This window comes from Zootoca vivipara, chromosome 3, assembly GCF_963506605.1.
Source record: "Zootoca vivipara chromosome 3, rZooViv1.1, whole genome shotgun sequence".
In the NCBI taxonomy this organism is placed as follows: domain Eukaryota; kingdom Metazoa; phylum Chordata; class Lepidosauria; order Squamata; family Lacertidae; genus Zootoca; species Zootoca vivipara.
Window position 1 is genome coordinate 56,876,260 of NC_083278.1, and position 144,179 is coordinate 57,020,438.

The 144,179-nt window shown below is 42.7% G+C and overlaps 3 protein-coding genes across 3 annotated transcripts; 2 read left to right on the forward strand and 1 right to left on the reverse strand.

Annotated features, from left to right (window-relative positions):
• The first annotated feature begins 1,576 nt into the window (after positions 1-1,576).
• On the forward strand, positions 1,577-51,385 carry ENPP3 (ectonucleotide pyrophosphatase/phosphodiesterase 3). Its single transcript, XM_035108977.2, has 23 exons — positions 1,577-1,863; positions 10,985-11,057; positions 15,094-15,154; positions 18,735-18,832; positions 20,577-20,656; positions 22,089-22,208; positions 23,989-24,098; positions 24,865-24,930; positions 25,339-25,411; positions 26,108-26,216; positions 27,909-28,037; positions 28,662-28,693; positions 29,648-29,775; positions 34,252-34,318; positions 34,788-34,875; positions 36,388-36,557; positions 37,265-37,316; positions 38,409-38,563; positions 44,845-44,983; positions 45,866-45,943; positions 46,112-46,244; positions 49,382-49,538; positions 50,775-51,385. The coding sequence occupies exons 1-23, from the start codon at positions 1,747-1,749 to the stop codon at positions 50,943-50,945; spliced, it is 2,406 nt and encodes an 801-aa protein (XP_034964868.1). The 5' UTR covers positions 1,577-1,746; the 3' UTR covers positions 50,946-51,385.
• Positions 51,386-62,516: 11,131 nt separating this feature from the next.
• On the forward strand, positions 62,517-110,152 carry ENPP1 (ectonucleotide pyrophosphatase/phosphodiesterase 1). The gene is made up of 25 exons (XM_035108976.2): positions 62,517-62,820; positions 75,230-75,302; positions 76,737-76,853; positions 78,946-79,071; positions 80,805-80,865; positions 84,811-84,908; positions 87,685-87,764; positions 89,058-89,177; positions 90,444-90,553; positions 91,254-91,319; positions 93,111-93,183; positions 94,240-94,348; positions 96,047-96,178; positions 97,440-97,471; positions 97,739-97,866; positions 98,460-98,529; positions 99,984-100,071; positions 101,918-102,093; positions 102,303-102,336; positions 102,433-102,587; positions 103,383-103,518; positions 103,777-103,857; positions 104,323-104,455; positions 106,502-106,658; positions 106,748-110,152. Exons 1-25 carry the CDS (start codon positions 62,617-62,619, stop codon positions 106,913-106,915), a joined length of 2,727 nt encoding a protein of 908 aa, XP_034964867.1. The 5' UTR covers positions 62,517-62,616; the 3' UTR covers positions 106,916-110,152.
• A 10,882-nt stretch (positions 110,153-121,034) lies between these two features.
• CCN2 (cellular communication network factor 2) lies at positions 121,035-125,101 on the reverse strand. The gene is made up of 5 exons (XM_035108975.2): positions 124,795-125,101; positions 124,404-124,623; positions 123,693-123,950; positions 123,285-123,496; positions 121,035-122,444 (listed from the first exon to the last, which is right to left on the reverse strand). Exons 1-5 carry the CDS (start codon positions 124,858-124,860, stop codon positions 122,148-122,150), a joined length of 1,053 nt encoding a protein of 350 aa, XP_034964866.1. The 5' UTR covers positions 124,861-125,101; the 3' UTR covers positions 121,035-122,147.
• Positions 125,102-144,179: the final 19,078 nt, after the last annotated feature.

Here is a 144,179-nt window from a genome sequence, read left to right on the forward strand (position 1 = left end):
TGTAGACAGTACACCAATGGTTTGAAAGTATAACGCAGCTTCCTCGGTTCCTCAGCCTTGATACCCTTGATCTTGTCATCAGCTCTCAGTCTAATCCAGGCATCCCCAAACTGCGGCCCTCCAGATGTTTTGGCCTACAACTCCCATGATCCCTAGCTAACAGGACCAGTGGTTGGGGAAGATGGGAATTGTAGTCCAAAACATCTGGAGGGCTGAAGTTTGGTGATGCCCGGTCTAATCTATCATTGATGGGAGGGAAAAAGTAGGTATGTACACTGTCCTAGGCTTCTGGGAAGATCAGGGGATATCATTTATTAAATTGATATACCATCCATCATCTCAAGATCACAGGGCAAGTATAAATGTAATAATAGTAAATAATGCACCCAGATGGTGGACTTTTCTGGGAACACTGATTTAAAATCCTGCTTATTTATTTTAAGATGCTGTTATTAGTCCTGTATACCTGAAGGAGCATCTCCACCCCCACCATTCAGCCCGGACACTGAGATCCAGCACCGAGGGCCTTCTGGAGGTTCCCTCATTGCGAGAAGTGAGGTTACAGGGAACCAGGCAGAGGGCCTTCTCGGTAGTGGCACCCGCCCTGTGGAACGCCCTCCCAGCAGATGTCAAGGCAATAAGTAACTATTTTACTTTTAGAAGACAACTGAAGGTGGCCCTGTTTAGAGAAGTTTTTAATGTTTGATGCTGTACTGTTTTTAATATTCGGTTGGAAGCCGCCCAGGTTGGCTGGGGAAACCCAGCCAGATGAGCGGGGTATAAATAATAAATTATTATTATTATATTATTATATTATAAGGTAAAGGTATTAGGTCCAGTCGTGACCGACTCTGGGGCTGCGCGCTCATCTCGCATTATTGGCCGAGGGAGCCGGCGTATAGCTTCCAGGTCATGTGGCCAGCATGACAAAGCCGCTTCTGGCAAACCAGAGCAGCACATGGAAACGCCGTTTACCTTCCCGCTGTAGCGGTTCCTATTTATCTACTTGCACTTTGAGGTGCTTTCAAACTGCTAGGTTGGCAGGAGCTGGGACCGAGCAACGGGAGCTCACCCCGTCACAGGGATTCGAACTGCTGACCTTCTGATCAGCAAGCCCTAGGCTCAGTGGCTTAACCACAGCGCCACCTGGGTCCCTATTATATTATATGTTCCTGTTATTCTGTTATTCCTGTTATTGTTTTAAATGAATGCCTTATGGTAGAAAGGCAGTGTATTGTTTCTTTGTTGGATATTAGATTTCTTACCCACCTTTCACCAAAAGGACACAGGGCAGGTTACAGCAACATAGGTATGTTTTACTTAAATAATAAAAACCCTAAAGTATCCACTCATTGCCTCTTTCACCTTGCCCAAAGAGAAGTAGTTTTGCTTTCCAGGATTACTGTGAAAACAACGATCAATTCTGATTCAAGTATTACTGTTTGAGTATTACCAAATCCCCATTGCATTATTCAGTTAAGTTCTCCTTGCTTTTTTGCCTCTAAGAACATCACTATGTTGTTTTCCCCCCTTTGAATGTCATATATCAAAACACCAGAATGTTACTGGAAGTATGTGCTCAAAAATGCTTCCTTCGCTGGCTCCAGAGTTCTGATTGCTTCCTCATGCCACAGCCATCAAGGACTCTGAACTCATTCACACGCTTGGGGTGCAGCAGAGCTATAAGGGCAGAGGACAAAAGAGAGAAAACAAAGTTGCACAGATAACTGTCTGGAAAGCTGAAAAATGAGCTCTGCTCATGAAACAAGAATAAGGGGGGACAGCAAGATGGAGCTGATGAGCTTAGAAGCAGAGGACGTTGTTAAGAGGAGCACTCTTACGAAATACCAGATACTTTGTGCGGTAAGTATTGCTATTTGCTTCCTTTTCAAACTTTAATGTTAAGGTTTGTTGCATTATTGGCTCAAGTTTCATTATGTTTTAACAGTATAAACTTTCCACAGACCATTGGAAATTTCCTGGCAGGGCATGGCAGCGTGGATAAAACTGCCGCTTTAACAGACCAACAACTCTTGTTGATGTTCTCAGCTCACAGTCTGCTAAAGGGCAGATACGAATGCCTGACTTTTTCAAAGTTGATGAAAGAAAGCCCGGTCCCTCAGCTTTCAGCTACAAATAGTAGGCATTTGTGGCTGTTTTATATTATTTATTTTGTTCACAGCCCACTCTGTCCTAGTGGCTCATGGTGGCTATATCCCAGTCTGAGTTAACTAGAACATGTAAGAACTAAATAATAGGAAAGAAATGTGTCATGAAATACAGGGAGGATTGAACAGATGACAAAGCACTTTATATCATCCAATATAAAGCGGGTTGTGGTAGGGCTGCTAGGAAATTTAATATAGGGTTTGGGGCTGTAGCCTAGGCCACAGGTCATGCTGAGTAATGGGGGCGTGGTTATGTAAATCCAGGTACTGGGATTGGTGGAGGGGGCCCCCATTTAAGCTTCTGCCCTCCATTTTAAGCTCACTTTTGCCTTGGCGTTCGAATCCCCTCCCACCCGCCGCTTTCTTTTGCAGGTTTTAGCCTGACATTGCTTTGCCTTTGGGGCTGCCTGTATTCAGAGGCCAGTAGGATTTTTTCCAATTGGCTGATTGGCCTTGCCTCTTGGTTTTCGCCTACTGCTTAGCAAATTGTCACAACTTGTTAGGTTGGCGGTTAGGCTTTTGGTTGGTTAATCGGTTGGAAGAGGGGTGTGGCATCCAGATGCCTACCCCCACCACCTTTTGCTCCACATAGAAGTATTCCGTTAAAGGAATCCCGGGGCTTACGCTCTTGTCCTTACAACCCCGCCATTGGCGGGGATGGAGGGGCCAATTATAAGAGTACGAGCCTTGGGGAACATTCTTGGAAAAAGAGAGGAGGGAATGCCTGGCCTCAGCTACCTCCTCTCCCAGGGATGTTCACTTGACTTCCCTTTTGGAAGTCGGAGCGGGTACTGTCCAAGCGGACAGTGGTGAGTCCTGTCCCATGGGGACAGCTGAAGTGAGTCCTGCCCCAAGTGGGCAGATGATGTGAGTCCTGTCCAAAGGGGACAGATGAGTTGAGTCCTGTCCATAGTGGACAGATGAAGATAGTCCTTCTTAGGGAAGGACGAATGGTTAACCAAAAGCCTAAGCCAACACTTGGATTAAAATTTGTATTTAAATAAAGTTGTGGCCTAAATTAATTGCCAAAAACCAAACCATAATTCTCGTGTCTGTTGTGAGTTATTTTGAGGTAATTTCTGGTAAGCCTCAACACACAACCACCCTGTCGTTAAAGGTCACTCTTGTCCCCTCCCCCCAGTTCTAAGGGTGATATTGCCAGCTTTGAGAATGCTTGTGATTACCCATTTGTGATAGAAAGGCAGGAAAATGTGATTCCTCACTTTTTTTTTTAAAAAAAATTCTATACCGCTTTATATTTTTAAATAAAAATCTCAAAGCAGTTTACAGCTTATTAAATCAATAAAACAATAGCTGGATGATGTTCCTCCAGCCTCATGAGGAGCCTCTTCAGTAGGGCTTGTGAGTCTGGGCCTCACCCCGTAGGCCAGGTGGAAAGAGCCTTGCGGAGAGCGGCCTTAACACTCACAGCCGGGCGATGTTCCTCCAGCCTCATGCACTGCATTCCTATGCATTGCACAAGTGGTTAGCACTTTAGAAGCTAATGTGCTATAAGTGCAATAACTGCAAACGAGCCGAAGCCACCATTGTTTATTCATCTAGGTCCTCACTGAGCCTTCAAATCATTCCTGTTCACCAAGGCATTTGAGGGCTGAAAGATACGGTCCCTGGCAATACTGAAATTAGAGCTGTGAGGGTGTGTGAAAACCAGTTTTTAGATGTTCGTAATATTTTCTAATGTTTAAAATAGGTTTTAATTTTTTAGTTGTATTGCTTGTTGTTTGCCCCCTTGGCTCCTTGGGAGAAAGGAGAAAATTGAAATGTAATAGTAGTAATAAAGGTGGTAATGGCAGTCCAAGGTTCCAGACAAAGGACTGCAGATCACCTGCTAGCTAATATTTTTATATGGAGACTAGATGACCCTTGGAGTCGCTCCCAACTGAGATTCTATGATTCTGTAACTCCCTTCCCCAATGCCAACACCCATGGAAATACAATGTGCATCTCCCAGGTTCTAAATCAGGGAGCAAATAGAAGTTGGGAAAATGTTAAACAACAAGTGTTATTTAGGCTTCCGTCACGGTGTTCCGTTGTGCCAGAAGCGGTTTAGTCATGCTGGCCACATGATCTGGAGAACTGTGGACAAACACCGGATCCCTCAGCCTGAAGCGATATGAGTGCCCAACCCCATAGTCAAGCTTGACTGGACTTAACCATCCAGGGATCCTTTACCTTTATCTAGGGAATTTTTATTGGAGGCAAATTTTCCCTGGCAACAGAACCACGAGACTAATGTAAAATACTCAAACAACTATACAAACATGTGGATGTTCTCTTTCTGCAGGCAGTTGCAAACTGTAACTTCTTCTCTTTATACAAATAACCAGCTGTGCCTAATTTGCCTGGAAAACCACACTCAGAACTCAAAGAAAACATCCTTTAAGTTATCTGCATTCTGCACCCTTTTCCTGTTTTGGGATGAATGATACCTCACAATTTTATTGTGACAGCTTGTCATGGGCTCGTTAAGAGGCATGCTAGGAGGAACCAGCTGGGGAACAACCAAGGGAAGAAGGCTTGGAGCCTGGGGAATGGTAGTGGGGCAATCATGAATGGTCAGAGAAAGAAGATGCAGAAGAGGAGGTGTTGGAAGCTGAAGCGGTAACAGGGCTTAGTGAGCTGGGAGAGTCTGGCAGAGAAAAGTCCAGAATCAGAGGCAGAAGCTGAAGCAGGAGAGTGGAATGAGGGTGGACAAAAGGCAGAGAGTCAGGTGGGTGTCACAGGTGCCTCCCCCTCCTGCTGCAACAAACTCCCCTCCCCACTTATCTCCCAGAACCAGAAGAGACATGAAAAGGGAGGAGGAGAGTTTGGCTGCCTACAGGTGCAGTCTCCAGTTGCTTGCAAAAAGGCCTGGAGAGGAGGGGACTTAAATGGCTGTGGGGAGGTGGGGACTTTCAGTCTTGGCTTTCGATTTTCATGCAGGAAGACCACCAAGAATGAGCTTCTCTGCTCATTAGGCTCAACATGCAACCAAGTCTGTGGAGATTGTGTTTTTGCTAATAAAGAGTTCACTCCATCTTTAAACCGTGCGATTACTGACCCGTACGCTTCTGCGGTACAGCATAAGCTTGAGACCTTTTTTTTGCTGAAGAAATGAGGAAAAGACAAACATGCCCATTTATGTAATCTCTTAATCTCTTTAAGCGTTCACTGGTAGATTGTAATCCCAGCCAAACTCCATCAAGGTACTGAGAAGAATAGCAGAGTGCAGAAAGTTACAGAAATGAGGAAGTGCTCAACAAGGACTTAAGAACGAGAGCTTAGCATTTGATGACTTAAGCAGACATGAGTTTGGCAGCAGGGAAAGGAACACTGTGCCCTGCCTTTCCTTGACTTAAAGAAAACCCAAATTTTCAATAAAGTGATTTAAACTACAAAAACAAGCATGCAGGTTGAAGTAGTTTTGGACAGATGTTGTGGGTGTGTTTGCATGACAGTGCAAAAAAATAAGAATCTTTATTTCATATAAACACTCATAGAATCATAGAATCGTAGAATTGGAAGAGACCACGAGGGCCATCCAGTCCAACTCCCTGCCGAGCAGGAAACACATCAAAGCATTCTTGACATATGCCTGTCAAGCCTCTGCTTAAAGACCTCCAAAGAAGGAGACTCCACCACACTCCTTGGTAGCAAATTCCACTGCCGAACAGCTCTTAATGTCAGGAAGTTCTTCCTAATGTTTAGGTGGAATCTTCTTTCTTGTAGTTTGAATCCATTGCTCCGTGTCCGCTTCTCTGGAGCAGCAGAAAACAACCTTTCTCCCTCCTCCATATGACATCCTTTTATATATTTGAACATGGCTATCATATCACCCCTTAACCTTCTCTTCTCAAGGCTAAACATACCCAGCTCCCTAAGCCGTTCCTCATAAGGCATCGTATCCAGGCCTTTGACCATTTTCGTTGCCCTCTTCTGGACACATTCCAGCTTGTCAGTATCCTTCTTGAACTGTGGTGCCCAGAACTGGACACAGTACTCCAGGTGAGGTCTGACCAGAGCAGAATACAGTGGTACTATTACTTCCCTTGATCTAGACACTATACTCCTATTGATGCAGCCCAGAAGTGCATTGGCTTTTTTAGCTGCTGCATCACACTGCTGACTCATGTCAAGTTTGTGGTCTACCAAGACTCCTTGATCCTTTTCACATGTACTGCTCTCAAGCCAGGTGTCACCCATCCTGTATTTGTGCCTTTCATTTTTTTTGCCCAAGTGTAGTACTTTACATTTCTCCTTGTTAAAACTCGTGTGATCTGAACCAGCAGTGACTGAATAGGAATGAGACCTTAGGGTCATAGTAGAGTGGACCTTCTGGATACGAACTTAATTCGTCCTAGGGGTCCGTATCTGGAGGCACTGCTTCTGCACACGTGCGTGGCGCGATAGAGTGCTTCTGCACATGCGCGCGGGGCAAAACCCGGAAATATACACTTCCGGGTTTGCCACATTTGTAACTTGAAATTACGTTTCCTGAAGGTAACGTAACCCAAGGTACCACTGTAGATACTGTAGCTTGATATTGACTCAGTGTGCGGCAGCTGTGAAAAGGGCTAATTCCATGCCTGGGATCGTCAGGAAAGGAATTGAAAATAAAATCATGATGCCATAATAAAAATCTATGGTGTGACTGCATATTGTAGAGTTGGAAAAGAGTCAGAAAAGAGGGACCAAAATGGTTAAGGGGCCTGAGCAACTCTCCTATGAGTAAAGGTTGCAGTATGTGGGATTTTCCAGCTTAGAAAAAAGGTGAGGAAAAAGCAACATGAAAGATGTTCATACAATGCATGGCATGTAGAAAGTGAATAGAGGAAAGTTTTTTTCCATCATAACACTCGAACTCGTGGACATCTAGTGAAACTGAATCTTGGAAAATTGAGGACAGGTAAAAGAAAGTACTTTTAGGAACTTCACTTTAGGAAATACTTGTGTAGATGCAAAGGCTTATATTTACAAGCCAGTCATTATATAACTTTAATCCTTTAATTGACTTGAATCTCTGGTTTTCATAAAGACTGTGGCAGAAGACGTAGGAGGATTGAAATAGTTCATTAACAGTTTGGTGGTTTTTTTTAAAAAAAAGTAAAATGCACAAAACTGAGTTCTCCCGGTTATATTCAAAGCAAGCCCTCTTGTAAATAACTGCTATAAACAACAGTTGAGGAGAATGTCAGAAAAGATAAAAGGGGCTCATTTACCCCCATCCCATCCCCAATTCTAGTTTATTGAGGGTAGATAGTATTGTATCCTGGGGTTGATACAATACTATCTCCCTGGGGTTTGGCAAGTGTAGTCCTGCAGCTTCTGGAGGGCCAAAGATTCCCCACATCTATGCCTTGGAGAGATAGTTAGTGCCTCCTCATCTCATTCTGGGGCCAAGTAGAAACCTACAGTATTTCCCCAGCCATTTGCAGGATTTTCATTTTAGTTAGTTATTGCTGGAGGTGGAAATCTGCTCGGTGCTTTAAGCAGTGGTTTTGTGAGAGTGTACTCACCGATACAGATCTGTATTTTAAAGATTTAGGTTTCGATTATATTTGTTTTACTTCATTTTGGATTTCTTATGGTGTTTGCTCAGTCTGTATCAGCTTCAACTGCATTGTTCCCTGCCCTGAGCAGTCGTGATAAAAAAACACCCACCATACGTTGAACAAACTGGAACAAGCCATTTAGTCCAGCATCTGTTCTCAGGGTGGCCAACCAGCTGTCAAAAGCAGGAACCAATTGTACCAAAAGGTGTTCAATGCAGTACTCACTATAGAACACAATTCAAAACTGCATTTGAATGCAGTTTTGAATGGTATTCTAGAAGCAGGAGCCAAGCACAAGAGTACTCTAATTGTCTTTTAAACCCATCTACTGTAGGTTGGTGGCAATCACTGCCTCTTGTGGGAGTGAAGGCCATAGTTTAACTATGCATCAGGTGAAAAATTACTTTCTTTCAGCTGCCCTGAAACTGTTATGTTCTGCTTCACTGAATGAAGGGCCAGTTAGAAATATTATAAGTTAAATAAATAAAACACAACTGAGCATGGAAGATGGGTGGGATGAAAGCTGGGAGGTAGGCGTTAGATCCTTTGAGCCTGTCTCCATTCCTTCTCCCACATGCTGCATAAGTTTGCGTAAGTCTGCCTTCATATTTTGGCTCCACTTGGGACAGTACAGCACATATTCCCTAGCACAGGAGGAAAGAAGGAAGAGCTCTGCACATAACATCCAGAGTAGTGCTGTTGGAAATATGCAGCGTAAGGTAAGGCCGACATGGGAGGATAGACAATGGTATCCGTAGCCCTGGCTCCCCTACAAAGACACAATTCTGCTGGTCTTCTACAAATAAGTTGGAATCACTGCTAAATAGAAACTTTTGCTTTTGTTTCGCTTATTGGGTATGGCAATCAATCTAATCTATGGGATGAGAAAAGCTATGATATGTGTCTTTCATCCTTGGTGATTTTTGCTGGTGTCGTATAAAGGCTTATATAGCTTTATTCATGTTGCCCCAATTCACCACCATATTCTAATTCTTCTACAGCCATAGCAGGCGCTGTAATTCTCCAATTGTTTGACTTTACCCTTGACGGCACACTCTTCCATTGTCTCTCAAGATAGACAGATGCCAACAACAACATTCCTCCACCACCACAAAAAAAATATCCAGATAGCCTAATTTGCATCTTGTTTCAAATTCCTTACATGGAGGACTCTTCTTTGTTCTCTCTTCTTGTTACCAGTGCACACCTTACTAAAAAACTCAAACCTCCTTCCTGTCACCTCACATCCCCCCCCCTTCACTTTAGTAAACCTCTGCTTTGTGCAGACCTGGGGGATTCCTCATGAGGTGATAGCGACTGCCTATTGTTTCATCATGTTCTGTTCTGCCCACCCTTTTTCTCTGAAGCTTAGAGCTCAGTGAAGCATGCTGGACAGAGATGTCCTGGGCTGCTGGGCCATGCTGTCCCTACTTACGGTATGCTGCTCCAAACAGTAGAATTTGCACCTGTGTCTTGGAGAATATGGATTAACATGAACTAATAAGGTTCAGGTTGAATGTCCATTTAGTCTGGCATCTTGTTTCCTACAATGCCCAAATGGATGCCCAATAGGAGGACTTGAGGACAATAGTTCCCTGCCAGTCCTGAACTGTTTGCAGGGAGGCTAGACAATGTTGTCAAATTATTGAGCATTCATTCAGACTTGTTTCTGAGGAGGGCAGATGATGTTGTGTCAAGCAAGTGTTGTCCCACACTTGCCAGTGCATCCCCCTGTCCCTTTCCATATTGCAAAAGGTCCCATCTTTGGGAGATACAGGTTTGCTACGCATGGCCTCCCCATCAACTATAATTGAGTAACCTGAATTTGCTGGTCCTCCAATCAGTCTGCTCAGCATCATGAGCAAGCTTTACACCAGACATCTATGCTGGCAGTTTTGGGATTGGCTTGAGAGAGGAAGCATATCAGCAGAAGAGCAAGCAGGCTTCAGAGCCAGTCCCTCCATCATTGATCAGTGTCTGATTTTACACTGCTGTTGAGCTATAATCAGTGAGGTCAGAAGGAATCATAGTGTTGAAAGGGACTCCAAGGGTCATCACGTTTGACCCCCTGCAATGCAGAAATCTTAACACGTGGTCCCCCTTTAGAGATTAGACTGCATGATTTCCAGCTGGGTTAAATTAAAAACTACTCTCATGTTTCAACAACACAGAACTACTTCTGTCAGTTTTAAACACCTCATTTGAGTGTTTAAACTATTCACACACATGCACAAGCACACACAAGCACACACACACACACACACACACACACACACACACTTTGTTACATACAGAACCATTCCAAACACCCAAATATATGTGTCACAATTTTTGTAAACAAAATCCTTCTACAATTGGATTGAAGACTTATATGAACTCGCAACGTATGAACAGCTTGCATACAAACGCAGACTTGCCATGGACAAATTAAATGATATTTGGAATCCATTCTTACAAATATTGTAATAGGTCAAGTACAATAACAACCCTGTAAAATATACAGGTTTTTTTTTGGGGGGGGGGGCTTTATTTTCTCTTCTACATGGTTTCGATTTCTTTGTTTCATGTATGTCTCACTATGTTTAGTGCTCATATAATTATGTACTTTTTGAACTTTCAACAAAGATGTTTTAAAAATAATAATAATAATAAAAGGCAGGAATTAATTATCTGTGCCCCTGTGGCATCCATTTTATGATATGCCATGCCCCCATTTTGTGACTGGCACCCAGTCAAATGTGCCCACTGGCTCGAAGAAGCTGTCAATCTCTGAACTGTAGACAGTGCTGTGCTAGATCACACCAATGACCTGAGTGATTGTAAGACAGCTTCCTCTGCTCCTAACTAAACAAGCATTGTTGCATGCATTCCAATTCTCCCAACTGTGAGATCTCCAGAAATTCAGCATGTTACTTTGGTTCTGTTTCCTGTGGAATGAAGTCATTGAAGCCTTCTTGACATTTTGCAATATATGGGTTCATTTACGCACGTTACGCAGGCTGAGCAAAGGTAGAGATTTACAGCAGCTGCCACCCCAATGGACAGCCTGAAAGGTTCCAGATCTCCATTTAGCACTGTGTCCTGCAGCTTGCAGGCTCATCTCAGCCTGACTTTAGCTGCAATTCCCAAACCTCTTGCTACTGTAGAGGCCCACATTTTAGAGAGAGATATCGTTTCCATTTAATTGGAAGGACCGTTTGTTAACCACATATATGCAATATGTTTGTTTTTATACTCCGTGACACATGCGTTATTTTGTAACAGGTTCTTCTAGTTTCTTTGGTGGCTGTATCCCTTGGACTAGGCTTGGGACTTGGACTAAGGAAAACACGAGAAGGTAATCTCACAATCTCCTCAATTTACTAAAAGGGGGTCAAAAATGTCTTAGGTCTAGGGCAGGGCCCATAAGGCAAGGTGAGATGACTGCCTCCACTCTTCTTTTATCTTTAACTCATCCTTATTCCTCAGTTTCATGGTCATGGTTACTAATTCTATGTATTCTATCAATTTGTTCTGCCCAATTTCCCTCGTGGGTGACATGAAAAGCTTTCATTGCATTTCCACCCAAAAGTAACTGAAAGCTGCACAATAAATGCCCATGAATCCTACACAAACCAGTCATAGAATGTTGTGTACCGTGTTTCTCACATTTTAGGACGTCCCTATAAAATAAGACATGGCACAATTTTCTGGAGGCAATAAAATATAAGGCATCCCCCCAAAATAAGACATGCTGAGTGGGAGCAGTGGTGGGAGCAGGTCTGCATGGTGCTTTTGCAGCATGCGCCTCGCCGAGCGCTGCTGTTTCTCCCGGGTCCCGCTCAGTCGGGACTCTGCGCGGTGCGCGCTACTGTCCTTGCCGGCTCCCGCTGAGTTGGGGCTCGGTACAGCGCGTGCAGCTGTCTTTGCCGGCTCTTTCTTGAATGAATCCCCCACCCCGAATTCGACCAAGCCCAGAACAGCCTGCCAATCACACCGACGAGCAACCGACGTCGCTTGCTCCCGGCGGCCGTGAAGGGGCGGGGCTCCGCTCGTGAGCAGGCCGGGGGGAGGGTGAGAGCAGAAGCGGCCATTGGGTGAGAGGCGTTTCGCGCCTGAAATGGCCGCCGCCGCCGAACAATGGACGAGCCTATGGCGGGAGCAGGGCCCACCGCGGCCGGTCCTGTCACCATGGGTGGGGAAAACGAGGCTGAAAGCCGGCAAGGCCCCGCGGACCGGGCCGACGGAGAGTCGCGGCTCAACCTGTTGCTGCCGTGCCTCCACTCGTTCTGTGTGCGCTGCCTACCCCCTCCGCATCGCTACCTCATGCTGCCGCCTTCCGCTGCACCTTCGCCGGGCGCTGGCGGCCCCAAAGACCCGCCGCTGCCTCCGCTGTCGCCTTTGCTTCAGCCTTCCCCGGCCCCCTCGTCGCCCGTCGCCACGCCGCCCTTGCCGCTGCACTGCAACCCGGGTAAGGAAGCCTGCGCGGCGGCCGTGTCACGACTGGGGGGTGAGGAGGAGAAGAGCTCGTACGGTAGTTATCTCAGAGAGGGAGAGCCCCGGCCCAGCGGGAGCCGGCAAGGGCAGCAGCGCGCGCTGCACCGAGCCCGACCCAGCAAAACTCTGAAAGCTTAATACCGGTAAAAAATTAAAAAGCTTAACAAAAAAAATAAGACATCCCCTGAAAATAAGCCATGGCGGGGTTTTTTGGAGTAAAAATAAATATAAGACATGACTTAAAATGTGAGAAACATGGTACCTAACATTGTGCCAAAGTAAAAGTGTAGGTTAGAAGAAATGAAATACAGTAATATTTGAAATCTGAGTACACCCACATTCTAAAGTACTATAACCAAAAATACTTGATAATTCATGGATGAATGGTTCTCCTCCAGATAAGAGAATATAAATTCTTAGCCTTGACTGATCTTAAAATATCTTTTGAACATCCTAGGAATTAAAATTCACACCATTCCCTCTAATAATAAACTCAAGTGCTGAGTGCTGACTGGGTTTGAACAAGGACACAGCTGGGATAGGTGGTACAGCATAAAACTCTTAATATTGGGGTTATGGGTTCAATGCCCACATTGGACAAAAGATTCCTGCCTTTCAGGGGGTTGGAGTAGTTGACTCTTTTGGTACCTTCCAACTATGATTGTATGATCAACATGCTGATAGGAACCCTGAGGTTTACAAGGATAAAATAATTAAAAACAACAACCGCTAAGGAGGCACCTGCTCCTTTAGTTATCCTTCCTTGACCTGTTTTGGAGTCCAACACCCATCAAGTCTCACCTAGCATGGGCAGTGATCAAGGATTGTTTATCCCCAAACACCTGGAGGTCATCAGATTGAGGCATACCTGCCATTGTTGTGAGGCAGGGATGGGGAACCTGTACCCCCTGATGTTGGACTCTCATCAACCCTAGCCAGCATAAACAATTTGGGCTCACACACTGCATAGTTAAACCAAGGAACTTGCTTGCTCAGCAGGTTCAGATAGCCAACTGGCTTTTAAAAGAGGATTAGACAAAATCATGGAGGATAAAGACTACCAGTAGCTACTAGCCGCAACGGCTATGCTCTGTCTCCATGGATCGAGGGATTATGTTTCTGAATACCAGTTTCTGGAAACCGCAGGAGGGGAGAGTGCTGTTTTGTTCTTGCTTGTGGGCTTCTCATAGTCACCTAGTTGGCCATTGTGAGAAAATGATGCACTTGCAAAGGTGAGCAGTTCCAAAAGCATGCTTATGCATAGCTAAGTATGTTTCCTGAAATGAGTATTATTGACCAAATGAAGCAGCTGCAATGCAATTGGAGAAAGCAACAGGTTGCATTACATCCCCACTCCCTAAATGCTTGTGTTCCTCAATAGCTTTATTATCCTGGATACTGTTAAGATATGAAGGGCTCAAGCAACCAAGTTCATCTTCCACCCCTCCATTTTCCCTTTCCAATTGATGCACAACATTCAGTGACTCTAGGAAACTACTGTCACGGTCCGGTCGGCGGGCGGTTGAAGCCCTGACTGAGGACGTCAGGACCAGGGGCAAGATGGTGATGTAGAAGCAGGAACAGTGCAGGGCTGAGGGTCCAGCAGCAGGCAGTCGCAGGGTCAAGGAGCAAGGCAGAGGCGAAGGTTTGGGAGTCAAGGAGCAAGGCAGAGGCGAAGGTTTGGGAGTCAAGGAGCAAGGCATCGGCAAGGCAAAGGTCCAAGGGTCGAGGATCAAGGCGTCGGCAAGGCAAGAGTCCAAGGGTCGAGGATCAAGGCAAGGGTCCAGAGGCAACCAGGCAAGGATAGCATTGCTGTGGCCAAGAGCTGAAGGGAAATGCTGAGCTTTTATCCCTTCCAGCTCCTGCCACCAGGTGCAGTGAGGTATCAAGTGGCCTCACCTGAGTGACCACTCCTTGCCTCTCCAGAACAAGCTGAGGTCTTCACCTGAGTGGCCACTCCTTGCTTCTCCAGCACAAGCTGAGGCAGGCCCCAGTCCTGCAAAGCACTACAGGCCCCAGAGCCTGACTCCTGCCCATACTCCTGACAACTACTGAGCGTGTGCAGTCTCCACTGTGCCTTTAAATTTACTTACTTACTTACTTACTTACTTACTTACTTATAGCTTGGGCTCTCTCTATCTATTCTATGCTGATGCCACCATCTTGCAATCCCATTCCCCCACCCTCTCCCACAAACATATTTAAAAGCGTATAGGATGTTAATCAGCCAAAGGTGTGGTTGGACCTCCCATAGAGGAGACACATGAAGAAAGGCCTCAAATGATATTGCAGGGTCTGGGTCGGTTAATATGTATAGAGGCAGTCCTTGAGGCATTGCAATCGTGAGTTATTTCAGGTTTTATAGGTCAAAACCAGCACTTTGAATTGGGCCAGGAAACTAATTGGCAGCCAGTGCAGTTGGACCAGAATTGGTGTAATATGCTCTTGTGTCAGCAAGCAACCTGGTTGCTGAATTCTGCACCAGGTAAAGTTTCTGAAATGTCTTCAGGGGCAGCCCAACATGTAACACATTGCAGCAATCTACCCTAGAGGTTATCAGAGCATAGACAACAGTAATTAGGCTATCCCTATCCAGACAGTTGGGCCACCAACCAAAGAAAACACTCTGTGCCACTGAGGCCACCTGTGCCTCAAGCAACTGGAAAGGATCCAGAAGTACCAACAAGCTACAGACCTACTCCTCCAGATGGTATACAACCACATAAAGAATGGCTTCTACATACCGTATCTGGATGGGCTTGGCTAAACAATTTTTTAAAAAAACATTTATGACATTCAAACAGGCTTTCACAAAGATCTGAGGTGACGCTAAGAACTTGCTCAGTTCTCTCTCTTTCATTCAATGCATCTTTTTGTGTGTGTCCCCCCCCCCCCAGGAGAAACATCTTGGTTGACAGAAAGTTGTACCTCTTCTGACAAAGCTCAGTGTCCAGCAGGGTAAGATTAAAGTATTCACAACTGTTCACTTAGGATGTCTGTATTTTGTGTGTGGTTTTGTTATGTAAATAAGCACACAAAGATTTTATTTATTTATTGAGAACCATCATTCCAAGTTGATGTTAGTCACAGCTTAGAAGACCTAATAAAATGTATGGGCTAGATCAGGGGTGGCCAACTCCCAAGAGACTATGATCTACTCACAGTGTTATAAAATGGCAGTGATCTACCCCCTTTTTGGGGTTTGGTCAAAGTCGTTGAGGAGGTAAAATGCTGAGCTTTTTTTAGGGGAGCCACAGTTGTTCAGCTTCTTTGGGGGGGAGTCAATGATCTACCAGTGATCTACCGCAGACGTCCAGTGATCTACCGGTAGATCATGATCTACCTGTTGGACATGCCTGGGCTAGATCATTCTGCAAGTTCATGAATAGTTACAGTGACTTCTGAGAAAGAGTTTAGTGCTGTACCCCAATAGTATTTTCAGATTTCCTTTTTCTTTTTACCTTGCCACAGAATTGCCTCTGCTCTGCCATCCCGACAGCCTATTTTATCTGTGCACCACTGCAGTTACCCTCTGTGTAACTGCTGCATAGGCCTTCTTTCTCATTTCCTGCATTGCATTTGGAGAACACTTTCTCTGTTGCTGTGCTTTGAGCTGCCCAAACCTGCAACAAGAACATGCACTTCCTTCCTCCTCCATCATGAGATCTTCTTGGCTATGTTCTGTGTACATGCGCCACAGAAGCTCGGTCAAGCAGTTGCACTCGCCACATGAAACAGTTGTTTAGCAGAGCTCACTTGTACTTGGCACACACAGACATACACTACAATACACACACACCATACACAGTTTTTACAAGAAGGCATCTCTCGCTGATCTCAGAGAGGGTTCTTTGCTTCAGAATTCTTGCTGCCGCAGAGTCCACAGCAAGTCCTGACTCTAGCTGCTTCCAAAGTCCTTGCAGCTCTTCACAAAATGTTCTGTTTTCTTCCATGATTCCAATCAGCCTCCACTGTTCAGCTCTCCCACACTTTCCCAGCACGGAACGCTGCAACTTTTGTTCCATATCTAGGTACAAAATTCTGTCCAGCAACAGATATAAGACAGTTGCACTGTAGGGAATGAGTCAGCATTACCAACTCATGTGAAATTAACCCATGAAACATGTTCCTTAACAAATCCTCTGCTGGATCTTAGTCCCTTCCCTTTGCAGAAGGAATCTCTGAAACCCACTCTAAGGGGTTCTAAGGAGCACCTGTGCTCCTTTATGAAGTGCCTATAGCCTACAATTTCAATTTGTAAGGACAGGTGGGAATCCCATGAACCCTGGAACACTTCACGCAGGTCTCTTTACAGAGCAATACAAATGTTCAGGTGTTTGGAACCCCATTGATAGAAAAGTGATCTTGGAAGGGGAAGTTGCATCAGAAAATTTACACCTCCTCCCTCCTGTCCTTTCTCCATTCCAAATTGCCCCTCCATGAATTGCCCCTTCTTTGGAAGGAACCACCAGGGGTTCTTTTGCTACAGACATTAGCATGTTATGTGTAACTTGACCCTTAGTCTTAAGTACAGCCAGCTAACAGCTTTTCCTGCAAATTCTAGCTATCTTGATCTCTCAGTACCTGATAGTGAATTTTATCTACCGGGGCAACCCCAAGCATGCTTTTACTCAGCAGAGGCTTTGCACTGTGGCTCAAAGCACACAGACTTCGGAATAAGCTTCATTTCAAACTTGCTTTGGAAAAAGTATGTGAAGAACTGCAGTATTTGCTATATTGAGGAAAGTGTGATTGGGCTCAGAAACAGAACACTCGTTATGAAAGATCAAAAGAAAAGTAAATCAGGAGCAAAATAGCAATCCTGAAAAGCATTTGCAGAAAGATTATGAGGTTCTGAATTTCAAACATGTATGTTTTATGCTAGGGTTTTTCAGGGGCTTTATAAATGCATTATTGACCCCTAAATCAATAGTTGCACTTTACATGGATTCTCAACTTACTTTAATCATTTTCAAATCGGTTAACGAGTTATGAAATCGTAAAGCAGTAGTATAATGTATTATAGGGTCCAACTGGTCAGGAGATTGCTTATAGTTCTGGCTTATCACCATTTATGACGTGTCTATGAGCATTGAGTCTTTGATTAATAGTCTTCCATAAAATCATAAATGTGTTTCTTACTTGTCCTATTTTGGCTACCTTTGAAAAAGAACAGCAGAAGTGTTATGAAATACCTACAGCAGGTTTTATAACACTCTACAGGTGAGTTAGGGACATGTGAAGACAGGTTGCAGTGGACTGAGAGGACAAGACCAAGAGTGTGTCCAACAGTCAAGAACAGGCACCCCCAAACTGCAGCCCTCCAAATGTTTTGGCCTACAACTCCCATGATCCCTAGCTAAGAGGACCAGTGGTCAGGGATGATGGGAATTATAGTCCAAAACATCTGGAGGGCCGAAGTTTGGGGATGCCTGGTCAAGAAGGTGGTTTCTGCATGTGCTGTAGAGGGAAATGGGGGGCAGATAGGGCTTGTCCACCTGGGATGGTAGCCCATCTAGGAGGAAGAAAACTCTGATCCTAAATCTCCTCTGGCTTGTGGCTATATTCATTCTTGAGCAGGCACCCCCAAACTCCCAAACTTCGGCCCTCCAGATGTTTTGGACTACAATTCCCATCATCCCTGGCCACTGGTCCTGTTAGCTAGGGATCATGGGAGTTGTAGGCCAAAACATCTGGAGGGCTGCAGTTTGGGGATGCCTGTTCTTGGGCAAGGCTTTGGGAGTAAATCCCAAGGAAAAATCTGTACCCGCTGCTTTGTGGGGTATCTTAGGGAGAAGAAAAGGCTAAAGAGTAAAGCTTACACAAATCTGGAGTGGAGTCCTTGCAGCCACAGCAGGTGCTGTGATTCTCCAGCAGCTTGACTTCATCTCCAGAGGTGTTCTGCATTGTCTCTTGAGACAGACAGATGCCAACAGAGTTTCTTAACTTGTAGTCCATGGACCCTAGGAGGTTCATGGATGAGCTTCAGGAGGTCTGCAGCTTCCTACATTGGGAATGATGTAATTTCAGGGTCTTCTGCCACACTATTCCTGGTCTTTGATTGAGGAACTAGCCCACGGCAAGGCCCCCTTTTCCTTACTATGCTGAAGTGGTTTTGGCAGCCAGAGGAACATGACTTTCCCTCAATAGCCAGCCTTCCTTTAGTTCCCCTGTGACCTAAAATCAATTCAGGGAACAATTCAACATCACACTCTTTTAAGTTTGCACTGCACACATTTACGTTTGCTAGATGGAACAACTCTCCCTGTCTTTCCCCATTGCACAATGTACTGGGGAGTCCCCCCCCTGACCTCCTGACCCAATTTTGGGGTGGTGGCAGGGAAAGGAGGGAGGGGGAAGTCCCATTATACAAGTGAAAGTCCTTGCACAGGGCTTCCGCTGAATCCTGCCCACAATGTTTCTAACATTCATATTTGGGCTGCCTAATCTTTGATTTTTCAGGACGATGGCAACTAATGTTTCTCAGCAAGCATCCAAATATCCTCCTGACTTTTGACTCTGTGTTCTTTAACTTCAGGTTCAGTCGGTCACCGCTTATTCTTTTTTCAATGGATGGCTTCAGGGCAGAATACTTGGAAATGTGGGGCAATTCACTGCCAAATATTGGAAAGCTCAGTAAGTCATCTTGTTTTGAGGATGAAAATATTTTTTTTATTTAATAATTCATTCTGCAGAGAGGATTGTTTGAATTACTTGCATATAGGTATTGCTGCAAGTGTTAAAATTTAGCAGAGGAGGATGAAGAAAGGGTCTGAGAGGAGGTGGATCAGGGAGTTGCTGCTTGAACTTTAAAGTAGGGAGACCTGCTTTGCGCTGCCAAAAAAAGGAAGAAAAGCATCTTCCAAAAAAGAAGAAAAAAAGGGCACAGATTTGCATGAAATTTGTGTGTGTACTGTGAATGTGCAGGTGCAGATTTTAAATAAATAAATAAATAAATAAATAAATAAATAAATGCTACAGTTTAAATAGATCTGCAAGGTGAGTGAGCCTGTGTGAGCTTGCTCTGCCTGTCTGCTGCCCAGATGCAACTGTTGCAGCTTCAAGGCCCCTGCTGTCCTTCCTTGTCCCCTATCTTGAAACCAGGCTGGGCCAGACAGCCCCCTAAAGAGAGGGCTGTTCTGTGACAGTCTTTCAACTAGATGAATGCCCTGTATTAAGTAAGGCATGTGGCCGGAGCCTCATCTTGATACTCCCATATTGAGCAGAAGTCTTCAGTAAGAGGTCTGGGGACAGCCTTTTTGCTTCAGCAAGCCTTACTCAAATAAAGTACTCAAATGGGTATAGGACGGTATATAATTTCAATAACTAATAATAATAAAAGTGATTTTCATCACCTATATTTGTTTCAAAAGATTCACTGCTGACAATTTTGTGTACATGTGCATTTTACATTATTTGTGGATTTTAGCTATGTTTCACCTACAATTTTATGTGTAAGCTGCTTGGAGGGTTCTTTGATTAAGTGGTTTGTAAGTTTTCTAAATAGATAAAACGGGAAGTATTCCACTATGTTTTACTCAGAGCTGAGCTAACTTAGGCATGTTCTTGAACTTGGATGGGCCTCCTCTGAGTGAAAATTAGATGAATAACATCCATTTTTGTTATTTTAACGACAACCACCCCCTTTCTTTAAGCTGAGGAGTGGCCATCTTGAGCTGAGAGGCTATGGGGCTGGGATCTCATTTTCTAACCCCAGCCTCTCCCTGCTCCTTTATTTATTATTGAGATTTATTACCCATCCTTCTGTCAGAAAACGCAAGGTTGGTTGCATAATATGACAAGTATAAGGAAAACCGCAAGAAAAACAACAATGGAGCATAATAATAAAAGCAGCTGCCAATCAGTATGACACAAAACAGGGAGTAGGAGAAGCATCTTCTCACCTCCACCCTTCACAAACCTGAGCAAAGAGGTGTGACTGACCTGAAAAAGCTATGCAGTGTCAGTCAGTGCAGGATGCATCTTGCAGTCAAAAAGGGAGGGGGGATTAGACCCAGAGAAAAACGTCCACATTCTGGCTAATGGGAAACGATCCATGAAAAGCATTTTTTACAGGCCTTGGGGAAGGGCTGTAGTTCAGTGGTAGAGCATCTCCTTTGCACGCAGGAGGTCCAATGTTTAATCCCTACTATCTCCAGGAAGGGATGAGAAAGACCCTTTCCCTGAAACTCTGGAGAGCTGCAAATACTGTAGGCGATACTGAGCTAGATGGACCAATGATCCATCTGACTCAGTGTAAGGCAGCTTCCTATGTCCCTAATATGTTTTAAAAGAGGTGTGCATGCTCTGTGTTTTGCATATATGCCATATTATGTCATGGTTATCATTTATGATATTTACAAAGCACCATTTGTTGCAGAAACATGTGGGACCCATTCAAAGTACATGAGAGCTGCTTATCCAACCAAAACCTTTGTAAACCACTATACTATTGCCACTGTAAGTACTTCCCCTCCTTTTCCCGCCATTTCTTCTGCTGTGTCGCTATTGTTTTAAAAGCTAGGTGCTTTATTTCATTTCTAAAAATGTTTATATCCCACCTTTCTGCTCTTGACAAACACACAGTCAACAACATTAGATTCCCACCAAATCGTAATAATGATCTAACAAGAATCTAAAACGACAGCAAATCAGGAGAAAGTAAACACCAGCTTCTTAATTCCCAAAAGGTCCACCTAAAGAAAACAGATTTGTTTTGGTACTAGAATGGTAGCCCATTTGATGAGAGGTGGAAGCAGGACATAGGAATATGTGTTTGGCACAGGCGATTGATGCCCCTCCTTATCCCCTTTCACTGCTGTGTCTCTAGAGCCTTAGGCTTGCATGCACAGCATACATTTAAAGCATGCACGCACACGCACACACACACCAGGAATCCTGGGAATTATAGTTTCTTAAGGGTGGTTAAACCACAGAGCCTAGGGCTTGCCAATCAGAATGTTGGCGGTTTGAATCCCCAAGACGGGGTGAGCTCCCGTTGCTCAGTCCCAGCTCCTGCCAACCTAGCAGTTCGAAAGCATGTCAAAATGCAAGTAGATAAATGGTACCGCTCCAGTGGGAAGGTATACGGCGTTTCCGTGCACTGCTCTGGTTCGCCAGAAGCGGCTTAGTCATTCTGGCCCGGAAGCTGTATGCCAGCTCCCTCGGCCAATAAAGCGAGATGAGTGCCGCAACCCCAGAGTCGTCCGCGACTGGACCTAATGGTCAGGGGTACCTTTACTTTACCTTTAATTCTAAGCAAGCATACTAGGGGAAAAGTCATTTAGAAATCTGTAGTACAGACTTCTGAGGAAACATCCACAGGACTTAAAGCTCTCTTTTGCAAAATGATAGTTAGGAGGAAATAAGGAGTGATTAAGCCATGCATGACATGTAACAATCTTACTTCTGTTTGTTGAAACCAGAACATTGAAACCAAAAGTTGCTGCTAGGTAGAGTATTTCAGTTCAGCCAGCCAGCCAGCCAGCCCAGCCAGTCAGTCATGCCCTTTTCTGTGATGTACCATTCCACCTCCTGTCTCACCCAGTTCCCCAGTCCTGTTGCCCCACCTGTTCTGTTCACGCTAGACTGTTTTTGTGGGTTTCTCTCACCTCGGCTTGCTGTTGTTGCTTTAGTTCTAAAAACCTTCTGCAAGCCTGCTGACAGGTTTCAAGAGTGCAGTTTTGGCTGCATAGAGATGGGAAGTTGGACAGCTAAATTCCTTGTTAGCGGACAATAAATGTTAAAAAGAAATCAGACATTGGGGTTGACATTAGCAGCATTAACATCTAGTGGTATGATCCAGTGTACATAGCAATGCACAGAGTACACATTTACTTTAAGATTAGGATAACTGTTTCATCTTGAACTCATTTGTGTCTTCTTTCCCCAGGGTTTGTACCCAGAATCCCATGGCATCATTGACAACAATATGTATGATGTAAAATTAAATGAGAACTTTTCACTTTCTTCAGAAACCAAGAATAATCCTGCATGGTGGGGTGGTCAGCCTGTAAGTGCCATTTGCTGTTTCTCGGTGTGCTCCTCAACTTCCATGTGAATGAGGTGGACAGGTGGACAGATAGATAAAAGTGCTTTCTCTCATACAGTGGCTCCAGTCCTTCTTGGACGGACAAGCCCAGCAGGGGATGCTGGGGAACTCCTGTTCAAGGCCCTGGTCAGTGTGATGCCATAATTCGGCACCCACACCTCTCGTCTTCCATTCTACAACATAGTTGTGGTGCCCACTGTGGCACTTCCGAAACTCTGTAACCAGTCACACTCTCCTAAATCTGCCTCTGCCCTGGCCATTGCCTTCTGGTATCCCCATGCTATTTAACATTGACATGAAACTGCTGGGAGAGGTTGCCCAGGGATTGGGGGTTCGGTGCCATCAATATGCAGGTGACACCAAACTCTATCTCTCCTTTCCATCTCAATCTGAGGAAGCTGTTTCAGTGTTAAACCAGTGTCTTGTGTCAGTAATGGACTGGATGAGGATGAACAAATGGAGGCTTAATCTAGGCAAGATACAGGTTATCCTGATCAGTCAAAGGCTGATTGAGAATTAGGGATCCAATTGCATTACAATCAAGTTCACAATTTAGGTGCACTTCTGGATTCAAGCCTGAGCCTAGATGCACAGGTTTTGGTTGTGGCCAGCAGTACATTAGCACATTTTAAAACTAGTGTGCCATCTGCACCCGTTCTTAAAGATGTCTGATCTGGCTACATGCCTTAGTTACATCCCATTTGGATTACAGTAACATGCTGTGTATGGGAATGCCTTTGGAAAGTTTGGAAGCTTCAGTCCAAAAGACTGAGAGGAGATTTCTGACTGGAGCTGGTTACAGGCAGAACGGACACTTCCTTGACTACCTGTCCATTTCCTGGCACAATTCCAAGTGCTGGTTATATTTGGCTTGGGTCCAGGCTATCTGAAGCATTGTATCTCCATATATGAGCTTGCCCAGGCTTTGAGATAAATCACTAAATGTGCCTTCTCTGCCACCGTCTCCTCCTCCTCTGCCTGGTAGTTACCTTTGGGGACATTTGTGGGAGGTACAAAAATGTATCAAATTGGGCAAGAAAAATAAAATGCTATTCCAAGGCTCTATGGTGGCAAAGCTCTTCTGAAGCCTTGCAGCCAGCTTGCTTCACCTCAGACCATTCAGGTCTTGGATTGCCTCAGGCTCTGAGGTAGCTCAAGGGAATGTTTGCCTTTGACTTATCTGCCATTGGAGGGGAATGTGTAGACCTAGCAGCTTGCTCACTCGAAGTCCACATAGGATAAAATAGTTTTGTTTAAATGATTGAGATTGAACCAACGTTGCAACCCCTTAATGACAAGCAGTTCCCTAGCAGAGGTGCTTCTTCAAAAAAGACCTTGTATCTCACAGTTATTAGCATGATTTTAGCATGTTGATTGGGGTTCCCTCAAGACCAGGGGTAGGCAACCTAAGGCCCGTGGGCCAGATGCGGCCCAATCGCCTTCTAAATCCGGCCCGTGGACGGTCCGGGAATCAGCGTGTTTTTACATGAGTCGAATGTGTGCTTTTATTTAAAATGCATCTCTGAGTTATTTGTGGGGCATAGGAATTTGTTCATTTTTTTCTTCAAAATATAGTCCGGCCCACCACATGGTCTAAGGGATGGTGGACTGGCCCACGGCTGAAAAAGATTACTGACCCCTGCTCAAGACCTTTGGGCATGGATAGTTTTAAATGAGTTTGTTCTATTAAAATGAAGATCTGTCTAAGTTTCAGATACTGAATCTGTGTATCTTCTTGCAGATTTGGCATACAGTAATGTTTCAAGGGTTGAAAGCTGGCACCTACTATTGGCCTGGATCCGACGCAAAAATCAATGGAACATACCCTAATATCTATAAGGTGTACAACAAGTAAGTTGGAGTTTTTTTAAAAAAAGAAAAAGAAATTTTTGTTGTTGCTATATCCTACCATTTCCCCTGACAGGGACTCAAGACATCTTACAGCTAAAAGTTCATTTCATTCTATTTATCTGTTGAAGGTGTTGTACATGATCCTTTCCCTCACATATTTTTTCTTTACAACATTCCTTTGAGGTAAGGAGGCTGAGAGGCTGTAATTGGCTCAAGGCTCATATTTGTATGTGAGGTATATGTGAATGGGAGAAGCTTCCTCATGTAGAATAGAATGTCCCTACTTTCTTTCTTTCTTTTTTAAAGATATTTTTTTTATTAGAATTTCAAAACAAAACATAACTTACAGAAAATTCCATTACAGCAATAACCCACATCCTAAGGTAAAGCAAATAACAAAAAAGAAATTTGTTCACAACCCCCCCCATCCCTTTTCCTCCCCCTCCCTATTCCCCCATTAGACTTCCCGTCAGTTTCTGATATATATCCCATGTTTTAACACAAATGTACATAACTCAATAAAATTCTCTGTATCCAACGTCTAATAAATTATTTTCTCTTAGTGCGTCTCGGTTATAACAAAAGTTTTATCATAATTGGTCCATTTTCCAAGGTCACTGAAATGTCCCTATTTTCATGTGAGAAACATTGTGGGGCATGAGATCTAGACACCACAAGTTCCCCATTCCTGATCTGCATCATTGTTCTGTTGCAGAATAAATTTCCCCGATGGCTAAATAATAACAATAATTATTATTCTTTGCAGGACAGTTCCATTTGAACAGAGAGTTACAGAGCTACTGAAGTGGTTTGAACTCCCAGAATCTGAAAGGTAACAGTTTAGGAAGCTTTTGGCAGTGCTTTTGTTCTTGTGACATGTTTATCAAGCCTATTTATTATATACTAAGGATCATTTGCCAGGGTGCGGGTGTGTTTTCTGCAACCTTTCTTTTTACCTAGGTTTTATTTGGAGGGTTTTTGGTATTTGCTGCCTCTTTTTGGGCAGGGTGGGATTTGTTAGATCTGCCTGGATGTATATATTTTTTTGTTCTTATTCTGTTTTGGTTAATATATTTCATTTTAATGTTTTGTAGTACTTTTGTAAGCACCCATCCAGCTGGTGGCTTTCTGTTCTTAAAAAAAGTTTAACCTCATGCACATTCTTGCACCTTCCTTTGAGTGGAGGCTGGCCAATATTCCTTTCCATGCCGCCACAATGCACTTTTCTTTCTAACTCTAGGCCTGATTTCTATACATTGTACATTGAGGAACCCGACTCAGCAGGACATAAATATGGACCAGTTCATGATGAAGTAAGTTTTTCTTTTTCCAGTCCTATAAGCCATAAATAAACATGTAGAATACACAAATCACAAACTACAGTCGTGTGGCACAGCTTGCAATGTGGTTGAGCATCAGCTAGGAACTGATGAGATTCCTGCATCACAGAGGGTTGGACTAGATGACCCTCCAGGTCCCTTCCAACTCTACAGAGTTCTATGATTCTATGAACTAACGTATTTTACACAGCCCATCATTCAACCTCCTAACACACCAGAGGACCAGACAGTAAGGGTGTAAGCAGACAAAGTGGATGTTATACCGAAGTGGGTTGGGGTTTTCCAACAGAAAACAGGTATGGAGAAGGGGGAAAGTAAGCTATTCTCCCTCTACTCCATTGTCCTAATCAGGATTGGGGCTCTGCATGACTGTACCCAGAGAGCAGAACCTGGAGATTGTTACAGTATATTATAGTTCACTGTGCATCCTAAAAGGATTATGTAATATTGATGAAAATATACATTTTGTTCTGATTAACTCAATACACAAGAATCTCTGAATATGAATGAATTGATGTACTAAATGGGACTCCAGTTTAAAAATACCTTTAAAAACACCAGGATTAAAAACAATTTAAATGTTTTGTCCCGTATTCTGTTGTGTATACTTGATCTTGAACACACTTTAAAGGGGAAACGCCATTGAAATCTTTTCTCCTTTTGTTTTAGACAGTTAAAGCCTTACGAAAGGCAGATGAGACCCTGGGAATGTTAATGGAAGGCCTAAGACAAAGAAACTTGGACAATTGTGTCAATATCATACTTGTGGCTGATCATGGTATGACTGCTTTGTTCTTCCATGCCAGGGTCAGTACTATCATTAGGCAGGGTGAGGCAACCACCTCAGGCGACAGATGCCTGAGGAGGGAAGGATAGCAAGATGTGTTCAGAGGACAGAGCTGTATGTGCCTTGTGGTCTGCCTGAACCCCCTAACCTTAGTCTATGGCTCACAGGGGTGCTGGGGGATGCTGTCGCATCACTAGTGTTGAAGGAAGATTCTCGTCTGGTTGGCTACTGCTCAGGGAATGGGCGGGGTGAGCAGGACCCTATCCTGACCTTTCCCTCAGTCAACAAAATATCTTGGGCCAGCTCCTTTTGTGTCTCAGTATGGAGCTTAATTGATCTTGCAAACTACTAATAATAATAACCGCTCCCCACATCAAATAGGGGGTGACTTTTGCATGGTCGCGCGCAGCCCCCGGATCCTAGTGCGACTCCCGGTAGTTTGTGCTGGCTTCATCCTCCCCAGGCTGGATACCTGGAGGTCTCCGCCTACCTCAGCCAATTGCCCAATCCCGCCTGGGAAGGCATTGCCAGGGGATCGGCCAGGTAAGGGGAGAGACTGCCCTGCCCACACAACAGAAGGTGAATCTCACCTGCGAAGCATCAGTTGGCTCCAGAGCTTCTCCCACCCTGCCTTCCCTCAGCTAAGTCTTCTTTTGCAGGTACATAGGTACGCAGGCACTGCTACGTCAGGGTCGCTGTTGAAGGGCCGGAAAGGAAATTTCCTGCATTGGCAGGTTTTGCCTTCCCCGTAGCAAAATGTCACAACTTTGGCGGTTTCAGGCCTTGGGTGGAATCCTTCAGTCTATCTTCCTAAATGGGGGGCGCGTGAAGTGGTGACCCACACCCCCTTTGCAGTGGTGATCCCAGGGTTCCCCGTTAAAGGGGTCTTGAGGGGAGGCATTGGCCATACGCCAAAAGGTTGTCATTGCTCTCCCCTCCAACAGCGGCAAAACGGGGGGTGGACTCTCTGCTTGAACATATGTTCTCCAGAGCCAGCCCGATCCCCACACATTCTGGATAACCCTGATGTCTCCCAGATCACTGGCTGGGGACTAGGAAGGATAAATGCCCAATGCCTGAGCCAAGGTCTTCCTACATCTGAAACTTAATAAAGTTGTGGCCAATTTTAATCCCATAGCACGTTGTCTTGAGTAATTATTCCGCTCGGGGGTTGCCTGGGGTTGGGGGGACTCCGCCTGTCCACGCAATAATAAATTTATTATTTATACCCCGCCCATCTGGCTGGGTTTCCCAGCCACTCTGGGTGGCTCCCAACAGAATAAAACATCAAACTTTAAAATCTTTTCTAACAGGGCTGCCTTCAGATGTCTTCTAAAAGTCAGATAGTTGTTTATTTCCTTGACATCAGATGGGAGGGTGTTCCACAGGGTGGACGCCACTGTTGAAAAAGCTCTCTGCCTGGTTCCCTGTAACCTCACTTCTCGCAGTGAGGGAACCACCAGAAGGCCCTCGGCGCTGGATCTCGGCTGAATGATGGTGATGGAGACGCTCCTTCTGGTATACTGGGCTGAGACGGTTTAGGGCTTTAAAGGCCAGCACCAACACTTTGAATTGTGCTTGGAAACATACTGGAAGTCAATGTTTCAGGACCAGTGTTATATGGTATTGGTGGCCACTCCCAATATTTCTTGAATAGTTTAACCGTCTCTTCTCTTTCCTTAGGCATGGATCAGACATTCTGTGAACAGATGGAATCTATGACAGATTATTTTAAGGACGTTAATTTTTATATGTACGAAGGGCCGGCACCTCGTATTCGATCAAGAAATATTCCAGCGGACTTCTTTTCCTGTAAGCTTTGGACATAGGATGATAGATCCATAGAATTAGAGAGCTGGGAAGGATATTGGGCTTGCAGACCATCTAGCACAACCCCCTGCTCAGAACAGGAAATCTAGGGCATCCTCAGCAGATGGCTGTCCATCCAATGCTGAAAAGACCAAAATGAGTGAGGGAGAACTCAACATCCCTCTGGGTCATCCTTTGCCAACCCAGCACCCTCCAGATGGTTTGTGCTACAATTCCCATCAGCCCTATACCATGACTGCCAGCTGGCTAAAATCCACTCTGCCAATGCTCCTCTCTGGATGCAGCCCCATAGATAGGACTGGAACCAACTGTAGCACAGTGCCCCCAGTTCTCATTCCATTAGCATCAGTCCAGGAGGATACCATGGCCAATGGTACCAGAAGCTGCAGAGAAATCAAGGAGCAGAAGCAAAGTCACGCTTCCTCATCCCACTCCCTGTAAAAGTCACCCATCAGGGCAAAAAAACCATGACCCAGTCCCAAAGCCAGGCTTGAACCCAGATTGGGTTCTTAAATTCGTACAAAATGTCGAAATGGATTAAATGGGTTGGATAATTATATGTAATTTTGAATCCAGAGTCTAATGTATTGATTTTCTTCCAAACAGTTGATTCAGCAGGCATTGTTAAAAGTCTTACGGTGAGTAAGCATTTTATCTCTCATTTTCCTTGCAGCTTTAGTAAGAAAACAGCAAGTATATTATTATTATTATTAACAGTACATTTGTATACAGTGGTACCTCGGTTTATGAACACAATTGGTTCCGGAAGTCTGTTCATAAACTGAAGCGTTCATAAACTGAAGCGAGCTTTCCCATTGAAAATAATGGGAAATGAATTAATCCGTTCCAGACAGTCCGCGGAGTACTTAAACTGAAGCGTTCATAAACTGAAGCGAACTTTCCCATTGAAAGTAATGGAAAGTGGATTAATCCGTTCCAGACAGGTCCACGGAGTACTTAAACTGAAGCGTTCATAAACTGAAGCACGGGTGTAATTGGTTCCGGAAGTCTGTTCATAAACTGAAGCGAACTTTCCCATTGAAAGTAATGGAAAGTGAATTAATCCGTTCCAGATGGGTCTGCGGCGTTCATAAACCGAAAATTCATAAACCGAGGTGTTCATAAACCGAGGTTCCACTGTATTGTACATTGTGAACTGCCCTGAGATCTATGGATGAAGGGTGCTTCATCCGTAGATCTCAGGGCAGTTCACAATGTAGTTGAAGCGTTTTTTCCAAAGTGTAATTTCTGCAGTAGACTCATATTGTTTTCTTTGGCAGATGTGCTACATGTAACCTATATCAATATATAGATCACAATTTTTATAGGTATTAGGATAAATAATTTTAAATGTGCAAATACTGGTATATTTCAATTAACTTAGCATCCTAACTTTGTTCTGTGTAACACAGTCAAGAATTTCTGTTAGGAAAATCAGCACACTGTCATCTATAAGAACTTTTGTGACTCCTGTCTGGTGTGTTTATGAAAGAATTACAGCATACCCTTTCTTCTCTGTGGTTAGAAGTATCTACATGTATCTTTGTGTTCTGCAATGTGAAGATCTCATAAGTTCACTTTTTCAATTTCAGTGCCGAACGCCCACACAGCACTTCAAAGCCTACTTGACTCCAAATTTGCCAAAGCGATTGCACTATGTTAACAATATCCGTATTGACAAAGTTCACCTTATGATGCAGCGGCAGTGGTTGGGTGTGAGGTATGGTACTGATGGTGACCTTATTATTCTTATTATCATCATCATCATCATCATTTATATACCGCTTTATATTTTTAAGAAAATTCTCAAAGTGGTTTACAGCATATTAACACATCAATAAAACAATCCAGAATCAAACCTTTCTGAAGAAAGTCAAATATAAAGTATACAGTCAAAGCAACATAATTAACAGAAAACTAAAATGTTATCTTAAAGATTTCAAAATAAAACATTACAAAGGAGGTCAACTACAAAATATATATTTAACACTAACAAAGTTAACAAAAAACTCTTAAAACATTTAAAAAACAACACATTGCTAAGTGAAGTCCAATATAAAATGCACATTTAAAACAGAATAATTAACAAGAGAATAAAATATTACCATAAGCAAAACACGGCTGTTTGGCAGGCACAAAAAGATGGGGCAAAAGAATCCAATAATTAGGGTTTGTTGGAAGGCATAGAGATGTCCCTCTGGTCTCACAGGGAACCTCTTTGGGTGAAATAGGTAGTGATGTGGGCCAGATTTTGGGGTATCATTAAAGGACAAGTGCTTTATCTATTCATTCAGATTATATCCTCCTTTATATAAAATGTTCTGAGAGGTTTATAAAAAAATAGAAATACACCAAAGAAACAAGAGTTTCTTCCTGGCAACTACAGTGGTACCCCGGGTTGAGTACACAATTCGTTCCGGGGTGACGTTCGCACCCCGAAAAGTACTCAACCCGAGTGGTGGTTAAGTGCATGCACAACACGCTGATATAGCGCTTCTGCGTACACGCGCAGCACACAGAACTCTTCTGCGCATGCGCGCGGTGAAACCTAGAAGTAAACCCTTCCGGGCCCGCCAAGTACTTAACTCGAAAATATGCAACCCGCAGCGAATGCAACTCGAGGTATGACTGTGCTTGCAGGGAGAGTGTACAAGTTCCCCAGCAGCCCTTCTTCTCACTGTGACAGGGACCAGTGTCCTTTCTCTCCCTTTTGCAGCCACAGGGAAACAGGTCAATTTTTGTCTCTTAGGTCTAGAACTTCATATCTTGTCACCCCTTTAGCCATTCTATTCTTTTAGTTTGATTTTTTTCAGTTGGGGATATCTCTGTAAGTTACCTTGTGAATGTTAACTTTCTAAATAAAGGTAAAATCGCATAAAGAATTGCACAAAATTCCATATTAATGAGCCTCCTGAGAATTCCACCAACTTCCCTTGAACTAACATAGTGCAGTACTGTGTCAGGCAGAGTTGTCTCATCATGTCATTGTGGTTTTGCAACTCCTGAGAATGTAGATTTCCTTCATTAATATTTTTTTGAAAAATGAAAAATGCAATCATAGGGACATGTGACCTTACATCTGGACATTTCAGCTTAGCTTTATCAGAATGCAGTTAGGATAAACCAAACTATGTCAAATCCCACAGGGCCTGTCCCATCTGGATTTTGCAAGTACATCCAGTGGCGGAGGAAGCTGCTCGGGCACATGGGGCGGCGTCCCTAGGGGCGTGGTGAGCCGTTCATAGGGGCGTGCAAGCCGCTCATAGGGGCAGGGCCAGCCACCCATAGGGATGTGGCGCACTGTGGGGTCTCCGGAGTCTGCCTGCCTCCTTCCACTCAGCCACCCTACAGCTGGGGGGGAGGCAGCGGGCAGACTGGGCAGCGTGGAGCCGGGCACGCCCAGGCCACCGTGTTTCTCCCAGGAGAGATGCGTGGCTTGGGTGCGCTGCGGGCCCTGCGGTGAGTGCCACCCAACATTTTGTCACCCCCCCTCCGTGGTGACACCCGAGGTGGTCCGCCTCTACCGCACCCCCTTCCTCCGCCACTGAGTACATCTGCAAATGTTAACATGGAAGCTTTTAGTCAAACCGCTGATGAAACTTTTGATCAAGGCAGAATGCAGACATTTCTGTGTAAAGACACCAGACTCGTTGATACCAGATGCTGGGGATCAGTAACAGAAGAAGGCTATTGACTTCATTGCGCTGCTTGTGCATAGCCAGAAGTATCTGGCTACCACCTTTGGAATACGAATAATCCTGAAAGGTAGAGAAGGGAAATTTGTGGCCCTAGCAGCAGCCAGCATGGCCAGTGGCTCAGAAATGAGAGTAGCTGTAGTCTAGAAGGGCACAGGTTCCCCTTTCCTTCTGCATGGCAACGCCCATGTCTTCAGTGTGGTGTAGTGGTTAAGAGCGGTAGACTCGTAATCTGGGGAGCCGGGTTCGTGTCTCCGCTCCTCCACATGCAGCTGCTGGGTGACCTTGGGCTAGTCACACTTCTCTGAAGTCTCTCAGCCCCACCTACCTCACAGGGTGTCTGTTGTGGGGGAGGAAGGGAAAGGAGAATGTTAGCCACATTGAGACTCCTTCGGGTAGTGATAAAGTGGGATATCAAATCCAAACTCTTCTTCTTCTTCTTCATTTCATAACCCTTGATGAATACTGTGATTCCTCCATCTCCCTGCATTAGATCCTAACAATTTCTACCAATTCAAGGAGTGGGGAATAATTTGTTTTAGCATGTGTTCATTGTTCAGCCTTGCATATGGAGAATTTCCCAATTATCAAAAGTGCTTTCAAATATTGGGATGTGTGTGTTGGAGTTATGTGCTGAAGTTGCTCCAAATTGTTACACAAGATAATTGAGTCAACATAAAATATTTCCAGTAAATGACTCCTGTAGTTTGGCAGTCTTGTTTATTCCATCTTGCCTTCCAAAAGTCACAGCAGTGAGTAAGCAAAAAAATTCCAGGCAAATGCAGTCATTGTTAGTCAAAATATGGTGGAATTTCTTTTATGCCTCAAAGGAAAGGAATAAGGTGTAAAAAAGAAAGAAAAGAAATAGTTCTGAAATATGTAAATGAACCACACCTTTATTATTGTTGTTTAGTCGTTTAGTCGTGTCCAACTATTCGTGACCCCATGGACCAGAGCACGCCAGGCACTCCTGTCTTCCACTGCCTCCCGCAGTTTGGTCAAACTCATGTTGGTAGCTTCGAGAACACTGTCCACCATCTCGTCCTCTGTCGTCCCCTTCTCCTTGTGCCCTCCATCTTTCCCAACGTCAGGGTCTTTTCCAGGGAGTCTTCTCTTCTCATGAGGTGGCCAAAGTATTGGAGCCTCAGCTTCACGATCTGTCCTTCCAGTGAGCACTCAGGGCTGATTTCCTTCAGAATGGATAGGTTTGATCTTCTTGCAGTCCATGGGACTCTCAAGAGTCTCCTCCAGCACCAAAATTCAAAAGCATCAATTCTTCGGCGATCAGCCTTCTTTATGGTCCAGCTCTCACTTCCATACCATAGCTTTAACTATACGGACCTTTGTTGGCAAGGTGATGTCTCTGCTTTTTAAGATGCTGTCTAGGTTTGTCATTGCTTTTCTCCCAAGAAGCAGGCGTCTTTTAATTTCATGACTGCTGTCACCATCTGCAGTGATCATGGAACCCAAGAAAGTAAAATCTCTCACTGCCTCCATTTCTCCCCCTTCTATTTGCCAGGAGGTGATGGGACCAGTGGCCATGGTCTTAGTTTTTTTGATGTTGAGCTCCAGACCATATTTTGCGCTCTCCTCTTTCACCCTCATTAAAAGGTTCTTTAATTTCTCCTTTATAAAGCTAAATAATTTTTACACAACAATTTCCAAGAAGATTATGTTTGATATTGTAGTCATTTTGCTGTAGTTACCCCATTGTTGCAGTAGTGTTTCCCGCCAGAAACACATAAGTGAATGGCGGATACATCCCCTTTCACACCCATCCACATGAGCTTGGGAGCTGGAGTTGGTCCATGGCTCCTTAACATGTGTCCTTGAGATATAAAGATGAGCATCTTTGGTTCTCACTCTTCCTCTTTGTTACTCAAAACCCAGTTGCAACTCTGGTATGCAGACATGCTAGCTGCACAAAGTGTAAAGCCACACCAAAATACAACACTTCCCTGACACACTTACTAATGGCCTAAGATGTGAAGAGTGCTACTGCTTTATTTGAATTTGTCTCCATATTTCAATGCCTACAGTTTCTAAGGCAGATTACAAGTTAAAATCACAAATAAGAACAGCAAAAAGTGAGAAGAAAATATGAGGACATAGCACCAGACAAGCATCTCTGGTGAGAGTTCCATGTTTTCCCATCAGCTGCTGCTTTAGTATCATTTTATCTTGGTTAGGTCTTTCTTCTTCCTAGAATAATACCGTCCAATCAGAAACCATGCCATTAGTGAATGTGATGATGCCACAGTGAGCTATTTGGCTGTGTGAATATATCATTGAGATCAATTTAATCCCATTCAGGGAACAGCAACTTCCTAAGTAGGTGAAGTATTTTCATACAATCACCCTTTCGAAGCAGAATTATTGACAAAAATTGCTGAAGGGAGTGCCTTTTGACATTGATTGTAAATATAGCCAGCTCTGATTTGAAATACTTAATATTTCTTGTTAAAGCTTACATGTTAGTTCAATATCTGTCTTTTTTTTAGGTCTAAAAGTTATACACGTTGTGGTGGTGGTAACCATGGCTTTGACAATGAGTTCAAAAGTATGCAGGTAAAGTTTTTTAAAATAAATAAATAAATAAATAAATAAATAAATAAATACCTATTTATCTGTTATTTTCTGTAAGCATTTGCCACAGAATCAACTCCCAACATTTGTCATGTCCTGCATGGGTATTGTTTTTCATTAATACATGGCTTACAATCCATGGGCCAGAGGGTGTGTTGAATAGATTGCACTACCTGAAGTGTGTTGTGAGTCCTCTTTGAGGGTAAAGGAACTACTTGGAGGCTTATGTCAAAGAATAAAACCCTGGGTTGCTAATGCACCCAAAATAGTCTAAACTAGACTGTTAAAAATTGCTTTTTTTCCCCTTCCAGAATAAACCTCATGTCTCAAATCAATAGTTTCTCCCATGCATGGCTTGAGTCAAACTTTTGCTAAACTAGCTTTATTTTATTGTTTTAAACAAACCTTCTGAAAGTTGTTTAGTAACACCATTTTTATTATGACTGCCCAGGCCATCTTTGTGGCGCATGGACCAGGATTTAAAAAAAACACTGAGGTGAAGCCTTTTGAAAACATTGAGGTTTACAATTTAATGTGTGGTGAGTATTAACTAGATTCTGTCTGTTTTGCCACAAATAGTTTTAAGACTGAAGCAAAGTAAACCGAACTCAGTATGCAGAGAACATTTAATTGCTACACAAAACATATTGTACTACTTCAGGACATAATGCAAATATATATGGTGGAGTTCGGACAGGTACCCTGAGGTTATAATCCTTCTTCCTACGTGGTAGGTGTACTGAGGAACAGAATAGCTGTTCTGTATTTTGTATTATGAAAAGCAGGCATACCCACTGCTCTTGACTTCCAGATTGGGACACCTACAAAGAATGCCACCGCGCAGTGGATTCCATGGCCCTTCATCCCATGTATACATGGTGTGACTCTCTGTATTTAGAAGACATCATCCTGCCAGTGATGGCAGCCACGTTTTTCTTCTTCAGCTTTATGCACAGAGAAAATAGTTCTGCTTAACTCATAAGATGGGAGGGCAGGTTTTAGAAATCAACAGTAGGGAGATAAGCATTTCCACAGGTGAAACTGTGAGGGCATAATCAAAGGAATGTACAGTGGTACCTCGGGTTACAAACGCTTCAGGTTACAAACGCTTCAGGTTACAAACTCCACTAACCCAGAAATAGTACCTCAGGTTAAGAACTTTGCTTCAGGATGAGAACAGAAATCGTGCTCCAGCGATGCGGTGGCAGCAGGAGGCCCCATTAGCTAAAGTGGTGCTTCAGGTTAAGAACAGTTTCAGGTTAAGAATGGACCTCCGGAACGAATCAAGTTCTTAACCAGAGGTACCACTGTATTGAAATGATACGGCCTAAAGCTGGTGTGTACTACTTATGCAGCCCAACTTTTGGTACAGGCCCACTTCACCCATTAACAGTGCATGTAGTTGCCCCGTAACCATGGCTGGCCCTCATGTTTGGCTGAGGGAACCAACATGGGACAACAAGGTCATGTGGGAAATGACCGCACCAGTGTATTGGCATGACAGCTTTCTTCATGAGTGATTCATAGGAACACTACAAAGCTGCCTTATAAGGAACCAGACCATTGGTCCATTTCACTAAGTATTGTTTACATTGACAGTGGCTTTCCAGGGTTTCAGGTAGGGGACATTTACCTGGATATACCAGATTTTGAACCTAGAACCTTCTTTATGCAAAGCAGATGCTCTAACACACAGTTCCAGCCCTTTCCCAAAAGCACCATGACAATTTTTCATTGAATTTTACAGTGGTAAGGTATAGAGTCCAACCACAGAGAAGACACTACCACGCCACTCAGCACCGTATCAATTTGACCCTAAAAACATTCCAGTCAATAACCTGGTGCATTCTTCTCAAGAATCAAAGTAGCTGGGGAAGATGGTAATGTTGAGTTCTTTAGCAGGCAATCCTCATGCATTTTTATTAATAGCCAAGTTTACATCACCTAGAGAGGAAATTAGCTCTTGTTCAAGTTAAGCTTTGGACAAGAGCCTGTCCCAAAGAAATCTTTTGCGTACAGTGAAAAATAATCATTTCCACTTTCCGTGACAGATCTGCTTCAGATTACGCCAGCAGCAAACAATGGTACACATGGTAGCTTGAATCACCTACTGAAGGTTCCTTTTTACACTCCATCACCTGCGACAGAAGAGTCAGCTCCTTCTTTATGCCCCATGAATTCCGCTGCATCCCCAGGTCTTTCTGGATGTGTCTGCAGCTTGGTAAGTCTAAAAAGGACCAGTAACTCCTAAAAATGGTTAGACATTCATTTCTCACCCCTCACTGGAGGGAAGAAGTAGTGATAGCCACCAACTTGGATTGCTTTAAAAGAGGATACAAAAAAATCATGTAGGATAAAGCTACTAACCACATTGGCCTATGGGCTACCTCTGCTGTTCAAAACAGGGGTGAGTGCTGTTGCAGTCAGGCCCTTCATATGGCATCTGGTTGGCCACTGTGGATGCTGGGCTAATGACCTTTTCCAGAAAGCTCTTTTCATATTCTTGTGGGGTTTTTTATTTGAACTTTTAAAATGTGAACTATTTATTTGTGAATCACCTTTTACATGTGATTCAATGGGATTTCTATACAAAGAATAAGAATTTAAGGATGCCGACACAGGAGTGAAAGCTCCTCCTGTCACTGATGTTGGGAAGGAAATAATGAAGGAAGGGGGGAAATGCAGGTTTTCTCTCTCTCTCTCAGGCTTCCTTCTGCAGCAGTGGGTGTTTGGGACTCCTGCAAGGGAAGGGGGAAAGCAGGTTCACAAGGTATAAAGGCAGGAGGTTTTGAAGGGTATGGTGGGTTTGGTATGGGGTGGCTACTTGGTGGGGTTGGCAAGTAAAGCAAACAATGGCAGCAGTTCCTAGAACAAACATATTTATGGCTGACAATTTCCTTGCACTTTTGTCTATCTGCTTGTTTTTAGATAACAGATGTAAATGTGATAAATGAAAGATTGAAACTCACTGATGAAGCAAGTGAGTATTGCTGCTACTCCTTTTCCGTCCATCTGTTGTGGCAGCGGAGGGCAGGTGTTGGGGTCTTGGATTAACTGTCTCCCGACCTCCCCTCAAGCAGCTGAATGGTGGCAGTGGGTAGGGAAATATTTGGGGAGCCTAACCCATGGCCTTCTCAAAGGTGTTGTTGGACTCCCACCAGCCCCAGCCACCATGGCCACGGGTCAGGGATGATGGCCCAACAGTATCTGGAAGGCCATGAGTTTGCCACTCTCCGGGCTATAGGGTAGGGGAGTATGCAAGGAAAGCAGCAGACAGGGGAAAGGCAGAAGCCGAGGGCAAGTTGTTTAGCTGAATGTGAAAGAGGAAGTGGTGGATACAGTGGTGCAGTGGTTAGAGTGCTGGACTAGAACCTGGGAGGCCAGGGTTCAAATTCACACTTGGCCATGAAGCTTGCTGGGTGACCTTGGGCCAGTCACTGTCTCTGATTATTTATTTATTTAAAAATAAATTTTTAGTAGATTTTCACTTACAAATCAATCATATCAAACCAATTATTCCAAATTAAACAAATATATATCTATTAAACCAAATATTATGCCAAATTATAAAATTTTTGCTTCCCCATGCTTCAAATTCTGAGGGTTCTGAATATCGATAATTGCTGCCATTCTAATCAAAGTTCCAAGTTTTTCCCCAGTCCTTTTAATCCAACATAGTCCAGATCTTTTCCAACAGTTCTAATAATATTGTTCTCTTCCATCACTGTCTCTGATTAAATGAGGACAGGGAAAACCATATGCACCATCTTGAGTTCATTAGAGAAAAAAAGGTGGAATATAAATGCAATGAATAATAAAAATTTGAACCAGAAGCAAGATAAGTTTGGGAGAGAAAATACTAGGCAGCATCTTGCCCAAAATTTCAAATCATCTTTATAACCATGCTCCCCTTTTCAAATTTATTGAAAAGCGAAAACTCTGAATAAACACATGCATTTCATCATAACTTCACAAAAAGACTTTATTCAGTTGCTGCACATCCACCAAAGCCATTCCCCACCCCAGGTCATCACATAAATGTGGAACTCAGTAATTATGGTTTATATTCTAGAGAAGGCGTCTGAAGCTTCTAATTTGCCTTATGGTAGACCCAAGGTCCTACAGAAAGAGAATACCTATTGCCTCCTTCACCAGAATAAATATGTGAGTGGGTACAGCCAAAACATCTGGATGCCACTATGGAGTTCATATACTGTCAACAAACCAGTAAGTTTTCAGATTTATATACCTTTTGAAGTGCAATGAAAGGCCATAAATGGGAAAGGGCTATAGCAAAACTGCTCATTGCAGGAACATCAGGCAGCTAACACTGTGTTGTGTGTTTGTAAAATGGGCCAGGCAGCAGCTGTTCAGACTGAGTGGTTGTTGGTCTGCTTTGGAGTGTACAATCAGGGTTACCAAATTGCCATTGGAAAAGCTGCAGCTGAATGGCAGAGCAACATTCTTTGCATGCAAAAGAATGCACTCCATAGAGTGGGGAAAACCCCCAATATTGAAACCCCAGAGAACTACTGTCAGCCACCTTGAGAGCCAGGTTAGGATCTGGGAGACCTGAGTTCAAATCCTGACTTAGCCATGAAAGCTCACTGGGTGCCCTTGGGCCAGTCTTTGTGTCTTGGCCTAACCAACCTTGTGAGTTGTTTGTGAGAATGAAACGGGAGAGCGAGAGTCATGCATGCCACCTTGGGCTAGGAAGACTCTACGAACCCCAGTTGACTCAATACTGTAGCAGCTGGGCAAGCCAAAATACCAAGCCCACATGAACTGGCACTTACATCCTGAGCAGCAGAATTTTATGATTCTGCAATATGTGTACTTTGCTTTTTGAGCTAGCAGGGGGAGCACTTCACTGCTGGGAAGAAATTCAAAGGGGAGGAGAACAAAGAGGAATGAGTCACTGCTCACAACAGGACTCCTGTCCAACTTCCACCCTGGCATCAATAGTACTGGGTTTTTCTGGTAGCTGAGAGAGAAAAGCGGCAAACACCAGGGAACAGAAACTGCTTTTCCCAGATGGCAAGCAGCTTCTAATCCTCAATGAAATTGCTGGACTGGAGATTCAGGAGACACAAAAGGCTGTACTTTTTCATACAATGCATAATTAACGTACAAGATACTGCGATGGCCTCTAGCTTAGATGGTTATGAAAGAGGATTAGACAAATTCGAGGGAGATAATGTCTACCGTATTAGTGGTTTTTAGCTATCAAGGCAACATAGAGCATCCCTTTTCAGAGGAAGTGGTACCACTGAATGCTTGTTGCTGGTGGGACAACGGTGGAAGAAAGCTATTGCCTTCATGTCCTGCATGCGTACTGTACTTCCCAGAGGCAATGTCTGGCCTGCTCACAGTGGGAAACAGCATTCCCTAGATGGACATTTGAGCTGATCTTTCCTTGCAATCCAGAAGTGGGAAACCTTTGACCTCTTACTACTATGTCTTGTACAGAATCTTACACCTCTGGTATCCATTAATTAATCTGGTGTGGGTTTATATAGAACAGGGCGGAGGAATCTGTGGCCTTCCAGATGTTGTTGAACTCCAGCTGCCAGCATGGCTAATGGTCCGGGACTATAGGAGCTGGAGTCCAACAACATCTGGAGTGGGGCACAGGTTTCTCACCCTGATATAGGATGAATGTCTACATTAGGTAAAGGTAAAGGGACCCCTGACCATTAGGTCCAGTCGTGACCGACTCTGGAGTTGCACGCTCATCTCGCATTATTGGCCGAGGGAGCCGGCGTATAGCTTCCAGGTCATGTGGCCAGCATGACAAAGCCGCTTCTGGCAAACCAGAGCAGCACATGGAAACGCCGTTTACCTTCCCGCTGTAGCGGTTCCTATTTATCTACTTTCATTTTGACGTGCTTTCGAACTGCTAGGTTGGCAGGAGAGATGCTTAAATAAATACATAACCTCTCATTTTTAAAAATTATTTTTGCACAATACACAGCTGGCTCAAACCCACACAAAAGTAGCGTGTCTGTTTCTTCTGCTTCTCATCTCTGATAATAATCTCTTAAGGCTTGTTTTTTGGCGCAAGGAAAATGACCTCATTGCAGAGGAAGCTTTTTTTGGCATCCATTTATACTTAGACAGCACAGCAGTTCCACAACGTGAAGCATCTATTGCCATACTTTAGGGAGACTGCAACGGGGATGGAGTTCCTCCTGGGAGGCCTAAGGCAGCCTGGAAAAGCCAGGTGGCATCATTGTGGTAAACTTCAGAACATAAGACCAGAGGCCTGTCTAGTCCAGCCTCTCACACTGCCTAACCACCCGCCTAGTAAAACTGTGGAATTTGCTGCCACAAGGTACAGTGTTGGCCACCAATCTGGATGGCTTTAAAATGAGATTATATGAAGTAATGGCGGATAACGCTATCAGTGACTGCTAGTAGTCATAATGGCTGTGGTCTACCACCAGTACCAGATGAACACCCAAGTAGGGAGAGTGCCTGTTGCCTTGAGATTCTGTTTGTGGGCTTCCCAGGGGCATTGGGTTGGCCACATAGCTGGACTATAGTAGCCCTTTGGCCTGGACCAGCAGGGCTCTCCTTATGTTCCATGCTCTGAACCTCACAAGCAGGGCAGGAGAGCAATTGCACTCTTCTGCTATTGTCCCCCCCCCCCAAATTGGTATTCAGAAGCACACTCCCTCTCTGATCTGTGGCAAACAAAACACACAGCGTTCCCACCCAGCCTTCCTCTTTCTGCCTTGGCTCTCCCCTTCCTTCCGATCATTACCAGCACTTGTGAATCAGTGAAGGGGCATTGGATCAGACGGGAGGGCTCAGACCTCAGACATTCTGACATTCTCTGAGAGCACCCGAGAAGCAGTCCAGCAAAAGCAAGTTTGCAGAGGTGGCACCAGAGGCTGCTGAGGCCCCCTGCTTTAAACCTATCCAAACCAGATACTGCTTTGGCCGCCCTCCAAGCTTCCTGGTGGCACTTTTGCATACCTGCAGCTCTGTTTTGTTCCTTAAATTCACTACCACAGAAACTATTGCCACAGAGCAGGCAAATGAGATGAGAGTTTGGGCGGGGGCGGGGGTGGGGAGTGAGGGTTTTATGGGGCTATATTCAACTTGCTGACCAGGGGTTTACTACTCCAGTTTTTAAAAAGCAGCATTTCAATAGTGGTGTTTTATTTTCAATCCATTTCCTAGTGATTTCCAACATAGAATTTACTTTTTTCCCCACAGCACACATAATGTTTTTTGATGGCAAATACAGTTCAATGTAACTTGATGCCGTTTTATTTATTTATTTTTCAATTCACCAAGCCTGGAAAGAACTGTTTGTAGCTCTTCATTGTTCCTTTTTGTCTTCACTACCCTGAATTATTTACAGAACTATTATCTGCAAATGTGGCTGTTTCACTGTTCACCACTAAGCTTAGAAACAAGTTAAAAAGCACCAGTCTTAATAGACACTGCCAGAGAAATCAGAGAATTTCTGATTGTTTTTAGTGACAATGTAATGTTTTAGCTAGATAATTTAAATGGTCCCCCCCCCCCAACACAGTGGAGAAAATATTCTAGATAGAGGTTTACATTGCTTTTCATAAGGTATGAAAAAGAAGCCAGCACTTTTCCAAGTGTGTGGGTGTGTAGAAAGAGTTTTAAAGATGATGACATCAATAAAAATGCAATTAGTTCTAGGAGTAAGACTTTGAGTAGATGCTAAAACCTGATGGATGCAAGTAACTGCTATCTGCCCTTGTTATCTTTCAACAAGAGAGAATGATACCATCCAGATATACTAGCAGCCTTCTAAAAAGAAGGCTCACTAGTTATTTTCCAGCTCCTGTTGTGTGGTGTTTGTTCTCCTTCTCCAGGCAGTGAAATCAAAAGAGCCTTAAAAGGAGATCCACATCATAGGACTCCCCTGGACTACCTGTTTATTGAGCATTCATCCTGATTCACTTGTGCAGTGTCAATCATTCATTCATCCCACTAATTCCAGTGCATTTCTCTGTCACTTTCCTAACTGCAAAAAATCTGCTTCTTTTAAAAAGTGGATTAATTGGGCTAGGGTGAGAAAGCCCTTTAAGTCACTTTAATCGTACAAGCCCAAATTTTCAGTATGTGTTTTAATCCCTTCTACGAAATATTGCCAGACTGCAGGTGGCCACAATCAGGTTAGACCTACAAATGGAATCAAAATTATAGCAGAATCTCATGATAGACCAATTTTTGGTTACATGGAGATGTTTGTGCAATCCGTTTTGATGAAGGAATACCACCATGAGGTGACATTTTCTGTTATTTTCCCACAGTTACATGTTCTCTATCTATCTGCCTACATCTAGTTTGGCCCTTAAGCAACAGAGGCATTGAAGTACCAGTGTTGGCTCAGAAATCCATGCCATTATTTTATTTTTTTGATAGCCAGCATATCCTGAGCTAGTCTCTTCAGGTTATAAAAAGCACTTTGTCATGAGTCAGTGAAATAGTAGAGTCAGTAGCCAGATTTCCGGAGGCTGTGATTTAGGGAAAGACTATGATTTTTCCCTCTAACTGTTGGCAAAGTTTCCCGAGGCCGTGATTTAGGGAAAAACTATGATTTTTCCCTCTGACTGCTGGCAAAGTTTATGAAGAAAAACCCACCTCCTGGATAGGAAAGATTTGGTTGTACCGAGTCACCAACCCCTCCTACACACACTCACTCACTCATAGACTCATTCACTCGTTTGAAAAGAAGGTAAACATCTTTGTGCTGCAGATTATTGAAATTGTCGTGCAGTGTATGATCTGTAAATGAGCCCAGGTTCTATTTTTTTGTAATGAATGTGGCCTGCCAGACCTCTTAGATTGGCCCTCAGGATTCTCCTCAGGCCACCCCAGCTACATTCTGTGCTAGCTCTGCTCCATGTCATCTTCAAATGTTTTTTCCTGGCTAAGATGTGGTCTTGACCCATGATAATGTCTTTTGGTTCCCTGGCCCACTGTGTGTGTGTGTGTGTGTGTGTGTGTGTGTGTGTGTGTGTATAGCAAAACAAAAGCAAGAGTCCCATCCATTGCTCTGCCCACTTTCCTTTCTGGCCCCACCCACTTCTTATGACCACCACTGACATGTGGCCCTCAGAAGGCTTTCCTACAAGGAAATTTGATTGATGGGATGCATACCACTTGGTTCCTCAACACTTGGTTGCACTTTAGTTCCATGACTTTTCAGCTGAATGTCAGAAATCTGTGGGCATTTGTTGTAGCATTGGACCATGTGGAAGTTCGTTGCTTCATGTTGGGTCATTCACACATGCCACTCATTCCTGGATTGGTACATTCATGAGCCCGGTATAGAAATACGATTTTGAAACTGGGCCCATAACTGTTGGTGTTTTTTCTAAAAGTGCTGTATAAAGATAAAAAGGGCATTGGTGCTTTAACAGAGCATCTGAACTGAGTAGGGTTTGCATCTCTGGATCAATGAGGGATCTTTCTTTTTAATGCCTCATTTATATATTTTCTTTTCTTCCTTATACCACTTAAGGAACACCAACACCACCCCTGGAAGTGGGTGAGTGATGACCTGGCAGTCAAGACCAACTGCTTCCAAATGCTGTAGTTAAAAGTCCCACAAAATGCAAATAAATTATGCCTCTTGACACATTGATTACTGTTTCCTGTTTAAAGCATGCTCTTCTTACCAAAGGCAGTGACTGTACTTTTCCTCTCAGTCTGACCTACTGTGCAGCTTGAACTAAGCATTATAAGAGACACCAGGCTGCCACCACTTGCTTGCCGGTCTCTGCTTCTCATCAGTTGACTGTTGGCTGGGTGTGTGGTGGGGCCGGGGGCAGCAGAGTAAGGCACAGCCCAATGACGTAATGTTAAAGAAAATATCTAAGGAAAGGCACAGAACAGCAGAAATTCGGTGTCTCTGGCCGCATCTTGTTAAACTCTAAGATAAAGGTTTTTTTGGCTTTTAAAAAAATCATCTGAAAGTATTTCTGCTACAAGTTGAGAAAAGACAATTAACACATTGCTTTACTTGATAAATTTGTTTTTGTTTCTTAATTGTTTCTACACTGACTGACAGAGGTCCTGGGGTTCCCTACGGGAGGTTCTCTCCCCCCCCCCCAGCCCTACCTGGAGATCTTGAACCAAAGGAGGCCAGGAAGGCATACATGATGCAATCTCTGTGAAGCTCTAGTTTGAGTCCCACATCTTAACTTGTTGATTAGAGTCAAGAGGGCAAATGCGTTGCATCTTTGATCCGAAAGCTGCTTTGATCTTTGCTGCAACTGCTTTACATTGGGCTGACATCCCCTCCTTCCTCCCCATCCATTATCAAAATGCTGAAGGACCAAGATATAAACAGACTGGAAAGAAGGGCTAAAGTCCATTTCTATTTTTAGCAGGGACATGATTCATTATAAAAATAGGAAAAGAAAGAATCAACGAAAGCTAGGCTAGGAAGTCACAAAACTGTAGGTTAGCCACGACTGTGGGTGTAATACTCTCTCTTTTTTCCCCCTTTCCAGAAGGGAGATGCTTCTTCTCTTCCTCCCCCTGCTCCAGACTGTCTGCGGCCTGATGTTAGAATCCCTGAAGCGCAGAGCCAAAACTGCTCCAACTACCAGCCAGACCTGAACATCACCCACGGTTTCCTCTACCCTCCCAGTTAGTAGTGCTCTTTATATAGAAAAGATCATAATGTTGTAATCGGCTGGATGTGGCTGGGTGTTTAAAAACATATACACAGCACTGAAACAACCCACTGGGGATAAGCATGGCATTAAAAAGGGAGAGGTGGGGGGATTATTTCAGTGGTGTTTCTTTTGTGAAAGAATAGCTTTGCTATATTATAGCCACTGCCTTCTGTAGTACCAGACCACAAGGCTCCTCAAGTCATAGTCAAATATTTTTCTTCAACAGGCTTAGATTTACGTTGAGTAAGGAGATATGGAAACGTTGCATGGAAAGGAATCTGTTAGAAACCAGGCTCACAGTGATTCATTTGCGCGTAACATGGAGGCATGGCTTGTTTTAACCATGCTTTGTTCATTGTACAATGAGGCATCACACAAGCAAGCAAACAAGCCAGATTGTTTCTCCAAAGCTTGGCTTGTTTTCCAGTTGCTCCTGCCTTGTGCCTCTGTAGCTCGGTGAGCATCTGGGGTGAGGTGGCGAAGCAAACCATTTCTAAGCAAGATTGTTGGCTTCTGGCACCAGATAATAGTTAAATCGAGCCATGGTTCATAAGCCAACAACAACCCATGGCATCTCATTGTGCAAGAAAACCAACCATGGGAAAGGGCATGGTTGGCTGGCTGAAACCCTGAAGAGAAGACTTTCACACTTTTGCTTCAGGGTCTACATGTATCTTTCTGTTACCACTATGTTTGATCCTATGTTTTCATGCAAGAGGGCAGAAAGGGTATTAAATAATAAAATATAAGAGGTATTTTAATGAATAGGTCCATCAGAATCGTAAACAAAATTGTGCTCAGCTTAAAATAATTTTGGTTTAATTTTCATGATTAATCCCAATTTTTTCCACAGACTTCAATTCAACTGCAGATGAACAATATGATGCTTTACTTACCAGCAACATTGTTCCCATGTACAAAGAATTCAAAAGTAAGTGCTGATAATGGCCTACACTTTGATATTGCATTATTTACCTGAGAGTTCATGCTTACATTCTGGCCTCTTCTTGTCTGTGTGGTCATGGGATAGAGAAGCCATACTGATTCAGCATAACAGTTCCCCTTGTCTGATTCTATCTCACTGTACTTTCAATTGCAGGATTATGGGATTACTTGCATAATACACTGCTTCCAAAATATGCTACAGAAAGAAATGGACTAAATGTGATCAGTGGGCCTATTTTTGATTATAATAGTGATGGACACTTTGATTCCCTTGATATCATTACACAGTAAGTAAAGAAAAAAGGTAACCAGTTTAAATGTTAGCATGTGGCACGAGTTTCATTTTCATTTTTTCATTTAAATCACTTCTATCCCACTCTTCTGTCAAGCATCACAGAGTGGCTTACAAACAATAGCCCATCTGCCATCCGCTCAGGGTTTCCCAAACTTGGGTCTCCAGCTGTTTTTGGACAACAACTCCCATCTTCCCTAGCTAGCAGGACCCGTGGCCAGGGATGATGGGGATTGTAGTCCATTAACAGCCGGAAACCCAAGTTTGGAGAACCCTGTGCTAGATTTTAAGCAAGTTACAGCAGGTGCTCAGGCAAAAGTCAGCCAAGGAATCAAGTTACACCATGTAGAACGACTGGGGCAGCTGATGCCAAAATGCTTGAAAAGAATAGACAAGCATTTTGGCAAGGCAGCTAGGGCAATGCCTCTCCAATGGGGTATAGGAGAATGTGATGCTAACGTCCAATACAAAGATGAAGGTCTACCAGGCTTGTATGTTGAGCACACTGTTTTATGGAAGTGAGTTGTGGGCACTGCCAGGAGCGACACCTCAATGCCTTCCACATGTGCTGCGTCAGGAGGATTTGGGGCATGATATTCCCACCATGTTCACATTCTTGTCTCAACAATGTCTACACTGGCTTAGTCATGTCCACAGAATGGAAGATGGCAGGATCCCTGAGGACGTGCTGTATGGGGCTTCAGGCACCAGGCCCATTGACAGACCAGTTCTGCATTACAAAAATGTCTGCAAACATGACATGAAAGCTGGCAACATTCACCTCACCATGTGAGAATCCCTTGCAGATGACTGCAGTGCCTGGAGACATACATCCATAGCAGTGACCAGAGGAGGGATGTCCGCTGAAAGGAGCACAGAGAGAAGAAATGCCATGGGGCATCTGCAGCAGCACAGCTGGACGCCTTTAATCTGGCCCTGCTGCAACAAAACATGTCTCTCCTGTATTGGTCTCTACAGCCACAGCAGGCACTGTAACTCTCCAGCAGTTTGACTTCACCCCCAAAGACACACTCCTCCATTGTCTCTTGAGACACATGGATGCCAACGATCCAATGTGGCCCGGCTGATACCAGCATCTGGCTTGAACAGAATGGAATAATTCCAGCCTCAGAGGGACGCCCTGGATCTTTCCTCTGGGAACAACAGCTGCATTGCTTACCACAATTTACCTACAAATTAGGGGTGCCAACTTGAATGAAATATTGTGGGGCCCAGGTCAGCCCCACCCCATATATTTAATCACATGATGCTGTGCACACACACCCCCACACCATTTGAATGGGAATACCCATAAATAGGAACCGCTACAGCGGGAAGGTAAACGGCATTTCCATGTGCTGCTCTGGTTTGCCAGAAGCAGCTTTGTCATGCTGGCCACATGACCTGGAAGCTATACGCCGACTCCCTCGGCCAATAATGCGAGATGAGCGCGCAACCCCAGAGTCGGTCACGACTGGACCTAATGGTCAGGGGTCCCTTTACCTTTACCTTTAAAGGGACCCAGGTGGCACTGTGGTTAAACCACTGAGCCTAGGGCTTCCTGATCAGAAGGTCGGCAGTTCGAATCCCTGTGACGGGGTGAGCTCCCGTTGCTTGGTCCCAGCTCCTGCCAACCTAGCAGTTCAAAAGCACGTCAAAATGCAAGTAGATAAATAGGAACCGCTACAGCGGGAAGGGAAACGGCATTTCCATGTGCTGCTCTGGTTTGCCAGAAGCAGCTTTGTCATGCTGGCCACATGACCTGGAAGCTATACGCCGGCTCCCTCGGCCAATAATGCGAGATGAGCGCGCAACCCCAGAGTCGGTCATGACTCGACCTAATGGTCAGGGGTCCCTTTACCTTTACCTTTACCCATCAAATATTTTATTGTGGGGCCAAAGCCCCCATGGCCCCTAGGAGGCCATGAATAAAGCAGTGTATGGAGTTTTGCTGATCAGTTTTATATGCTCTCTAATGAACCCAGGATAATTTCTTGCCAGCTGCCAGTTTTGTAAAGAATATTTGCAAGTTCTGGACACTTTGGCTATGCAAATAGGTTTATGGTCCTGGTTTTACTGGATTTTCTGTTTTCTAGGCTAGACTTGATGCCACATTTTTCAAATATGGTTTGGACAGAGGGAAAGAATTCCTGCCACAGTGTAGGTGGATGGATGAGATGACAGACTAGAGCTTCCTTCCAGTCAAAGGGCTTTAATATCCTCTCAGCCACACTGTGCTGTTTAAAAGCTTTTATAAACAGATCGAAATCTGTACAAAGTTAGTCATGGCAAGATAACCCTACCCACTTTTTGAAGAGAGGGCTCATACAGGAATTACCCTGTGCATTAAGGGACTGTATTTGCATGAGTATCTGTGACACTGCTTCAGTTTCAGCTAATGGAATCTCCTTTGTATGATTGATAAGAAAACTACCGGTAATTCCAGGGGCATCAGAATTTCGCTCTCACAGTTCCTTTCCAATTATTGGTTCTTGTTCAATGTTAATACAGTTTCAGCTAAAGAAATAGAAATTCAGTGAAATGCAATGAAAAGGAAAAGCTTTATTATTTCAGCCTTTTGACCCCAGGAACAACCCATGCCATAGCTGCCAGGTTCTCCCTTTTTTAAAGGGAAATTCCCTTATGCTGAATAGGCTTCCTCGCGAGAAAAGGGAAAACTTGGCAGCTATGACCCATGCACATCAGAGGAATTATCTGATCTTTTAAAAAACTGCTAAAATTGTTTGCCTTTGTTGATTAAAATTTTGGACAGAATATCAATCCACATTGATTCACAACTGCAATCCCATACCCACTTGCCTCAAGTAAACCCAAATGAATTAAATGGGAGTTACTTCTGAGTAAATATGTATAGGATTGTGCTGTCAGTTACTGAAACTGAAAATTGCTGGTTAGGTATATGCAGTATCTCTTATGAAACAGACAGTGTAATCCTACCTAACCAGTGCTGATTTTCCTTCTGCTTCCAGGTATGGAGGTATTCTCCATATCTGAAATATTTCCACAGGGTAGGTAGTTGTAATTTCATTGAATGAAATGGTACCAATATAATTTTACAAAAAGTACTGTATAGATTTTGGTAACCAGCCTTTAATTGATCTTCTTTCACAGGCATGTAGGCAATTCACAGATTCCCATCCCAACCCATTACTTTGTTGTACTGACTAGCTGTGAGGACCAAGCCAACACCCCACTGAGTTGCTCAGGCTCACTGAGTGTCCTGCCCTTCATCCTTCCTCATCGGCCCGACAACTCTGAGAGCTGTGGTGTAAGTATAACATCCTTCACTTCAGATGCCTCTGCTCTTGTTATTGGAGATGTGGTTTCTACAAATGCAGCCATCTGAGAAATCTTTAGTGCCCAGTAAAAATCTAACATGAGGCCTAGCCTAAGAGAACATTCCAATTGACTCTCAACGTACTGACAGTGATTGTGTTCAGTATTAAATATTTTGTAAGAATTGCACATAAAGCACAAATTAGGTGACAGATGCCCTCTGTTATTCAGACCACTTGTGACATAGTGGATAAGAGACTAAGGACTTATCTATACCTCCATTTTCCCACCTCTTTTCCCTGGGGAAACCCGATCTTTAGTGCTGAATTGGTACAAACAGCAATTGGGTTTTCAACAGATTGCCATTTGTTCTAATTTATCGCTAAACAGCAGGTTTCCCAGGGAGCATATCTGCCAAGTCTCCCACTGAAAAATGCGGGATCAGCAGCGGCGCGGCACCGGAAGTTGCATAGAAGCAACTTCCGGGGCCGCTCTTCTCATGTGTGGGCACCGGAAATCGGGCAGAGCGGCACCGGACGTTGTTTCTATGCATGCCCGCTGGGCATGTGTAGAAGCGACTTGAAAAGGCACCAAGGAGGCATTGATGGAATTGGACAAGGCTTTCCCCTCCTTTGCATCTTTTAGTCTCAGGACAACGTAAGCCACATATAACTGGGCGTGCTTGGTAAGCAACTTCTCCTTCTCTAGCTGGAGTGGCTGTGGTGGCATTTAAAATGAGAAAAAGCATAACAGCTAGATGACAGTAATGCACAGTATCCAGAGTGGAGATATGCCACTCAGTGGCTGTTCAAAGCATCTGAAAATGTGTACAGTATATGATTTCTGCTCCGAGGGTCAGCACCTGACATACTGTTAAGCACTAACTAGGTAGTGCCAATAGCTGAAGTAAAAAAACCAGTAGTTTTTGCTTGTAGCATTTGCCTTTCAGCCTTCCCCTCCCTCTTCCCAAATATGGCATAAAGGACTTGCTGTGTTTGTTCATAGCTCATTGTACTGTTAAAAGATAGCGAACAAGTTCCAAGGGCAAAGGAAACATTCAGCAGATGGCCATGGCCTAGTTACCCCAGTCCACAATGACAGAAATTTGATTAGGAAAAATAATAAAGTTGTAAGGCATTTGTATGCAGAAATTCCTTACACTACTGCAACATTGTTGTTTTGCCTGCTGGTGTACAATTGAAGTTCTTGTGCTTGTTTGCTTTGTCAGGATGGGCAGGCGGAATCACTGTGGGTTGAAGAAAGAATTAACACTCATACAGCTCGTGTCCGTGATGTGGAGCTTCTGACGGGTCTGGATTTCTACCCAGAGAGAAATCAACCTCTGCCCGAAATCCTACAACTGAAGACATTTTTGCCAATATTTACAACTCTTTTTTAATGAGTGGGTGTAATTTATTAGGTCTTGTTAAAGAGGTTCCTTCCTTGCCAGTTGGAAGAACCCAGAACACAAACCAATGCATGTTTACTCGGAAGCAGGGATGCGAGGATATGACAATTTCATTTCTCATTTTTTCCAATCTTAAATTGGGTTCTCCACATTTTGCAGCAATTTGCTATTTTTCTTTTTTTAAAAAAACCTCATGAAAATTCATCACATTTTAGTTCAAACATTTTTTTATAAACAGTTTCGACTCATGTACACATTTTGCAAGCAATTTCCCCTAATATAATGCATTTTTGTAAACATTGTTTGGTTGGAGAACTACAATGGAAAATTCAGATAAAGGGTGAATTGGAGCAGATTAGCTGTATTGGGATATTGTTTGACAGATTGGGCTTTAAATAAATAAACATGCAATGTATACTGCATCAAATTTATCCTCAATCCCTTCTCAGTCACTTGTGTATTCAGTGGGAATTAGTGTGTTTAAGATTTCAGCCTCAATTACAGATCTTCAGGCTATTAGGGTAATAAATGAAGACAGGAAAAATCTCTCCCAGCATTCCTGCAGCTCCATGTTCCACAAGTTTTCCTGGAATTTCTCCCTCCCTCTGTTTTGATGGCACAATGACTTCAGACTACACGAAACTACTGTACTTGAACTTTTAACGTATGAATAAAATAAAACACAAAGATTTTAAAGCATTTTGTATATAATAATAGAATGTGCCACTGAAATTATGAACAGGAACAAACTTGCAAAAGACAGAAAGAAAGAGTTTCAGCTGCTATCAAGAATATTGCTACATGTTATTGTGCTATAACAAGGGGCTGCACACCTGCTCACTTCACCTGCCAGCGCCACCAGATTTGGGTATTTCCTAATCAGGACTCAGTCCCAACCGTTTAGCTGCAATATAGGGGCTAAAATGCCACTTTGCTTAGTTGTCCAGCTATGCAACTGAATTCTTCTGTGTGCAGATTCATATGCAGAGCTGTCGATTTTTGAGTCGGAATTCAACCCTTCAAAAGTAGCTTCTTTGAGCACTGTGTTAACCTTGAAAGCTTAATTATTGTCAGGAGATGAAAAAAAAACATGAGTGCATACAGTGAACAGGCAGAGATTTTCCAGTACTGTGTCTTGTTGAGGACTACTTACTAATGGGAAAAGTTTTCTGTTGATGTCTGTGTCAGGGAGACCCAGCCCCTCAATCTCACTTGTATAAACACAAGCTTAGGTATCTGTGCTTTGTTGATTTTCTGCCACCAATATTTACTCAGAAAACCCTTGTAGCTTGTGTAGAAGGCTTAGGCATGAGATGGAAACCTACACAAGAGACAGGATGACCTTTAAAACAAAGATTGTTGGTTTATTAAGGTGGATGCTAGGATTATAAGGGGATACAGAGACCTACATTGGGGTCTTAAAGTGGCTTGATTGACACTAGTTTTTCGCTGGTTTTTACCTCCAGCCAAATTCCTTAAACCTCTAGCCCAGCCAAATTCTTCCACAACCCAGTGCAACTCCTGAGGATCTCCTGCCTTTGTAAAATTTCTCCTGGCTGCTTGGAGAGTTCAGCTAACTTTAGAAGACTGCTTGCATCTCCTTTTTCTGCTAAGACATTTAAAAAGGACAGCCTTTAAGTTGCTTCCTTCCTGATCCAGACCCTGCCTAATAAATACTCAAATTGGCCGTGCCTCTCTTCTCTCAGAACGCTAACTAGCTTTGTGCAATATTGTAACAGTACAGTATAAGGCTTTAGAGTTAGACAGTCTCCGTTGTAAGGGGGAGGCTAAAGGAGCCTGCTTACACCATTTGTTGCACAACTGCCTGGCAAAGGCAGGCCAGTCACATCTCTCAAATGATCCAGAAATCACTGCCACTACGCCCCTCTTAAACCTCTACAGAGTAAAGTCTGGGAGGTGAAAGGAGCAGACACAGCAGCCCCTATGCCGCTTAGTCAATCCCTCCCAGTTTACTCAGGCAGCTCCCTGTCTTTCCCCAAGATTAGAACGGCCTGTTTTTCTCTATCAACCTGCATTTCCTGTATCTCCATAGCAAGAACTTTGAGGCTTAGGCTCGTGAGAGGTTTTCCCCAACCCTGTGAGCTGGCAAGGGAACACAAAGGGAACAGAGCACAATCCTGAAAAACAAAAGGAACTCTTTAACTTTGACATACCTGTGCTCACCATATAGTGGAAACACTATGATACTATTTTAAACAGTTATGGCTTACCCCAAAGAATTATGGGGAGCGTAGTTTGCTAAAGGTGGTGAGAGTTGTCTGTAGACCGCTATTCCCCTCCAGCAGCTGTAATCCCCAGTATTCCCTGTGAAGAGGGATTGATTGTTAAACCTCTCTTGTATTAACCCCTCCCCCCCAAAAAAAATATGGAAGAAAATGTGGGCACCATCAGGTATCGGGAAAGGAAAATACCGGTAGTTTAGTGGTAGGACATGTGTGCTGCTGATAATGCCAAGGTTGCAGGTTCAATACCCGCAAGGGATAATTGCGTATTCCTGCATTGCAGGAGGTTGGACCAGATGATCCTCAGGGTCCCTTCCAATTCTATGAGCTTTGCATGTAGAATATCCCAGTTTCAATCACTGGTATCTCCTATCAAAAAGGCCCTCTGTAACCTCACTTCTTGCAGTGAGGGAATTGCCAGAAGTCCCTTGAAGGAGGACCTCAGTGTCCGGACCTCAGTGTCCAGCTTACTTCCAAGTGTCTGATTTTGTGACCCTATCAAAGTGCCAAGAAAAACTGGGTTTTTAAACAGGCCCCCACTATGTTTTCATGTAATTTACTTCCTCATCTTCAGAGACCCACTGTGGCTTGCATAAACAGGAACCCCTCTGTTTACTATGTATTACAGTGACGGCTGTTGGCAGGCATTGTTCTCTGATATCTTTTTTAAAATGAAGTGAAGCTGGAGAAGTCTCAGAACTTGTTGTATCCAATACCCCAGTTATTTTCTGTAAAACCATGTAGAGAAAATTAGCAACAGGCACTTTGGCTTTTGATAGAAGTGGTGTGTGCAGTAGCACTTGTGTTGCAAGGGATGTCATACATGTGATGATTGTCAGCATTTACAAGTGACTACTGACAATCCCAGATTGTGAAATGTCTAAAAATCAAGAAATGCAGGTGTGAGTGTTGGCAGCATCTAAATATCATTTACAGAATTCTGATGTTCAGTGGATTTGAGACACTAATAATTGTGCCCTAGGTGAGGTTCCCTAACATGTAAACTGAACTTTTTCTTTATTATTTGATTGACTCCTTATTTAGTAATAATACTCTTTGATTAAATATGCATAATGGCAGTGAATGTTCCCCATCATTCTCTAGTCTACATTCCCATGTAAGGATAACAATTGACAGGGAACGCAGTGCTTCAAAGGGTACCATCCGACCTGCTGGTCTCAAACATCTCACCCTTACAATATTGGGGAGCCCCTAATCGGCATTTCACTCCTCTGCTCTAGGCTGCAGTCCAACAGGTAAGGTAATTGTGGCAAAAGCTAGGACAGGGCACATTCAGAGAAGTGACAGGTCAGATATGGAGAGCTGAGATGCATCTGCCAGTCTTGAGTCAGACCTCCTACTGCTCTTTCCCCAGCATGCCCTGGGGCTGCCACACCTTCCCTGTCAGCACCTCCACATCGCATGGCTGAGAGAGCTGCAACTTTGCCTGCTAGTCATTCCTCAAAAGGAAGCTTGCATTGATTTGTCATCTCTGTTATATGGAACTAATCACAGGCAATCCAGAGGGACTGTTTATGAAATCCATCTCTGCTCTAAATGAGCAGATCACGGCCTCTGAAATGTCAATGTATGATCTGTCTAGCCAAATTGTAAAGGAAAGCCTGAACTTATGGGGCTGTTCCTGTTGCTTGGCTGTGATCTGCTAATCCCAGGAATGCATTTTCACATTTGACCTTTGGATTTGCTCTTCCTCTGGGATATAAGGAACTGTCGCAACTGCATGAGGAATGTTAGCTGGTGGTATGGAAGTGTGATCCTCCCCTAAACTTCAGTTGGCAGATGGGTTTTCTTTGTGCTCATGATACAATTGGCTGCTGGCTGTAAGTAAACCCTATTGAACTCTGTGGCACTTTCTTCTGAATAAATTGCAGAGGATTGGACCCACATCTTTTTTTCTGGACTGAGCAAAAGTTTAAATGTAATGCTTGCATGCCCATTGCTTTCCAGCATCTCATGGACACCAGCATCTATCTGTAGGCAATGCATAAAGTTTTTCCCGGAGTGAGATGAGTCTCCTGGAATCACAAGAAGCCATTAATGAAATGTTCCCCAAGTCTGTGTTACAACTTTAGAATTCAGAAGTGTTAACAGATGATTTGTGCAATGAGACTCAATTGGAGCAATGAAAGTCACTGTGTCAAAAGTTATTTCATTAGTTTATGAGTACTTTCAGAGGGAGGATTAAGTTGCAAATTTGTAAATAACTGCAAACAAATCATTCTGGTATCTGAAAACTGGAGACGGTTTTTTAAATTGAATTTTAAAGAGAAAGGGTAAATGCAGATTAAAAGAAGGAAAAATAGGGACTCACATTTGATTTCAATGACATCATGTGAAAGTTGTGAAAAACATGCATGCATTAACAGCTTTGATCCCATGATAAACATCTGTCTGGAAGCCCTCTGCTATACAGAGATGATTTATTTATGGTTGTACCAAAGTCAAATTGAGGCAGAGACATCTGGGGGGGGAATTGCATGGCATTTCAATTGTGGTATGACCTTCAAATTATTTAGGATTGCTAGTTTGACTTACTCATCAAAATACTTTCCTAGGTTCATACAGTGTGCTTGAAACTGATTCTGTTCACAGAAAATATTCAGCTAATGTTAGCGTCACCCCATAAATCTACTGCTGCCACTTCCAGAATATCACTATTTGTGGGTGGAATTCACTTGCAACAAACCCACTTCAAAAAAAAACACCAAAAAAACAAAAACAAAACCAGAATTTTTCCAGTAAGAAAAATGATGAATGAATGAATTTATTAATACGGTCGCAGACCAGCATCGACACGCACAGTATCACAGATCATAAAACATATCAAAAATACAAAGGACAGTGTGAATATAACAAGGATTTAAATATAAAAATTAAAATTAATTATTAGCGTACCCCCTGTAGTTAGCATTTAGGAGTTTGATCATTATGGGATACCACTTGCTTCCTGCGATTGATTGCAGACACACAGAATTTGGCTACATTTAATGTAGTCTTGGGATTCTTGTCCTCTAGCAGTAGTTTTAAACTATGGTGTTCGGATTCTTTCATGGACTTTTGCAAAACAGGTGTAATAAAAGTCAAACGTATATCCTCATAAAAACGACAACATAATAGTACATGTGAAGCAGTTTCTACTTCCATCGAGCCACAAGGGCAGACCCGTGCTGTATATGGTTTACCCTCAAATCTGCCCTGTAGTAAGGCAGAAGGGAGAACATTAAATCTGACGAGGGTAAAAGATATTTGGGTATCTGGCAAATAGCCTGGAAAGTGGGGGGATAACAATTGTTTATTGCACTGCCATGTAATCTACCTACTGAACAATCAGAATGATTGCTTGGAATCATATAAGCTTCCTGAACACTTTGTCCAAACAAATCCTGATGTTCAATAAACAGGTCATCTGGTAGCAAGCTGTGTCAGAAATGAAGCAGATCTTCTACAACTGGCATTGGTTATGCAGAACTCAGAAGCAGTAGAACACACACTCACCAGCACGGTGACTCTTAATGAATACTGAACATGCCACTCATATCCTCCCCAACCAAACCAGAACAAGATGATCAGAACAAGATGTCCTAACACCACCACAGAAACATCAATATGTCCCCTCGTACCGTTTCACAACTCTTCAAGAAAAAGAAAAATCCTGCAACCCACAAAATCCCAGTGATTCCAGATGTTACTTTCTCACTTCTGAAGAGTAAACTGGACATTGAATTTGTGGAACTTCTGGCTTTAACTCTCTTCTAAAGATCTTTGCTTTCCCCCACCTCAGTAGTAAAGATCACCCTATGGCCTCAGAAGTCTTGAAACTGCAATTCACAAACCATTTAATCATACCTTCCAACATCTTCCAGATGAAAATAGATACCATTGTTTATATCAAGTGAGGTTTGAGAGGGTTGCCACCAAAGTATCACCTTGCTGACATTTGGACTAAATTGGTTCCTCTCCCGTCTGGTGACAAATGTGAGGAAAACCTGAAGAGCAACCCACTGAAATTTATTCATTTGCAACTGGTACTGAACTTAATGGGGCTTATTTATGAGTACATAAGATTGTACTGCATGGGACCCAGGTGGCGCTGTGGTTAAACCACTGAGCCTAGGGCTTGCTGATCAGAAGGTCGGCGGTTCGAATCCCTGTGACGGGGTGAACTCCCGTTGCTTGGTCCCAGCTCCTGCCAACCTAGCAGTTCGAAAGCACGACAAAGTGCAAGTAGATAAATAGGAACCGCTACAGCGGGAAGGTAAACGGTGTTTCCATGTGCTGCTCTGGTTTGCCAGAAGCGGCTTTGTCATGCTGGCCACATGACCTGGAAGCTATACGCCGGCTCCCTCGGCCAATAATGCGAGATGAGCGCGCAACCCCAGAGTCGGTCACGACTGGACCTAATGGTCAGGGGTCCCTTTACCTTTTTTTAAGATTGTACTGCAAAGGGCTGCTACCCTTGCTGGGAAGCTGTTGTCTCCTTCCTCCTACTGATATCTCATATGATGCCTCTGAGAAGATCAATGGGTCCATTTACTACTATGAAAAGGTTTGTGTAGGGATCTGAGCAAGTTAACAGAAATATTTTTAATATTTATCAACATATTGCATGACACCGAGGCTTAATTGGGAAGTCTAATGTAGTGCACAACTCTAGATGGCTTGAATAAAAGTTGCTGGGCTCATTTTCATAACAGGACTCATTTTCAGGAAGTTATGCTAGAATTAAAAATAGTTATGGCAATGTTTACCTTAGGAAAACACAGAGAAAGAAACACAATGAGAGCTGATGTAATCCAGTACCCAGATGGAGTTTCAGCAGAGAGCTCATCACTGTCATACATAGGCTACTATTATTGCCTTTTGTGAATTATATACATTTCTTATTGCCCCCCTAAAGAGGTCTGACTGGTGCTGATGATGCAATCTTTCTGGCACCAGGCAAAAACTTTCTTATTTACTCAGACACTTTAAATTGCTGATGTTTTAACATGGTTCAAGCATTTCAACTGTTTTATTACTGCATTATGATCAATTTGTTGTACACCACTGTGAAATCCAAATAGGCTGAAGGATGGTATACACATTATTCAAGTAAGTAAACACATTGGGTGATCTCCACCGAAGTCACACTCAGAGTAGGCTCATTGAAATCAATGGATTTAAGCCACTTAAATCCAATGATTTCAACGAGGCTGCTCTGGGTATGACTAACATTGGCTATCACCCATAAGTACAGTAAATAATACAGACAAAACTAAGATGGTTAGTTTATTGAACAAAAAACAAAACAAAAACCCAACAATTGGGAATTTGGTTTTAAGCACGCACACACAAAAACACACAGAGCCCTTTGTGGTATAATTTTACCAAAGCACCATCAGGTATACCACATTTGCAGCATGGAAGCCACTACAGAATCACTCCAACCATGTCACTCTGGTAGACCAACATGGGGTTGGTCTACAAATTACTGACCAGTTATCTCACTGAAAGCCCATTGGTGTTCATAATTTTTGATGTGCTGTTTAGAAAGCATGATCCAAAAACTATTTAGGCTGATACACAAGAATGTCAACCATAATTACAGTGCAATCTTAGGCATGTATTTTCAGAAGAAAATCCAATGTTGTTTAATGGGGATTACTTCCAGGTATTGCAGTCCAGTCCCATTGACATAAGAAGATCAGAGTTAATATTCTGGAGAGTCAGTTGAACAATAGAAGCCATTAGATAGTTAAAAACATTTTTGTTAATTATATCTTTTTAGACAGTCAAACATAAAAATATACATTTTTAGAATGTTAAACATATAATTTTATAATGTTAAACCAAACAGATAATTCCTGGTAATGTTTGCTCTCATACAAAGTGCTCTTTAACTTCCTAGAAAAGGTTCATAGAAATCTCATAAATGGAATTTGCATATGTATTGCTTGGCCTTTGTACCAGCTACTGTGGTTTTCATCCTTGCCCAGCAGTGTTCATTTCTGAACATAGCTAATATAATTTTAGCACAGTCAGTCAAGTAGAACAACATCATAAAAGAAAGAAGATACAGTTCAAAAGTTTAAAAGGACTTGTGAAATGTCCAGTACCTAGAAAATGTTGAAAATTACAAATGGCTGTGGGGGGTTTTGTTTCCTTTTTTGAGAGATATGTAAATATGGCTTATGTTTCCCCTTTAAGATTTAAGGAAAATAGATGTTGGTTCCATTATCCAGATGAGGTAAAATTATAAATGGAGGACTAAAAATGCATTTCAGAAGGCAACGAGCATCAGTGCAAAGGTGACAGAACAAACCAGGAAGGTTGGAATACAGTTGCAAATCCACTTCCCTACATGTCTATGGCTGTCAATAAGTTTACAAACCTGATAAAAAGTATTTTGAAACAGCAGTTTTAAACTTTCATAGGTACATGCACAACAGCGGTAGGGAGACTCAAAATTGTTTTAAGTGGTATATGTGAAGTCTTTGCCCAAATGTTGTTGCTCATCTGCACAGTGCTTTGCTATTGCTATGTGGTGACTTGGACTATTTTGTTCAGTCCTGAGAAGTATGTAAAGACTTTTCCATGGCCTTCTGTAGGATTTGGGATGGGGGTGGGTGGGAACAAATGCTCCAAGCAAGCAAGCAAGCAAGCATAAATAACCGGCATCAGATAAAAGGTCTAGTGACTAAGGGATGGCAGTGTGTTGGTAGACCTCAGCTGAAACTCTATGTTCTTCCCTAGCTTTATTCACCTTCTTCAGCCTTTAATTAATCACACCATGGCTATAAGCAGCTTCACAGCCATCTCCCCACTGCATTTCCCTACACATTGTTTGCAAATGTTCAAGGCAATGTAAATAAACAAAAAAGAAGGGCCAAAGAAACCTGCTCTGTTAAAAAAAGTAGAACCCTGCTAGATTTGACTGAATGTCCATCAAGTCTGGCATCCCTTTTTTAAAAAAGTATTTTTTATTGATTTTCCCCATGTATACTTTTTCTAACAATATAACAATTTTTCATATTTCCACCCTCCTCCCCTGGACTTCCCTCATACTCCCATTTTGTTTTATTTCCATATTGTTCACCCTGCGTATTGTTTCCCCAAAATTTCCCCAATAAATATAGTCTTATTTTTTGTTGTATACAGTTGTGATTGTTTACTCAAACCCTGCCAATGAGTCCATTTCTTTATGTTGCCTCTTTATATATGTTGTAAATGATTCCCATTCTCTTTTAAAGTCTTTGTTGTCCTTTTCATGTAGTTTTTCTGTTAGTTTTGCCAGTTCTGCATATTCCATAAGTTCCCCTTGCCATTGTTCTTTCGTTGGTAATTCTTCTCTCTGCTATCTGAAGAAGTATGCATGCACATGAAAGCTCATACCAATGACAAACTTTGTTGGTCTCTAAGGTGCTACTGGAAGGAATTTTTTTTTATTTTGTTCTGTCTCCCAAGTTTGTGCTAATATAATTCTTGCCGCTGTTGTTGCATACATAAATAATTTCCAATTTTCTTTTTTTTACATCTTGGTCTAAAATTCCTAGGAGGAATGCTTTTGGTTTCATAAGTCAAGTCTGGCATCCTGTTCTCATAGTGGCCTATAGGAAGCCCCAGAGTGCAACACCTAAGTGCAACAGTGATCTATCCACTTGTGATTTCAAGCAACTAGTATGCAGAGGCATTCTGCCTCTCGATAGTGGAGCCAGAACATAGTCACCATGGCTAGTAGTCATTGATAACCTTATCCTCCCTGAATTTGTCTAATCTTTTAAAGCAAGCTCCCACCTTGTAGGTGCTAATTCCATAGTCTGTATATGAAGAAGTGCTTTCTTTTTGCTGCTCCTGAATCTTCCAACAGTCAGCTCCACTAGGGGACCTCTATCATGCCCCCTCCCCTACTTGCCTTTTAACTCAATTACAAAGTGTCAAATGTTGCAAACCTTTCCCCATAGGGTAGCTGCTCTACCCCCTTGAGCATTTTGGTTGCCCTCTTCTGAACTTTTTCCAACTCTGCAATGTCCTTTCTGAGGTGAGGCAAACAGAACTGTGCACAGTGGTCTCACCATAGACTTGTATAATTATGTCATTATATTGGCAGTTTTATTGAGTGTATGCAAAGAAAGAAAAAAGGAAACAAAACTCTCTCTCTCTCTCTCTCTCTCTCTCTCTCTCTCTCTCTCTGTATATTACAGGTGTGTGTTCCATGTGCATTTACAAAAGGAGCAGCCCGTTCCTATGTACACACACAGCATGTTTCCTCTGCAGTAATGTCTTAGTTCAGTGGGGGTCACTTCCAAGTAGCCATGCATCAAACTGTAGCAGAATTTTTAAGGAAGGTAAGTTTGCATTTGCAAGACTGTTTCTTATTGGATGTGGGAGACAAAGATGAACATCAAATAGCCTTCGAGTTTTATTTTTAGAGATGGTATGTAATAAACAACTATTTCCCACGGTTCTTGAACCATGGTTCCCAAAATGTGATCCATTGACCACCAGCAGTCTGCAAACCTCATTCCGGGGGCCCATGGCATGTCTTGCATTAAAGATTCATCTTGATTTCATTTGAATCTTTATTGTTTCTTTTATTGTCTTTTCTATTATTTATTGTATTGTATGTTATCGCACTACCATTTGAATTATATGAAATGCAAACTGTAATACAATAAAATACAACAGTGGGGAGGGAAAAAAGATCATATAACACCTAGCACAGCACATGGCACTTGCTACAACAGGCAGAAAAATCATTAAGTGTTCATCAGCCAATCCCCAAGTGGTCCATGGGGGACAAAAAAGTCAGTTCCATCTTTGGATGGCACCTTTCCATCTTTTATCCGTTTTCTGTTCCATTTTCGCCTGGAGAGGTGTGATTTCTGGAAGAGCCTGAGTAAATAGGAAGGCTAGAAGTCCCCCCCCCCCTCGCCCAGCCACCCACTTTCCCTTCCTCTCCGCAGAGGAAAACGCTGTCCCTTCACTCTCCCGTGTAAACAACCCCGATCACCTTCCTGAGCCGCCTGCTTCTGGAGCCACACGTTGCCACCTTCTCAGCTTCCATCCTGAATAGGTATATAATAAAGCCTTTGTGGTGGTGATGATGACCATCCTCTATAAAGCTCCTTCAGGGGGACCAGCAGCATAGGCTCCTCTTCATCTCCCGGGAAGGGTGCGCGTCAGAGGAAGGTTCCTGCGAACACGAATGGGGGAAGAAAAAGCCACTCGGCTCCCCAGAGAGCGCGCGCGGCCAGAGGGTGGGGGCGGGGGGAGGCGCGGCAGGAACCCGAGGAGCCCGGAGCGCCGAGTTCTTCCCTCGCCCACCTCGCACGGCCTGAGGGAAGCCCGCCAAAGCCAGGCAGGGGGCGGAGCCACGGCCCTTTTATTAGCCGAGGGCGCAGGAGGCGCCGTGCGAGAGAATGGAGAGCGCCGGCCTGAGGAACAGCCAAGCCAAGGTGGCTCCTCCGCCGGGGGAGAAGAGCTTCGGCAGCGACGGGCCGGAGAAGAACAACTCCGCCGCGGTGCCCATGCTGACTGCTATGGAGGTGGCGGACGAGCCGGAGAAAGCGGCGGCGCCCAGGGCGAAAGTCAAGGAGCCCAACCCCTACAAAGTCCTCTCCCTGGTAAGGAGACTCGCCCCCCCCCCTCCCGCTCCGGAGCCAGGCGCCTCGAGAGACACCCCGGGGTGGAGTCGTGGGTGGAGCGGGCGCAAAGCAGCCTACCTCGCAGGGCTGTGGCGAGGCGGCTGCAAGGGGACGCTTCTCTTCTACGCAGTCACGAGCTCGCTGGGCGAAGCCAAGCTTTCCAAAGTGATGGCGACCTTCGTCTTTTTGCAGAGGGAGAAGCAAATATTTGCTTGGGCCACTCTGTGAATCTGGCTAAGGGGACCCAAACGATGTGGCTCGCATCCTAAAGTGACGCAGGCTTTGCTAAAGCACCTCGGCGGCAGCACAGCTTCACCGAGTGGGATGCCTTTAATTTAGGAACAGCAAACATGCTGCCTGACCTTTGGCAAGTCATCTCCTCCCAATACAGGGGAAAATACTGTGTGTGTGTGTGTGAGAGAGAGAGAGAGAGAAGGTTTGAAATTGGCCACCTACAATTTTCACTGCAATGATTCAGTGCCGTAACATGTGAAACAACAAGTGAACAACAGGTGCCCCTGAGCATGTGCAGAATTAAATTTCCTCGCCATTGGTTACTCACATTCCACACCTGCATGTGTTGCATCAGACAGCAGAGGATGTTAGGAGCATGCCAGATATGCTTTAACCACAGCACCTTCCTTTTTGAAAGTATCCACTAATAGGGAGCCAGCTGATTTAAACACACTCATATTGGGGCATTGAAAAACTTTGGTGTGTGTTGAAATGGTGGTTTGCCATACACTGGTCTTGATAGCTGACATTGCCAATGATTCATGTCTTTGAATTAATATTCAAGAGTCTAGCACTGTATGGTATTTGCACTCTTGAAACTTTCCTTGGCACTTGACTTCAGAGTAGTAGTTGCAAGTTGGATTGCCCCACCTTTCTAATGAAAGCTCATCTGGGATAATGAGGATGGCGATCTGCATTACTGACTATCACAGTGAAGGAGTGAGAATTATTCCAGATTTATTGCTGCACATCACACAGGAGTGGCCTTCTGCAGCATATTTATTTATTTATTATATGGTAAACTGCAGCATAGGGGACCCAGGTGGCGCGGTGGGTTAAACAACAGAGTCTAGGGCTTGCTGATCAGAAGGTCGGCGGTTCGAATCCCTGCAACGGGGTGAGCTCCCGTTGCTCGGTCCCAGCTCCTGCCAACCTAGCAGTTTGAAAGCACATCAAAGTGCAAGTAGATAAATAGGGACCGCTCCGGCGGGAAGGTAAACGGCGTTTCCGTGCGCTGCTCTGGTTCGCCAGAAGCAGCTTTGTCATGCTGGCCACATGACCCGGAAGCTGTCTGCGGACAAACGCCGGCTCCCTCGGCCTATAGAGCGAGATGAGCGCCGCAACCCCAGAGTCGGACACGACTGGACCTGATGGTCAGGGGCCCCTTTACCTTTACCTTTAAACTGCAGCATAATTTATTTCAAAGGAATGGTTTGAAGGTGAACTGAGTTAAGAGTATATTATAACCTGTTCTTGGGATGAAGTGGGAAAATAATATAAACAAACAAACAAAGACAGTTAGTGTCATATTAAGATACACCTGTGCTGCTACCCTGCCCTGCATGATTATGCCTTATATCCATTGCTGACCCATCTTTCTTAATCTGCCAATTACATGGTGTGATGCTGGTAGTGAACTGAGCATTTTTCTTCATCATATTTGATGGAAAATCTGATAAAACAGAATAACTTTTTGAGAACTTCCCTTTACATGGAATTCTGGAAGAAAGTCTACACACTTACTCGTTTTCTGAGATACTTAGCTGGGTCAGGGGCTGTCCCAGAGGAGAACATCTGATGGAGCAGTGTTCTGCTCTTAAGAGTGAGTCACGCTTCTGGACCCAGCTCAATGGGAAATTAAAGCTTGGAGATACTATCATAGCCTTCACCATCCCAGGGATTTGAGTGTGGGATCTTAAATCTCTTTAGTGGATCACAGTCCCTTTGACTTGTAACAGAGATATCTTTGATGTTTGTTTGAAAAGTCCTAGCCTTGGTTGTGTCTCATTGTTTAGTAGGCTTAAGTGATGGAGTGCAGGCAGAACTGCATGGGTTTGCTCTCTCTGTGTGTGATTAGATATGTCTAATCTTTTGGAATTTATCTATCTGGGTCTTAAGAAGGTTGTTGGGAATGGAATCCTGCTAGGTATCTAGCTGAGAATTGTCTGGAGAAATGTTTGTTGCAACTCAAATAGCTTGCATCAGGCCTTTTTCTCAGCTGGAACTCACTGGAACTCAGTTCCAACATCTCTCAGGTGGGCGCTATCAGGGCCGTCTTAAGTGTAGCTGGCGCCGTGGTGTGAATTATCCCTCCAGTGCCCCCCCATTTCCGAGCGCGCGGCTGTCTGGCGGGCGCTGCAGCACGGCGCGCTACTGGCGGTCCGGTGCCCTGGCGCCCTGCGCCACCCAGCCTTGCCTTAGGGCCGGCCCTGGGTGCTATTGCCATTGTGAGAAGTGAAGTTACAGGGAACCAAGGAACCAGGCAGAGGGCCTTCTTGGTAGTGGCGTCCTCCCTGTGGTAGTGGCGTTCTCCCTTTCTTCAGATGCCAAGGAAATAAACAACTATCTGACTTTTAGAAGACATCTGAAAGCACCCCCGTGTAGGGAAGTTTTTTAATGTTTTGTTGTGTTTTTACTATTTTGCTGGGAGCCACCCAGACTCAGCCAGATGGGCGGGATATAAATAATCAAGTTGTTTTATTAGTATTAATATAAGAGAACAAGAGAAGCGTTCATGGTGAGTTCCGGCATCTCTCTTTCTAGAAAAATAGCACTGGCTTGTGCCATGTTTCAACAAAACTGGTGCCTATTTCGAAACACCCATAGTTACCCACAAGGGCCAAAATAATTTCTGAACCTGGCAAATAAGCTTTTAGAATTGTGGTTTACTCTCCGCTTGTTTTATTGTATCATGTGTGCAGCAGGTGTGAGGAGAATTGTTCCTCAAGCCTTTACAATTTTTTTAAATAGAAGGATCAATTTAAAAAGGATCACCCTTTATCTTTTCTTCCAGATCAAATGTTCCCAATCTATTTGTATTATGTGACATAATGAGCAATTAATATGACTAAAATACGGAGGCTCACCTGCTGTCAGGTTCTAAACTGATTAATTGGGTTGTACACAGTAGGCCATAAAACCTTTATGAGGTATGGACTATGACCTCTGTAAAGCTAGTCATATAGTATCTTGAAGATGCTGCTGTTTTACAGTATAGTAGAGAAGAAAGAACGATAGGAACAGGTAACATGAATAAAAAATAGGTACAGGAGAAGGATCTGAGTAATAACTAGATTTTATATTTTCAAGGTAGTGGAAGATCTGCCATGACTGGTTCTTTCAATCTCATAAAGTCCACAATATTACTCTTATTCCTATTTTATCAGTCCCTTTTCTCCAAAGAATTAAACTCAAAGCAACTTATTGTCCGCTGCAGTTTACTCTCCTTTCAATCTCCTCTGTCTTTTAGACTATTAAAAATACAGATTTTTGTTTTAACATCATGCCATTTTTCTCTTTCTCTTTAACCCTTTGTTTAATGTCCAGCCTGGTGAAGAGTTATGAAGAAGTGAAAAGCTTCCTTACTATTCTGTGACATTTGGTTGTTCCTAAGAACTGTATTGCTCTACTCTGGATTTTTCTATGAACCAACATGACTATATGTGCCTTTTCTAGGAGGATGCTGCATGGACCAGTGCTGTATCTTTGAAGCAGTAACAGTGGATTCCTAAGCATGTCTGCTCAGAAGCAAGACCTATTGAATTCACAAAGGCTTACTCCAGGGCAGTGGGGGGGGGGGTTAAGATTGCATCTTAAATAATCTTGTTGAAAATATCAAGTAGAAGTTCCAAACTCCCCTCCTGTTGTTAAGCACTGCTGCATAATGGCCTTTCCAACAAGAATACACAGTGTAGACACAGGAAGCTGAGGAACAGAGAGAGAATGAATGGAGTATGATGAATGTGTCTGTAGGGCAGGGGAATGTGGTGTGTTTGGTGCATTAATATGAAATGTTCTGTGTTTTGGAAGCTACTGCTGGGTATTTGGGATACCAAAGGTTGTTTCAGGACTGCTTCTGATGTAACATTTTAAGCTTACAAATAGATATCTTGAAACGAAGATTTGTATATTCCCACATGGAGACATTACATAGTGATTAGTCATCAATGAACTGAATCTGTGAACAGAGTATGACTAGAATGGAGGATCGGGAGCCGTTATATTTTGATTATTTATTTAATTACAATACATTATTTGATTGACTTGATTCATTTCACTGCTTATAATTTTTGAATATTATGTGGTATATAAATACCTGAAATACAACAAGCCACTCTTCATTTAAGATCCCAGAGTGGTTTGCAGCGGGTGACGCTGTGGGTTAAACCACAGAGCCTAGGGCTTGCCAATCAGAAGGTCGGCGGTTCGAATCCCTGCGACAGGGTGAGCTCCCGTTGCTCGGTCCCATCTCCTGCCAACCTAGCAGTTCGAAAACACGTCAAAGTGCAAGTAGATAAATAGGTACCGCTACAGCGGGAAGGTAAACAACGTTTCCGTGTGCTGCTCTGGTTCGCCAGAAGCGGCTTTGTCATGCTGGCCACATGACCTGGAAGCTGTATGCTGGCTCCCCTGGCCAATAATGCAAGATGAGCGCTGCAACCCCAGAGTCGGTCACGACTGGACGTAATGGTCAGGGGTCTCTTTACCTTTACCTTTAAATGTTAATTATAAAATACAATATCCCATAACCAATTAAAATCTCAAACAACAATAAATAACAGCAGACAGCAGATGACATCTGTTGTAGCTGACATTGCTATATCAAGTTCCCCCAAAGGACTGGGTTACTAAAAGCCAGGGTGCTTCCAGACTTGTTATTTTTGGATGGGATTCAATCACATGCTAGCAAACTCAGGTTGCACAATTACAGTTGATTAGGAGGTCTTGTGCAAGAAACCAGCTTCTCCAAAAGGTCATACTTTTTGTGTTAAGCAAAGTGATGAGAAAATACACTTGCTATGATGCCATGCCATCTAATCTTGCAACAACAAACACGAATGCTTATTAAATAGTAAACATCCTCTAATCTCCCTGCAAACATATCAGGATGAATGCTCAAAAGCAAGTAATCTGGTAGTGCCTCCAAATAGTAGCAGTGCCACGTGCATGTCCAATGAGAGGGAATTCCACAAATGAGATGCAATTACAGGAAAAGGCCCTATTTTGTTTAAGTGCACAGCAGGCTACAACCTATGGTGGAACAATGAGAAGAAACAAGCTCTCAGACCCAAGGCGGGCTGATATACAATATTTCAACATATGATGCTTATGGGAGCATAGAACACTGGACTGGAAGAAGCCCACAGCATTCACTGATGTCTTCCCCCCACTGCAATTTTTATTATTGTCTTTAAACAACAAATGTTACCACACAAAGTTGTTCCAGTTACAAGCTTTTAGTATGGAAGCAAAGAAAGTATGCACCAAAGTATTAATGAACACGGTTTGTTCTTGTGCTTGTAAAGAGTCATCTTGTCAAAGGGACCTTGTGCCTTGTGCTTTACCCCTCATCCAGTATGGGCCCCCATATGACCATGCCACATAGAAGATTGAGAGGCTGGGGATACACAGAGTGCATAAGCATGCCTGAATCAGCAGAAACCATGTACAGTAATTGGTATCTCCTCCAGCCATGCACTGAGGGCTTTCGTACTGATGGCTTGACCCCTGCCTATCAAGTCTCAAATTCTATAGATTCTCCCAGGACTTCCAGGACTGGAATTGCTGATATTTATCCAAGTTTGCTGATTTTTGTATTAAGAACTCCCCCCCCCAACTGACCCCTGTCTGGTTGTGTGTTTGGAACCTTTGATGACAATCACTTCTACTCATATGAAGGAATGGTGCTGTTTGCATCTATACAAGTATGTGAGCCACGATTAAAATCACTTTGCTGTTCTAATTTCATACCAAAGTTAGTCTAAGAGAAAACGGGCAGGATAACTAAGAGCTAACAGATCTAGTTCAATTGTGGGGCAGGGAGAGCACTGTCTGTCTGTGTTTTCAAATAAAACCTCTAAGTGAATGCTGTTTGATATGAACACGAGCAATTAATCACAATGTACAAGTCCAGTGTTATATAGCATGGACCATTTAGTAGTGTGATTCCTTGGAAAACCACATCATTACTAGCAGGATGCATAATCGTTGTCTTTTTAACAGAAAGAGGCAACCCTGAGTCATATGCCCTTAAATCATATGTGCTTTGGCATACACATCAAAGAGCAGGTGGTTCTCTGCCAGTGAATAAATATGTACAGTTTTTGGCAATGCACAGCTGTAACTTTATACCTCAACTTCCTAATGAACTTGTTGCCTCTTCTGGACCGTGCACCTACATTTGCAGGCTTTTGTCACTACTTGCCTGTGTCTCCATGGCTGCAGTGCTATTCACCTTTACTTAGGAATAAGCCTCACTGAACATGGTGGGACTTACTTTTGAGTGAGCATGCAGGGAATTGCCCTGTTGCCATGAGATGAACCCTACTTAACCATTCCAACAGCTTGGTCCTCCGTTTCTTGATTTCAACTCACTAATAAGCCTCCTGAACAGAGATGGGGAACTTGTGGTCCTCTAGCTTTTGCTGGAATTGACATCTGCTTTGCATGTACAGTAGAGGAGGTCCTAGGTTCCATCACTGGTATCTCCAGGGGTAGCAGAGATGCCTGCCTGAAATCCTGAACAGCTGCTCCCAGCCAGTGTAGATAGTACTAAGCAAGATGGACCAATGGTCTGATTTGCTATTAAGGCATCTTCCCATGAACTATTCTCTTTGTGTATTTCTATTTCAGAATTTGACAGCAAAACAGCAACAACAACAACTCACCAGTTTTGGATGTAAGAAGTGCTGCCTGTCGTATTGTTTTGTTGCAAATTCAGAGTGGTGAAAGGGGAAGCACTGAAGCAGTAGGAACAACAACCTAACCATGTTTGCTTTTATTTAGTCAGGTACACTAATCTTTTTCAGAGGAAAGCTATGATAGATTCAATATTGTGCTAGAACAATTCAAGGAAAATAATCTAGAAGAGTTATCTTAAATAAGAGTGAAACTGCCTTACCTTTCGTGTTTATCTCCTGTTGAACTTGGCATATAAACAATCCTTTTGCACTTTCTGTACTTAGATATGTCAGCTATTAGTTAAGTGCCTGCTCCTGCATGAAAATGAGCCATAATTTCCTAATATACACTTCAATGCTTATTCACAATGACTGGCAATGATTCATTCAAAATTATCTTGTTCTTTTCAGTAGAAATCACACCGCACATACTAATAGTTTTGAAGAAGATCCACTTTAGCTGCTAATAAGGCTAGCCCTTCGGCATATTGCTTTGTGAAGTTTGGGGATAATAATAAATTTACCTCTGTTAAAAGTAAACCCTGAGCTGCTAAAGGTCAAAGCAGGCTGAAAGGCATTTGCAAACACAACGGTTTCATACGGAGAAACTGACTAAGCACTGCCACTGGCTGATTTCAGGCAATGCATGTTCTGCAACCACACGATAAATAAATAGGCAACCCAAAGGATAGGTGTGGTGGTGGGATGACTGTTTCCAAGTTCTGAGGGGTGATTGACCATGACATCCATATGTGGCTGCCAAATAAGTACACCATGATTCAAAGCATGGCACTAAACTAGCCCTTTTGAAAATCCAAGCTAATCTGGGTTTGGTCTCAGCCATGTGAAGTGTTCGTCATCATGCAGTTACTACCACTGATACACACACACACACACACACACACACACACACACACACGGATTCCACGTGCCACACTTCTGCAGTCATATGTTTGTCTTGGGGCAGGACAGGGCCAGCTCTGGTTTAGTATACTGTATAAGATCCCTATAACTTACATTGCACTTTTGCACATTGATTTGCTGGCAATAGGCATGGCTGATTGGTGGCAAAGTATAAGGCTGTGCTCTTGGAGAGTTCACTCCACACAGGAAGGAATCACACAAAGAAGAGGGCACATTCTGCATATGTGTCTAAGGAAGTGTTGGTTATTCCTGCGTTTTCAATTTTACCCTAACACAGCACACCATGCAAGTATGCCCTTAGGACCAAAGGCTTAAGTTATTCAATACACTCCATGCACTCTGGAGCATTTGATTAATGAAATCATTATTTCTGGATCATTGCAAAGTATACAGACCTTCTTTTGTAACTATGCATTTCTCCAAGTTGACAGATTACATGGAACAATTTGTTAGTGTTATGGTGATAATTGCTGCTTTGCATGAAGTATCCCGAAGGGTTGCATAATTTGTGTGAAATTGTCAACAATTTCAGAGGTACTAAACAAAATACTTTTAAGAAATAATGATATTCAACTGGGTTGGTTTCTTTTAAATCTTATGGCATCACATATACAGTATTAAAAAAGATTTTTACCACAATGCAACTCAATGGATAATTTTAAACTTGCACATATGCAATTCATTGGAAATGTATGATGTCATTTGTTACTCTATCAAATATGCTTATTCAAGTAAAAGCTGAACTTGCAGAAAAATTAGGGACAAAAGTTTGCTGTTTTAAGGCATGAGTAATCTTAATCCAGGTAAAATGGGAAGAAGGTTTAGAATGGTATTTATGATTCAGCAGACAAGAACTGGAAATATAAAAGGAGATTAGAACAGTATTGTTTCACTCATCCAAATGGCCGGGTTGACAACCCAGACACTTGTGTAATCCCAGAGATATGAGAGTGGTCTTTTATGCAGAATAACACAAACCTAGAAATATAATCTCATGGGGAGGATCTCCATTAAATGTAGGCAAAATAATGTTTTGGTTAACCCAAGCTTGCATAGTGGTTGTTCTAACTAACACCTTTGAAGTAGTTTTTTATACCTGGATGAGGGAGAGAAGAGGAATGAAAACAAAGAGAGTGAATGGCTGAACTATTGCTCAGGTGGATAGTAGGTTATGAAGGATAGACTGCAGAAACTTAGAGAACATGGGAGTTGATGCAGGACAGCAAATGATGGTTGTGGAATAAGCAATGGGGAAAGATGACAATGGCGTCATCCATACACCATTGTACAGAATTGTCAAGGAATATTTCTCAGCCATTTGTTCCATCTCATATCATTATTGTTTTTTGCTGTATTTTGGGGCTGGGGAATCAGTGGGGAGAGAATTTTCCCTAAGATACCCTGTTCTGAGGTGTGTGTGTGTGTGTTTAAAAAAAGATGTTTGGACCACCTTACTAACATTACAAAAGATGTAGTGACCAGCCTCCCTTGACCCACACTTGGACCCTCAAGCCATTTGGACTGCATAATTTCTTCTAACAATGCTTATTTGCAGAACAGCAAACATGGGCAAATCAGGACCAAAATCATGTTGCTTTCATAGTCTAATTGGTTTTCATCTGAAAGATCATCCAAACTATTATGCCCTAGTGTTCATTGTCCAGCATGAGAAAATGTTTTCCCACTTATCTGACCACCTGCTGCCATTGCCTACAATGTTTGCAAGGTGATGCTTTCTGTTTTACTCCCACACAGAGGAAGCAGTAAGGAGACAAAACTCATGGCTTGAATACAATTGTTCCCCCCCCCCCCAAAAAAATATAAACAAGCACAAAAATACCTCTCAGAATAAACCAGAACATTTTCTTCTTTTCTCCATAACCCCAAAGCCAACTCCATTTTTTTCTTCCAGAGTTCCATATATCACTGTGAGTCTCCTGCTCAAGAATGAAATTGGAAGCTGCAGTTAATGGAAAGGTCAAATTACACTTTTTGAAAACCAATTAAATGCTTCCTCCCCCCCCAAAAATCATTGCTTTGTATTTTCCTCCAGCTGCAGTCAAATGTTCAGATTAAGATTTGGTTTCTTTCTTCAACTTTTCTAACTCCAAAGCAATTTGGATTAGTGCATTTGAATGTAGCTCAGCTGTTCGAAGAATAGCCAAGAGAGGCTGCTTAACTTTTTCCCAGGTTTAGGGAGAGGGTAGTAAAACTGTGACAAATGAGGGATAGGATATTTGTTAAATTGGACAAAATATGATTAGAAGGGAAGGAAATTCATCAAAGACTAAGAAGTGTGCGTAGTTTGTGGCCATTCCTTTTCTATAGCATCTTCAAATGGTCCTTGGACTAGGACCATGTTGTTCTTTGGAGATGGATGGAAACAAAGTGAAATGTGATTGAGCTTCATCTTATTCTTTGAAAGCTGGCACCCACAACCTAGTTCTGCTTGTGGTGAGCGGTGGGTCAATGTAAAAGTGCCACCCTACTGAAAGTGGTTGTTGGTATATTGTTATGGGAAACATTATTGATAATTCACCATTGTAACCCTTAATAGGACTACTGTATTACATCAGATACTCATACTCTTTATTTACTAAAAATTAATTTTTAGTATATCCAATAAAATGAATGGTTATGGAACATTTTCATAAATGTTCATCTTCCAGTTTGATTTGTTCTGTTGATATCACTGGGATGTTCTTGCTAATCATATGGCTCAACATTTCCAAGTTCTAGGTACTATTCACTTGTTGTAAACACATGAATATTTTTGTAATGTTCTGAGGTTTGTGGTGCTGTGAACTTGCCTGTGTGTGGCTTACATGAGAACCCAAAATGACATGAATCAGTGCAGCTCAGAAGTAACATTATCATTTCTGTAAGACTTCCTCACCACAGGAAGGGATTCATCCTCTCTCTCTCTACCAACCATGATGATATTATGAGGAGTACTCATTTAGATGAGTTATATCCACTTGTAATGTGAAACTATTCAGCTGTGGCATTTAGAGAGGTGGCATGGTGGCATTTAGGCATTGTCCGGTTTTTAGTAAACTGTCTGAGGTTTGAGGTTTTTACTCTTGCTCCCAGTAGCTGAATTCTAAATGTACCAATTTTGCCTTCTTATTTTTCAGTAAGACAATATGAAAACCTTTCTATGCTCTAATCCCTTTAGAAAGAAGCCTCTGTTTATAATAAAAACAAATAAATTATTATTTCTCTTAGAACATTTACCACATTTGGCACCATCCATCAATGTTCTGCTCTTGTGACATTTCCCTCCATTTAAGTGGAACTTTCACTGGAGCAGCTCTGTTGGACCCTGCTCAGAAATGTGCAGTTTTCCTATTCTGATGTAATTAGAACTTTTCTGTGATGCTGGGGGGAAAACCCAAGATGTGACTTAACTTTCATCCTGTGCCTGCACCACAACAGATACCAGATGGCATCCAGGAGAGAAAAAGAGCATAATAACCCTCTTCTATTTGTGTGAAGTGACAAGATTAAAACTTTAGCACAGCTGGAGAACCTCTGTGCAAGCAAGGCTCCTCTTGGTGTTCACAACCTTAGTGTTTGTGAAGAGAGGGCAGCTGTAATTATTCTATGGCTGCTACATTGTGGCTTAGGTATGCCAGATAATTCTGATGAAAACAGAAGCAGAAATTTTCAGTGTTCACTTATTTTGCCCTATGTCAGGAACATAAACCTGTCCAGCACTGGTCCCCAACCCTACCCCTAGCCTGAAAATGAAATTTAATTGATGGCTTTTTCTGCATTTAAATTGCATTTGCTTTCACAAAAATGAATGGACAGTGCAATAAATAACAGACTGGCAGAAATTGAAGTGCAGCAGAACAGAAACTACACTGATTGTGATGAAGACAAGTCAGAATGGGAATCGCTGCCTTCTTACATCCCTGGGCCTGTGGTACTTACGATTATGGCACCTGCATTGCTTCCACACCCATGCCCAGTTCCAACCATTTATGCAGTAGATGTGGGGAAGAGCATATCACAACATAACTAAGCTGTCCTAGATGCTATGGTGGGACAAATTAAATGCCTGTAACATGCAGTTCTAGCTGAACATATAGAATAGGTTGGTTTCTTGTAAGGTTTCTTGTATCACTGCCCTAATGCTGCTTTAACTTCACAATGTAGTATGATTTGGGGGGATGTTGATTGATTGTTGTTTACTCTCTTGGTTGATTAAGAACATATTTAGTAAGTGCTCTCTCTGTGTTGTTCTGCATAGTGTACAGTAAATATGTGTTGTACACATGGTGACAACATGTCACAGCTGTGATCACATAGACTGGGCAGAATTGTGCAACTTCTGTTGGCTACAATTTGAGTTCACTCTGAAAATCTTCATTCATTCATTTGTTGTTAATTAAATCAGCTGTTGGAATGATTGTGTTGGAGTCACCAGGGCCAGCTTCATTTCAAGTAAAAGTAACTAAAAGCACTACTTCTGTTGAGTGAAGATAAGCAACGTGAATTGGTGTAATTATATATATTGACTGCTATTATCTCTTCTGTTCTAGGTATTATGTGTCATTGTGCTAACAACAATCCTAGGATGTATATTTGGGCTGAAACCTAGCTGTACAAGAGATGGTAAGTAATGAAGAATGCTAATATAAGTATCTGAGTTTCTTTAGATATAAAAGGTGGATGCTGTGCACCTAATGAATGCAAGGTGAACCTTTTATATGATATGAAATTATGATATGAAATTACAAAATTTCATATCATATAAAAGGTTCACCTTGCATTCATTAGGTGCACAGTATCCACTATTGGTTCTGCCCATTTTCCCATTTATGAATCTTTCCATTTGTCATAAAAATTTCTTTAACAATCTTGTCAGAATACAAATAATGAATGCGAATTATAAAGTTTTTATTAGGCCTGTCACCCAATTAATGAAATCTTAGTCAGTTAATTAAATGAGGGATTCAATCAGATACCGGTAGGTGCACTTGTGGGAACGAGTACAATGAGTCAGGACATTGCTAGAGCAATGAGACTCCCCCCCTTGCTCTGTGTCCCCAAATTGGCTCTGGGGGTTGGGAGAACCCACAGATCCACACAGAGGTAGGGGAGGAGAGCTTGTTCCATCGGACAGAAATGCTTGCATTTATGGAACAATCATAATTGCATGACATTGGATTCCACTCAAAGGCATTTGCAAGTGAAAGTCAGACTGCCATCCTATAAATTCCTTTCCATGTACCCTGACTAATACACTGTGTTTATGTCTGTGGTTTTCATGTTGGTTATGTTCCATGCAAAAGCTTCCACATTGTTTTGTCAATGGTACGCTTAATATACTGCAGAAACGGCAAACATGTCAAACTTGCATTGTATGCTAAATGAGCCATTTGAGGAGTTGCATGGGTAGAAATATTTATGTCTGTCACATGAAGGAGACATTTTAGTCAGCAGATTTAACAATTTTCCTAGTTCTAGGCCAGGCATCCCCAAACTTCGGCCATCCAGATGTTTTGGACCACAATTCCCACCTTCCCCGACCACTGGTCCTGTTAGCTAGGGATCATGGGAATTGTAGGCCAAAACATCTGGAGGGCCGCAGTTTGGGGATGCCTGTTCTAGGCCAATACAGAGCCCAGGGACATCATTTGAGCTCTGCTTTCAGTTGTGCGTAGGGCTGAGGTTAGCATGGGATGGATTACTTTTGTCATTATCACTGGTGGAAATGGCAGATTCTGTTGCTTCTGCACAGATCCACTGAGCTAAGTTTTCTGGTGAGGAAGAAAAACTCATGGGGCTAATCTAAATAGCAATATTGCTGCACAATCTCTATTGGTTGCAGTGGAAGCCTGTTGGCTCATGTCTGCCCCTCATATATTTCTTCACAGATTGCTTACCATCCATGCACAATACCCACAGTACTTTTTGTTAGACTAAGAATTAGTAAAGGGGATCTATTTTTTTCGTGCATATTTACTCCTGGGCCCATGATGAAATGTTAATTAATGTAGTATCGATGTTCAATTGCTAACATCAAGTAAATATGAAACATTTCAGTCAAAACCTGCAAAGGCCGTTGCTATGAGAGAACATTTGGAAGTTGCCGCTGCGACAAAGAATGTGTTACACTTGGAAACTGCTGTTTAGATTTCCAAGAAGCCTGTATAGAACCGGGTAAGCACCACTTTTTTGTATAAACTTTGTTTCCGTTCTTGAAGCAGCTTAGCATGTGGGTGAGCTGGGAGATACTAACCAGCTGCTGTCCTGTTATGGCTGTCCCATTGCCATTTCAAACCATCATAGTCTAATTAAAACACTCTGCATTTTTCCTAAACAAAATGCTGCTTCTAAGACTACAGGGTTTTTTGATACTGTTCCATGAAAGTGCTTAGACATTTTAGAAAATGATGGAATCTTCTGCAGGCAGAACAACTCAATTACTGCATACAAGGACCAGGTCAGATGTCCCTGTATTGTGGGTCCCTGCAGAATATCTAAAGATTAGTGTGAGAGGGAATGAACTGGAGGGTAGGAGAGGTCGATGGGGAAGAAAGGTGTGCTGAGTTCTCTCTCCTGCCTATTACTTTCCCCCTTAAGTCCTCTCCAGTGGCGTCGCAACAGGGTGGTGGTGTGTTCCTGGTGGCATGTCTCAGCCGCATGTAGAGGATCCTTCGTTTGCGGCTGCAGCAGCAAGCAGAGGATCCCACCCCTCCCAGCCTTCTTCCCTCCCCGGCTCACCGTAAGCGGCTCCTGCTTTGCTGCTTTACAGCGAGCCAGGGAGGGGTGGATGGGAGCCACAGCTCCCCCTCCCTCCCTCCCCGGTTTGCTGTAAAGCGGCAAAGCGGGAGCCACATACGGTGAGCCCCCCTCAAACCTCCCTCCCATCCTGGCTCACCATAAGCGGCTCCCACTTTGCCGCTTTACAGCGAGCAGGGGAGGGAGGGAGGGGGACGGGTGGGAGCTGTGGCTCCCAAGAGGGCACAGCTTTTCCAGCGCCCCAGCAAAGTGGCGTGGGGGGGGGGAGACACAAAAAATTCCACACTGGGTACTCCTGGGCTTGCTACGCCTCTGGTCTTCTCCTCTGAGCTACTTCTCACCACCTGTGTTTCCCATATATGTTTTTGAAATGGCTGGGGCAGGAAAGTGCACCTGAACAGGTTTCAGGCAAGCATCTGGCTTCTGCATCCCCCCTCCAAATCATGCATCCCCACTGCCAGCTCATCTGATGTTTCCAGAAATTTGCCACCCAATGCCTAGCTTGGCCCTAATACTTGACTCACAGAAAATACTATATCCACAAATTGCTGTAAGAATGTATTAGAGAATATATAAAGAACAGATTAATAATGGTAGGTACATTCACTATTAGAATAAAACCATACAACGGGAATTGACAGGAAGTCCAAAGTCTTTACGATATTTTTTGTTAATAATATTTGCTAAAAATATTTTGTTAATAATTGCATAAAAAGTAGCATAAATAACAGCTGAAGCTTAAGGTTCATAATTACGTAAGAAAAGATAAGTATATGGTTTTTTTTCTTTTTTGTGTACATGATTGAAATTTCAATTTACTTTAAGATATGTACTATATATATGTAATGTATTGTAAGACTATTAATAAAGCTTGTTACATGTTTTTTTTTAAAGAGAAAACTCTATATGAGGGTCATTGTGGAGAACTGAAATAGCAGCACCTGGCACTCCTGCAGGAGTCACCTGCACCATTCTGGGACTCTTAGTGCCTTTATGTTTTTCTCCTTGGTGCTCCATTGAGTGCTGGGAACAAGTAAAAGAAGTAAGGTTCCTGGGAGTCTAGAGTAGTGCAAGGAGCAGTGCTTCCCTGTTTGACTGCTTCCATTGTAGCTGCCTGCCCGCTCAAAGTAACATGGGATGTTGTACTGCACAGTTGTTTCCTGCTGATAGTTCTGCCATCCCCATCTTCCCCAGAGGAATGCAGACAGTGGCTCTTCTAAGCTGCAAGGTGGATAGGAAAAGAGGAAGCATCTTCTGGGCAAGGAGTGGAGAAGATGATGAATGGCGAGGAGCTGCTGTCTGTGCTACTGTGAGCTGCCTGTGCTGGCAATGGAAGAAAAGCATGATTGCCTTGTACTACTCTGGGTTCCGCAGCCCCTTATTGTTTTCTTTCTTTCCTGATAGACTGCTCCTTTGATTTGTAGCCATAATTGCATTCAGATATCCTTGTACACAATACCCAGATCAGCCATATTTAACTAAAAGTGGGGCGGGTTCCATGCATTTGCAGCTCATATATGGAACTGTACCAAATTTCGGTGTGGGGAGAAGAACCGGCCAGAGTACCTCTGCTCCTGTTCAGAAGACTGTGTGAAAAATAACAATTGCTGTGCCAATTATTACTCAGTGTGTGAAGGTAAAATATTATGTTTGTTTTATCGCTGACTGGTTAAAAGCTGTGAAAGGGAAGTATTGGACTCTGGGTTATTTGCTCTACTTGGTCAAGGTACTGATAGCTGCTTTGATTCGAAAAATCTAAGGAAACCTATCCCTGGCTGAGAGCCAAAGAGCTACTGTAGCCATGCCTGGAGTTGTCAAGAACATAGACGCTTTATGGGGGAAAACAACAACAACAACAACTCTTATGTCAGGTAGCCTGTGCTTGAAAAACAATAAGTAAGTGTGGCAGATTCTGCCCAATATTCAGGACATTCAGGAAGGCTCCATCTGGAATCTATTCTGGTTCTTCCTGATCTAGGGCTGCCACAGACTCCACAACAGCATTCTGGCAATCTTAGGAATTTCCCAAAGGTTTTGGGCACATTTTGTTGGGTTTTGTCTTCTCTCCTTCAAAAATGGGTTTGCTATTTGGCATTGGAGGATGCCGCTCAAGAATCACAATCCCACCAGTTAAGTAAGTGTAGGTGAAGAATCCTTTTAATCTTGACTCTTCCCCATACCAAGGACCAGATTAGATGTAATGGGGCCAATCAAATAATTTTTCACTCACAGGTCTTCACCATTCACATATAGAACAGGGACTTTAGATGAAGCATTTGATTTTCACCTCAAATGCGGAGCATGGGTGGTGGCGGATGAACTTTCCATCATCCCTATCCTTCTGTCATGTGTTTCATTGTTTCAGCCACTTTTCATGGTCTGACTCACCAGCAGTAGCTGCATTGGGCTAAGAAAAAAATAGCTTGAGCAGCAGAGTTTGAAGGTGGTGCATGGGAATGGGCATAAGTCCCAAGACCGCTCCTATAGCTAATAATAATAATAATAATAATAATAATAATAATAATAATACTGTAATAATAATAATAATAATAATAATAATAATACGGGAAGCAGCAGCCATCAGGCCAGCTCTGTTGGAATAAGTACTTTGAAGATCACAGCTTATTATATAGGGGGAGGGGGGTTTAAAAAGAAATGCTGTCAATATTCAAAAAGACCTTTTCTTAATTGCTGCTATTAGAAGTACAGTATTTAGGGTTGAGATACAAGAGGTACCTTAGGTGCACACTCAGACTCATTTATTATTTTTGTTTAAAAACAAAATCCTGTTTGGGGGGCACTTTTTATGGGGTATGGGGTCAGCTTCAGTACCAGATGAGACACCACCACTTCTCCTGACCTCCAGTTGAGCACATCTCTGCTACTTACTGGGAGACAGAGTGGGAGATAGTGGCGAGGTCAGTGCAGTACAAACACACCTGCAGAACCAACCTGACATTCCTGCTGGTGCATTTGTGCCATGCCAAGCTCCCTGTTGCTTGGCCCTTCCTGTCAATCTTCTGATAAGCAGCAGCAATGTGATGGACCAGAGGGCAGGTGAGTGGGGGGAAGGCAACATGCCATCTGAGACTGGCAGCTTCTTCAAGAAACGGAAGCCCCAATCCCACAGTTTTTTGCCTCCCAAACTATATCTTGAGTTCCTAGAAGTTGTACTCCTACTTTTTTTTTTTTAAAGAAGGCATTAAATGACCATGTTGATGGATTTCAATTTCAGGAAATGCATTGCTTTTACCCTCCCATACTGGCTGCGTATCAAGTCAATTTTTCCCATTCAAATAATAGAATGCTACCAGTGCTACTAACAATTGAATAATATACTGTACTGATATCCCTCTTTTTGAAAATAAGGAAAGACAAGCTGGCTTGAAGAAAAATGTGAGGACTTAAACGAACCCCAGTGCCCAGAAGGGTAAGAATCTGTATATCTTTTGCATCTTTCTAAAAAAGAGAGAGTGCTGTGGCGCTGTAAATCTTTCTGCAGTGGTTGTGCAGCCGCATCTGAAGGTGTCACATTCTCTCTTCATGACATAAGTTTCTCTCTTCATAAATATTATCCTTGGCATTGGCTTCCTGCCCATTTCATGGCCTATATTCATATTCACTGAGGCTGATGGGAGTTGAACAGCCATTAATGAACAGCCACCTATACTTTAAACCATTCTTCCAGACTGATCCTTTTCCAATTTTCCGAAAGTTTTTAATGAGATTATAAGGATTGAGCCGTTCATCATAAGGCTTGGCCCAGGCTGGTTGTATTCAGACTTTTTGTGCTCCAAATAGAATTAGTCATTGCTCCCGCGCAAGCATCAACAAAAATGTTAGTGGGAGAGACCCAGCTAAAGTTAAACACATTAATCCCATGGATTCCAGTTGGATTTCTAGTAGTGCAAGTCTCACTTTGTTCAAGGGGACTTACTCCCAAGTAAGTGCATATAGGATTGTTGCCTGAATATATATAACTTGGACTGGATCTCGCCCACTGAGAATCAGAAGAGCAGCTCAAGAAGTAAACCGTATCACATTTGGAGGTGTTTTGCCCTGCTTGGAATATGACATGGGCTGCAATATAGCCAGTTTAAATAAATAAAATAAATATTCAACAAATCCCCATCCCACTCCCAAAGGAGCCCAGGGTGGCAAACATAAAAAAGTCAAAACAGTACAATTTAAAGTAAATATATTTAAAACAATTTAAAGACCAACTGAAACATTTTTAAAATATCTACAAATATTTAAAAACATTTAGAATATCTAAGAACATTTAAAAGCAATCACATACCCTCACAGTTGCTAACTTTCAAAGTTGCCATGGCTAGTCTTTTTCAGCTATCACATGTATTTCCTGGAGTGTATCTACTATTTACAAGTCTGGTGGCAGGTGCATGCATGTTCTCAGTCACAGCAGCTAACCCAAGTCCACTCAGTGTGAGAAAACTCATTGTCATCTTGTAGAGCAAGGTAGTACAATTTGATAAGATCTGACTGAAGTTTTGCTTTGCCTCTTTTTGTGGAATGGAGAATCCTGGTATTTTGTATGGATGCATTCTCAATGTTTGTGAACATTGTAAACAAAGCAAAGCTATCAATCTTCTTGGACATAACAGTCACTTATATGAGGCAAACTGATTGACATACAATCCAAGGGAAACAGTTTGGATGAGTGGCATACTATATTTAACTTGAGGTTTTTCTTGCGAATGCCAAACCAGGAGACAATTTGCAAAAAGAAACAAGTTACTTCCCAACCTGTTATTTGAAATTGGCTAGACATTTCATTCAGTTAAAAAATTGGCACTAAGCATTGATTTGAAGCTCTTACGCTGCCTGAGGAATATAACTTTAAAAGATTTCATAGAAACACACACACACACACACACACACACACAGAGAGAGAGAGAGAGAGAGAGAGAGAGAGAGAGAGAGAGAGAACTTCAAGCTTAGCCATTTTTCTCAGAAGTCCTACCAACTTCAGTGGAACATTAAAAGAACCTGCTGATCAGACCAAAGGACCATCTTGTCCAGCCTCCTTTTCTCCCAATGGCCAACCAGGTGTCTCTGGGTTGTCCATAAGCAGGACATAAGCCCAGTACCCTCTCCCCATTTGTGATTCCCAGCAGCTAGTATTCAAGACACTCTACTTCTGGCACCATAGCCATCATAGCTAGTAGCCAATGATGAATCTTACTTCCCACCAAATGTGCTTCAGAGAGCAGCCTTACCAGGATAAAATCTGCTATTTATATGTTTCGACTATAAAATAGACTCTAGTATGGAACAAAGAGCATGTGTGTGGAGGAATGATGGCTAAAAACTAAACAGAAGACAATCAGCTGCCTGCTGAAAAGTAAATGCACAACACTCTTATAGAAATATGAGGATTCTGGGTACTTAACCCAAATCCCAAGGATATTCTCTCAGCCTTTGTTTGTGTTTTGTGCCCCCCCCCCTTTTTGAGATGACAGGTTTAGAACACATTTGGTGAAGCTCTGATGATACATCCGCTCATAAGAAAAGTACAGAACTCATTTCGCACTTTCTTCAGAAAACGTTGGTACATTTCATCACTACATTTGACTTAGATAGGTGGATCATCAAGCCAAATCCACTGCTAGCAGCAGAAAACCTGCCTGAAGCATGTCCATCTTATTCATCTTATTCTCCAATACAGGGTACTTTGGTATATAGTGAATACCTAGGTAAACTTAAAAGATCACCCAACTATTTTAGCTAAATGTGTCGAGTCCATCAAAACTAATGCAATCTCTTATTTTTGCATCCTGTTCCTACAGATCCCCAATGATCGAGATTCTTTTAATTAATTAGCTTAACCAGTGCCCAACCAGTTCCGCAGGTTTTCTAGACATTCTTCCTAAATATTTCAGGCTCCAGTCTGAGCTCATTACAGCATCTCTTATATAAACATCAAGTGATTGACATTCTCTTTAATGACAACCCATTAGGAATGCCATTTCCCATCACCACTCCTCGCTGTCACTCCAACAATGTGATTGTATTGTAATATTGAGGTTTTATAGGGACTGATTTCTGTATGAATGTATTTATTTTACTAGTTAGTACTTGCAATATTTATTACTTCTAATAATAACCCTAGTTTCAATTATATGCTTTTACGTATCATTTCCAGTGCACTATATGATATTTGGATATATTTATTAAATTATAATTAACAATATGTTATTGTTCTATATTTATTTGACTTCTGTGCCTTGTGGGTACCATTCTTTCTAAAATATGGAAACTAACTTTATAAAGTTAAAAACTTTATAACTTTTCAAATAAATTGAAAGGACTCGTTGTAGTTATCAAGGTGATAAATGAACTTTCCAGAGTATTTATTGCACTAGAGTTGCCTTTGGCTAGGCTCAGGGCAACATTTTTGTAGCCCCTTATGCAGCATATATCATTATGCTTCTTGCTACGTGTTCAGTGCACTTTTGTCTAGACCAGGGGTCAGCAAACCTTTTCAGCAAGTGGCCGGTCCACTGTCCCTCAGACCTTGTGGGAGGCTGGACTATATTTTGAAAAACAAAACAAAAATGAATTTCTATGCCCCACAAATAACCCAGAGATGCGTTTTAAATAAAAGTGCACATTCTACTCATGTAAAAACACCAGGCAGGCCCCACAAATAACCCAGAAATACATTTTAAATAAATGGACACATTCTACTCATGTAAAAACACGCTGATTCCCGGACCGGATTGAGAAGGCGATTGTGCCGCATCCGGCCCCGGGCCTTAGTTTGCCTACCCATGCCCTAGATCAGGCATCCCCAAACTGCGGCCCTCCAGATGTTTTGGCCTACAACTCCCATGATCCCTAGCTAACAGGACCAGTGGTCAGGGATGATGGGAATTGTAGTCCAAAACATCTGGAGGGCCGATGTTTGGGGATGCCTGCTCTAGATGCCCAGTCTTTTCACACAATGAAAAAGGGTTTGGACGTAGAGCTTGAATTTATCTAAATGTGTGGCTTTTAAAAATTAGAATTGGTGAGATTGGTGCCTGTTAACCCTATTCAGGTTTCAAACAAATTGTGGGGCAGGTGATTGGGGGCTGCTGGCTCCTGCCCTCAGCTTTGCGTCTCTGCTGGCCTTTCAAAGGATCCTGGGTCACAGGGAAGCATAAGCATACAGAGTTGGCTCCCCTCTTCAGACTTTCCCATCAATCTGTGAACAGCAGGGACATGATGACATGTGTAGGGTCATTGGGTGTGGTCCCGCTCTCTATGAGCACATGGGGAAGAGCACCCAAAGGGCATAAAGAGTACTTGGAAAAAAGAGTGAACAACTAATAAATTCTTGCCTTTAACTGTCTCATTTCTAATTGCTCAGATTTTCAAAACCTCCACTGTTGTTGTTTTCCTTGGATGGATTCAGAGCTGAGTATTTGCACACATGGGGTAGACTTCTTCCTGTTATTAACAAATTACGTGAGTAGCTTCTCTGTCTGGGCCACAGCATGTTGATCTATTAAGAATGTAATAATAAATCTAAACAGTACTTTCCCCTTGAACCTGTTGTCTGCTCTCATGAGCTCCTCACACTTCCCGTAAACTCATTTTGACCCAAATGAGGGTGGCAGTTTTATAGCGGCTGATGAGTCAAAAGACAAGAGGGGCTTTGATGAAGCCAAGCTTGGATTCTATGAAGGGCAGGCGTGATTAGACAACTGTTACTGTGGCTGGACAGTGATCATTTTGAAAGTGACCACAGTCCAAAACATGGAAAAATTTGGCGAGACAAGACTCTTGAGGAGTTAGTATTGGGGATGAGGGCAGAAGAATGTTAAAAATAGAATATAGTCGGCAAGAATTTCAGTTGACTTGATTTTTTTTTAAAGAAAGAAAGCAGCAACTCACACAACAAAGGCCCAACACATGGTTTATTTATTTGAATTTCAAGCTGGGGGAGTTCGGGGTGGGTGGGTGAGAGAAGACAACCCCTGCTTTTCCCTCTAGCCCCCTGTACCTCCTGTAAATCTGCTCCAGAAGGGTGGCTAGGAACATAGCTGTCAAGTTCCTCCCTTTTTTAAAGGGAAATTCCCTTATGCTGAATAGGCTTCCTCATGAGAAAAGGGAAAACTTGACAGCTGTGGGCTAGGAATCTCCAGAATACAAAGGAGGTAGCTAGAGGGGAAGACGAATTGGTGGAAACCACTGCCACCCCTGACCTCCAGCGGGAGCTTCTGCCGGATTGAAGTGAACCAAACAAGCCTTTTCTAAAGCTGTTATAGCTAAAGCCTATGATTTTAGCCCACAAAGTCCTGAATGTAAACAGAAGGAAGTTCTGCTCACCTAAATTGTTCCTGTTGACTTCTCTTCCTGTTTCCCTCTATCTGTCCACCTTGCTTTAGTGCCTGTGTCCTATCTCATCAGGACCAGTGGGTGTTTTTGTTTGGCGGGTGTGTGTGTATATTATAGAGAGTTGCAGTGGGGAGATGGAAAGCCCCATTGTGCGGGAAAGCTCCATCGCACCAGTATACTTGTGCTTGCATATCTCTAGATCAAATCCATTAGGCATACTGGTGTGTAGCACTGCAAGAGCAAAGTCTACCCTGTGGTATGCAGCATACTAAGAAAACAATGGAGCATTGATTGACTATATAAAACTTCAGGGGGCAGAATTAGCCTGTAACTTAGCAACTTAGTAATTCCGTGGCAGTTCTTTGTTTAAATGTTTAGATATCTAAAAAGTTGTCAAGAAAGTGAGAGACAAGTGCTTAGTGGAGGTGTTTTGACAACAGCACAGTATTTCTGATTTTACAGTAATGTAAGCATTTATGTTGAGTTAGCTTGCTAATCAGAGCAGGGAACAGGTACAAACACATGCACACAAACCAGTTTCTAGAACAACTTTCTTTTGCTATGTTTATTAGCTACAGCTGTCACATAAACACAGGCTAAGTTCGATTGGAAGGTGACATGGCATAGCATTATTCTAAAGCAAAAGTAGTCAGTGTGGTGCCCTCCAGACTCCTGTCATCCCTAACCATGGACTATGCTGCCTAAGGCTGATGGGAGTTGGGAGTCCAATAACACCTTGTTAGCCACCCTGTTCTGAACCTTTGAGCCTGTAGCCTCCTATCATTCTGAGACACAGGGGATGTTGGATACTTAATTTTGAGATGATTACCAAATATTTTCCGTGAGTTGAGTTAAAGAAGCAAAATGTTTGCATCTCTAGTTTCTGAAAATCTTGTTTATTTGAATATAAGGAATGACATTGTGGATTTGCCTAGGAGGGCCAGCTGCACTTCCTTCAGGTCTTACCTAATGCTTCCTCATCCTGCTTAATAGTGGTGGGTGGTAGGGCAGCAGTGCTTACCTGAAGGGAGAATGGGAGGTGCAAGGCTGTGGCGAGGCCAGCACAGTGCAAACACGCCAGCAGGAGCTGGTGGCATTGATTCCTCTGCTGGATGGTCAGGCAAGTGCCATCACCCTGCTCTCCCATCCACTACTGCTCCTTAACCTGAAAAGCCCATAGTGTGAAAAGAGGATGAGGAGTGAAGGAATAAGGTCATGGGGCCTAATAAAAGCCCAGAAGGACTCCTATCAAGGTACCTTTCGCTTGACCATCATTACCCATTTCAGAGTGGTCATGAATGAGATGAGAAGGACATTCTTTAGAATGTGTTTATGGTAGTTTAAGTTCTGGAGAATATTTGTTTTCTTTTAAAGTTAGCACTAGAAACCAAAGACCAGAGAAATCCATGGGTGTCTTTTCAGCTGTCTCTGTAGATTTCTAAAGATTTAGTTTCTTGATCCAGCAATGTAGGGTGGTCTTAAACTGAAAACCACAAGAGGCAGGAATTTAAAGTGGAAAACTGTTAGCCTCAAAAGTTCCTATATTATGTTTACTCTCTTCATGTTTATGAGGGTCAGTTGATGCACGCATATTGCTATGTGGTAGCGATTTGCTATATGGCAACAAATTGCTATATGGTAGCGGTTGTCTAGGAGGATCTCCCCATGGCTCCCCCAGACAGTTTATGTGAATACAGTTGCCACTCGCTGTCACTGCAAGGCAGTTGTGTTCCATCCAGCTACCAATCTGTCAATGCAGCTGGGGAAATGACCTTCAGTGCAATTGACAAATGTTAATTTTGTCATATTCTTATAGCACTTTGTAAAGTATTTGTATGAAAAAATGTATTATCTGTCAACGTGGCATTAGACAATTCTAATTTGATTTTGCTTCCTACAAAAGGAAAATGTGGAACATACGCTCGTGGCATGAGACCAGTGTATCCATCAAAAACATTTCCCAATCATTACAGCATTGTCACGGTAAGAGCATCTTGGGGTTCCTATACCCACCCACACCCCATCCTATGGAGGAAGAAAGTGGATATCATTCTATTTCATTTTCAGTTCACATCATTAGTAAGAGAGCTCTGGTTATGCAAATTTGTACAATGTTGCAGTCAGCATGTTTTAAGAGAATTTTGGCACTCAAGTTCCATTGCTTGTTAATAGTGTAAGGATTATTGAGGGAAACAGAAGGATAATTGCAGAAAATGCATAATGCAAATGTGTACCTGTGAAATGCCTACATGCTAACACCAAAGAGGCAGTACCAGTTCAGAGAGGTGGGCAGGAGCGGAGGAGGAAGGAATTAGTTGCTTGCCTAAGGCAGAGCTTTCATGTTGCTTTGTGCATGATAGCTGACAGAGATTAAAAGGGGTAGCTAATGAATCACGTTATCCTTTTGCTAATAATTAGCCATTCTCACAGTCTCCGGAAGTGCTTGGTGACTGGTCCCCTCAAATCCAGATTCCTCAGTTGATGCCATTTTAAAAGTAAAACATTAGATCAGTGTCCTAAAAAAAAAGCAAATTAAGCCTTGTTATCATCTTTTAGGAGGAATGCAGGAGGAATGTTCATTTCCATATAACTGCCCATAAACAAAACAGCTCAAATGCTCAATAGGGACTGGACATAGCGAACACCACCTAAGCTTCTTGCAAGCAAATCGGGAGGAATGCTCAATAAAGAGATTTGCTGGAGGAGCTCTTAGACAAAATCTGGTGAAGCAGAACACTTATGTTTTGTAAAGAGTAACCGTCTAACATTATACATGTGTGTAATGTGATATCTTCTGGCTAGGTTTTTAAAAGTATATTTTAACCTTTTGTTTGCCACAAACTCAGTGACTTAAAAATATGAAAGCAATCTATCCTTTTTCATATCCTCTCCCCACCCCTTGAGTCCATGATGCTAATTGAGATACCATTCCCATCCCAGCCTTTCTTTACCCTCTTTCTTGTTCTGTCTCTCTCTCTTGCCTTTCAGATTAATACTGCCTCTTCGTTTATATCCCCACGCTTGTTAAGAGGTGTGTCCTACTAATCTGTTGTCCCATGTGAATGGAGAGTATGCCCCACAAGCACCCCAAACTCTGGTGGGGCTGTACATTATAGGGAGACATTGGTAAAGATAAGCAATATCTCACCTCGGCTTGGGGGAGTCAAGTTGGTTGGACCTGCAAGTGTTATTGCTCAAATATAGTACCTTGTCCCCAGATGGTTGGAAGCAGAAGCAATGTTGATACCTATGCAATCAATCAATCTTATTTTTCAGGGCTTATACCCAGAATCCCATGGTCTAGTGGATAATAAAATGTACGACCCAAAGAGAAATGCTACCTTCACTCTTAGAAATGCAGAGAAGTTTGATCCACGGTGGTACCAAGGACAGCCAGTAAGTACTAATTATATTATATTTTACTTATTTTATATCCCGTCCTTCCTGCCAAAAGATATATGCTAATATATTATATAATATATGCTAACAACTCATGAAAGAAATGAAAATTTAAGTACCTTTTGTTTTTTAAAGGAACCTATTCTGAATATGTATTTATACTACTGCTATATTTATATAGTGCCATCAGTGTGCATGGCATTTTTCAGAGCACAAGAGGACAGGTCCCTGCCCCCAAGGAGCTTACAGTCTGAAATTCAGGGCAAGGGAAACAGACAAAAGAGGAACGAGGGAGGGAACTGAAGACAGGATTGAACAGGAAAGACTATCCAGTTAGTGAATTACACATGCTTTGTATTAATTACAATTAATCTTTGGGACTGTGGTTGAAGGTGGGTTTGAGGGAAATTAATGAAGGTGTTTGCATAGAGGTGCATTGCAAAGCAGTTCCAGGCAGACAGCAAAGCAGTAAGGGCAGAATCATTTCAGGGAACAGGTGATGGAACTGGATAAGTGACCGTCACAGGAAAGGATATGTCAGGGTAGAACAGTAAAGGTACAGGAGACCAAGGCCATGGAGGGTTTGAAGGTAAAGACTAGAAGCTTATTGATTACTCATTGGTGTAGCTGTTTCAGTTTCACATGCTGAAGCTTAGTTAGAGGCTGTGGGCACAGTCCTGTTTATTCTGCGGTCAGTGCATTCCCACTGCTGCTTTGGCAAGTGGTGTAGAAAGGATGTTAGCTGCAATCCATTAGGTCCATTAATTTCAGTGTGTCTACTCTGAGTCAAACTTAGTTGACTACCACCCCATCTCTATCCTGTTGTTTATTATAACAGCCTTTTTTGATATGGTTCCCCAACACCCACACATCAACTGATCTGATTTGAGAGAAAGAACAACTTAGCTGTGTTTTAAGCTGGAAATGTGTGGATGGCCATAGGCTCCATTAGAGAAGAGAGAGGTGAGCTTCACGGAAAAGGTTGGTCTTGGGGAATGAGTTTGAGGAAGTAAGAGAGGTAGCATTGCACAGGCATTCCAGGAGCAGTTTCAAGCATACAGGACAGCAAGGGAGAAACAGTGCCAAGGGCTTTGAGGGAGCAGGAGACCTTTGAACATCTGAACTCACTGCGAGTAAAAGTAGACAACACTGAGCCACATGCGTCACTGACCTGACCTGGTGTAACGTATCTCTCCAATAAAGTTCCCGAAATTCCTCATTAGAAAGACTTAATGAATAGCATTTGTCTATCTTTTCGTACAGATCTGGCTGACAGCTATGTATCAAGGTCTAAAATCTGCCACGTTCTTCTGGCCTGGTTCAGATGTCACTGTTAATGGAAGTTTTCCAGACATCTACAAAGTATACAACGGGTGAGTCTCTAAGTTGACAAACAGCAAATACAAAAAAACCCAGAATTTTAAAAAAGTTTTGAAACAGCATGTCTTGTTTCTTCTACCAATATCACAATAGGAAGAACACAATATTCCTGAATCCATCAAATGGTCATTTGTTTTTCTTTTGCTCTAACAAAGGCTCATCCAATCCGTCCTTGATTTATGTCTCATCCATGTCTCTCTTCCACAGAGATGGCCTTTCACTTGGCCTCTCCTCATCTTTTTCTTTAGAACTGCAACTCACCCATCTTCACCTCCTCTCTTCCACCTAAACATTAGAAAGAACTTCCTGACAGTAAGAGCTGTTCGGCAGTGGAATTTGCTACCAAGGAGTGTGGTGGAGTCTCCTTCTTTGGAGGTCTTTAAGCAGAGGCTTGACAGGCATATGTCAAGAATGCTTTGATGGTGTTTCCTGCTCGGCAGGGGGTTGGACTGGATGGCCCTTGTGGTCTCTTCCAACTCTACGATTCTATGATTCATCATCCCCACCAATGAATCCCAGACCAAATCAATTAATACAAAGCAAAAACAAAGAAATAAAGCAAGTACTGCAGGGCAGATACACAAACATAAAAAGGGTCTGAGGACAACAGAATCCACCTGTACAAATTTAATGGGTAATACCTGGTCAGCATGTTTTGGGGCTGAAGTCTTTTTGTTTTGTTTTATTATTTAGGTCAGTCCCACATGGAGAAAGAGTAATGACTTTTCTTAAATGGCTACAGTTACCAGAAGAGAAAAGGTAAGCATGACATTTCAAAGCTATACTTGTGCTTAGGACTGTTAGAAAACCAGGACAATGATTAACTTGAATCCTATTTGCCTTGGATTCAGACTGGGCTCTTCCACAAACAGAACAATCTTTAACCCTACGGAGACTCCTGCTGGCAGAAGTGGGAAGGAAGAATTTTTTTGCTGCTTCCCTTTTTTTCTCCACCATCCTTCTTGTCACCTCCCTCACTGTTTTGGAGGGTTCCCCTGGTCCTCTGGAGTGGATTTCCAAGGCCAAGGGGAAGCACAGCAGAAGGAGAAATGATGAAATCCACTCCATCTACCAGCAGAAGCATCCCTTGGGCAGAATTCTGCTTGTGGGATCTTGGGGAGACACATCGCTGCATACTGCTGTGCATTTTACCAAGACCACCAAGTTATGCCTGCTTCCATCTCCCTGTAAGATATGTATTCAGTTGCTAACTCCAGATGTGTAGCTGTGATTACAATATACTGTGTAACACGTTAGTTGTGTCATGAGCTTCTATAGTAAGACTGTACTGATGCAGCATCTGAAGAAGGTACATGTGAAAAAAACAGGGTCTTGTAGCAAAGTACATTTGTTAGAGCATGATCAGCACTCAATCCCCTTTAATTTTCAGTGGCAAATACTTGAGTACACATTTCACTTTCCCTCTGAAATCAGCAGGATTCATGGGTGCTTGACTTTGCATGGACTGTGGTCTTAGGCTGCCGGCGTATGCACATCTGCCTGGGAGTCCAGCCCACTCAATGCTTATGGGGTTGGGCTGCATTGAACCACAGGTTTTGTTGTTTTCGCTTCAGTGAACAACAAACAGTTTCCAGAGCCATAGTTATTTTAAGCTGTTGCAGAAAAAGCAGTGAAAGGTCCTGTGGCACCATAAGCCCTACATATTTATTGCAGCACAGGCTTTCATGGCGAAGAAAGCTTTCATGCCTATATGTCACATTATTATTAATCATATGTTCTCATGCATTTTGAAGGTTTTCCAAGTACTTTTCATGCATTATCTAGTTACAGTCTTAACCCGCTTAAGTGGCAGAGTAATCTAACCCCCATTTGCACTGGGCTGGGATTGGATTACATGGAGCTGTCCGTCTGCTCAGCCCTGTGTGCCACCTGTGTGCAGAGTTCCCCTTTCTGCCTGCCAAATGCAAGAGCAGCAGGAAGTGCTTCTAGTGAGTTTCCTGGCAGTGGCAACCAGCAGAGAACTCTAGGGGAGGGCTGAGCCAGCTGGGGACTTGTTTTAATTCCAAGCCAGCCCTGTTGCCATTGTGTGATGGGATTGCCCCCAACCCAGGGCTGATCAATGTACCATCTCCCAACTGCTGGAGCAATTTCTGTTCCCTCTTTCACCTTCCGTGCTTGGCAGGGATGTGAATATGGTGGGCCCCCCACTGCTCCATTGAAACCTGCCAGACACTAGCAGGATTACGAGTGCACCCTCAGTCCTTGTTTTTCTCCATATCTATCATCTGGGGAGGCATGACTAAGGATGAGGTAGAATGGCTTGCCTAAGGCTACCTAATGAGTTTATGGCAGAGGCAAGATTCAAACTGGAGACTTCTTGATTCATAGCTCAGTCTGCTCTCTTACTGGCACACCTGTTCTCTAATATATGTAAGCTAGGATATTCAGCTACTCTGCAAGGTGTCGCGAGACCCTTTCTTGTTCTTGGTGCACACTTATTTCTCATAAATAATATTGAATCTAAATATTTCCACGCTTCTCTCTGAATTTATATGTAAAATATTAAAATGTTGGTGCTGTTTGATATAGACCACACCTTTACACTCTGTATTTAGAAGAACCAGATTCCTCAGGCCACAGATATGGACCAGTTAGCAGTGAAGTAAGTAACTTCATATTCTTTTACTTTTGGTTTTAACATTAAGTTCTGTAATTGCTCAGGGAAGTGATATTTTTTTAAAGAGAGATTTGTTGGAAGCTTACATGTACATAAGCAGCATTTTAAAAACAGCACTTTCCAGTTCACACCCAATGCTCAGCTAAACCATGGCATAGTGTGAATTTCCCTGGTTCTGCTGCTGCTGTACTATCCCAGACTAAGCCTGCAATGTGCACCCCTCTTACCTGGGAGTAAGCCCCATTGAATACAACAAAACTTACTTCTGAGAAGACATGGTTAGGATTGTGCTATAAACCATGGTTTGGCTTAGCATTATGCATTAACCGGGCCATGGTGTATTACATGTAACTGGCAACCTCTTAATTTAAGTCGTGAAATATAAAAAATAAGACACATCTTTCTTCTAACTATATATGTGATGCTTTTTTCAAAATACCAGTCTAGATTTCCATTTGTCTCTGTTTATGTGTGTGTGTGTGTGTGCACGCATGCACACACACACACACAGGTACCCCGAGTTACAAACGCCTCAGGTTACAAATGCTTCAGGTTACAAACTCCACTAACCTGGAAGAGTTACCTCGAGTTGAGAACTTTGCCCCAGGATGAGAATGGAAATCGTGGGCCGGCGGCGCAGTGGCAGCAAGAGGCCCGATTAGCGAAAGCATGCCTCTAGTTAAGGACAGTTTTAAGTTAAGAACGGACCTCCGGAACGAATTAAGTCCGTAACTAGAGGTACCACTGTATGTCATATATATGATTTCAAAGTTCAGTTACAGTGCTGTCTTGACAGCCACCCAGCACTAGTTAGCTATGCACAAAGTTGAGAACCATAGATAGTGTGAACACCTTCCTTGATTACAAAAGACAGCACAGTTCTTGGTGCTGATCTGGGAGCAGGCTGCAGGCCTAGAGAGAAAAGTTTTTTCTACGTGAGTAACTTGTTGAAATATTGAAAATATGAATAGCCGTTAACGTTTATTTACATGTTAAATTATCATTGGTTTTGCCTCTCCTTTTTTTGATTATTTTCTGCAGGTCATTCTTGCATTACAGAGAGTAGACAGCATGGTTGGGCTACTGATGGATGGACTTAAGCAGATGAACCTCCACAATTGCATTAACATTATTCTGCTTTCTGATCATGGTAAGCTTATTTAAATTATGCAGGTCTTGTTTGAACACTTCTTTTATAAACAAACAAACAAACAAATAATAAGGATACTTTTCAATATTCTGGTGTTTTATTGGTTATATTTCATTTTACTATAATTTTGTGTTGAGCTACCCAGAGAACTATGGTTACAGTGCTGCCTATAAATTTTATGTGTGAATGAATAAATATTTTCTCTAACTTGATTTGGTTCATACTCTTCATTATTTGTAATATCTCATATCAGTATCTCAGAAGGGTCCAAAGTAAATGGAAGTAAATCCAGTTTAAGTCACAATGACTTACTTCCGTGTTTAGGATTGAGGTGGAGAAAAAAAAACCATAGGCAACAATTTACAACATTTATGGTACAATCGAAACAATCTTCTGGGGTGGGGAGATTAGATCCAGCAGCTCATGGGTTGTCCCAACTGAGTTGTGTCTGTGCCACTGTAAATTCTCCACCCTGGCTCAGATGAGCAGCATAAATTAAGTGAGCATAACCCGCCAACCCCCACACTGCCAAAAAAGGGGTATGATCCAGGGAAGTGGCTGGAGCAGGAAGGAGAAATAGCAGAGTGATGCTGATCCCAAACCTCCTTCAGCTCTTTCATTAGACCTAGCGACCTGGCAGAAGTTACACCATTTCCTGTAGTTTGGATTGCTCTGTTATTGAAATGTCAAAGACTATTTATACTACTAAGGTTGCAATCCTGTACTGTACACACTTATCTGGGGGTAAGTTCCATTGAACTTAATGAGGCTTGCTTCTGAGTCAACTTGTACGGGATTGTTCCATTCATTTGTTGTTCATGTCTTTCTAGTAATTTTGCTTGGTGAGCTATGGCACAAATACAGGATGGGAGACACCTGGCTTGAGAGCAGTACATGTGAAAAGGATCTAGGAGTCTTGGTAGACCACAAACTTGACACAAGTCAACAGTGTGATGCAGCAGCTAAAAAAGCCAATGCAATTCTGGGCTGTATCAATAGGAGTATAGCATCTAGATCAAGGGAAGTAATAGTACCACTGTATTCTGCTCTGGTCAGACCTTACCTGGAGTACTGTGTCCAGTTCTGGGGACCACAGTTGAAGAAGGATACTGACAAGCTGGAACGTGTCCAGAAGAGGGCAACGAAAATGGTCAAAGGCCTGGAAACGATGCCTTATGAGGAACAGCTTAGGGAGCTGGGTATGTTTAGCCTGGAGAAGAGAAGGTTAAGGGGTGATATGATAGCCATGTTCAAATATATAAAAGGATGTCATATAGAGGAGGGTGAAAGGTTGTTTTCTGCTGCTCCAGAGAAGCGGACACGGAGCAATGGATTCAAACTACAAGAAAGAAGATTCCACCTAAACATTAGGAAGAACTTCCTGACAGTAAGAGCTGTTCAGCAGTGGAATTTGCTACCAAGGAGTGTGGTGGAGTCTCCTTCTTTGGAGGTCTTTAAGCAGAGGCTTGACAGGCATATGTCAAGAATGCTTTGATGGTGTTTCCTGCTTGGAAGGGGGTTGGACTGGATGGCCCTTGTGGTCTCCTCCAACTCTATGATTCTATGATTCTATGTTGTCTCAGTGAGCTATTCTTAAAAAGAGTCTTTCTTTCTCTTTCTTTCTTTCTTTCTTTCTTTCTTTCTTTCTTTCTTTCTTTCTTTCTTTCTTTCTTTCTTTCTTTCTTTCTTTCTTTGAAGGAATGGAGGCAGCAAGCTGCAGCAAATCAGCATACCTAAATACATACTTGGATAATGTTCAAGACTTGTTTGTAGTACCTGGACCTGCGGCTCGCTTGAGACCCCAAAAAGTTCCAGATGAGTATTACTCTTGTATGTAACTACTAGACTAATTTATACTACTTATTTGTGTGTGTTGCAACTTTAAAAGTACAGCAAATTAAATACTGGAACGAGCCTGTACTACAAGAGGTCGATAACAAAATAACCATGTCAAGCTTCTCTCCCGCTTCAGTCCTGGGAATGGTTGACCTTTGTTTGACCAAAGAGCAGGTTAAAATGGAAACTGAACAAATAAATGAATTATTGTGTTCATTAGCTGCATCTGAAACAACTGAAAAACATCTAGAGTGCAATCCTAAACATATATACACAGAAGGAAGTCCTATTGAATTCAGTGGGGCTTATTCTCAGGTCAATGAGGTAAAGATTGCAGCAAAAATGATAGAACAATGCACCATTGCACTGCAGCTCTTCTCTATGACAACTCTGCAGTGATTTAATCACTTGAAAAGCATAACTTAAGTGTTTTGGAATACTTAAGCTGGTTGGATGTGGGGAGGTAGAAAAGAACTCTAGTTTTTGCAGGCATCTTCATGGAGCTGATGGCCAGGGTTATATGCAAATGCAGCCACTGACTATCTTGAGGCACAGCCCCAGTATCCTATCAATATAATACAATACAGTAAGATGCCACATGTAATCATACTTTGGTAGAGCACATGACTCTTAATCTCAAGGTCAGGGGTTCGAGCCCCACATTGAGCAAAAGATTCCTGCATTGCAGGGAGTTGGAGTAGATGGCACTTGTGGCCCTTTCGAAATCTACAATTCCATGATGCATTTTTAGTTGACAGTATCTTAACTTTCTTTCGCACGAGTGAATAAATGCAATTGATTTCTTTTTTTTTGGGGGGGGATACAGAGCTGGCACATTTTAAAGCAATTAAATTGTTTCATACCAAGGGCATGATATTTCAAAGAACACAAAACTCGAGTAGGTTCCAGAAAGATGACAGTTACTGCTTGTTTTTTTATTTATTTAGACACTTCTCTTGGTTTAACTAATGTACTGAGCACTCAGAGAAATCTCACATTACTCAAGTATGTTGTGTGTGGCTTTTCAGTCAAGTCAGCCTGATGCCAGCAAGGGACTGTCCACATTGGTTTTTGACACCCTTGTGCTATGCTGTAAAGAGTGTTGCTTTTGGTGTAGATAAGGCTATGGCAAAAAAAGGAGAGAGTCATGAATGCTTGCTATGGAATATGAAGTATTATGACTTATTAGGACGTCCTTTATTTTCATTTTTCTTTTAACCTTTAGGTAACTAATTATTTCATCTAACTCTTCCAGTTGATTACGAAGGCATTGTAAGAAACCTTACAGTAAGTATAGTCATTACTATCTGCCCAGTTGTAAAATCATAGCTACATTCTTTATCAGGCTTACCCTTGTGGGTATGACACCAGATCACATGGAAGTGGCTCCCATGATGGGGTGAGAGAGAGAGAGAGAAGGGGACCTGAAAGTGTTCTATAGAAGCATTTGAATAGCTTTACCGTTTGAGTTATTCAAGTGTTTCCATTCGGGGACACTTAAAATTTGCAAGTGTAACAGGATTAAATAAGTGTTTTTAATTTCAACATTTTCAGTGCTTGGTCCCAAATCAACCTTTCAAGGCATACTTGAAGCAACTGCTCCCCAAGCGATTTCATTATGCCAAGAATGACCGGATTGAGCCAGTGCATTTTTATATGGACCAGCAATGGCAGCTTGCTCGGTAAGTGGCCACTTTTCCATTCCTGGCTATGAAAATTTAATTTTTTTACAGGGCCCGTGAACTCTACTTGTGCATAGAAACATTGTTTCATTCCAGCACCATAACACAAATCGTATGTTTCTGAGTTTTGTTGCTTATTTCTATTAAGTGGGATCAAATTATATATTTGTAACATTCCTTGGGTTTTCCCTTCTGCTAGTTTGTTGGATTTTGAGGCTGAGCTTTGTTGGTCAGAAGAATTTTAAGGAGCAGGACAAGGAGTTAGTCCTGGATATGGAAAGGGATAAGAAGCTAATGAAGAGATTTGAGAAGCACCCATGGGCGTAGCTAGGATTTAGGGGGGTGGGACGGTGGCAAAACCTCAGTTAAGTATTTTTCTTTATTTACTTGATGGGGAGGCAGCCATCCTTGGCTATGACAATGGAAACGGCATCACATAGTCTCAGCAAATGGTGCTCAGAATAGTAGGAAGAGGAACAAACTGTGGAAAAGGAAGGTTCGAGGGACAGTGGTTGCGCTAGTCAAGCTTTTTCTGTAATGCCAGTTGGCAAGTATTGCCAGTTATCTACAGTATTCATGTCTGTGTTTTGTAGGATGCCCTCTGAGCTCAAGTATTGCACTGGTGGATTCCATGGGTCGGACAATGCATTTGCAAATATGCAGGTAAATAGGGTCCCTCCCCTCTGTGCGCTTCCAAAGCTTTTAATGATCCTGGGGTAGTCTTTGATGCTGGGATCTCTATCATGCTCCCTCTATGTTTCTCACTCATGCCTGGCCACTGACCCTCCTTGCCATCTAGACCTGAGTCCTGCCTACTTAGGCTTATTCCAGTTACCTGTATTATGGGGCTGGATCATTGCTGGGAGGCACCTGTGAGCTAATCTATAGATCTTTAAAAGATCCCCCACTGTATTGCTTTCATGGGACTGTTCCAAATTCAGGTTGTAGGTGAAGAATTTTATATCTTGACAGCCAGCATTTTAAATTATCTCACTTTTGATATTTGGGTCAAGAACCCATACAGGTTTATAAAATACCAGAGATGTGGCATTTATCTTACTTTAAATTGCAGATTCTGTCCTGTTCTGAGTGTGATGGGGTGGGATGAGACTGGGTAACCCAACACTTATTCTTCTGTACATCTGCAAAATGTAGTTCAAATACAGGTATCATCCCTGTATCAGCTCTTGTCTGCTAGATTTTTCTGGTAACTGGAGCAGTCTTACAACTAGATCTTGGTTTTATTAAATGTGAAAATTACATGGGAATTCAAAAGAACGGTATTTGCGGGAGACAAGTAGTAGTTTAAGATCTTTCCTGTAGGAACATCGGTTGTTACCGAGAAGCATGGCATGCTGATGTTCTATATAGCAGACAGCAGTGACTGCACAAATAACAGCTGTTTTAAAAAATTAGCACAAGAGATAAGAAACTCATTTGCCTTGAATGTAGCAGTCTGTTATTTGCTTTTGTTTGTCTTGATGGATGCAGCTGTAGTCTGAATAAAGGTAGATGATAACATTTATACTATGACTTCAATAACACTTGCAAGGAAATACATATTGTATTTGTTCAAAGAAAGTAAAAAAGAACCTCAACTAAAGCTGGGTTTCCTGTATGCCGTTAAAAAGGGCTATCTTGGTCTTACATGTTTAGATAAACTTAAGGGCTACGTAGACACAGGGGCATAATTAGTCACTGTTTACTTCTGCTGGAGACAGTTCAGAAAAATATATGTGAACCAACTATCTATTCCTCACACATACAGTCTAAATAAAGTAGAGGAGCCTATTGAAAGGTCATTCTGATGTCCCCTGAAATAACTGTAGCAGAGAATCATTTCAGATGAGTTTAGACTGCATTTGTATTCAGAGCAATTTAACCATTGTTAGTTAAAGACTAACTCTGCAACCTTATAGAAGTAATAGAAATAGAATTAAATCATGCCTATTCTCAGATAAATGAGAATAGGACTGCACTCTAAATAGATGTTCCAAATGAGTATGTCACCCACCCACCCACCCACCCACACGCACACACACACACAGAGAGAGAGAGAGAGAGAGAGAGAGAGATTCATTTCATACATATAAAACATAATTTCTGTTTTATTCTAGGCTCTGTTTATTGGGTTTGGACCTGGATTCAAGATTCAAACTGAAGTTGATCCCTTCGAAAACATTGAGATCTACAATTTAATGTGTGGTATGGTAAAGTGGCTGCTTCCCCACCCCCACCCCCACCTCACAAAGCTTTTTGAAAAATAGTTTTTGATTGGACTGGAGTTTTACATATACATTATGGATACATTTCTTATAGTGGGAAACTGCTGGACTCTGCTGCCTCTTGCCCATGTCAATTTCCAATCTAGCAACAACAACCCTACTTTTTTTAGCCCCTTCTTGTCCTCTTCCTATTTACTCTATTTCTATATGTGTTTCACCTTCTCAGGATTCCCATATCTTACTATTTCCCCTTTCTTAGAGCTCTCCCTACCCATTGCAAACTGCCCCACACTTAAGGTTCTGTTTCCAAAAGCCCACTGAAATAAGTGTTTAACTAGATATGAAGTTTGTGTGTGTATGCGGATATTTGAGGGAAGTGCTAAGTTTCGTGGGTTTTTGGACATACACAAGAAGCCAAATAAGCCTTCAGCTTCACCATAAAGACATGTTTTGTTGTCTTACATTTTGAAACTTTGTAAGTGATGTGATGAAATGCAGTATCAACATACAGATTCATGGGAGCTGTATATTAAAGCTCTCTTGCATGGCCCTTGAAGACCTGATTATCCAGGTTAATAGCTTGTTTCCCCTTAGCATCAATAGTGCTCTCATTTTCTCAGTGTGCATTTATTGAAATGGTTGCACAAACTTCCTTGCATTCTACACATTATCACATAATTTTCTCTTTGGGAGAAAACTGTTTGTAAATACTATTCACACTCGTGAAATCCCTGTCCGTTTGAGGCTGCATTGGACTGCTCTGTATTAGGGAATGAATTTTAGCCTATCGTGCATTAGTAGCAGCATCACAGCCTGCAAGGGGCTCAAGCTTTTGTGTCACCTCTAGAACCTTTCTCAACAGTGAAGCTATCGCCCTGTGAAGGAAATGAGAGAAAAATTATTGCAGTTGTAGACTATTCCTGCAGGCCAGGGACGGCCAACTCCTGAGAGACTGCGATCTACTCACAGAATAAAAAACTGGCAGCGATCTACCCCTTTTTTTGGGGGGGGGGGTCAGGTCAAAGTTGTTGAGCTTCTTTTAGGGAATGCAGTTCCCTTTGGGGGGGGGTGTTCAGGGAAAAGTTGCTGAGCTTTCTTTAGGGGGAAAGGGGAAAGTCACTCACCAGAAGATTGCTAAGGAGACAATCAACTTCACTGCAAAAGCTCCATCTTCTGTTCTGGAGATCCTGCAACAATAGAGGGTGAGCCAAGGGGGCGGGGCCCAATTCTATTTTACCACCGCTGAGGAAAGGGAACCAGCGATTGACTGCGGTCTACCAAAATCTCCTGGAGATCTACCAGTAGATTGTGATGTCCAAGCCTGTTGGACATCCCTGCTGTAGGCTGAATCATGGTTGGGGTTGGCCAGTGTGCAAATGTGCCTTATAGTATGCAGATGATCCCAAGCTGTCTTCTATACATATGACAAGCAGTGTTTCTTGGGTAGTGAGCAGACTATAATATACTGTATTTAAAGATTTGCTTGTTCCCATATGAGTCTGCCTACTCACTTATATCTTTAGAGGAAGCACAACTTCACATCTTACTATCGTCTGAGGTCCTTCTCAGTGGTAGTACCCAGGCTCTGGAATTCTGTCTTCCAGGAGACCCACCTGTGGCGTGTGATTACTTTATTTTACTGTCTTATATTTTTATGCTTATGATCAGCTTCCAGTGGGCCTTGCAGTTGACCACCAGCATAGATAGAATTAAAAAATCTCAGAAATTCTAAAGACATGGCATTTTCATGATCATAGTTGCAAATGGACTGCAGTGCAGAAGTGCACCTTTGAACATCTTTGCCATTGTTTTCTGAACAACTGTAGATCTACTTGGCTTGACACCGGCTCCCAACAATGGAACCTATGGAAGCCTCAACCACCTCTTGAAGCAGGCCAGTTATATGCCGAGACATCCTAAGGAAGAAAGCCTTCCTTCGACATGCCCTTCCACACAACAGAGAACCTCTGCAGATCACCGTGGTTGCCCATGTGATTCTTCAGTAAGTATTCATGAGAACAAAAAATATATGCAGCAATTGAAGGCACTCTTGGCTAAAACCATGGAGTTCTGTATATCCACTCATGGGGCTCCTGTGATTGAGAGGAACAAAGATGGAACATAAAAAACAGGACGCTTTTGGTGAAATGTTTTGCTTGGTATGATGGTACACAAAATGATGACCTCACCTTTTGCTTTCTCTTGCCACAGATTCGACAACAGATAAATTTCACTACTTCAGAAAGTAAGCACAGTAACTGCTTAGAGAAAAGTATAAATTAAGCAGAAAATCTTTCCAGGAGAAGCAAACTGAATTGTGTTTTTCTTCCTATTACTCTAGTAAAGAAGATTGAAAAATATAGTTTGCCATTTGGGAGGCCCAGAGTGCTCCAAAAGAAGCAGGTCTATTGTCTTCTTCATAGCTACCATTATGTAAATGGCTTTAGCTACAAGATCAAGATGCCTCTGTGGAGTGCCTATATGGTTAACAAGCATGTAAGTATGTTCAGTAATTAAGGACACAGTTTATATTTAAAAGGGGGAAAAGAAGTTATCAGGAGGGGCAAGAGTAGTGAGCCTAAACAATACTAAGACAATTACTGATACTGGTTTTCAACAGGTGGGTCAGGACCCGCCAGTGGGTTGCGTCCTGATCCAAGATGGGTTGCAGCAAGATCACCACCACCATGAAAACATATGGTACAAGATTAAGAATTGGGTCATCAAAATGCATGCTTGTATTAAAAGTGGGTGCTTCAGCCTGAAAAGGTCGAGAGTACCAGGGCTAGATATTGAATTGATTAGAATTCCAAGTTGAAGAATTTGAAGTTTATACATCCAAGATCTCCCACAGCAGCCTGAAGTCCTCCACTGTCACAGTCTTCTGTTGGACAAAGGCCAGGTGGACCACAACTCATCCATGTGCTTCTCACGTTTGCATGTCACATGTTGTCTCGCCCTAGCTATGACCAGCTTGGTCTGAAAAATGTCTGATGCTCCAAAATGAAATTTTCACCAAATAGGTCCACATAGACCTGTTCCTGGTGGTGTGGCAAAATTGGAAGGGGTTTGGAATTATAAAATTCTACTATTAGAGAGGTCTTCACAAGTAATATGTTCAGCCAACCAAACAGAGACTGGAATAAGTATTGGCCCAAAAAAAGCTTCACAGGCTAAACCGTTTCATAGATGACAGTCAGAGTAAGGGAGAGAATTGTGAATCTGTATCTGGCAATTTATGTAATGTGCGGTATGCATACTCGGCAACTAATGCTCTATTTTGTTAAATAGGACAATTGGACTGCATCTTCAGAAGCCACCCCAAGCTGTTTCAATGTCGACAGTCGCATTCCTTCGAACCGCAGCCAGATGTGTTCATTTTATAAAAGTCATCCCCAGCTAAACTATGGATTTCTTTTCCCACCAAGTAATTCTGTTTACTTTTCATTTCTGAGCAGAAAAATTTATTAGCAAGCAAAGCAAGAGTTGCAGTTTCTGCTTTTATATATAAGATGTAAGGCACCAACTGATTTATGTGCATTAAACTGACACGCAACTGTGCATGCACACATCACTGTGACCCAGAAGTGGGCAGAAAAGGGAGGGGAATGAGGCGTAACCCTTTTTTGAGACATTTCATTCAAATTTTGTAATTAATAGTTGTTTATACATTTTTAATTTTCAGATCTGATAAAGGATGAAAGATACAGTAAAAATGAAGCACTTTTATCAAGCAATATTGTACCAATGTACCATGCTTTCCAGGGTAAGGGTTAATTGTGTCTTCTCTCTATTTTTAAAACCACTGCCTGCTACCTAAAACCCCGAAACTCACTAATAAGTAAAGATGTTTGGAGGCAAGTGTTGAAGAATGGTATGAGGAGGCAGCAGGGCTGGCTAGCAGAGGGGCTGGAGGGCAGCTGCTTGCCGCCCCCCCCCGTGCCACTGCCCAAGGCAATTGCCCCAGTTTGCCTAAAATATACAAATCAAGGGAAATTCCCTAGGCCACAGAGATTATGTGTTATGAGGCCTCCAATATCCCAAAGATGTCATATTTGCCAGCCACCAGGGGATTCCTGCAACACAAAACTAGTTTGGCAAATAAGAATAATGAAGGCAGCTGATGATCTTAGTAAGGGAAATGCCAAAAGATGCCCTCTTATCCTGCATGTGTGATTGATAGGAAAGGTGCTTGTATTTCCTTGTTCAACTGCTCCCGTTGCGTTTTCAGTGATATGGAACTACTTTAATGCAGTCCTACTGCCAGCCTATGCTGCAGACAGAAATGGTGTCCATGTCATTGCTGGCCCTGTGTTTGATCACGACTACAATGGCTTATATGATACACCCGAGGAAGTGAAAAGGTAAACATATGTCAGTTGTAGCTATTTTTAAAACCATATTACAATTTTATGTCACTAGCTAGCATAGAAAAGTTCTTACTATAGTTAATTTCTGGGATGAAACATCAGATAAAATTTATTTTGTTATCTATCGATCATCTATATCTATCTATCTATCATCTATCTATCTATCTATCTATCATCTATCTATCTATCATCTATCTATCTATCTATCTATCTATCTATCTATCTATCTATCTATCTATCTATCTATCTCTATCTATCATCTATCATCTCTATCTCCCATTTCTGTATTCTCAGCAGTACTGATGGGCCAATAAGTCTGTTTCACTTTCACATGCGTTTACCTATGAGTTCACCTAGAAGTTCATTGTGTTCCATTTCTGCAGTCACCTGTGATTTTATTTCTTTGGAAAGTTAGCCAACAATCTATATTTAAATATTTTTTAAAAATATTTAAATTATATTTTAAAACACATTTCTTTCAAAATATATATTCCTGTGCCCTCCCAAATATGTATTTAAACATATTCTTATATGGTTTCTGAGTCAAGAATTGCATGAAGTATGAATGTTGGTGGATAAAGTAAGTTCTGATCCTCACATTAGTTTGGGAGTTGTGGATTGGTTAAGTTCGTATATCAGCATATGTGAATAAGGAATTCCTTTCACTCTTCCCCTCCCCTTTTTTATAACTGATGAACTACTTGAAAGCCTATTTTGACGTTAAGCAGTATGTGCATTTATAAATAATAATTTATATTACATTATATTAATAATAGGGACCCAGGTGGCGCTGTGGTTAAACCACTGAGCCTAGGGCTTGCCGATCAGAAGGTCGGCGGTTTGAATCCCTGTGACGGGGTGAGCTCCCGTTGCTTGGTCCCAGCTCCTGCCAACCTAGCAGTTCGAAAGCACGTCAAAATGCAAGTAGATAAATAGGAACTGCTACAGCGGGAAGGTAAACAGCGTTTCCGTGTGCTCTGGTTTGCCAGAAGCGGCTTTGTCATGCTGGCCACATGACCTGGAAGCTATACGCCGGCTCCCTCGGCCAATAATGCGAGATGAGCGCGCAACCCCAGAGTCGGTCACGACTGGACCTAATGGTCAGGGGCCCCTTTACATTTACTTTTATATTAATAATAATGCAAAAGTGCATGCCCACTTTAATGTATTAGGCAAAGTTAGCCTAGCCCCCTCCTAAGCTTGAACACTCCCCCTCCTCTGTCTCCAACAAGTTTTTTGGAAGATTTCATTTCCACTTTCCCTTAACTGTGTTTTGTTTTGTTTTGTTTTGTCTGAATCAGGGAACATGATTTAATGCTGACTGAAGTTTGTTTCAAAATAAGCCTACACTAACTATAGGATTTCTAGTTCTGACTAAATAGCAACCAGTTAAGGGGAAATGGAAGCAGCTACTTCTGGAGTGCAGCTCAGCTTTGTGGGAGAGGAACAGAGGAGAGGAGCCCAGTCATTCATGTAGTGCTGAACCAAGATTTAGCATTCAGTCCAAATACAGCCTGTGAGTCTGCTATACAGATACCTAGCGTCATTTCGACAAATTCAATTCCTTCCTTCATCTGAGTTGCTATTGTAATTTTTCTTTCTTTCAAAGCTTTCCTTAGGAAAACCATTCTAACTTTCCATTTAGCTAGACTCATGGTTCCAAAGAGTTCTTTTGAATTATCATGAACTCTGCTCGAAACAACGCAATAACAGCATCATTAACTGGAAAGCTTCAGTAGGTTTTCTTTAAAATGAGGAAGTAAAGCTTTAAAAGATGGAAACCTAGTTCCAGAGAAACGCATTTCATGCCTCTGACATCAAGGGACGTGATCCATCAGCAAATTCTCCTATATGATTCATTTCAAAAATGTTTTCTCACAGCAGAACTTTCTGGTGGGTTGCATTTAGCAGGATCAAGCCATTTTAATGCTGTTTTAATGTTTTGTTGATTCCCACTGTCCATTCTATTGTGGTGTGACAAAACTTCAAACACTTACAAGGATAAAGTTTAAAATACTGATTTTAAAATTATTATTCCAGGCTCACAAATAATCCAGAAGTCCTCATTCCAACTCACTACTTCGTTATCTTGACAAGTTGTAAAAATGTTTCCCAGACTCCTTGGCAATGCGAAGGGTCTCTTGATGTTGCATCTTATGTTATACCTCACAAAGAAGACAACAGTGAAAGCTGCGCAGTGAGTAATCCCAATTCCCCCTGCCCTTAAATAAGACAGGCACACTCTATAGCAATCTTTTACATGATCTTTTCTCTCTGCTCCAACAGACTGGCAAGCCTGAGTCCTCGTGGGTGGAAGAGAGAATTAAGTTCCATACAACCCGAGTCAGAGACGTGGAACTTCTTACGGGACTAAGCTTCTACCATGACAGTAAACAGCCTGTACCCGACATATTACAGTTAAAAACTTATTTGCCAAGCTTGGACAAGGCCTAATGTGAGTTTCTATACAGAAAGAGAGAGAGTGAAAAACCATATTGCACAAAGTAAATGCTTTAATCACGCTGGAAGATGAGTGGGTTTTTTTTGAAGATGCTTGAGCAAAATGGGAGCTGGAAAGACTCTCTGCCATATTTGTATCTCAGGGACATTTTATGGACCAACTATAGCAAAAGAGAACAGCTTCTCCCAGCCTGTTATCCACATGAATGATGTGGAAGGTTTTTGTATATTATTAAAGTCATTCTGCCAGCCATATGTAAATGGACGCACATGCAACGTCAACAGCTCTTTTCAACTCCATTTAAGTGTACTGGAATTACTTTCTTTTTGTTTATAGTGTATTATTTGTGTTAATAGTGGATTAACTAAAAGTGAAGCAACTGGCATGTATATTTTTTAAAAAAGAAGAAATAATATAAATACTAAATAAAAATGCAGCCATGTTCTGGAGTTGTTTTGCAGAATGTACTGTATGTCAAATACCTATAGAAAGAAGGAGGCTTCTGATAGCTTCGTAATAGGTCTGTAATATTTGCTGAAAAGAAAAGAAAAAAATCACTAGTATACCTGTAGTGCCCACCCCCTTTTCTGGAAATTGAATAAATACTGATTTTAAGATACTAGTCCTTTTGAGCAACACATATTTGCTGGTTAGATTTGCTGGTACTGCTTTTTAAAAAATAAGGAGGGATTATCATTTGTCATAAAGATTCCTTTTCCCCTTTGGGATGCAGAAGAATCATTTAACTCAAACAGAAGAAAAGTAAATCCATATATACCATTCAGTGTTAAATGCTGTTTTACACCTAGATGATTATTCCAATTCCATTTTCCAAAAACCCTGATGCTGGCTGATCCCAACAACTCCAACATAGAATCCACTCTGGGTATTGGATAGGCATCATATGCGGTGATCTTATTAATGCTTCTGAAGTCTGTACAAAATCTAATAGGCCCACCTTGCTTTGGAATGGAAACCACTCGAGAGGACCACATGCTTAGAGATTCCTTGATCGCACCTAACTCACCTAACATCTCCTTTATTTACTTCCTTATCTCCTCCAGCACTTTTCCATTCACATGGTAAAGATTTCAGCATCTTCACTCAGGACTTTCAAAATTCCCTTTTAACTTGTTCAGGAATTCACTGTTACAAGAGAATGCTGGACTAGATGGGCCTGATCCAGCTTCCGATGTACTTAAGTTGCCTTTTGTAAAGGTGATCCCAGTCACACTCAGTGCTAAGTATTATCCACCACACAGAAATATGCACGCCTGGTGAAACAGCGCCATCAGGTGTTCTGGACACAACATTTCATGAGAGCATAGCTGCCAAGTTTTCCCTTTTCTCGCGAGGAAGCCTATTCAGCATAAGGGAAAATCCCTTAAAAAAAGGGATAACTTGGCAGCTATGCATGAGAGTTTGGCACAACAAAACACAAACAAGTTCTGAAGCATTATTTTTTCCAAGACTTTATAGAATAAAATGTGGACTTCATTTTTTGATGGTGACTGTTTGCCACTTTAAAATATTCATTTTGTTAATCAAAGTGACATACCATCCCAAAATGAAGCCCACATTTTATTCTATAAAGTGTCTTTAAAAAGAAAAATATCTCTCTCTGCTTTAGTTGGCAGATAAGATATACGTTCATAGTTGTTGTAAATGGTAGTTGTGCTTCTTTTGCATACACCTAAGCTCTAATTCAGGGACGCGGGTGGTGCTGTGGGTTAAACCACAGAGCCTAAGGCTTGCTGATCAGAAGGTCGGCGGTTCGAATCCCCGCGACGGGGTGAGCTCCCGTTGCTCGGTCCCAGCTCCTGCCAACCTAGCAGTTCGAAAGCACGTCAAAGTGCAAGTAGATAAATAGGTATCACAACAGTGGGAAGGTAAATGGTGTTTCCGTGTGCTGCTCTGGTTCACCAGAACCAGCTTTGTCATGCTGGCCACATGACCTGGAAGCTGTACGCCGGCTCCCTCGGCCAATAACACGAGATGAGCACCGCAACCCCAGAGTCGGTCACGACTGGACCTAATGGTCAGGGGTCCCTTTACCTTTAAGCTCTAATTCAGGCATGGGGAAACTGCTGGCAGGAGTCCTCGGTTAGCCCTTAAAAACAGTGTTCCCAAGCCATGCCCACCTGCCCCACAATTGGCACCATATGACATCAGTGATGGGATGGACAAAGCAAAGGCAGCAAAGGAGTAACCTGGAGGCCTCCAGTGTTTTCTCAACTGTGAGCTGCACTGGGATTGGCTCCACTCAGGAGCTCCACATAGTTCACCTCCAATTGGGAGCTTTTCAGAGAGCAATGTACCGGGGTTGTCTCCTGTTGAATCCCAGCATTTTGCCTCCTTTGTAGGCTAGCTTCTATTCAAGTCATTCTGCAAATGCTTGCTTTGAAATTGTTGTTTAGTCGTGTCCGACTCTTCGTGACCCCATGGACCATAGCACGCCAGGCACTCCTGTCTTGCACTGCCTCCCGCAGTTTGGTCAAACTCATGTTCGTAGCTTCGAGAACACTGTCCAACCATCTTGTCCTCTGACGTCCCCTTCTCCTAGTGCCCTCAATCTTTCCCAACATCAGGGTCTTTTCCAGGGAGTCTTCTCTTCTCATGAGGTGGCCAAAGTATTGGAGCCTCAGCTTCAGGATCTGTCCTTCCAGGGAGCACTCAGGGCTGATTTCCTTCAGAATGGATACGTTTGATCTTCTTGCAGTCCATGGGACTCTCAAGAGTCTCCTCCAGCACCATAATTCAAAAGCATCAATTCTTCGGCGATCATGTTGTCTTTGTCCATGGAGTTTTCTTGGCAGGGATACTGGAGTGGCTTGCCAGTTCCTTCTCCAGGTGGATCACGTTTAGTCAAAACTCTCCACTATGACCTGTCCATCTTGGGTGGCCCTGCATGGCATAGCTCATAGCTTCTCTGAGTTATTCAAGCCCCTTCGCCACGACAAGGCATTGATCCATGAAGGGGTTTTGAAATAAAGTTGCACAAACAAAGGAACATTTTTTCCTTTGCTGAGCAGCTTGAATTTAATTCGTGTCTAATTGAACTGCCACCAACTATGCTTTTTGCACTTCATTGCCATGTAACGGATGGTGCTTTTTAATTTTTCATCTTCTATATATCCATTTGTATATATCAACCAACTGAGGATCATGCTGTACATCTGGTGAAGTGGACACTAAAGCTTGTGCCATAATTAAATGTGTTCGTCTTTTAAGATTCGGCAAGATTCTTTATTGTTCTAGTCAGCAGACTGAGACAAATGGATGGGTTGGGAAGTGTTACATTGTCATAACTGTTCTCTATAATCAGGGCAGAGGCAAAGGTCAGGCTAAGTTTCAGTATTATCAGTAATGTTTAGGTGTGAATTTAAAAGCCACGACCAATTGTTGTGCAGTGGCAGTAAAGGCTGCCACTAGGGATGGAGGAGAAATTTAGTTCAGTAAATTTATCAAATTTGCACTTTTCAAAAGAGAACAGAAGCACAGTCCTCCTTCGCACTTATCCGAATGTCACAATGCGGTTCCTCAAGCACTGTTTACAAAAATGCATATGTTAGGGGAAAGTATGCCAAAAAATGAAGATGCTGGTGAAAATAACATACAGAAACTCGTGGATATCAGGGAAAATTGCATATAAAAATGTGTTTATTAGGAAAAAAATCTATTCAAAATGCTGCGTAATTTTCATGAGAACTGAACGTAAGGGGGAAATGAGAAAGGATGGAAACTGACAGATCCTTTCATCTTTAGCTGCTACATAAGTATCTGTCACATATTTATTCCACCCAAATTGTGGAAAAAACACAAAGGATGTACATTTATTTACATCTTTAATTAGCTACATTTCTCTACTCTTCTGAAAAGCGTGAGTCTTCGTAAATGGAGCACTTTTTTTTTTTAAGCCCAACAGTAGCAGCCTGTATTTGACAAAAAAAAAAAAGCACTTTTACCTATTTCCTCATTGGTGGCCCAAATTATATGGGGCACTAAATATTTTGAAAGCTTCCAGATTGAGGGCCTTTGGTACTTCCTAATCAATCCTGCATCTGCAAGCACATTGGAAAATCTGCACTATCGGTCTCCTTCCACATGTCCTCCAGCACTTTCTGGCCACACAAAGAGCATGATTCTCTTCCCATTTTCTCACAGGCCCTTGTTGTTGTTTAGTCGTGTCTGACCCCATGGACCAGAGCACGCCAGGCGCTCCTGTCTTCCACTGCCTCCCGCAGTTTGATCTATAATGGTTGCTTACATCTTTCTGGAGTTGTTCTCTTCCCTCAATAGGAGACAGAAGTTTATGCAGAGTGAAAAGCTTCCCTTTCCCCACTTCAAATGCTCTCCCGGCCTGAGGCTGTTCTGTGGTTCTACCACAGGAGGGCAGTATGACCAACTATTCAACATTTTCTATGAGGAGCAGCACCAACAAGAATAAATGTGCATATGCAGGCAGTTTGGGCATTAGGAATGGTACAGTTGAGGGCATTATGTAAACTGGAACATGGACCCCCTTACTCTTTCCTGGGACTTCTCAGGAAATCATTCCAAAATTTTCTTTCTCAGTGGGACTTTGAATGTTGCTGTGTGGGGTGCTCCTTTTCAGAGTGCCAGGCTGCCAGCCATGTCTTTTATCATTCCATCCTCTGTCCCCCATTTTCTACCCTCCCATCCAAAAGCCAGTCAACATTCTGGCACCAGTGAACATGCTCAGTTCTTACAGACTCAGAGCTCCTGGCTTTATTGATTCCAAAATGTTTCATTAATATGCCACACTGCCTCCAAAGGAACTTAGAGCAGCCTGGGTGCTTCATGAGTCTGGGTTTCCCACTTTCGAGTCCTATACTGCAGCCAAGGAGTGGGGAACCTGTGTCCTTCCAAATATTGGTCCCTAACTCTCATTAACCACGAAGCAGCATGGCCAATGGGTCCACAATAACGGGAATTGTAGTGCAGCAATATCTGCAGGGCCACAGGTTCTAGTCGGGTCCCTGCTGTAGGCACTGGGGTTCAGTGGCTCTGAATAGAGGTGGCTGTTCTTTTTAACCCATTATTTTGTGTTTGAGGTTACAGGGAAAGGAAAATAGGTGGTACTTACCTCCCTCACTTTCACTACTGGGAGTCTCTGCTGGATTAAAAACCCCTTCCATGAACAGAAGAAACCCTGGATCCAAGCAAATTTCTCCCCCTCTTTAATCTTCTCTCTACTGCCTCCCATCTTGTAAGCTCTTAAGGGACAGGCGCATTCGCCTTATTACTCCGTAAAGTTCCGTGCATGTACTTTTGCTGGTCTTTGACTGTATTAAAGTTTACTTACTTACTTACTTCCGTGCACGTAAAACATGTAATACCCACCGGCCACACAAAATGAATTTCACTACACTATTTCTAGTGTACTCAAAACTGCTCACAAATAAAAGAGATGAAATACATCGGAATATAACCTGAAATTAGAAGCAACAGTATTAAAACATGTTCACAGTAGTGTCAGAGGGTCGTCATGGCTACTCTAGAGTAACTCCGCTTGAGTCCAGTTTGTCTTTATAGACTTTCATTGTGCAAGGTATTTACAGTGCAAAGACAGCGTAAAACATGACCTCTCATTCCGAATCAGAATCTGGCAATGGTGTACGTCTGTTCTTACGCCAGCAAAGTAGTTGGGGCACCCCAAAACGCCTCCCCCTTGACCTGCGTTGCGATGCTCTCCTTAACTCTTGCGCCGGAAGAAGCGATGCCCTCTCAGTCTCCTCCCTGTCAGGGTAGTGGCAGGGCTCTCCAGCATTCCTGAGCCCTTGCCCGCATCTCTCCGCCCCCGAGCTTTCCCATTGTTCCACACACTGGTTTCTCTCTCCCTCCGAGTCTCTCCCCTCCCCCCTGGCTGCTTCAGATCCACTGCTGCTCCCTGTGCTTGGCGAGGTGGACGTCAGGATGATGGGGGCTGGCTCCCTGTAGGGAGTCACCCTTACATCCAGAGCACATGTTTGTTTGTTTTTCTTATTAATGCAATTCAGAGATCTTTGCACATTTCTCTGTCAGCACATGCATGCTATTGTGCGTGAGGATCTCCTGTCAGATAAATAGCTGGTGTCAGCAGCTATCACCGATTGAAGCATTAGAAAGAATGGATTGGCATGAGGCCTCCGCCCCAATAAATAATTACCAGTTTCATGATGTGAAAACAATCTCAGTTCGGGAACAACATGTCAGCCCTTTTTGCTTGATGTTGGACATATGGGCAAAACAATCCAACACATTTATTCCCTCACTGTGCAATGTCCCTACAGCCTCCCCTAGCTGCCAAACAAAGCCAGCAGAAGGTCCCAAAATGGCAGGCTGGGGCTGGGTGCTGAGCGAGTTTCACTGCCATCATATCCTAGTGTTGGGCCCAATCTGGGCCAAGCCATCCTGCACCTTTTGTTTCCACCATGTACATCTGGGCTGTGGATGCAGTGCTAGCCCCACCAGTGGGAAGTTCTCTTAGAATGGCAATGGTGCCCACCTGATAAGCTACAGAACTGGGGGAAAGCCTTGGGGACATCTATGTTCCACCATTTGTGAAGAGGCATGCAAAGCAGAAGGAAGATTCACGGTGGAAGCCTCCTTCTCTGTGTTGATGGGCCTTCCTTCACCAGAAGCTTATGTGCCACTATTTATGCTTCAGTTAAGAACGGTGCCCTTCCCCAGAGTATAAATAGATTCACCATAGTTGGTATGAGCAGTTGCTGCAATATTGGTCCAATAAAATAAAATAAAAGGAAAGGAAAGGAAACTGATACAACTTGGAGAAGCAGATCTAATAATAGACATAAATTTATGGGGTAAGAACCTTTGGCTGTAGATGTCAACGTGCCTGCATTGGCATTACATATGCTAAAATTATAGGTGTCAGCTTTATGATTGATGAAGCAGAGGACATCTACACAATCTATCTTTATTGACTTCTGGCCCACTTCTCAAATGGCGTGAAGTTTCACGGTGAATGCAATTTTCTCGTGGAAATTTCTCTTTCCCCACCCTCTGATGTATACTGAATGAGTGGCAGTGGTATTCTGAAATCTTGACCTGGATAACTTGGGTCTGTCACAGACCTCAACCCTGCCCCCCGCAAGTTCACTGTGCATACAGGAGGGGAAAATATTAGCATATCCTGGTTTGTTCCACCCATCAGCAAGTCATTTGCCTCAGGCAGTGGATTTTATGGGCTGGCAGATCAGTGCCTCCTGAGTCTCCAGCTCCTCTGTTCCTGCCTCAGGACTACATTCCTTGCCCACATCTGAGCCAACCACTTCCCAATACTGTTTTTGCTGGCCTGACCATAATAGTCGCTAAGGTCGTAGTCGGGGGCCTTGTCAGCCACCACTCCCAGCCTATAGGAGTGCTGCCACCGTTTGTCCATTGCTTATGCTCCTAAAGGTCTGCCTAGGCCACTCACCTGTGCCTCAGTCTGAGGAAGGGCATTGTCAGGGTTTGTTGTGACTACTCTTGAGTAACGACTGTCCACATGCTTGTCTTTCAGACGTTTTTATTGGTGCACATTATTTACAGTGTAACGGATTGCTCATTTCATGTCTACCCGCTCGAGTCAGATTCCTGCACTAAACTCTTCCGCGTTTTCGACCAGCATAAAAGCCTCGGAACTGAGAAGCGCCTCCCTTTCCTCCTTTTTCTCAGTTCCGGCGTCGGAGGGACCAGCATAAAAGCCTCGGAACTGAGAAGCGCCTCCCTTTCCTCCTTTTTCTCAGTTCCGGCGTCGGAGGGACGGGTCTTCTGTCTGCCCCATTCCTGTCCACTCTTTCCACCTCCCTCTCTTCCTGCCTATGGAGCAGGGGCTCTTTTGTGTTGCCAGAGCCCTGGCACTCCCTCTCCGTTTCCTGACTCACCCCTTCAGACCCCTCACTCTCATGACTGCTTGGAGACGGGCTGCTTCTGATGAGGGGGGGGGGTTTCTGTAATCCCTCCCCCTTACAGGCATTGTGGGTGATATAGAGGCAATGTGGGTGAGGTGGCCCTGGAGAGCATCACAGTATATTACAGTGAAATTTCAAAAAAAAATATTTGTCAGTGCCAAAGTGGTGGTGACCTGAGCACTTTCCAAGGTCACCTTATCCACAGTCCCTCAGTCTGAGCAAAGACTCTATGATACTCAGAGCAGTACAGGGGCAAGATAGCCCCAGATGAGGTGGGTTGTGGAGGAATCAGAAGTGAGCAGGCAAGAGGAAGATGCTGGTGCACAGGTTGGTAGCTCGGTGGCCTCAGGTGGCAAAATGTCTTGCTTCTCCCCAAGCATATCTCTCACATGTGGGGAGAAGCCTGCTGCTGGAAGAGGTCAGGAAATCAAGTACTGTATGCAGCATCAGTTTGTATGTGTAACTCCCCATCAGGCTAGCGATATCCACCAACAGATGCTCCAATAGCATCCCTGTTTTTGACACACTTAAATGTATTGTTTAATATTTATATTTATGTTCTACTTTTGCATGAGTATTCCAGGCAACTGAGGTTAGGGTTGCAGCCTTATTGTGGTTACAGAACAGGTTATCTTAAGAAAGCGTTGGCATTTCCTGTTTCAAGTCAGTCTGAAAATGTGGCATTTTGGTAACTTCCATTTATGGACATGTAGGGGAAATCCAGAAGGGTTTTTGTTTTTAAAGGGGGGTGGGTGGGAGATGGAAAAATGAAGTTAAGATATTATTAACCGAGCTCTTTCTGTTCTCAGGTTCCTCTTGTTTTTTGGGTACAGTCTTACATTGCTTTCCCTTCCCAGTTGGCTGGATGGACTTCTTGGTAACTGTTTCCATATGTTAAGAACATAAAACATAGGATAATCTATTGAGTTAACGCTACACCCAGCCCATTTTCTAATGAAGGCAACGATCACGCCCTAAATGCATAAGATTCGAAAGGCAGCATTTTGTTGTGCGTTCAGGGGTAGGGTGATGTTGTTCACCTTGTTGATTTTATGCCTTTAATTATATTGATAGCTAGAGTGCTTTTTTATAGCACTGTGTGCTTGGGAAAGGACTTACAGTATTAAGAAAGAATGCAGGTTACCTAACTGGGGTTTGCTCTTTCTAGAAAAAGCACTAAAAAAGAAGAAGCATATTTTCTGAAGTGGCTCCAGCTTCTTCATGAGTCAGACAAATGGATTCTATGCAAGAGACTCATTTATTTCTAAGTGGCTATGGATTGTGGTTCATTCCTTAATTCGTGCCTTTGGACTATTATAACATCACTGACAATGACAGCAGCAAATATGGAAGCATAAGAGCTGGACAACATTAATTATTTGATACATTTATGCCCTACCTCCAAGGTGACGTACCTCACTATTGCATCCCCATTTTATCCTTACCGGTATTTCAACTTTGTGAGGTAGCTTAGGCTTAGAGATAGTGACTGGTCCCATTTCACACAGGAAGTTTATGTTTGACTGGGAATTTTTGAACCTACGTCTCCCTACTTTGTCTCCAACACACTAACCACAACACCACACAGCAACTGGCGTTGGGGGTCTGAGCCATGAAATCACCCTCCTGACAAAAGCATCACTGCAGCTTACCTGGATGGGGCAGGCTGGTGTTGAGGTCAGGGTTGTTGGAGAAAAACAAATACATTTAATTCTCTTGAGCATCTAGTTGATGTTTCTTTAAAGCACACAAAGGCACTGTTTGCCTAGCAATGTAGCCAGGCCTTGTTTGTAGTCTCTCTGTTTAAGTTAACACCACCCCTAAAAGCTGAACCATTTTGTTTTCTCTCTCCTGATATGTTGATACAAGGGCTAAATCTATACGGATATGTAAAAAACGCTATTAAAGGCTATTTTTTTAAAAAAAGTTATATAGCTATCAATGCAATTCCTCATTATTGACAGATCGCTGCTCTGCAGCGCTCTCTGGTGTCACATTTTTATAATGCATTGTTAACATTATAACCGACCAGTGTAGATTCACCCAAGATGTCTGCTATTTCTCTCTTTCATCTCTACTCATCCCATAAATAGTTTCTGCCAAGATAATCTGCTCCTTCATGAATAAAGCCTTTGAACTCCAGAAGCTGTAAGTGATCATTTCTATATACTGTAATTCATCCTGGCTGCAAGCTCTTCTAACAAGGGTTGCATGGATACGTGGGCAAAACCAATCCAGTGCTTTTTGCACAGCCACAACTTTGCTATTGCCCTGCCCCAACCGAGTCTGATTTGTGTAAGCTGCAGTGCTGCTGCTGATGGGAGCGGCGCTCCACACCACTATTCCAGCTGCTACTGGTACTACCCAGGGTCTAAAGTACTTGAGTCCTTACAAAAATGCTTCTCTCTATTGATCACATCTGCATCACAATGGATATTGAAGTAAAAACTTGGGGAAATCAACATGATTGCTCCTGGCACAGTCAAGTGTGACACATTTATAGACAAAGATTATTCTAGCTGGTTTTTGAGGAATAGCCAACACCTCCCCATGTGTAACTCACACATCCAGCCAGGAAAGTAACATCACTTCATGAATCACAGCAGATTAATTGCCAAACAATCAGAGTAGATTAATGTCTGAGTTTGGATGAGAAATTGTCAAAGCCAGCAGGTGGTGTGGAGTTAAATAGAAAGGCTTCATTCCTTCTCTCTCTCCTGCAACTTCTGCCCCTGCAAAAAAAGCAGTGAGGCCCATCACTGCCCAGTCAGAGACAGTAGTGAAAACAAACAAACAAACAAAAACAAGCAAACAAACATATATGAACCCAAGTAATCTCTCTCTCTTGGCCAACCCTTTGCTCCCCAATTGAATGATTCTACAGTCACCATCTCTAGGTAGAGACAGAGATCCAAAGTGATGCATTGGATATAGTAACATGGGCATGAACAGGAGATGAATTGAATTCAAATTCCCTGCCTCAGATATGGTATTACTAGGAGACTTTCCCATCTGTCATGTTCTCTCAAAGAAGTCTCTGCTCCTCCACATGCAGCTGCTGGGTGTCCTTGGGCTAGTCACACTTCTCTGAAGTCTCTCAGCCCCACCCACCTCACATTAACCTGTTGTGGGGGAGGAAGGGGAAAGGAGATTGTGAGCCGCTTTGAGACTCCTTCGGGTAGTGATTAAGTGGGATATCAAATCCAAACTACTCTTCTTCTTCTTCTTCTTCTTCTTCTTCTTCTTCTTCTTCTTCTTCTTCTTCTTCTTCTTCTTCTTCTTCTTCTCCTCTTGCTAAGAAATATCACTTTATTTTCTTTATGGGATTATCCTTGAACAGGTGGGTCCACAGCACCTGCTGTGAATTTGGGGCAAGCTGACACCAAATTTCTCATAAAGCCCAAATAAATTTCCAGGTGGAAGGCTCTAGCATACCCTATTTACAGAATTGTGAAGTTAAGAATGGGATAACCTCCTGGATGTACCCCATAGCTGCCAAGTTATCCCTTTTTTTAAGGGAAATTCCCTTATGCTGAATAGGCTTCCTCATGAGAAAAGGGAAAACTTGGCAGCTATGATGTACCCCTGAATGCTTGGATGAAAATTTGGAGGTGGAGGGGGGATACACAAGTGATAAATAAATAAAACTAATGGGTTTGGGGTTTTGTTTTGTTTTTAGTTTCTGGTAGGACAAATATTTCCTCGATAATAGAACTGTGATGGCTCTACCAAATGAGCTATGGCATGTTAATTGCTATGAATCCGTGTGGTTAAAAGTTTATTTCAGAAAGTTATTAATAAAACTATGTTTCATAATCTCTAGATTGTCTCAATATAGAGCCAAGCCCTCCTGTTTTATGAGCACATGGCAGACATGAGTCAAAGTGGCAATAGAGGAGACAGATGTGAGAGGGAGTTTGTTCTGGAGATGTACACAAACAAATATCCATCACATCTAATTCTTTGCCATCTGAAAAGAAAGTGGGAACATGTCACAGGCAGCAAAAAATTGTGTTTGGAGGATCCTTGGTGAATTTGGGACATCTGGAAGTTCTTTTCTGCGATTAAGCATTGGGCTGATTCCGACTTGATTTTTGCCTGCTCAGGAAGAAAATGGTCAAGTATCCATGCCTTTGAATTGTCAGGGCAGCAACACACAAGACTGGAGAAGTGGGGAATTATTTTGTCCTCTCTTTCCTACAGAAACGGTAAAGACATCAGTAGGGTCAAGTCATGTTGTCCCATAAACAAAAGAAATGAAGATGGACAAGGTGGTAACAACAAGCTTCACAATGAACTGTTGTATGGGTCTTTTCATGAGATCTAAATTAATCCTTAGATTGTATCTAATCTCTGCAAGCCACAGAGATCTCAAAACACCTGCGCTGCAGACTGGAATAATTTATAGGGCAATGTGTGTCCTGCAGGTGATGTCAGTGTTGCTATTATTTTTAGATGGGACTGTTAAGATACTTTCTTCCTTTAAAAGTAGGGGCATTTCCTATGCAGATATATACTCCAACCGCAGTTGAAGCAATTTACAAACTGTGTTCATTGATTTATGGGATCATTCTCTTCCTAATCCCCATCCACTCTGCAGTGGAAAGGTGCTATCTCTGGACTACTAAAGCACTTCTTCAATAATTTTAGTGGGACACTGTTCTTCCCTATACAGTATTTGCTCCTTGGTGTACGTCTGCTATAGCAACGAGTCCCCACCATTCCAATGATCATGCAGAGCTGGCCAAAAGCATTCCACTCCCTAAGGGAGTTGTACATTATACAGTTGGATTGGCAGTGAGGCAGAGTACAACCCCTTCGTTTATTTTCATGCAAGAAAGAAGGTCTTCCAATTGATCAAAACGAATGGGAGGTAGAAGGGCTGGTTTGAAGAAACTGACGACTCCAGAGAACTGACTTTGATGAGATTTATGCGACTCCGCTGGCTCAAACCTTAGGAAACTTGCTGCAGGGAAACCTAGAGTGTAATCTGAATCAGCTAGTGTCAATGAGTCAATGATTTAGCCCCAATCCTGTGCATGCATGCTTGGGGCTAAGTCCCATTGAACCACTGCAGGATTCTGCCTCTAAGGATTATATATCATCTTAAATCTAAATTCTGCCACTGAATGAAATTAAAGTGCTGCATTTATTTTTTTTATGCTCCTTCACAGACTGAAGTATTAAGACAAAAATAACACAGAAAGCAATTTAGTATCATGTGACTAGTGACTATAGCTGCCAAGTTTTCCCTTTTCTCGCGAGGAAGCCTATTCAGCATAAGGGAAAATCCCTTAAAAAAAGGGATAACTTGGCAGCTATGCTAGTGACTTAGCAGCACAGAGAAGTTTCAGGATAGTGGGTGTATTTTCTTTCTAAAAGCAGGGCTGACAAAATGTTCTTATGTTAGTTTTTGAGGACTGAAAACCTGTTTACATGTTACATGTTCAGCAGTGTTGGCCAGCTGACATCTGGATGCTTTAGCTGAGATTCCTGCATTGCTGGGAGTCCCTTCCAAGTCTATAATTCTATGATCTACATCCAATAACAAGGCTATACACAATATTGTTCTTGCCAGCTTGTATATGGGCAATGAGTCTCCCCGCTCGTTCTCCTGCTTAAGCCTTCCGTTCTTTCCGTTCATTCCAGTGTGCAGAACTAATTGCACCCTACCACCAGGTTAGATACATCAAGGAATACCTCCTACTGGAGTGTAGGCCATGGTGCTATCAGAAGTCCAGGACCCCACTCGGCAGAAAAAGAAGAGCCCTCAAATGAAGCACAGCTGGCTTGCCACACTGGAGTCATTCACATAACCATCCAAAAAAAGGAGAGGGACATGTGGAAGCCCAGTCTAGAGCAGTTAGTGTGGAGGACTGATGGCATTTTCCTGACTTCCCACTACCAGCGTTAATGTGCTTTACTGGGGGGAAGGTGGGAAGTGGTAGGTAGGTCGTTGCAGTGCAAACACACTGGCAGGAACAGTGGATTTTTGCATGGCTGCCAATGCTGTGGCAGAGGCAATCTCCCCGCCACCTACCCCATCCCATGGTAAGATGAAACAATGCAGGTGGCAAGAGGTGAGGAAAGGACTGCTGCCCTCGCTTTTCATGGAGCACTACTGGTCCAGAGTGTAAATATTACTGAGCTGCTGGCATTTTGTTGACCCAACAAAATAAAGAGAAGCACAAGTCAATTTATATAAAAAATAAAATACTTTAATTTTTTTTCCAACTAGAAAGGTGCAGACATGTAACTTTTGGTCACACTTCTCAACAGGTAACAAGACTGTTCCCAGGTGGAAAGATTGGTCAACTAACAAATAAGCCACTCATTTCGCTGCAGTCCATGTACGTTCATTAAGGCAGAGAGAATCCGATTTCCCTCTCCTTGTCCTTGATTTGATGATGAGCTTCGCAAGGACTCTGCTGGTGCATATTGTTCAGCAAAGCATCACTTCGTTTCACTGCAACACCCAACCCCACTAACTGAACTTCCCAAAGAGAATCTATTTCTTGTGTTAAATGAATGCATTGGATTGTATTTGAATGATAAAGCCTTGAATTGTAAAAAAAGATGAGGCTAACACTGATGTATCAAAGCATTAACACAAAAGGGAATAAAACTTTAAATTAACTTAGATAACTGTACAATATATATATATATGTACACACACACACACACAAACACACACACACACACAACAGTATTTACAAGATTGCAATATTACAATATTAATTAAAAAAATCTAGCTTGTGGCAGGCAAATTCATTGCCACATGCTGTCCAGTCTAATTCCGATTCATTCTGAACAAACCATTTGAATCAGAACTTCAAAGCAAAACTATTGCTGTTCTAACAGAACACAATTACTTAGCACCTTGCTGGGTGAGAATTTCCAGTCCAGCACCTACCATCACGGAAACCCGTGACAGTAGCCTTGCTAAGCGTCCTTTCTGATTGCACTATTTGGTGGAAGACATGCTAACACACCACGAAAAGGCTGCTCGAGATGGCACATGTCCCCTTAAGTAATCCCTATAAACCCCCCCCCATATACTCTGTTCTGAGGCGCAACTTCATTGTCGCTCCTCACTGTCCATCTTATTATTACTATTTTTCCTTCAAACCAATGTTTGGGGTCAATAGACAGTTTTGTCTGAAATCACATAGGACATTCTGCTTTTTGTCCCCCCCCCCCAAAGCAGACATTTAAATACCTTGTGCTATCGAATCACGTTTTACAAAATGAGATGCAAATTATTAAGTTCAAGTTGACCGTCAAGTTTTTCAAAGTCTCTCTTTGGGCTTTATGCCATGTCTCCGTACATCTTCCTGGAGTAGATTGACTCAAAGATGTCGTTGTCTCCAGGGCAGTTGTAGTGACATGCACAGGTCTTGATGAACATCATCCTCTTCTTCATGACCTCCCCATCGGGACACTTGAATTCCACAGGGAGGGTGGCTGTTCTGTGAGGGGTGCAGCATCGGCCATCGGTGCAGACGCCACAGAACTTGGCCCGGTAGGTCTTTACACTGGTGCAGCCAGACAGCTCAAACTTGATAGGCTTGGAGAACTTGGGAGTACGAATGCACTTCTTTCCCTTCTGTTGAGAGAGGAAGAGAGAATTCCTATGTTTACATATCAGCTTCCATACACATTATCAAATATCTTAGTTTATCTCTATGTGTTATTTATTTTATAACTGTCCAATCTTAAACGTATTACAGTGGAACCAGACTCAGTTGAGATGAAGCCCTGTGGAAATTGATGGGACTTTAGTTGCGGCTAACTTGCCCCACTGATTTCAGTGAGGCCTAAATTCGGCTAATTGAGCCCACATACATCTCAATTGGTACAACCCAACCAGTGTAAACGCTTTGTTTATTCCACTGGTAGAGCTAAGCAAACATACAATGAAGTCAATGATACCTAAGGATCTTAAATCTGGCTGGATTATGCCTTGTAGGTATAAATGGAGTCTTGCTTACTCCAGTAGCATTTCCATCCAGATATAGCAGATTGTTCATGCCTAGTTCTCTTGAAAGTTTCACTCACATTCATGAAGGTCAACTCAAGGAACAACAACAGCCCTGTACAATGTATTCCGTCCCCCAGTGTTGTATCCAAGGATGGCTTTGCCTTAGAGAGAAGTATTTCCTCTCCCTCAGGGCAGGGCACCTGATGTTCATTGAGCTCTCTGGCCCACTTATATCCCCCTGCTTCCTCTTCCTTGGAAGCTGGTGGTAAGACCCATTGAAACAGAATGGGACACAATGCAGAGAACTGCTGTAATTGGGTGGGGGTGGGGAGAATTTGCCTGAGTGAAATCATGTTCCATTAAGGCCAAACCATTGGTGGATACAAAAACCCTTGTTAAGAGCCACCAGGTGGGTCTTAACAGTCACTATGTGGAAGTGCTCTAACAAAGCGGAGCCCTATTTACCTTGATGCTCTCCTCCAGGTCTGCTTCACATGGCCTCACCATGCAAAGCCTGCTTTGCTTCTCCAGTCTGCAGTGGGCATTGTCATTGGTAACTCTGGTGGAGATGCCCATTCCGCAAGTCTTGGAGCAGGCACTCCATTCCGTGGTCTGGACCAGGCAGTTGGCACGCATCATGGATAGGTCAGGTCCATAAGAGTCTTCCAGTCTATAAGCTGGAAAAAGAATAGCAGAAAGGGTTAGGTTCTAGCACTAAGAGCTCATTCAGAAGGTACAGAATCCATTGATGGAGACCACAGCATGGTTAAGGGGGCAACCAAACTCCAGGAAGTGCCCTGTGTAGTTTAACTTAGGCTATCAACATGGAGAGGGGCATGGAGAGAGCAAGCCTACTAAAAAAGTCAAGCTCACCAGCAAGAGCAGGTCCAACGGCAGTCTGTTCTTTGTCTTTGGGCTCATCACACACCCATTCCTCACAGCATTTGCCTGGCAGCTTCACTCTTCGTGGGTAAGGGCAGTCGGGGCTGGGCAGGCGAACATCCATGCTGCAGAGAGGCACACAGCCCACAGCCCCGTCCAGGCAAGTGCATCGGTATTTGCAGCTGCTCTGGAAAGACTCTCCGCTCCTGTAAACCATGCCTCCAAAGACACAGGGGGCGCCGTCCCTTGCTGCAAACAGAAAAGAGAAGCCATTCATTAAAAACAACAACCCTAGAGTGATCAAGGAGCCTAGATTTCAGCAGCTCTGCCTACACATAAAGAAAGGGACTGAACTAACCATATTTTGGGCATGCAAGGGTCGACTCCTGTCCTTGGATCTGCCACCTTTGTGCACACTGGAGCTCTGATGCCTTTAACAGCTGCGCAACAGGCAGAAAGTCAACAGGGGAAGCTCTCTCTTGCTTGCTAGAGGAGACTGAAAGCCCCCCAGACCAATCCTTTGCACCAATCTCTTCCATACACAAAGGGTGCTTTTTGTTTTAAGGCTGACTGAAGGAAGGGAAAGTATCTTAGGAAACAAAAAGCTGGAACAGGCTAGCGTCACTTTTCCAGGCACTAGAAGGGATTTCTCTCTGGACCTGCTCGCCGCTTCCCCCTAGAGGCAAAACTCCGGGTACTCACCGGTGCAGACGCCAATCTTCCGGTTGGCCGGGGAGCCGAAGTCGCAGAAAAGCCCCTTGTGAGGGTCGCAGGGGTCTCTCTCGGTGCACAGCTCACCCAACTGCTTGGCGCACACCCGGCAGCACCCGCAGCCGTCTTGCACCAGGCTGACGCCAGGCGGGCATTCGGGGGGCGCGGATTCGCACTGGCATTGCCCGCTGCAGTCTTGGCCGGCCACGTCCTGGGGGGACACGGAGGAGGGACAGAGGGGTCAGGATCGGACGGAGCAGGAGGAGAGACGGGAAGCCGAGAAGAGGTCTCGGCTCCGCAGCCAGCCAGCCAGCCACCCAGCTCCCCTGATCCCGCCAAGCCAAGCTCGGCCACCGTCGAGGCCGAGTGAAGGGGGACTTACCCGGCTCCAGAGGGCGACGACGAGCGCCAAGGCGAAGCTGCGAAGGAGTCCCATCCTTGCCAGCATGTTCAGGGCGACAGAGACGGCGGCAAAAGTTGCGCGGAAGCGGAGGGGCTCCTGGTCCGGCGAGGGCTCGCAAAATCTCACTGCCTTGTGGCGAGAGAGGGTCGCTGCTGTCGGATCTGGCTTCGCTCTGTGCAGCCTTCGTGGGGAAGCGCCTTCCTTTGGTGCGGAGTCCGCTTGCCTGTCTTGTTCTCCGTCTTGGGAGCAGAGAGGAAGGTGGTTCGGTCTGAGTCTCAAGCAGGCGGCCCAGCGCTTTTTATACACTCCCGGCGCCCGGGACGCGCCAATCGGCTGAATGGAGTCCTACACAAACAGCGACATTCCTGACATTCTTCTCCACCTTCCTGCCTCATCAACTCACACCGGATTGATCCTGACCCCTTGACACTCCGCATTCCTCCTGTCTGAAAAAGCTGGCGCACTTCAGCGCACAAAAAAGGCGCTGTATTTTTCACCATCGAAAAAAAGAAGAGGGGAGGGGAAAAAGAAAGGGGGAGACTTTTCTCCCGCTCCCAGCCTAGATTCTTCCCACCACCACAGACCTGATTTATAGGACTTAAAAATACGTCTCTTTTGGAATACTCTCTCTCTCTCTCTCTCTCTCTCTCTCTCTCTCTCTCTCTCTCTCTCTCTCTCTCTCTCTCTCTCCTTTTTTCAAAGGAATGGACCTGGATTTCACACACACAAAAATCTCCCTCCAAATTGCATAAATCATATGTAAAGACACCTCCAGACCAAAGAATAAAAGGATGAAATTATTTATTTCTTGGAAAGTATTATGATTATTATTAATAATAATCAGGGATCACATCTGAGACATTTCCAGTTTTCAGTTCACAGGATCCAAAAGAAAGTGCTTGCAAAAAGTACTGTGAAGGTGAAGTTTCACTTAATGGAAAATGTGAACCAAACGAATGGATTCTGTTAAAAAACATTGCCTTCCATCCCATCCAAACACTTGCCCCCCCCCATTTGAGTTTTTCCACATGTGCTTTATGAACAAACACATGAATGGATTAAAAGCTGAAATCATACAGTGTATTTGGAAACAAGATTCTTCTCCCCTACACTTGTTGAGAATATTCCAATAAGCCAATAAAATCCATGTGTGGAAACAATGAAAAAAGACTGTGTTCTGTACTAGGTAAGGGCAATAAACCCTAAGAGGCTGCAGTCTGAGACACACACACCTGGGAGTATGCCTCATTGAAGTCAGCAGGGCTTACAACTTAGTAGACACATATAGGATTGTGCTTTAAGAATCCTGTTTACAAAACTTTTGCATTGCTCTTTGTGTGAGAGAGGGAGAGGGACAGAGAGAGTGCGTCCCCATCCCTTGAGATGGGAAGGAGTTCCATCTGCTTCTTCTCTTGATATTAATAGGGAGTGCCTATAGGGGGCATTGGTAGCTGGATGTTAACAGTGAAGTACACTTAACTGAGTGCATAAACACATAGTGGACTGTGGTACTTACCGGTATATTTCTCTGGATCTATCAGGAACATCTGTGTGACGCACAGCTGGAATGAATGGGCATAGCACATCATCAGCACTTGATGTGCATCACACAGATGTGCTTGATAGATCTTAATAGATTCAGAGAAATCTAAGTACCCCAGACCACTATGTGTTTATGCACTCAGTTAAGTGCACATTGCCGGGAATAAACTCCGAAACAGCCCCATTTCTTCTAATGGGGCTACTCTGGAGTAAATTGGTTGGGGTTTAGTGCCATTGACTGAATTCCCTAGCAATGTGAATGGCAAAAGTTCTGTTGGGTTTAATAGGTGTCAACTTGGTCCCTTCTACATCTCCAAGGTACAGTCTCACTTTCTAGCTGGAGTCCTTCCGGAGAAACAGGTAAGAATATGTGACACGATTCATCTCCTGCCATTAGTGAGGAGTAGAGAGTTTAAGTGGGGGAAGGGGGTATGTCCGGTGGTGGCTGGTGGGGAGAGGATGGTTGCTAGGAACAAGCCTGGGAATTTCTCTTTCCTTTTCCTTTTTATCTAGCCAAGAAGGCGCAATATTGAAGCCTGACAGTTTTCTGCAGATTTCTTCAGACACTCATGATTGAGTTTCTGGCTGTTACCAGCACCCCACCTCCTTACCAACTTAGAATGCTTTCTGCAACAGCATCATCATCATCATCATCATCATCATCAACAACAACAACAAATTAAAAATATTTGGGGATGTTTCTTATTATATCACCTAAAGCAATATATTATGCAGTGTCTGCTTTGCAATTGACTGTGGACCACTGAATCATCCTGGGATATTTTCCCTAATAAGTACTTTCTATGAATAGAGAGGGAAAAGGAGACTATTTGCCCTGAAATTCTTGGCAGAATCAAGTGAGGCAGAATGGAAGATGTGGCTCCACTTTTCCCACTGCGTATGTACTAGTCATTCGTAAGCAAGACATTCCGCCCAATTACTTTTGGGCTCCTTAAACTCCCCCCCCCAGTGCATAAGCAAACAAAATAATAAAAAAGAGAGCCCATGCTATTTGTTGCATAATGGCACAGATAGAGAGATGCTTTATTATGTTTCCCAGCTTGTTTTTCCTTAAAGAGCAGTGTGGCATACACCATTCCTCTCCCCATTTTACCGTCACATCAGCCCAGTGAGGTACATTAGGCTAGGAAATTGTGGCTAGTTTGAGTTTATCCAATAAGCTTTGCAGCTGAGCAGAGCGTGAATCTGGGGACTCATAGAATCATAGAGTTGGAAGAGACCACGAGGGCCATCCAGTCCAACCCCCTGCCAAGCAGGAAACACCATCAAAGCATTATTGACATATGCCTGTCAAGCCTCTGCTTAAAGACCTCCAAAGAAGGAGACTCCACCACACTCCTTGGTAGCAAATTAGTAAAGTTTGTGCATAGGCAACACAGAGCTGGTCCCCTATCCCAGGGATGGATCTACTATGAAACTAATGGTTCTTAAACTTTAGGCCCCTAATCCCAGAAGGCCCCAGAAGCGACCTTAGTCCACATTGCTTTTTAAAAAATGGGTCTAGTAGACCCCATTTGAGTGGCACAACTCAAAGTTATTATTATTTTTTGAGCATATTTCAACAATACCAGCATCTGAGAGCCAGTAATAGAGATACAGAGTCCCATGGACTGCAAGAAGATCAAACCTATCCATTCTTAAGGAAATCATCCCTGAGTGCTTACTGGAAGGACAGATCCTGCAGCTGAGGCTCCAATACTCTGGCCATCTCATGAGAAGAGAAGACTCCCTGGGAAAGACCCTGATGCTGGGAAAGATTGAGGGCACAAGGAGAAGGGGACGACAGAGGACAAGATGGTTGGACAGTGTTCTCAAAGCTACGAACATGAGTCTGACCAAACTGCGGGAGGCAGTGGAAGACAGGAGTGCCTGGTGTGCTCTGGTCCACGGGGTCACGAAGAGTCGGACACGACTAAATGACTAAACAACAACAGTACAGATACAAAGGTCATGGGATATCAATTTTAAGCAAAATCTGAGCCCCCCCCCAGTGACTCACAACCCCTCCCTCTTTACCGTCATAGTAGTTTTGTGCTTGTCCATAGTACTGTGTATAAATGAGATATTGTGGAGAAAGTTCCACCTATATCAATGTTGGGGGTGGAATTAACAAAATATGGAAGCAGCACCAATGATCTTCAATAATAATAATAATAATAATAATAATAATAATAATAATAATGCTAAAAAAGAGAGCAAAATCTGAGATTTAGTAGTTAATGTGTATGTGGTGGTGTTTTTTTTTTTAAAGGTGGTAATCTGTCATGGGACAACTCCACCGAAGAAGATAACTGCAGTTACCCAGAACTCATTGCTGGTTGCGAAAGGGCTCTCATGAGACTCCAAGCTTCAGGGCCCCTAAAATGTGGGCGTGCCATTGCCCTGTCCTCAGCTTTGAAGTTCATTGGAATGTTTGCATGAGTCACAGTCTCTCAGCCTACACTGCAGGGTTGTTGGGAGGCTTAAACGCTGCTCTAAAAATGGTTGGTACTGGAATTGGAAGGATTAGCCAGTTGTTGGGCCTTTGAAGGTCTCTTGATGGTGGTTGTCAAACCTTACAGATCTGGCGCTTGAAAGTATATCCTTATGTAGCAACCTGTGTTCTCCACATCCATCCGTTTCAAAACAAGCATGCACAGGAGATGTTTCCAGTGAATTCGGCTTGCAGTCTGTCCTCTCCTTCTCTACCACAGCATAATATAGGATGTAGCCTCTTTCCAATACCACATTGGTTTTGTATAAAATAAAATCACCCCTTTAGCAGGAACCCCCCCCCAATCTCATTTGTAAAAATCCCATAAAAGGGAATTATGGTAAGTAATACATATTTCCAAATTTATGAGGCATCCCAAAACCTCTATTTACTTGGACAGCTGCAAGCAAAAGGCTGCACTTACCCACTTCTGAGTAAATAATAGACACACCAAACTATGCATAACATGCTTACGAAAATGGAAACTTTACCAGGTAAACAGAATGCCGCTTAAAAATGCCCAAATATGGTAGATGATCTCTGGGAAGAGAAGGCTTTAAAAATAAAATGATCATACTTACCACAGACTCAGAAATGACTGTTTTGAAGGGCCAAAAGAAAAGGCTAGTAATTTAAGATGGCTTATGCCAATGAGCCACACACTAGAGGGAAGGCAAAAATGAAGGCTGTCAACTGGTGTGTGTTTGTGTCTATTCATAAATCATCTGCCTTGATGGACTGATTCATGAATCAGTTATATTTAAATAAACTCTAACACGCTCACAAGAGAGGTGTGTTTTTTGGGGGTGCTGAGGCCCACTGAACTCAGAAGGACTTACTTCTGAGCAGACAGGTATAGTATAGAATTGCACCACATGTTGATTATAAATTAAAGCTTGCACCCCAGCCTTACAAATTACCCTGTATAATTTACGGTCCATTTGGCCGCTTCAAATATGATCAGTTCTAAGCATGAGCAAAAACATTCCACCCAAGTCATCCCAAGAAGAATTAAAATTTGGTGCACATCCTTGGAACCCTGGTTGAGCCGTTCTTAATAGCCTATTGGGATGTAGAGGGATGTGCAAAATCCCATGAAAAGTGTGTGTGGTGGGAAAGGGATGGACTTTGCTAAGCTGAATAAAAGATTTATCTTTCATGAAGTTTGACTGGAAACCAGTGAGTTTTCCATACAAACAAGATCTATAGCAATTCGTTGTTGAAACAAAACTCCTAAAATACCATTTATCTAGTACTTTTGGGAGGGTGGTTCAAAATCATAGAATCAAAAAAGCTGGGTTCCTCAAAGGGACCTAATCTAATTCCCTGCTGATTCAGGAAAACCACCATGATGGCATCCCAATTGGTGGCCCCCAGGGTTTGCTTAAAAATCTCTAGAGAGTCACCTCCTGCAGCAGTTCGTTCCACTGTTGAATAGCCTATACCACCAGGAATCTCTTCCTAATAACAACAGTTTCAAATGGTGCTTTATTATGGGATATACCATTTTGAACCTAATTCCGGTGTGTCTTTCATGGATCAGAAAGAAATTCAGTGGGCCTCATCTATATATTGTTTTGTTCCATATGTGGTTTGTTTTTTAAAAAACCTCATCGAACATATTTTGTGCAGATTGAGGTAATGACAAAATATAAACTGTGGCCTGCATCACTAGCCTTTGTTTGGCCATGCCATAGGATCTTCTGGTGCACCATCATTCATATATACATATACATACAATGGTACCTCGGTTTTCGAACGTAATCCGTTCCGGAAGACCATTTGACTTCCGATATGTTCGAAAACTGAGGCGCAAAGCGCAGCCTGCAAATTTGATAGAGAAAATTGAAAAAAAAACCTCAGTGGAAGCCATCCGACTTCTGAAAACGGGATCATTTACTTCCAGGTTTTCGGCGTTTGAAAACTGGAATGTTCGACTTCCGAGATGTTCGAAAGCCGAGGTTCCACTATATTTGTATATGTTTGCCATCTGTCATGGATGCTTTAGTTGAGATTCCTGCATTGCAGGGGGTTGGACTAGATGACCATTGAGTCCCTTCCAACTCTACAATTCTATGATTCTATAGCAGGCATCCCCAAACTGCGGCCCTCCATATGTTTTGGCCTAGAACTCCCATGATCCCTAGCTAAGAGGACCAGTGGTCAGGGATGATGGGAATTGTAGTCCCAAACATCTGGAGGGCCAAAGTTTGGGGATGCCTGTTCTATATACATGTACACATATACATATACATGTACATACAGACTGTCATTGATACATAGGATTGTTAAAATGGAGTAATTTTGACTTACATGCAGGTGTTTATACAGCAGCTCCTTTTCAGACAGTATATTTTTTCTGGTAGAATTAGGAATTCACTATGCTGGCAACACACTTGTGTTTGTACAGCTATATGTGGAATGTGTGTGTTTCAATATTCGCTTGAACTGGTGGTAAGTCTTGTAAAAAGTACAGGTGTGGATCTGTGGCATTCTTTCTTTAATGTTTATCCTGCTTCTTCGCCCTGCCCTGCCCCGCCCCCCTTCTTCTCCTCTCATTCGATGCCTTGCCCCCTTCCCTAAAGAAGCCACTTGATCAAGTATCAGACATACTGAAAAACCTGGCAGGACTGCAGGAAAGTGGCTAGACTCAGAGTGTTTGTGTACTTAAAGAAAGAATCTTGCACATTTTCAACCTTCAGTCGCGGCTATTTTCTTATAAGAGCCACTGGAGGTCTGAGCCAGCCCTCAGAGCGGAAATCAAAAGCTCCCAGAGAAACACACCCAAAGAATGTGAACCCGATCCAAGTACTGTACGCAATGCTCACAGAGGACTGGTCAGCCTTAGAGGAAGTCTAGCCGTATATGGACATCTGGACCCTGAGCTATTTATCATCCTGATGGGCTCATAGGCTGCTGTGGTTCAGACCTTCCGAGCCTGCCTCGGGTTTAATCATGTACATTAATTCCCCTCTCCAGAAGCTTGCCAGAATATTTCCCCAAAACGTTTAATAAATATTATCTTGCACTCCTCAAGGATCCTGCTCAACCCCATACATTAAATGTGTATTTGCTTAAAGTGCCAATTCCAAGCAGGGCTTGCTGCTCTGCTTCAGAGCTGGAAATGAAGTACAAATAAAGCCGTTTGCTTTATACCCGGAATTTGCTTCTCGTGTTCATTTATTTTTTTAAAGTTCATTTACTGGCTCGTGTGTGTGTGTGTGTGTGTGTGTGTGTGTGTGTGTGTACACACATTTATACATACACACATACATATACATAGTGTGCATGTGTTTTGAAACGATATAAGCTCCCCAGCTATGAGAGCTCCAAGATTTTCACCTATTTTGTCACCGATGGTCTGTTTTAGAAACCATGTGATTATTTCTCAGAAACAGCTATATTACTAGTTATATGAGGCATATAAAAAGTCACCACAGCAAATGCTACAAGTATTTACTCCCTTTTTGGCAGTTTAATCTTGAATCTATTCAAGAACAGGTCCTGAGCCACATTGTGAAGCTTGCCACCCTCTCCCCATCAAAAGCACACATGCTAAATCTTGACATGACACCTGTATTGTCCTGCTCAAGTGTTCTTGTTTAGATGTGCAACTAATCAGTTAATTTTTGCTGGGTTTTCTTAGCTGAAGAAGAGAGCCAAAGGTTCTCACCCAGTTCACTGGTGAGTAAAATGGCCAACTTGGATGGATTGCACATGGCAACATCTGATGGAGTGGAACCAGCAAGTTCAATTCTGAAAAATTGTAGTGGAGAACAAGCCATTCCACTCTTAGAGAAATCTGGAATTGATTGCAGCACCAGGAAGAGATTCAGCAGTTCTTGGACATACATAGGCCTGGTTCACAATAAAGCCAAGTCATGGTTTATTAAACTATGGTTTATCATTATGTATGAATTCTGCCCTCTGGTTTAACTATGGTTTCTCTTCAACCAAAAATCCACAATCTGAAGCCCTTGTTTTTATCTTATGAACCTTGGCTTGTTTTAACTATGGCTTGGCATTGCATGTGAACACAGCCAGCATCCTTTTTAAACCATGTTTTTATTATTATTTTTTTGGTACCCCATTCCAGATAGTCACCAAACTGGCAAGTCCAGCTAAAAAAACCATGGTTTCTTAGCCATGGTTTCTTTGTTTGATTAGCTATAGGATAACTTGTGCTTAAACAAACTGTGGCTTAGTGGGATGTGTGAGAGAGCATTACGCTGCAGAGAGACCTAGCACAACTCCTTGGGTGATGCTTGGATCTTCTTAAAGGTATAGCTTATATCAGTGGGAAGATGTACTGTTATTCTTGATCACTTCTGGAGTTGGGTTGAGGATAGCTGTATTCAAATTGCTGCTCAGCTTGCTATGGGTTCTTAGACTAGCCTGCTTCATAAGGTTGTTGTGAAGATGGAAGGGGGAATTCTGAGTTCAGTAGTGAAGGTGGGGGAGAGAGTGCCTTAAAAACAATCTCTGTTGTTTCCTGAATTGCATTGTCATCATTAGAAGGAATGACTTAAATTATGCCATTGCCACCAGCAGCTGTAATACGACATTTTTTAAAATAAAAAAAAAGACTCTTCAGATATTACTCTCTGTTGTATATTGGCTTCTGTTCTGCATCTACAGAATGCAAATAGGCCTTAGCTGATTAATGAGATAGCCTTGAGCAGGCATCCCCAAACTTCGGCACTCCAGATGTTTTGGACTACAATTCCCATCTTCCCTGACCACTGGTCCTGTTAGCTAGGAATCATGGGAGTTGTAGGCCAAAACATCTGGAGGGCCGCAGTTTGGGGATGCGTGGCCTTGAACAAGACATGACTATTTGTGTTATAAAGAGCATTAATAATCTACCAGCTAATTCCTTTGACATCCTAAAAGTGTTTTAGGATTTTATACTGAATGGAATGGCCTCCATAAATAAGGGCAATATAGTTAGGACCTTGGAGAACTTGGAATCACATTTCAACTTGTAGCAGCTTCTGTGGTTTGAGACCATGCTTTTGTAAATTTGTGGTGTCTGCCCCATGCCTGACTGAGGTGATCAAACTTACTGTAGGTAAGTGGAGGAACTTTAACTCTGGTATCTACTTCCTTTCTTGATCTCACACAAATATGTTTTATTGGCATAGAATCACACAGTAAGGCACATCTGTTTACTCAGGCCTTCACTGAAGTGTTGTGTTGACTCAGAGAACCTTTCTGTCACACACACACACACACCCCTCTCTCTCCCCTTTTCTGTTTTGTGATGGCTGTTTACTCTGTTTAGAAACATATCTATACCCAAAGAAAATGACAAGCAAAGTGTGGAAACTGAAAGGAAAATCAACTAAACAGCTGCAATATATTAATAACTTAATATAGCCATCTGCCCTCTGCTTTGGAAGATATTTCACATTTGATTTTTAAGTCTAGCTGGCGTGATTCCCAGTAGAGAATGTCTAGAATGCACATGGTGCAAATATAGCCATACTGGTGATGACGCAGAAGGAAACCTTGGAGATAGCCTGGGAAGACTGAAGTAAAACATTGAGGGCTTCCTTGTTGATTCACAGATGCTTGCCATGCCAGCGGTCAGAAACAGCAGGTTTAGTTTTCCACAAAGGTTCCAGTCTAACAGAAGAAAATGCATGTAGACAAATCTGCACATCATAACCCCATGAAGAGGGAGCAATGTGCTTTCTCTAGGTAATATACAGAGTCTCCAATGAATAATGGTGCCATTAAGAATAACTTTCACATTACCTGGTCAGTATGCACTTTCTCTGCTCAATATGCGTAGTCTCCAAGAGATAATGAAGAATTTCTACATTTCCTGGTCAATATGCATAAGCTCCAAGATACAATGACAGGATTATATTGCCCAGCAAATATTGATTGACAGATTGATATTTACATTCATCAGTTTTTTAAAAACAAGGTTGTATACAATGTTAGCCATACTCAGAGAAGATCCATTGAAATTATTAGCCATAACTAACTGCTCCAGGCGTGCCTGGCGTGCTATGGTCCATGGGGTCACGAAGAGTTGGACACGACTAAACGACTAAACAACAACAACAACAACAACTGCTTCATTCATATCCAAGTAAAACTTTGGATACAACCAGTGCTTTTTTCTGGGGGTATCAGGGGTACACATACCCCTAAACATTTTGTGAATCTTTGTACTTTTGTCCATTTACTGTATTCATTTCTCCCAATTTGAACTATAAAATGGTGGTGTTCTTGAGTCAAAATGAGAGTACCCCTGAACATTTTTAAAGGGGGGGAAAAAGCACTGGAAACAACTCATAAAATTGACTTACAGTAATCTCATAAATAACATAACAAAAGCATTACAATCCAAATAGTAAGGCAAAAAATGCAAATGCACAGTAGCAGCTTGTTGTTGTTGTTTAGTTGTGTCCGACGCTTCGTGACCCAATGGACCAGAGCACGCCAGGCACTCCTGTCTTCATTAGCAGCTCATCTCATACTAAAATAAACACCAATATTAATTCTTAAAACACTGACTGAATAAAAGTGTTTTTGCACATGTGATGAAGATGTGATGAAGATCTATCAAATTTCCTTGAGGGTACTGTTACCACCACTGAAAAGACTATTGATAGTAGAGTTCATTTTTTCCTGGTTGTTGCCAGATGATGCATTTTCCAATGTGACACCATATGCAATCATGTGATCAAAACTTGAGATTAATCACTTGTTATTTATGCACATTCTCTGACGTCGCTTGTAGACAGCTATATCAACCAACCAATGTAAAAGCATCCCTGTTTATGTTATCAAATCAATTCATACTGGTTCAATATCACTTTGTTATCAGCATGTCTACTCAGAAGAAAGCCCTGCTAATTTCAGTGAGACTTACTCCAAGGAGTGGTAAGTATAGGATTGCAGCTGAAGGATATAGACTGGAACTAATATAGAACACATCCAGTGGAATGTATGCATATTGCCTGAGCATGTACAAAAATCCCTACTGTCCTGCCAATTCTTGCACATTCTCTGGCATGCCTTGGAGATTCTGCATATTTCCTGGGGAAAGTACAGAACCCTCTGCTTATGCCGTCATTGTGTATACATTCTTGGATGTGTCTTTTGCCTAGGCTTGTCTGGTGGAGCCAGCTGGTGAACAAGCCCTTCTTCAGCTGCTGCTATAAGGACTCACTGGGCCCTCCCTGCCGGAGGCAAGGCTCTAGCTAGAACTAATAGTGTGATGCCACAGCTCATTGGTAGAGTATATGATCTGCATAAGAGAGGCTCCAAGTTTGATCCCAGACTCTTCCCATAGCAGTTTCTCAAGTAGCAGGGTTGGGAAAGAAGTCACCTGGAAACCCTGGAAAGCTGCAGTACTGGATTTAATTGACAAAGGGTCTGAGTAGGTTGGCAAGGAATAGCTTCATATATTCATCTCAGACTTGGGAGACTCTGCACATTGACCAGCCAATGTACATTATATCAAATGCAGCATATTATAATTACTGTTAATGAGAGAATGAGCATATTGGTTGGGCAATATGGAAAACTCCATAGCATTTTTAAAAGCACAATTAAAGCATATGGATTTCCTGGGAAATGAAGTTTCTTAAAGGAGCTGGGAACTGTGTGGGGAGTAAACCAGTTCCCAGTATTCTTGGGGGGCTTTTAAATGTACAGTGGGGATGTGACTCCTGGGTGATGCAAAGGAGAGAGGAGAAGCAGCAGTGGAGATTGGGCCCAGGGGCAAGTGGGAGCAAGCATGTGATGGGAGAGAGGAGACCATGAAGAGCATCTTCTCTACCATACCTGGAACTGGACCACTGAGAGCTCCACCATATCTGGAGCTGTTGCCAACAAAGATACACCACGTGGTATTTGAAAGATTACAAAGTGTGTTCCTGGCCTCTACTTCTAGACATTTTAGAAGTAAAACCAGGGTCTTCTTCCTGAGGAAGACTGCTATGGAAAGGCTGTCATGTAGCTGTGAAACCTTTGCAGGGCTTTCCCTTCATCTCTATGCTGCAGTTCAAAAGGGCAGACTGTGCTTTGCTGTGGCACATTTATTTGCTCCTTCAAAAACCCACCTTAAGGAGAGGGCTGCAAGGGGTAGTGTGTACCAGACAGTGCCACTTGGCTGCGACCTAATGTGCCAGAAAAGGCACTGAATATGGAAAGCTAGCTGCAGGGTGAAATAAAAAGTGTGCTCAATAAATCAAGGGATGCAGAGCAGCAGGTGCTGTGGATGGGCACTTAGGGTTGTTTTATTCTTGCTCCGAGTGGTCAGTCCCATGACTGGAGAAGATAACCAACCAAGCTTCTCTTTTGCTGCAATTGCACATGAAAGCAAAATGATAATGCACAAGCATTCTTTGCTTTGTATAGTAAAGACTATAATGCCGAGCAAGGAACTGTGGCTGCTCCATCCTGTGGATAAGTATGGTGCTAAATATAAATCTCTTGGGAGAAGGCAGGTGTGCATTAGAGCATCCTGGGTCCCTCTTCTGGCTCATGTTCACTAGGTCCCCCTTCAGCCTACACCTTTCATTACAGGTAAACCACATTGGATATGCTACACAGCAAGTGGAGGAGGGACCTTAGTATAATTGTGGCAAAGGAGGGGTTGGCCATTTGGTTAATATGGGACAAAAGGTAATAAGTGGGAGGTTTCTATTAATTTGTTTGCTTGCCACAAAAGTTATTTAATTTTTTTACGGATGTGGAAGGGGATAAATACAGCAGGGACACCAACCCACACCATTGTGCTGGTGGAACATCGTGTGTTGGTGGGTACCAGTGGTGGAGGAAGAGGAGTTCGGGGGGAGCGCACCGCTCCCGGTAGCGCGATCTCGGTGGGGTGCCATTGCTGCTGCCCGGGACATGCGCAGCCCCGCCCCACCTGCTCTCCGCCCCCTGGTGCTGGATCATGAAGCTCTGCCACTGCCTGGTACAGCATCACAAGTAAATGTGTCACTGTGGAGCTGAAGTTCTTGTGACCTGTACCTTGAGAACCTCCCCTTCTGAGGTGGAAGACAATTTTCTGTGTCAGAAATACCATACGATCCATATATAGATTGCTGTGTGGGAATTGTTATTTTCATTGGGGATACCTGATTGGAACCCTGTTGACTGTCTTCCACAACCCAAGGCATGAACATCACATTCACGTGTACTGGAAAACTGATCTTCATACATGTGGATTGTATGGGGTTTGCATCATGGAGGAATATACCACAGCCCTGATTTTCCAGCATTGTGGTCCCCAGTCTATTTGGGTGATCATTACCAGAAAGGGCATGTAAACCCTGAAAATTTGGGTGGGGCCATTTCTTGTGATAAGGTTAACAATATGAGATAGATCCTCATAATCTCTTGATCTTCTTGCTGAAGAGTCCATTGAGAAGAGGATTGCAGTTTTATCCTCTTTTCCGACCTCTTTTTCTTTTAGTTTATTTCTTGTCTGACTGCTTCTTAGCCTGTTTCCAGTTTCTATTTGTTAAAGTAGTGCTTCACATCTGAAGTATGCACAAAGAAACCAAAGTGGGCATGATTTCGACCTAACATCATTTTAACAGTGGGCACATTTTACAGTCATATTAAATAGATATTTTAAAACACATACAGCTTTTATAGTGCTGACGGGTTGTTGTTTTTTGTCTTTCAAACTTGTCTACATTTTATATCGCAACATAGTTTTCAAAGCAAGCCAAAGATAACAAGTTTCTAGTTTTAGCTGCTTATGATTTCTTAGCATAAACTTTCAAAGAAGATCAAACAGGAAATAATGCTTTTCTCATCTTGCCATAACTACCCCGAAATGCATTTTTGGGTCACTGCTCTAAACAATCATGTCATGATGCTCAAACCAAACACAGAACATTTCAGAGGTTATGAAATAGCTTTGGATAAAGAAAAATAAACTCTTCTGAGAAAAGAGAACATGTGAGTTAGCGATGAACAATATGCCAAAAAAAGAAGAAGAAGAAGAGTTAAATGGTTTTTCATTCTCAGGCCATCTTTTCAGGTGTTTTAATATTCCTTAAGACAAGGAATTAAGTGCTTGTTCTTATGTCATGGGAAGTAGCAATATCATCAGCTCCGTTCTATGTGAGCTCACTTTCTGATGTGACTGGAGTGGTGCGGGAAAAGAGCTTAGCAAAGTGGGATTTAGGACAACAGGTAAAGCCAAGCTCCTCTTACTCCAAGTCCAGTTACTAAACCCAAACACCATGGTGTTCTTGATAACACCACCAGGATTTCAATAGAGTCTGTCTTCCCACAGTGGCAGAGAGTTCTTTCCATAAGACTGCCAGGGCATCTTCAACACTGCAATGTGTCCTACACACAAGGAATCCTGGGTTATGTCACTTCCTTGGCCTCTGATACTCATAGGGAGAACTCAGGCACTCAGCAAAACTACATTTCCCAAAATCTTTGGCACCAGTTGTAGCATTTAGGGTTAACGGGGAAGGAAAACAAAAATCCTGTTTAAAATCAAAACTGGAGAAGAACTTTCCAGGGCAATGTTGCTTGATTCATAATGTAGTTAAAGATTATCAGCTGAACAAGTTCATATCCCTGAGCCATGGAAATGTGAAATTCGGTGATATCGCTACCTATTTCTCCTGTCATTTGAGAACTGGTGTGGCCACGTTCAGCAGGAATGTTCAAAGCAGAATCAAGGACCAGTTCAAAAATCCTCTTGAGGAACTGTGCCATTTCAGAATGGGGCGAGGAAGCTCCTCAGATCAAAACCTTCCTGTGTGAAGAAACTGCTGGGAGCTTCTGACATGGGGGTGCTACCAAGTAAGGAACAGTCTTGCCCCTCTTCCCCTTTTCCCAGAGCCAACTCAAGCTTTTGGAGGACCACTGGTCAAGACATTCTTTATGAGGCCTCCCCCATCCTGCAACATGAATTGCTCCTCACCAGTCATGATCACATATACTTCTGTCCCTCATCATGGCTACCACCTGTTGGCTTGAATATGGAGCCAAGGACTAAGGAGGCAGTGACTGCTACTGCTTCTCCTTTGTTTACTGTACTACCATTGTCTGAGCCAGAGCGAACTAACAGATTAGAATGGTTCACAGGAGGGGCATGTCCACAGGGCTCTTGTCTTTCCCCCCCCTTTTAATTAAAATAAACTTTATTAAATTTTCTTAAAAACATACACAAAAATAAGAGAAAAAAGGATAAAAACACAAACATAATAAACACAACTCAACAAAAATCTTGACATAACAGAAATTCAAGACGACAGTAAATTAGCTCTGAAATTAAATTAAATCCAAATCATATACAGTATGCATAAGGGTAAACATAACGTAACGTAACGTAACGTAACGTAACGTAACATAACATAACATAACATAACATAACATAACATAACATAACATAACATAACATAACAACAACAACAACTTAATTTTAAATCATATTTATAATAATGATAAATAATAATGAAATAATAGTAAACCAAAAATAACAATATAAACAAAGACATTCTGAAATTGAATAATACTAAAACGCTTTGGCCCCACACCCCCTCACACCCCCTCCACCACTTGTGACTTCCAACCTCTCCTATATCCTGATTTATATTTCTTTGATATACTACATACATTAATCTGTTTTAACTCTCTTTTCTCTTTATTTTTTACTTTTCACAGGGCTCTTGTCAGTGGGCCCTTGGAAGGATGGGGAATAAAATCAGTTCACATTGAAAAGTGGACCTATCTGATTCAAACTTCCCGAAACAATGCACAAACTGAAATGTAGCCATCTTTGGAAATATGCCCTTCTCCAAATGTTGCAAAGCAGTTCTTTAGCCAAGTAATGTGTACAGAAATGCATAGGCTTGCAAATATATATATATATTGTGTATAATAAGAAAAATGGCACAAACACGTGTATTTTTGGAGAACTTTGCACTAAAATGCTGAGGGAATTTTCATGAGGACTTCTTTAAAATTAAATAAATTTCCAAAATGAGGTGAAAATGAATGGAACCTATGACTGGAAAAATGAGAAGCTGAGAGAAACCGAAACTGACAAATTTGCCCACACTAGGCAGAGGCCCAAGCATGCTGACCTAGGACCCAGGACCAGCCTCTTCCAAGTCCTTAAGTGGCAGCAGCCTCTGGGAGTACTGAAGCTCCTGCTTTCCTGCTTTATGTCACAGAGATTTTTATGAGCTTTTGGCATTCTCAGCCAGCCCTGGCAATCTCACAGATTCCCTGGATCTCATTAACTGCTGTGTTAGAAACACACAGACCTTGTCAGAAAAATAAAGCAGCTGCAGTTCTTGCAGAATCCAGAATTTTAACAGCAATTCTCAGTGTGCTAAAACTGGACAGGTATGTCTAAAACTCAGTTAAACTCTTCCATCAAAGGGAAAGCCAGGTGGAGCAAGACTTGGGGGTTTTAAACTGCTTTGCACTCCTAAATCAGAGCCAGGTTTTCAAAGCTTTCAACTCTCATTAAAGTATTAAAATAATCAAGGGATTCCCAAAACTGCTGAGCATCCAGTATCTGCCACTGAAACATAGAACTAGCAAGCATTGTGGGTGCAAAGAAAGAGCTGTCTGAAAAACCACACAGATTTTATTTTGTTTTTGTTTTAGTAGTGCCACTTATAAAGCCACTGTATATTTAAAGTACATAACCTAAGATGATGTAGAAGGTACGGAACAACAAGATGATAAAAGACAGCCATGGCAGAAAAAACAATGGAGGTTGGAGATGGGGACACAAAAAGATGAATAGGACCATATGACCTTAGACTGAGTCAAAGCATTGGTCCATGTAGCTCAGTATTGTCGATACAGACTGACAGCAGCTTTCCAGGATTTCAGGCAAGAAATATTTTCTACCTCTACCCGGAAACACCAGGAATTGAACCTGGGACCTCTGGCATGCAAAGCAGATGTTCTACCACTGAGCTACATCACTCACAGTACCGAGTGATGTCCCACACAAAATGGAATTGTGTTATGAACCTGAAAGTGCTTTCTCATGGAGATTTTACATTGCGGAGGATTAATTAATGTTTTAAACTTTGTATCTTGCATATTTTATTGCTGCAAGCTGCTTTGAGACCTATATGGTGAAAAGCAGGACATTAAAAAAAACACACACACAAGCTAAATAAATAAATGATCAAAAGGCAAAAGTGTAATAAAGAAGTGAAATTAGTTTTGTGATTGGTTTCTTTTCTCTTTCATTTGTGCTAATGCAGCTTTGGTGTTGATGCATTTGGGAGAATTGAAAATGGGTGTGTGTGGGGAGAAAACCCCCACGTCGAGTGTTAGCATGTGTGTGTGTGTGGGGGGGAGGGAATAGTTTATGAAAGTGATAAAATTATAATCACTTCCTTGCAGAAGTCTGCGTCTAATTTTAAAACTTAACCAGAAGCTGAATCATCAGTGGGAGTCAGAAATATTTCATGGCATTTGAAGCTTATTTTTGTCTTTAAGTCTTTGACTGTCCAATTCCTTTCTTTTTGTGACAAGAGACAAGAGCCCAAAACTTCTTGAGATGACTGATTATTTCTTATGTTCCTATGTGTTTAAAGTAGGGTTAGATCTTGCACTGCTTTCGAAGTTGGATGGAAAAGGACTATTTCCAAATGGAAAACTCTTACTCTAGGTATCAGTTCAAACAATACATTTTTGGATGAATAACAATATTCTGAAACGCAGATTAATAAAGAAATACTGACAGATGTTGGAACTGCACAGTGCAAAAGGGAGCCCTGATGATGGGGATAGCAATAATACTGGTTTAATGTTGTGCCATTCAGTGTTCCAAGCAGTGATGTTTACAATTTTCCGTTTGGTGTAGAAATCAAAAAGAATACAAATATGTATAAAACCAACATGCTATAATTGTCAGAGAGCAAAGGTTTATGGGATAGACCCACCTGCTTTTAATTAACATAGAGGAATCGGACAGGAATGTCCATTGTTTGCAATCTATTATTAGAACCATTAGCAGTCTCCAAACACATGGACAAGAGGAGTGGCAGCAAATGGACTGATTCTTAAGTTGATATATGATGAATATTTGATAATATTCATCTCATGGGTATGTTCAATTACTGTCAGATTGGGATATCCCGATGCTAATATTATGATAGATCAGAACAGCATATTAATGGAACAACTATAGAGTGCCAAGAGATCATAACCAAATTCTTATTTGCATGGGATATAAAAAGCTGGATATATATGGGAGTCAACATCCCATGGTCACTTCCTGTTCTGTATGATATATACAAGGGATGTCCAACTGGGCGACTTTGACTTGCCCTGCTAAAAAAGCTCAACAACTTTGACCTGCCCCCCCCCATGGGTAGATCACTGCCAGTTTTTTTATTCTGTGAGTAGATTGCAGTCTCTTCTGTGAGTAGATTGCAGTCTGATATATATAATTATTTCCACTCCTAGAAAAGATGCCCAGGGATTTAGAAGAATGGGTGAGCTATAAGAATCTTGCCTCACGTGGACTCATGGCACGATCGCCAGCCAGATTTAGGATCTGTGTTACCAAAAAAGCTGTGCTGATTGCAATGTGAATATCCTCGCTGACTTCTTTAGATTGCAGCCAGACACATGAAGCTTGGTGGCAATTCATGCAGTGTCTGTTCTCTATGTGGTTGCACCAGCAGGAAATGTGGAATCAGGTCTACCTGGATCAATCTTTCTGCCACCCCACCTTGTTCATAGTCAGTGGGAAGGGGAGCTAGCTGGAGTGTGATTTCACTGGAAGTTAGGGAGCCCCTTTTTATCCCAGCAGTAGAAAAGAAACAGTCTCATTCTCTTCCTCCTGCATATTGAAAAAAACAGTGTTTGTTCACCAGTGAACAAAAGTCTTCAACTGTCATAGACAATTTCAAGTAGTGTGTAACAAGTGGAAGTCAGGCTCCCAAATTGTTTTCCCTTTTAGTCTGACTTTCCAAATTATGAAATGATTGCCCGACACAAATATTTACTGGTATCTGCCTTGTTTTCTGTTCTAATTCGGGCCTTATTCATTGAAATGTTGACATTCATTGTGACATCTGGAAAAGGTTATAATGAGTATTTTCTGTGTCTTGCCCTTTTATTTCTTGGAACACGTCTGCCCATAGCGTATTTAGGTGGAAATGGAAATGTTCCTTGCAAGTCTTACAGGTTGTTCAACACATGAGCCCATGTAACAGGGATGGTGATCACATTATTTTCACTGGTCAGACAGTCTATTAAGTTTGACTTGGAGTGGAGGGAACAATATAACACCTGAAGACAAGCCAATAGAGGTTTGTTATACAATGCAAGGGAGCCCTACAAA

Bases quoted from the DNA above. Each gene is read 5' to 3' on its own strand.
- ENPP3 (XM_035108977.2), top strand. From the start codon at position 1,747: ATGAGCTCTGCTCATGAAACAAGAATAAGGGGGGACAGCAAGATGGAG. The intron at 29,776-34,251 runs GTATGGTACTGA...TCTTTTTTTTAG, and splicing joins CGGCAGTGGTTGGGTGTGAG to GTCTAAAAGTTATACACGTT. The intron at 46,245-49,381 runs GTAAGTAAAGAA...CTTCTTTCACAG, and splicing joins TCCCTTGATATCATTACACA to GCATGTAGGCAATTCACAGA.
- ENPP1 (XM_035108976.2), top strand. From the start codon at position 62,617: ATGGAGAGCGCCGGCCTGAGGAACAGCCAAGCCAAGGTGGCTCCTCCG. The intron at 79,072-80,804 runs GTAAAATATTAT...TTTGAAAATAAG, and splicing joins TTATTACTCAGTGTGTGAAG to GAAAGACAAGCTGGCTTGAA. The intron at 98,530-99,983 runs GTAAATAGGGTC...GTTTTATTCTAG, and splicing joins ATGCATTTGCAAATATGCAG to GCTCTGTTTATTGGGTTTGG.
- CCN2 (XM_035108975.2), bottom strand. From the start codon at position 124,860: ATGCTGGCAAGGATGGGACTCCTTCGCAGCTTCGCCTTGGCGCTCGTC. The intron at 124,624-124,794 runs GTAAGTCCCCCT...GTGTCCCCCCAG, and splicing joins TCGTCGCCCTCTGGAGCCGG to GACGTGGCCGGCCAAGACTG. The intron at 123,497-123,692 runs GTGAGCTTGACT...TTCTTTTTCCAG, and splicing joins CGTTGGACCTGCTCTTGCTG to CTTATAGACTGGAAGACTCT.